Source organism: Lepisosteus platostomus, chromosome 15 (genome assembly GCF_059453375.1).
Source record: "Lepisosteus platostomus isolate fLepPlt1 chromosome 15, fLepPlt1.hap1, whole genome shotgun sequence".
Lineage (NCBI taxonomy): Eukaryota > Metazoa > Chordata > Actinopteri > Semionotiformes > Lepisosteidae > Lepisosteus > Lepisosteus platostomus.
This window is the reverse complement of record NC_142625.1, coordinates 20730408-20849162: the sequence shown is the minus strand read 5'-3', so window position 1 is coordinate 20849162 and position 118755 is coordinate 20730408. Positions and strand designations below refer to the sequence as shown.

Below are 118755 nucleotides of genomic sequence, written 5' to 3'. Positions count from 1 at the left end.
CAGTCGGGGCCTCCAGTGGGCCGTGCCCGGTACACCTCCAGTGGGAGACGCCCTTGTGGCAACCTCAGATGACCAGCCCACCTCAACTGGCTCCTCTCAATCCCGCAAATGTACACATACACACGTGTGTACAAACACATACACAAATGTACACATACACACGTGTGTATAAACACATACACAAATGTACACATACACATGTGTGCACAAACACATACACAAATGTACACATACACACGTGTGTATAAAAACACACACACATGTGTGTACAAACACATACACAAATGTTCACATACACATTCCTCCCAGACTGCTGAGAGGGTAAGCCCAGCAACCCCACGGAGAAACCTCGTTTCTGCTGCCTGTCCCCACAATCCCATTCTTTCAGTCACTACGCTAAGCTCGTGACCACAGGTGAGAGTAGGGAATTGGATTGAGAGAGAACACCGAGAGCCTTGTCCAAAAACTCAGCTCTTGCTTCAACACCATGGTTTGGTACAGAGAACACACTCCTGCTGCTGCTACACCCATCCGCTGGTCAATCCCGTGATCCCCTCTGCCCTGTCTTGTGAACAAGAGTACTTCATCTCCTCCACTTGGGGCGGCTGTACCCCCCTCACCTGTAGCTGATTCTTTCCATCACTCAATTACGTAATGTACAAAAAACTCTTTAGGAAACCCACGGAGGAATGCTTCCATGGAATGTATTTTCCAAACTTCCAATGTCCGCGCGCGAGTGCTTTGTCTGTGCATTTTAATAATGGTATTTGGAAAAAAATCAGCCCGCTACTTACGAACTGGAAAAGGGCAGTAAAATTCTCCAGTGTAAGCTGCCTTGTGGCAAACCACATGATTGACCAGCAGCCATATCAAGTATTTATTGTTCGCCACACTGCAGGCAGAACAATTTACATTTACTAGAAAATGAAAATGCTGGCAGTGTGTATATAGATTTCCCCCATCCCATGTTTTGCAGCATAAGCAGAATTTCCGAATTTGTCAGCTGGCATGAGTCGTTTTTCCCCAAACGTGTTGTGAGTACAAGCCAGACAGTAGTAATGCCATGTGTGACTTGGGTAGGAGATAATGCAAAAGAAAAGTTTTAAAAGAGACTGAAGCAAACTTTCCGTTCAAACCAGCATCTCAGTTTCTTGTCATAAGGAAGATAATGGGCTATGTGTTTGTGGCGTCCATGTCGATTTCTTTGGAATTATCACAGCTGACAAGCGTGTGCATCTTTTGCCACCCAAAATGATAATGCAATATACTTCTTCTCAGACCCTCAAACATTACCACATATTAGACACGGTGAGAAGATACAACCAGAATTAGATGGAATTATAATCTAGTAAAACTAAAAAAATGAAGAGCTCTTCCTTTCTGTCATGTACACACTTAGCTTCATCACTTAAAAAGCGTATGGTTTTGACTTATGCAATTCAAGAATGAAACGCAAACTGAAACCAGAAATGGCTTCAGATCACTGACACGCACGGCCACAGTTCTCTGCCAGCTGTTTGTTTGCAGATGAGAAAAGGCAAAACCTTCACGAGCTCACTTTTCAAAACAAGCAGGAACTGCTGTAACTAAGCGTGGTAGAAGCCCTGCAATACTCTTTTAACAGCCCCATTCCCAAACTTCAGTGTTAACACCCATCTGAAAAAAAAACTGGATTCACAAAGCATTATCACAGGCACCTCTCTCAGATGTGATTTTCAATCCGCCACATATCTCAAGCAGCCTTTGAGTTTAAATACTCTTCCCCCGTTTGCCTTAAGGCATGTGTTTTCAGAATGGCCCCAGAAAGCAAGGGTCTGTTCTCAATGTGGTGCATTGTTTGTGTTCAGCCTGCCGCGTAACAGAACCAATTTAGAAGTTAACTGTTTTTTACTCTTCACTGGGGCATGTGTTTGACGGCTGGATGATTGCTGACACATCTGGTTTCTGAGAACCGACAATACTACCACAATACATAAATTACGCTGCAGAAAAAAACAACAACAAACCTGCACCACAGATTGTGTAAATTTACAAACTTTATTTTTTATTTATGAAATTAGGTAAAATAAAGCATCCGACATTGTCACGGTCTCTCACTTGTATCTCTTCACACAAACTGAATGTACTGAGGACGGCAGAGGCATTTACACCGACAAAGCCAACAGCATCTGAATACAGAAAACAGCAGCAAATAAAAATGATGAAAAGCTAAGTGCAGGAGAGGAGGGGATGACAACCTGTTGCTTGGCAACTGTAGGCATTACAGTTAAAAGTATTACAGTTCACTTCTTAGCACACGTTATGAACAAAACATCGAAGAGTGGTTATCAGTTTGTTTTCCACAACAGGCAGCCAACAGCAAAAAAGAAAAGCTTCCTCTGCATTTTTAACACCTGAAACTATAATAATCTTTATCCTCATTACTTCAAATTACAGTAATTAAGACATTGCTATTCACAGACGGTATTTACATGAATGAATCTTGATTTACCTGCCGTGAACATGTTGAGGTAAAAATGAATTCCAGGAATTATGTGTATTGAATGCGTTGTGCTTATGTTGTGTCTGAGCAACTTCCAGCTGTTGAGGCTATTTCCCTTCATTCTACAACATTAAAATGTTAAACATTAACATAATGTGAGACACCAATCAGAGGGTAAAAGAAAAGGGGGAAAATTCTACAGTCCTATGAGAGCAAACTAGTCCTTTAGACAAAGCCACATCAACTGGGAAAGGGGGAAAAAGCTTATTTATGTAGGCTAGCTCAATTGCAGAATGCAATGAAATGAGTAGGTTCTCTTCAGCCTGTTTCGGGCTCTGGAAACCTCTTTAAAACCTTCTTGAATTCACAGTCGAAATCAAAATGTCCTAATTGCAGGTATGTTAAGACTCACAAGACTGTTCAGCTGTTTTAAAGATTGATCACCACAATTAAAAAAAACCCAACACATTGCATAACACGTGCAATGATTGTTAACTGGTATTAATCAATGCTCTGTGAGTAGACAATTAACACACTGCTGTGTCTCATATGTGTCTGTATTTCATAAATTCATCTCTGATGAAATAAATGAGGCTTAAGCTTGCTCACACACCACCACAGAAAAGCAGGTAAGGCCCTCAAACACATACAGTACATTGAATAAGCAGTAATACAGTACATGGAGGGTAAATTATGAACAGAGATGTCTCAATCACTTTTATTTTCTGGAAAATAACTTAATGTAGGATAATGATCCAGTTATCTTCCTTCAAAAAGGTTCTCATCTTGTACACTAATTCTAAACCAAATAACCAGACTTCATGATCAAATTTTATGGTCAAATTTTCTTATTTGAAGAGGAGTCAGATTTCAACTACAGCTTTTCCATGACCTGGATTGTAGGAGAGCATCGAGTTAAAGCATTCAAAGAGAACAAAACTTAATAATAATGTCTATTTTTAGGAGGTGTGTAGGAACTGAGAAGAGGCTGTAAGGCTTTAGTGGCTATCAAAGGGGCCATTTTTTATACTGTAAATAAAGGTAAGACGACCATTGGGAGAGCTGTGATTCTAAAGGGTGACCAAAAGAACAACCTCCACAGAGATCTTCTGGTTTAACAAACCCTTTAACTTCATCTAGGGCAAAACTGTGTTTAGTTTCCAGGAACTGAACAAATACGGTCTATGGTGGGACTCAATCCTGTTGCCTGTAAAAAAATAAACAGGTTTTAACTGTAAGAAGACAGCGAAGAGCTCTAGCATAGATGAAGCTGCAGTCCAGGCGGGTCATTAAAAAAAACGTCTGCTGTAGTGGGGGACGCCTTTCTTTCACCATTTACCACACTGCTGGCACAGCAGGAGGAGGAGCTACCAACTAAATGCCAACCGCATCTATAAATAAGGCAGCTTACTTGAAAAAGGATGCCAGCTTGGCAGTCAACAAGTTAACTCAAATATGACATTTAAGTAATATTTGGAAACACAAAAAAGCCTTCCATCTCTCCAAAACTAATTTTGAAAGCTTACTTTAACAAATGATGATTTCCACTCACATTACTTTCTTTCAGCTTGCAACGTAACGACAATATTGCAACTCTTTTTGTGACAACAGCCTGTGACCTATTACACGACTGTAAAAAAAAAAACTGACAGGAATTATAAAACTGATGTCCTTGCAAAGATGTCTTAAATGGAACTGCTGTCGTGACTGTTAACACTGTAGCAAAAACCAGTGAAGCAAGCAGTGTCTGTCAAAAGGGCACTAGCGATGACAGACTCAGGAACTTGAGACTAAACCCACAAAGCCCTTCCCACTGTCTTCAGCCTTGCTTTCCTGGATATATTTCTTCTATATCCTGGGTCACATGGTGTCACAAACTAACATTTAATTACAGAGCTCACATTTTCGCTTTCATTCTTCATTCCTATTGCTAAAACCTAAAAATGTTTTGATCTTCCTGAAAAAATAAATTAAGCAAATCATGCCTCTGGACAAGGTTAATGCCTGTGATGCATTAAAAATAAAATTCCAGTCTAAAGCTTCCTATGATGTGGAGCTGAGAGTGCAATACAATACAACACTGCTCAGCTGTGTTGAAACCACAATAATGCAGATTGCTTAGATGTGTTCAGGTGAAGCAGAGGAATACAAGTTTCTTCTGATTGCAGTTTGTATGCTTTGATGTGTGCAGAGAGACTTAAACTTAAATAAGGCAGAAGAAGTGGTCGGTCAATCTGGAACAGTGAGGCTGGAAATCAGGGACCCTAATGATGATCAGTGTGATCAGGGAGCTGTTGACTGTTTTGCAGGGACAATCCTGGTACAACTTTTTCAGGGCCAGTGCTAGCCTGCTGGAACAATCAAGCCCAACTTGCCCAGAATTAAATAAAACAAAACCTTTCAAATTTTAAATTAAAAAGAAGAAGAGAACCACTCTTTTTTTTTTCTATGCACAGATGAAAAAAAAGCAGAACCCAAAAGAAACATAAAAACGAGAGAAAAAAAAACGAAAACCTTATATTACATTAACATTCTGCGGTATCTGTCTCTTCCGCGGGCTGTGTGTCAATGAGATGCAGCATGGGACACCTTTGTTTCGTACAGACAGAACGGTACGAATCAAGCGAGTATAGCGAACAGCAGGTGGTTCTGTTAAGGATTACACATCTTATTACTGCATCTGGATTTCAAAACAAAATATCTTTGAAGTGTCCCGAAAGCACTTCCAAGAAATTCCTGAATACCGCTCAAAGGAACAGCAGAGACCGAGCAGGTCTAGGGAGGGGACAGATACCGGAGAGGGGCAGACAGGACAGGAGGGCAGCGGAGAGCAGAGGGGGACGTTCACACGAGGCCTTTGACGAAGCTGGTGTCCAGGTGCACGATCAGCATGCGCAGGAAGGACATCTCCTTGCGGGTGTTCTCGAAGATGACCCGCGGGTCGTCCGACTGGCAGCGCAGGCAGTTGGGGGCCATCACCATGGCCAGGTTGTTCACGTCCATCTTGGTCTTGCTCACATTGACTGGCTGTGCAAACACCTAGCCGGGGGTGGGAGGACATCGGGACGTTAAAAAAAAGCTTCAAGAAACACGAAAGGCCGGCCAAAATGAAGAAAGAAAAGTCCGTCCGTCTGACACAAGGAGGGATACGTCCTGGATGGGACACTAGTCTACCGAAGGACACACACGCACATGCCTGGGCCAATTTTCCCAGAAGCCAATTAACCAACCAGCATATATATGCAGAGTGGGAGGAAATCAAGAGTACCCAGAGGAAACCCATGTGAACAAGGGGGAAACACTTACAAACTCCACACAGACAGCACCCCAGGAATTCGGGCCCAGGGCCCCTGCACCGCAAGGCAGCAGCAATGCTAACAACTGCGCCATAGTGTCTCCCACAAACAAAAAATGTGACTGCCCAAAAAAGATGTTGAGATGAAGAGTTTTTGCATGCCAAAGAAAGCACCGAAAGCTTATTTCACACATTGAGGAAGAGGTCTGGTCTACAGTTCACTCCAGCCCTGTGAGAAGCCCAGGTCGGGGGCCAGGGTTTTTTCTGGGTGGGGGGGGGGGGTCATGTTGAGAACAGACAAAGACAGCTGTTCGGGATCACACCCTTTCCCTATGGCTTCAACAATTTTATCTGTGCACTTTCAGAAACTCTGGAACTAGGCGTTAGCAACCACTTTTTCTTTCTTAAAACACTCTTGTTTAGGCGTATTTAAGAATGTTTATTTATAGATTGTTTTATTTGCTGTAGAACATGAAAAGTGTAGTCCAGCTTTAATCAGTCTACTGCCTTTAATCAGGCCACTTCAAATCCAGTTAGTGTTATTGTGAAAACCATGCTTAGAAATATAACCCACTAGTCCCTCCCTAGACAAAAATCATTGACTGTACTGTTACCCCATTTCAGTTGGTTCACAAAGGCTTTCAATATCTTCTGTTAGAAAAGCCTATTAAAGGAACACTACTGATCTTGAAATATGCAAACAGATTAAAGGAAAAGCTTTCGTTGAACGGTAATTAAATAGGGTCAAATTTGCATTAAAAAGCTCTGCATTTAAATCATGGTTTGTATCTATAAAAGTGGTATAAAAATCAGGTTGAGGCAAAAGCTGCTGGTTCAGACCTAGGCTTTATCATTAGCTGATCTGTAACTGTGTCACTCCTCACATGGTAAAGGATGTAGACTTTTCAAATACTATGAACTTAAATGTCTCCTGTACAGGACTTAATGTACTACTTTCAGTCAGCTGTAGTCTTCATGATGCTGTAAAACTAAACATTTAATCAATCCATTGGACTACAAATGACTATTTATCATTTACCAAATCTATCAATACCAAATCTATCATTATTTGGATTTAATACAGTCATTGACGCTGTATACATAAACGAATTGATTATTCTTCTACAATGAGTCTAAATGCATCTGCATACATGTTTTTTTAATAAAGCTTCTCATCTTATACTAAGAAATAAACAAGTAGGCTTTTTAGAGAGAACCCGCCATGCCATTCTCATTTTGTGGCCAGGTTACACCCAAACTTTGTACAAAAAATGAACTTTCCCTTTTTTCTCTAAAATGTACAGTTCCATGGGGCAGTGAACCCACGGCCTAGCTGTCACCAGGGTGACCATGCTGTCCCGTCCCATCGCCGCGGTTACCTGCAGGAAGTGGATGAGGTAACAGAGGACAAGGCGGTTGAGCTCGGGCAGGGACTGCACCACAGCAATGGCGGCCTCGGGGTCCTCATAGTTGCTGATGCACTGTCGGTAGAAGCTTTGGGGAATGACTGGCTCCTCCAGTTCACGGTACCACAGCTTCAGCAGGGAGGCTGGAAAACCAAGGCAAAACAATGACAAGCTGGGCAAATCCAACACAACAGCACTACAACACACAGGACCCCTGCCTATGAGCATAAATACATTTTCTCTGCTTTTCTCTCCATCACATTAGACCGTAAAGCTGCACCAAACGTTCCTGTTGTATTTGTTCTTACTATAACATCATGTTGTGAAGGCTTTCAAGGTTCCTTGAAAGCAGCTCTATAGAATAAAGTTAAAAATAAGTTAAACAAATACCAAGAGAATCTGGTGACAGGTGACCAGACTTAAATCTCCATAAAAAATCCTCAAAGCAACAATATGGCTTTTATAATGGTTGGATGAATGAATATACACTTGGACACAGTTCTTAGGACGAACTTAATGGACATGTCTTCATAATACAGGAGGTTATCAGATAAAGAATTGAACTGCAACTATTGCTTCAATCTCTGAGTAATCTAATATAAAAAAACTAGAATTCAAATTCCAAGTATATTACTTGGCTCTGAGTCCGTACTTCAGCTGAAACCGAAAGAAGTACCTGGGACATTGGGATCGGAAAGATTCTCTGGGATTTTCCACTGATCCACTTGTAGCTTCAGTGCGTTGACCTCGTCAATATCTCCAGGGACTCTGAAAAACAAACCGCATTGCCAAAGGTTAGATCGGAAGAGGGAGCTCCAGAATTTCACTGATTTTTACTCCGTGTCATTTGATGAACCTTCTTTAACAGCCACAGTAATCCTAACCTGTTGCATGTTGATTGTTCAAGAAGTAGAGGCCAGCACTTCCTTACATGTGGTGTAATTACATAATCTCCCCACCAGATGGCAGACAGCATTTTATCTTTTCCCCCTGTCCAACGTGCACATCAGTGTCCACCTGGCTCTCTGAAGCCCTTCAAAGCACTTACTTGTTATGTATGAACTTCCTTGGTTTTCCCAGACTGAGCTGCTCAGTGTATTTTCTGCTCTCACAGTAACAACCATTGCAATTCTGACATTCTGCATGTGGCTTAAGAGGTATCAGTTACATGGAGTCTTGACTAAAATTCGCTGTCATGCACATTGTAATCAAAACAGCTGTTTAAATCCATTGAAAGCTTTTATTAAAAACAGCACCATTGGCTGTTTAAAGAGCAGCATTAAACTAACAGACTCTTCACTTGCAAATTATAAAACCTTTATACTCTATATCATTATATCATTTTCTTGCCAATCTTACAACACACACTTGGTGCCGGATACTTGCAATAAAAACAAACACGCCCTATCATTAGCTCCAAGTTTATCCCAGTTATCTCCACATTATCTCAGTCCATAATCCTAAGGAAAAAGAAAAGCAGCACATCACTTCAATGCGAACTGATGTTTAATGTAAATATGTGCAGGGTTTTGATTGTAGTCAGTAAAAAATGGAAACACTGAGCTGTAAGAGGTTACTTATTAAAAATACTTTTTATGTTAATGTGTTTATGTTGTATTCTTCTAGACAATGTGGGAAAGCAATGAAAAAGGCAAACAAAATGCTAGAACATAGAGTCAAAAGTGTAGAACTTAAATCAAGGGATGTTATGCTAGGTAAGGCCTCATTTGCAATATTTTGGTTGCCACATTACAGAAAAGATATTGCTGCTCTGGCATCAGTTCAGAGCATAAAAATACATTCTGAGGCTTATGGGAATGTCCTCCGCTGACAGTCTGGAGGGACTGAACCTTTTTAGTCTTGAACAGGGATGTCTACAAGGGGATCTGATACAAGTTTTCAACCTCAAAGGTATTAACAAAGTCAGGGTGGCGGCTCTCTTCAGAATGAACACCGAAACATTAACCAGAGGGCACAAGTGAGTGGAACTACACTACATGGAAGTGCACTTGAAACTGAGAACAGGAGGCACTTCTTTAACCAAAGGAATGCGGAAGTGTAGAACAAGCTGCCCAGGCACATTGTTGAAGCTGATACTCTGACGTGATTCAAGAATTTACGTTTCCCAAGAAATGAATGAATTAAGCTAATCAATTAACCGCTAACTGTCAAACGGGCCTGAAGACCTAAATGGCCTACTCGTGTGACCTTTCTTCTGTCCTTCTTATTAACATGTTTTGCAGAAGCAGGGGAAAAGGAAGGTCTGACTCAACAAAATGCCTGTTCTGTGTGATTCCCGACTGTGTGGGCTTTCACGTCCCGGAAAACATACATTATATCCGTATGGCCTTCAGCTCCGAATGTAAAGAAGCTATAAATAACCATGTCTCAGGAAACGCCTGGGAGTGATGTACTTTGAATATGGAACACCATTAGGAAATGGGTTATCCCATTTTCTTTCTGTGACTGCTCCACCTGGAATAATGTTGCCCTTCAAAATGTCTGCAATACCTAGCAACGACTTTTGTTTCCCTTATGAAACACAGTAAGCTTGCACTGTATTTCAGTTACTCCCCATAGTTTTAACAAAACTCACTTAAACTGAGTTTTTTTTAACAACCTTTACAAACCCTTTTCAGTAAATCCACTGTATTTTACTATAGTACCTTACTCTTATCATGGTCAAACAAAGCAAATATTTACAAGGATCATTTCAAGTAAAATAATGTCTTTATGTTTCCCTTTTGAGGCAAGATGTTGGTCTCAATACTGAAACTAGCATAATATCTTGGATTTCCTGTGGTAGCCATATGGTTTTGATTGTGATTCTCAATAATCAAGGATATTAAGCAAACAAAACTCCCAATGTGGAGATTAACTCAAAGGAATCAATCCCTTAAGAAGCTTGTGTGTGTCATTATTGTTACTCTTGTGTTGTGTTTCTTCTTCAAAACCCAAGGTGTAAGAACATAGAAAAAGTTACAAAGGAGAGGAGGCTATTCATTCCATCTGGCCAATTTGGTAATTAGAAGCTAATGGATCCAAGGATCTCATCCTGCCCTATACTCAAAGAAGCCAAGGCATCAGCTTCGAACACGTGGCTGGATAACTTGTTTCGTACACCCCACAACCCTGTGGGTGAAGTAGTACTTTCTTTTCTCAGTTTGAAATGCTGTACCATGTTGTTTCCACTTGAGTCCTATTGTCTGTGATTCACTGCTCATTTTGAAGACAGTATAAATAGGAAATAAATTGACAGAGACTATTTACACATGAAAGTTGAAACTATTTTGAGAAGGCGGCTCTAGATTTATGAGCGAGGCAGATGCAGTCATCGAGCAAGTGGAGATTAGTGCATTACTTCCATCTACACTAGTTCTGCAGACCACCCTCTGCGGTGCTTTAGGGCTGAGGACTACAGTTCTGGAAACTGTGGGCTTCCACCCAAAATCAATATAATAAAAGATCCAAAATTAATATCCTAGTGAGAAAATACAAACAGGGGGTATCTGAAATTCTTCCACTTTCCGGTTTAAACGAAACGATAGAAGATTAACTTCCAGTTTCAGGATGAGGGCATGTTTGGTTAAGCGATTACAATGGCTAAAGAGCAGCCAAAACTATGGAGTTCCCATCTCCCAGATGCCTAAATCCCGCACTGAACCCTTTTTTTTAACCAAAAGCGTACTTTTAAAAAATAAACAACCACTGAATGAAGATTGGTGTGGTGCTAGAGTGGTCAACAACAACAACATCAATAAAAATAAACCAAAAAAAGGATGTCCAATATTAAAAATAGGTCTATATAATAGAATATCAAAAGGCTGACATGAGATTTGGTTCTGAGCAGTTCTTTTGGTTACCACCTGTTGGCATTGAAGTGCAATGCAGCAATCTCACAGTTCCCCCACAGAGGAGCCTCACCTGAAGATGCCCTCTGTCTGGGCGCCCCCCAGTCCCAAGACGTGCTGGGACAGCTGCACCTGCACCCAGGGCAGCTTCCTCTCGGGGAAGAGCTCCTGCTGCCGCTCCATGATCTCCTCCAGGGCACTGCCAAACAGCGAGGGCGTGACCACAGCGTTCTTGGCGTGGTCAATCTCTTCCAGGGTGGGCTTCCGCAGACCCTGAAAGGTGCAGAAGAGGAGAATCCACCGCTCTCATCAGGAAGCACAACAAGCTGAGCTCTGCCCAGGTTCTCGAACACAGCATCCTTCATGAAATGGCCAGAGGAGACTCGTAGATCAATTGAATGCCCGAGGAGAAACTGCCTCCTCTTGTCCGTAACCCTTCCCTTATGCACGTTGTCTTCACTTCCCCCTCAAGGCACTGGCCACCCTCTTTAAGGGAGCCAAGACTTTGCTCAGAAACGCTCATCATAAAAATGATCACTAGTGTTTGGACAGGGTGAGCTGGCTGGGATACCCACAGAATTTGAAAAGTACAAAGTCACAATGCTGATATCAGGCCAACGCAGGTCATGTGAGTTTCTCTTTCACTGTAAGACCTGGAGTTCTGCCAAGATGGAAAAGATGCTTCAGACAGGTTAGTCTGAATTGCCTGTTGTCATTTTTTAGTTTAAAAAAGTTGTTTTGTTGTTTAACCAGAAGCAGAGTAGTGCAATGGGCTCCCTTTAAGTGAAATGCCTGACCTACTGTTTTGCCTGAGCGAGTTTCCACCCTCATGGCACTTTGTAAGGTATATTATCTCTCCTCTCAAACAGAGACAATCAGATACAGTCCGTTTGATAATGCATATCTCCCAAGATTTCCTACTAGGAAGCAAATGTGATTCACAGGTTTCTTGCCCACCTAGGACGGTATGATCTAAAATAATATGTAGGTAATAAATACCATCTCTTTATATAATCACTGGCACAAAATGGGTCACTGAAAAACTACTCTTTAATGCAACTGGCTTCAGGTCCATAATCCCGTAGTGTTTGCAAATGGCAGAAAGCAACTGAAGAAATCACATCAAAACCACCTCTTTAAACCCCAACCTAAAAACCAGGACCAGAACACATGGTCATGGAAAATTATGCCCAGCACTGCGAATGGTATTACTTCCCTAGTGTAGGTACAGCAGTACATTTTTTTGTGAAACTTGCTGCCAAGAATCACAGAAAGCCAGTGTGAGGTGAGTCACAAGAAGGGGCTTGGTTAGGTTCCAGAATGGGCAAGCCACCAGCATTCTCATGAAGAAGATTAAGCCAAATAACCATTTCTCATTTGAAAATTTAGCTATTTTGCCTTACCTTTTTGCCCCCCGTCACAGCCACTTTCTGGAGTTTACGGTAGCAGTATTTCGCATATGTGCTGATCGGCAAGCCTGTTAAAGAAAGAAAAGTTACCACAAGCTACTCCACCATGAAACCACAGAAACCAGCAACTATCATGTCACTGTTAATACGAAAAGTTATCTAATGTTAAGTATGACTACTGCATAGCCTGTCAGCTACAAAAAAAATATCTTATGAATAGATGAAACAATTGCTATGAAACAAACACAGCGCATTTGTACACAGGCATCTGAAGTAATTTATTACAGCTATAATCACTTTGGCAAAATTTCTTGTTTTCATTCACAACAAATACAAAAGAGAAATTGTCTTTTATCATGCTACTTGGCTTCTCCCATCACAAAAGGACATCCTTGAAAAAGAGGTCACGAGGAGAACCTACACATTTATTCTCAAATGTGTCGAAATGAAAATCAGAGACATTTCACTATGTTCTTGAGATACTAAGATAGTAAAATGTGTTTTGTAGCAAAGAGAGTGCTAAAATAATCCACATTCAAGGCCACATTTGTTCCCTCTATCTCAGTTCTGTGTGTAGCTGTGAACTCTTAGTATCAGGTCTAGTTTGAAAACTTCCTACAGCATGAAACTGTCTCTGCCCTAGAGTTCTCAAGCCTTAGAAAAATGCAGGATTTATGGCAAACAGGTGCAAGATAGGATATTTACACAGCCAAAATAATCCAACACTGAACACACATTTTTAAAACAAAAATTCAAGTTAGCGAACAGCAATTAACTGAAAAACCTAACCAAATAAAAGGAAGAATAATTTCTATATTTTCTGTGACAACTTATTTAGTCACATAATCCTCAGTGCTGATTTATGCCATAAACTATCATTTACCCCTCTACTCCTACTGTATTCAGTACCCCCAAATACCGTCTCCTCTCCTTTATTGTTGTTGTCGTTCTGTAAAGCACTTTGAGAAGCCACCTTTAAATGCACTACATAAAATAAAGTTGTTTATTGTCATAAACAGGTAAAAAGCAAGGATTTTATTGTGTCCTCTTGCACAATAGAAAACAGCATGTTAAATGAAAGGGCTATAAACACAATCATTGGGTCGCAATAAAGAAAACACGGAAGAGTAACCAACATTTGGCAGAGGAGAAAAAGAGCAAAACAAAAGCTCAGAATTAAAAAAATCCAGCCATGTGGAAGCGCTTTAAAAGCCAATAGCAGGACAGGGAAGGAACAACAGCCACAGCCCTCACTGTTTGTTTTCCAAGTGTAGTTCACTAGTTAGCACCTCTGTGAGATTTAGCAAGCGCTGCCCTCGAATGCTGTGGAGGTGTAAACATGTGCGTTCACACCAGAGCCTTATGTCTGCTCACAGCTGCCTAACAAATGGTCAACGCCTCTCGGAGCCCTCAGAACAAGGGAGAGGATGAAGGATGGGCGAGGGAAACAATCGGGCCTGGAACAGAGCTCCAGCCTTTCCTGGGCTGGCTTGATAACCCAGTGTTGATGCTTTTCAATGCACCTATGCATGTCTTGATTATAGACATTTTTACAGCCAGGGCATTCTTGCAAAACACCACTTTAGGACAACAGAAGTATGGAGAACAGATTCCTTGTGGGAAGTCTGCTACACAGGAAGGCCAACCAGGGATGTTTGCATATTAAATAAAATCCTAATGTCAGTATAAATCAAAGTGACGGGAAGATTTCAGGCTTTGTTAGGGTGTAAAATAAAAACAGCTTCAGAATATGACTTTAAAGAACTGATGGGCAGAGTGTTTGCCGCCAACTCACTCACATACAGCTTTTCCAAACTCAACAAAAACTCACTTAGACACACCCATATATACAGAAAGCTGTGAAAATCCCACATTCTACACAACAGTTACTTCATTCAATAACCAGGGGACGTTTCCAATCAGTCTTGGAAGCCCCATTGTCACTGTATTGTGGGACATGAGGGCTCTAAACACTGAACATCGGTGGGAGAAGACAGAATACAGGTAACGAGCAGAGAGTTTATGTGTCTTAAGAAGATCAGGAATTTCTGACCAACAATCTCAATCATTTTTTTAGGAAAGGGCAGGTCAAGTGCAACACACATTTACTGTTCTCTTCCTCATAATCAAAACTATAAACCTCACCTTGTGAAACATTTTGTAAAATGAAGTTCATTCAATCCCATTAGCCAAAAGCTAATGATATCATAAAAATCCTAGCATAAACTTCAGAATCTCCTAAAGTTATTCCATCATCCGTAGTAGGAGCTACTTCACATATTACTGTAATAATTTGCCTTTAACAGTGTTATTTAGTGTTGATGATTCCATTTAAAATGGAGGTACTAAAGAGCAACACATCACAGGAAGCATTATTTACAGGAAGCACTCTGGGGTCAGAAATCATGGAGGCTTTCTTGTGATTCAGCCTGCCTGCTCTTGATGAGGGAGAAACACCACTGAACATTAATTCAAACTGCAGTACTTTTCTGCTGCAGTCTTTGAAACTCCTGTCTCACGTTGCTCTCCAGGAATGAGAAACACGCAAGCTGGAGAGGTGCTCTGGCACTTGAACAAACTGAGTTGAGTCAGGGGGTGATTTAGATCCTGCGTCTGGACGGCAGCTTCTGTAATCAAAATTAATAAGTGTTCGCAGATGTTTCTTCATGTCGCACTCCTGCTAAACACTTAAAGATGGAGGATATCTCATAATTAATTCCTCCATGCAGAGATAAGCAGACTGGATTAGAGGGGGAAATAAAAATAGGAATGACTGCAATAGTGTCTAAAAGCTGGAGGACCCAGCTCATTCTGGGGAAGACTTTTAGGCATATGAGTTCAGGGGCCGGACTGAGTTTTGGAAACAACCTGCTCTGTATTAAGTCATGACTTCATAGTTTCTAAATGGGAACATTTTCTTTATACGCAGCTATGTGGTTAGGAGGTATTTGCCTGATGCCTGACATAAGAAAAACATCCAGCCCTGCGGTGACAAATTCTCATTTCAGATACAAAATCGAAAGTGTGACAATAGGATTTTGCTGCTGAATGGCAAGTTGTGCAGTGTGGGTGTAATTCCCCGCAGAATGTCACAACAACCCAAAACAAAAATAGAATTATAAATGGATGTGGGGGGAAGGGAGGTATTCAAGAAAGTGGGTACTAAAAGACCTGCAACAATTTACTTTCAACTGCTTTTTAGAAACGCTGAATGCAATTGCAACACTCCACCCCCAGCCCCCCTCAGTAACAGACCCATCTTACTGATGTGCCTAATGAGATAAAAAAACAGTTTGCAAGCAGTCTTCCCCCTAAATTTGCATACAAATGTGGGGTGTCGTAACGGCTGGGGTTAATCCCCGACAGCTCTCTGAGCACAAAGACGCCACTCCGCACAGCCCGGCCGGGAACTCACTGAGGGAATGTTTTTCCCAAGCCAATAAACCCTGCCACCACAATACCCCTCTACCCACACTGTATCGGCCTGCCCAAGAGCTGCAGCCAGGCTATTGTCAACAGCACACTTTAGATGTGGCATTGAGGGCTCTTTAAACAAAAAGATAGCTTTCTTTTAGCACAGGCTAGGCCGAAAGCCTCAAGCAGGCAAGTGCACAAAACCCCTCATCTCTTTGGCATCTTCTCTTTTTACTAGGGCACAAGGGCAGGGGTAATTACTGCCACCCCCTATACTAATGTCCACCCCAAAAACCCTCCTTTGAAATTCCGTAAATTGAATAAGAAAACTTCACATCGTGTTTTTTTAGCTTGTTTTTGTAACTTCACTTACAAACAGAAAAAAACAGAATGAATTATAGCCCACAGCAGATTAGGGCGATATTTTAATAACTAACTAGTTGCTGTGGTACCAGTACTTTAACTGGTAGTAAAAAGTAAGAAGCAGTCATCTTTTTTTAGCATTAGCTTCTGGCAGCTTTGCTTTTTGTTTCCCAAACAGCTTGGGTGTCACTGCACTGGGCCATTAACGAGAATGACACAAACCGCGATAATGTCACTGCCTCTCTGCTGCTCAGACAACAGTCCTGCCCTGTGGGAGAAATCTATTACTAGTTTACTGTATTTCTTAATATGTTTCATGCTGTGACCATTGAAGAGTCTCTATGAGTCAGAAGCCCTTCTCAGTAGCTCGGTGTATCGGTGGCATTCATTGAACAATGCTCAGATTTCACTAGCAGATTCGCTCCCTGATGCGGTCATTGACACATCATGTGTAAGCTACTGCGGGTCTCCAAGAGCTTTCAGTCGGTTGACCACAGTGATCCTCTTGAGTGTTTTGGATGGCAGCAAGGCAGGCTAAATAAAGCTGGGGGTGAGTGGAGCCTGGCCACAGCAAGGCTGGTGGTTGAGTTTAAGGCCCCGGAGCACAGGAAGTGGCAGTGAGTCATCCGCTGACATGAGAGAGCGTCACGAACGTGGACACATCAGGGCATTGGCAAGTCCCGGAGACAAAATAAATCTGTCCGATATTACAGGGAGAAAAGGGGGCCAAGAATACAGGAGACAACAGTGTGGCAACCACGTAAAGCACATAGTTGTTCTAAAATAAATATTTATTTGTTTGTACCTAAAGTAACTCACGTTTTGTTCGCATTTATATAGCTGGGTATTTCCCTCAACAAATACTTTACTCAGAAGTAGCAGGGCCGAGCCCCACCCATGATTTGAACCCACAACCTTCCAATTACAAGGCCAGAGCCCGAACCGGTCTTTTTCCATGACTGACAGCCTGAAGGTTAAACAAGCCAAAACTGAAATGATTATATTAATTTAAGAAACAGGTCATAATGGTCTGTTACCAAAATAGTTTTTCCACCATACGAATCTGGGTGTATTTATTAACTTATTTTTCAGCTTTGCAGCTTTAGTTCAGAACAGTTTATCCTTCCCTGTATAGAAATCCTTAAGAAAAGGGCCGAGATCCTGGTCTCACATGGTATTCACACAGCGATCAAACATTTTGAGACCTTTTATAATGTCAAGATGTCACCAACAAGCATGTGCTCCAAGAAACAATATATTTTTACAAACTATTCAAAACTGACATCAAAGGAAACCTACGCCTCTTAGTTTTTAGTAGCTAGATCCTCTACAAGCATATTGAAGTGTGAGAGGCCTGTGAATGGGAACACTGCACAGCTGATGGGCTAATTAGTATGCATGTCTACTGAAATCGGACAATTATCGTTTTACAGCTTTTACTATGAGCTTGAAAGCACTTATTATGCATCTCCACTGAATGAAAGCACTAATACAACACAAATGGTACTTTGAGACTTGCATGCTTCACCATACACTTCTGAGCCATATTTAACCAGGGCAACAATATGGCATTAAAAGTACATCCTGCTTAATGCCACATCATTCTCTCTTTCTCCACCTCAGGTACTGCAGGCTGTGGGGATCTACCCACAGGCACTAATCACAACTTTAATATGTGTACCTCAGGAGCCGCCAAAAACCTGTAAAGGCAAACCTGTTCATTTCTGAAGCTTTCAGCTCGACTGCTTTGGTTTCCCTTAAAAAAATCAACGGTTTGACCGTAGCTGGAGTTCAGTGAATACATCAATTGATTCATCCTGGTTTCAGGAAAGAGCCAGGGTGAGGCTATTAATACAAGCACATACTAATCGCTTTTCGCCTGCCTGAGCTAACCCATCTCGTATATTATACAGCTGTGATAATGATGGAATATAAACGTAGCAAAAGAAAACTTTAGAGGTAGTGTCCCAGGACTCCCATCTTCCAGCACTGAGACTGACTTTCAACTGAAACTATGCAACCTTAATAAGACTAAACACTGTAATTGGCAGTAACTAGTATGCAGACATGGCCAAAGCCAACACAGGTCAGAAATAAACTCAACTGAAGTAGGGGGACTTCCTGGGAGGCTGGATTTCCATCTTCTGCCACACCCTACGCATTTGAGATGTTTCCATGGTTGCAAGGAGAGTTGGGACAGTACTTGACTCCATTCTGTAGATAATTTTAACTCTGTACAGTTTTTAAAACAAGGGTTGGGCAGCACACTCTTTGACAACAGGTACGCATGAAACCATCCACTTCTCCTCCGGCAAAGGTGACCACAAGAATGTTTCCTTTGTGAAGCTGTGACACCGGCAAAGACATTATTTTGTTTTGACTGGCAGGACATGCCACTCTCCAAAACAGGAAGTTGCTGTCTCGCTACTGTTCTCAATGTGCCAGAAAGATCCAGGAGTCAAGCTGTCCCAGAAAAGCTCCCTTTATTTCTCCAACACAGCGAAAGAACCGAAACTCACTCACCTTCTTCTTCTGTGTTCTGTTTCCTCTTTTTTCTGGACTTGGAGTTCTTCTTGTTTTTCATTTCCAGCTGCTCCGTTATGTGTTGGGTAACTAGATACCATACGAAGCACAAAGAAATAATTATTGAAGAAAGATACCATATGCTTGTTTCTTTGAGTTTAATTAACTCAAAGAAACAACATTTTTAAAACATACTGGCATTTCTGAGATAAAAATGTTATATTGCTCCAGGGTCATCAGACATTCACATTCTAGTTTTATGGGGGGGGTTCCCAAAGCTGAAATGCTGCATCCTATTTGGTTTGGATATGATTAAACAAAAATAAAAAACAAACGCAGTATTATTTCTGTATTGCTGTTGGTGAAAAAAAAAAACACAAGTGTGTTCCTAAAGTCACCGTTGTGGCATGGTTGACCTTTCACTGCCCACTGTCTGCCGCCTGAAAGGAGCAGCTGAGACATTTCTGCCAGAGGGTGTTATTATAATTTTGTTATTTAGACACCAGTCTGTCACTAGTTTGTATTTCCGACATTTAGAACCTAAGAATAAAAAAAGGAGGCCCTTCTAGCCCCCTGCAATGTTAGTATGAGTTCATTCTGTTTAAATGTACAGATGTAGTGCCTAGACACAGGCAGAAACATTTTCATTTTGTATGCAACCTGTACACTTTTATATATATATATTATCTTACAATGTTAATATATGTCAATCAATCATTATAGGCTTTAATCCTTAGATTGAATCAGTCCTCTGTAAAGTCACTGTTATAATAATTTATTTGTTTGACACTTTTATCCAAAGCAACTTACATTGACACTTATTTATTCCACTGGGAACCTTGCTGAAGCAATTTGACCAATGCCACCCATGATCTGAAACTCACTGGGTTTCCACTTGCAAGTCCAAAGCCCTATCTAGCCTCTTATCCTGACCGGTTTACTTCCATGACAGATAGATTAAAGCTTAAAGAAGCCTGGACACAAGTGAACCTAGAGGACATGAAGAAATCAAACAGGGAAAAGCAGGCGCTTCCTGACACTTACCCTTCTTGTCGTATCCTGGCTCCAGGTGCCTCTGGATGTAGCCCTCCAGGTAGCGGCGGAATTTGGGGGAAGGGGAGAAGAAGGCCAAGCTGATGGCCATGAGCTCCCACCCAGCAGCCAGGCTGCGCAGGCACAGGTTGTCCGTGGTCTGCCTGACCAGCTGGATGTAGAGCTCGTCCCGCAGGCCCTGCATGCTCCAGCACTTGGTGACGATGAGGAGAGCCACGTGGCGGCGCTCCAGCCGGGCCTGCCGGTCCCCCATGTAGACCTGCACCAGCTTGAACATCTCGCAGGCCTCCTTCTTCACCGTGCGGTCGCTGGTGATCAGCATGGGCTTCTTGATGGACCCCCGGTTCCAGGAGAGCATGTTGGCGATGGACACCCTCCTCCGGAAGATGCCCTGTGTGTGCATGTTCAGGTTCTTGCTGGCCCAGTCCACCATGTTGACATCGGCTGGCGGCTTGCACAGCGTAGCGTAGGGGTACTGGTAGCTGCTCCCACTACTGCCACTGCCTCCCTGCTTCCCGTTTCCGAAATTTTCTTTGGATTCCAGCGTTCCGGCCTGGAAGCATTAATTGAAGCAGACAGCATCAGCATACAGAACAGCACATAGCAGCAATCTCTAATGTCCAACCTCAACTGCTGCTTCACTTAGCTGCAGTCTCTAGCCTAGACAATGAATTGCTGCTGGATTGGCTTAGTCAGTGGTTTTTTAGACAGAAACTGAAGAGAACGTCCAAATATGTCTATCCAAAGCCTTCAACCACCAGTCCATAGCTAAAACAACCACACACACCAACTGGAGCTTATTCTGCACAAAAAAACTATGTCATTGCTTGTATGACTGCTGTTGCTACTGTGGTGATCAAGGAAACTTAATAAAGTAGATTCCTTAAAGGACACATGTTGTCTTTGGCATCTGTTTTATCTTCATAATCCACTCATTGGACAAAATATTAGGAACCCTGACTGAATCATATTCAGCCTCTACGATCAGCAAAAACAGCTAGGACAAGACTTAGCATGCTGTAAATACTTATCGAACACTGTAAAAGTGGGAAAACAACACAAAACAAAAATACAGACACACTACACGGTTTTTAAAGGAGAAACGTTAAGGACTTTTTCTTAGGGTAATATTTCTAAAAGTGCTCTATAATAGCAATCTTCAGCAGGAGTCCTGACAATAGAAGGGAGGTCAAGAACTATCAGCTCCAGCTTGTCCTTCAAACAATAACAAGCCATTGTCTAATTCAAAATACTCATGTTACCCCAACCCAGTTTACACATGTTCAGAAAATATGCAGCAAGATAAGAATACTATGACACAGCAATTCTTTTCTGAAGCATTGGTAAATACTTTTCTTTACGACAGCATGAACTTTGAACTAATGAGCTGTGCTTTCATAGTGTTAGCAGTTAATCTGCAGAGAGAGAAGGCTATATCTTCCTTGTGTATACTGTGAGCAGTCCTGTAAACACTGATTTCTTGTTGATCAACATGATACAAAAAAAGTTTAAAAATTGAACCTTTCTGGAGTTTCACACTATTTTCTCCTTAACGCACAGGGTCACATGTAAATACTGTTTCTTTTTCAGTAAACAGCACCTCATCAGCTTCCTGCACCTCCAAAACCCACCTGCTAAAGATATAACTTTAGATCCTATGAATCATCCCTGTATTTGCTGCACTTGGTATTGTCTGAATTCCTAACTTGCTTATGTCACTCTACACTGCATATGCTGAGAGACATTAAAAATACAACATATGAGAACTGGATCCAATGACATTTTTAGTTTTTCATGCACCTTAGTATACATTACGTAGTTTGTCAAATGTAATTGTTCTGAGTGCATTGTGAGTCGCCTTGGATGAAAACATTAGATAAACTGATAACTGGAAGAACAAGAAGAACAGCAACATGCTGTGACTAATGCATATTTTTCTGTGAAAAAAAATCCCTGCATAGCTTTAACCATATGGATCTCAGCTTCTGCTTTCCTGAACAGTGGGCATGCAGTTCTGGAATACTGCTGTATGCTGGCACCGGCTGCTGCCCAGATTGCAGACAGGTAAGTGGGCCTTGACGGGCTTCCTCATACACATTTGGGCCAATCTTTAGGAGGGCAGCTTCACTTCCCATTGGGATTGGGAATGATTGTGGAATACTGTGTGAGATTTTTCAGACTTGCTCAAATACACTAGGACTTCGCCATGTGACCACATAGCGAACATGAATTTCCTAACATTGCTTAAAAAAGCACATGCATGGCCGACAGCACTTATCATTCAAGCATGAGTCAAAAGACAAAACACACAGTGCTGATTTTCATCACCTGTTATTCCTGCATCTCAATTGTTTCTTCAGTGCTGTCAGAAGATATGTGTAATTCCTTTTAGATTATGAATATACCTGCTTCAGAAAAATCACTTGTGGTTTTCTAATGTTCACAGAGAGATTTCACTGCCATTCAGTGGCACGAGTGCATCAAAACTGTCTTTCTAATTGCTGTAACTAATTATTAATTCTAATTGTTGCAGCACAAAAGCTGACCATTTCCCAGCTATCACTAATGTAAAATGAGATAGAGAGGAAAACAAGTCTGAAATCCAGAGTAGTTCCATTTCAGAAACAGTTCTACAAAGTTACTTAGAAACCTACGAAGGACAGACTGTGAAATACGTCTTGACATACTTCCAGTCTGTGTGTGGCGAAGCTTAAATTATGATCCTTACCGCCACATCTGTAAAAATTTCACTATAACCGTATGTTATCTATAAAGGGGAATATTTGTGCTACCACAAGGCAACATTAAAATTCATGCATTTTCCACAAGCTGCTGTTATGTTTCGGCTGTTTGTCTAAATCAGGTTATCATGATTCATTACTCATGGTGTGCACTGCTTTGACTTGTTTTCTGAGTTGCAGTGGAAAGATTTGCAAAATCACTGATTTTAGAACCATGTGTACTAGTCAGACCTGAGAAGCAGATACCGAGAGGAATGGAGAATGTACAGATACAGCCATGTTAGCTGATTACATACTGCAACTGAACAGAGGACACTTTCATCAAACCAGACTAAGCCAGATTCCTATTGTCAATTAATTTCTGGATCTTTAAAAAACCCTAATGCATTAAACAAATAAAAGATTATGCTTACTCCTTCATGACAAACAAAGGTTGGTAATTAAAAGCAGAATATGAAGAGATTTAATATGATTTCCATACAAACCCTTATTTAGAACAAGTGTCAGAAAAAAATAATTATGCTAAAGAAAGTTGTTATCTAGCTGCCAAGGGAGAAAATGTCATATAAAACCACCAACTGCCCTAATTAAAAAATATATTTAAAATATTTTATGCCCACTCTTCACTTTCCTGATAAAGTAGTTTTCTGGAGGAGGAAAGGAGAATCAAATATATCCATTAAACACACACTCCCAAATATCTGTCTGTGGGGCAACTTCAGGGCACACATGACAAGAGAGATATGCGGTCATTTTAACCTCCTGGACGAGGTAAAAGCAGAGTTTAAAGACGGTTACTCACCTCCGCTTAAATCGCAAGGGCTCTACTTGGTGTGCCAACAAATATAGAGCTTTCTCTCTGCTATTTTGTCCTTTAATGCGCTCTTGATAAAAGACTGCATCAAAAAAGGGATCTCCAAAACCACACAAGTCCAGCTGAAATCCCCACATTTTTTATTCCACCCAAATATGAGAAAAAGAGTTTGTAAAACAAAAATCCTGTTCTCATCATCTTGGGGTGCTGTGTTTAACCCACATTGTCTCGAAAATAATTAGGCAGCGGACTGCATCTGGAACACCAGACAACACCTCATGTGTGTGCCATTCAACCCCAACAAAGCTCCTTCTCGTTTAATGTTTATTTTCCTGTGTACCACAAACATATAATCAGGCACGATGACTTGCTTTTGCGATGTATTTTAAATCCCTTTTCAGGATTGGCCTCCCAATTATGGGGGTGGATGCGGTGTATGATACAAACCTCAGACAAAAACAACTCCCTGGGCTAAAATAACCACTTAAATAAAAAAAATACACTAAACGTACAAAAGGCAGCATCCAACTTTCAGACAGCTGTTAGCAATGGAAGGAGTTAAGGTAACACTGATCTATAGTAACATTGCATAATTCAGCTTGGTTTTTTTTATGACACAAAACTAATGACGCGCTGAACATTCAAACTTGAGCAAACCACTCGATTTCTCCTGGAATAGAACGGCATGGTTTTGGCCGCAGGACTGCAAACTGCTCTCTGTTTGCAAAAAAAAACAGACAGGAGACGACTTTTCTAGGGGGCGTTTTGGTGTTCCTTTGCAGCCTACGCATGCTGACGCAGCTACCTACTTGAACTACATATACAACCCGAAATACTTGTGATGGGCCAAGTCATGACATTTTAACAGTTTTCTATCTCTCTATCTTCTTCAAGAGAGTGTTGCCATGGCTGGGGCTCACACACTAAGAATCTGCCACTGTACCTGTGATGGCGACCTGGGGGGCTCTGGGGAGGACAGGCTGATCTGACTGGTGACACTCTTCTCCAGGGAGTCCACCTTCTCGTAAGTCCGTTTCTGGCGGCCCAGGCCCTCGAGGGCGAGCGGTGAGAGAGGGGTGTCGCCCTGGGCACTGCCCCGCGCATCCAGCCCGGTCCGGTACAGGGAGCGATTGCTGGCCGTCACGTCCTCCCGGGAGCCGTTGCGCCCTGAATATTTCTTGAGGGAGTCCAGTGGGGAGCGGGCCCGGGGAATGGAGTTTTCGGACATTTCTGTGTCCAGGCTGACCTTGCTACCCCGCAGGGTGCTGGACCTGCCCACCACCGCCCTCATCTCTGCCATCAGCTTCTCGTTGAGGGCGTTGAGCTCCCCGCTGCTGCCCACCGAGCCCGGCCTCCCCTGTCCGGCCATCTGCCTCCGGCGGTTCTTCCTCCTCAGGCTGGGCGAGGGGCCGGTGGAGTAGCCGGAGTCCTGGTAGTTCACCGTTGCTGCAGCGGGGTACTCCTGCGACGCCAGGCTGTTCTGCCGGCTGTGCCGCGCTTCGATGCTCTTCAGGACGTTGGCCTCCAAGATCCTCCAGGACTGCTTCTTCTCCCCCGAGCCCTCTTTCTGCTTGCCCGAGGGACGCTCAGAGGAGCCCGTGTGGGGCGTGGAAGAGAGCGGCGGCCCAGCCGGCTTGGAGGAGGAGCCCGAGTCTACGTTGACCATGTGCCTGATGCACTCTCTCCCGGCAGGGCTGTACTCCGTGGCCGAGGGGCTCCTCTTGTGCTTGGAGCCCAGGTGCGTGGCTGGGTACTGCAGAAGCTTGGTTTGCTGGTGAGGGTGCTGCAGCTGCCCCTGCTTCTGCAGGCTGTGTGTAGGGCTGAAGTGAGGAGGGGAAGGCCCGTTGTTGAGGGGCGCCCCCTCCACCTCCATCTCTACAGGGGGTTCGTCGTAAATGGGCGACTCCAGTGGGGGCTCATCGTAAATGGGGGGTGTGGCGGCATATTGGGGTGACACCGGCCTAGGAGTCCCAGCCTGCGACCTGTGGGGTGTCTGGTAGACCGAGCTAGATGAGCCATTGACGGGCGTGACCAAACAGAAGCTTCCATTGTCAGTTTTTTTCAGGTGAAGGGCCTGCTTGGAGTCTACAGGCGCTGCCATCTTTCCCGGGAGAGGGGTTTTGTCAGCTGGGTAAACGTAACCCCCGGCCGGTTTCCTGGCTGCAGAGTTCGCTGGATGGGTGTTGTTGTGGTGGTGGTTCTGTGGCGTGTCAACGGGACCCGTAGGCTGGTTCCTGCCCATGCTGTTGACCTTCACTAGCATGGCTGCTTTGGTCCCGGGAGCTGGCTGCCATCTCTGAGGAGTTTCCCTGGAAGACAGAAAGAAAATAAGTGAGCTAACACTAAGCACTGATCCATTCACATATCCTCATAATAATATACATAGGCATGCATGATGCTGTGACTACAACTTTACAGAAAGTTAAGCACTGAATAATACACAGCAATGAGGACAAGTATACCAAGGACCCACTATGCATTCATTTCATTGTCAGAGTGGAAAGTCCAACTCTTTCAACTAGATGGGTTTAAAAAAAAGTGAGACCTGCAATTATCTGTCTCAGTAACTGGGGCACCCCAGTCACTTTTGAAAGCCTAAGCAGCTGAAAAAATAACTGTAACTGCACTTCTGTATTGTAGTACACTGTGGAATGCAGGCTTATCTCTAACTGTTAAGGATACAGATATCCCAAATTTTCTTTAATACATGGTCACAGGTCACATAAACATATATTAGTACCTGAGCAATTGTTTACTGGCAATTATTTACTTCAGATAGCCGCTCCACTATAAACAGGCACCCTTGCAAGCACCTTACCTTTCTAGCTACATACATGTATTTTCCAGGAGCAGTCTGCAATGTGTCATGTTGGAAATGAAACAACAGAAAATGTGGTACAGAGCGGCGCACTAGTAAAAGCAGAAAAAACTGTGTAATCTCAGGCTCACCCTTGGGAGGAGGCCCACTTGCAAAATTGAACACTCCAAACTTGTCTCGCCTCTTTAGAATGAAATTAACTGCTTAAAGAAAGGAAATTAAAGTGTTTCAGCTGCCCTTCAGCAGTGTCCTGTAACCGTTTCCGATTACATTATTCACTCACCTAATTTCATACCATGAATCCCAGTTATTGCAATTAATCTTCCTTCACTTTTCGCAGGGATCACACTTCGCAATCTACAGCACGCGTCCTAGCACATTTCAAAACAGCACTGAACGATGTCAGCAGTTCATTTGAAATAGATTTGCACTGGCTTCAAAAACTTCCACGTTGGGAACACTCACACTTTCATCACATTCGGAAAGTCAGCTGCAGGCATTTGTGAAATCCCCTGCCCACAAAATCGGAAAAAGGATACTTATACTAGTGTACACAAAACTACCTATCCTGTTTTCACCACCATGGTGGTTTTTCTGAAGAAGGCACACAAGCTCTTAAGCAACTCTGCACACAGTATACTGGACATTATTTAACGAAAACAATTTTAAATACAAAGACAAAACTGTGACTGTAATATTAACAGTCCAAGCAAGATGTGCATGAATTTCCCTATTGTGTACAGAGCTGTTATCTTGGAAAATAATCTTTAGCCCAAATTACGTCCCTCACTTCATACATTCCTCCCCCTCAATGTCAAAAGATGTCAAAAATACACTTACCTCCTTCTGTCTTTGCTGCCTTAATATTATGATTTTTGAAATGGGGTCTAGGCTGAATGACTCATTTCCTGAGCTCAGAAAGAGCAGAAATAAAATAGATTGTTGTTTTTTTTTTAAAGTGAGCAACAGCTCTAGGAACTTCCCAACGAGCTATTTTAAATTGAGCCCAGAAATCAAACTGAATTATACAGTAGACCCTCAGCGGCACTTGAAACGAAATGAAGACTGGTGATCTTGTTTTAATTGTAGCCTTCCAGTGCCTAATTCTAATTCTGGCACTGGAAGTTAAGAAAAAAGGCAGAGGCGGGACGATTTTTTTTTCCCAGTTACAGTAGCAGGAATGTGCCCCTACACATCTACCCTCCCTCTACAGCCTTTTAGAGCTGACTTGAGCATGTGAAACAATACAGCGATAATGCCCTTGAGGCCTGCTTGCAACAGTGACCCATAGTGTGCTTCCTCTCTCCCTCTCTCTCTAGCTTTCTCTTCCCCAGCTCTCAAGCGAAGGCTGACCCACCCATTGTGGCTCCTAGTGCACTGTTCCAAATGTCAACAATCTTTTGAAACTGTTAAGCAAATACAAGCCATGGCGTGCAGACAATTGAAACGCTGGCACAATGTGTTGCCCGTTGGTGCTTTTCTCCTCTGCGTCAACATTAGAGCTGTAACCAAAAAGTCAATAACAATCACTAATAACTTTCACAGAGACTTTTCTCTGGTAAAAGCCTACCCAATGTGGAGCGTTTTAATAAAACCACTACATGATAATCATATTTTAATTCCTAACAGACAGTTCATTTAACGAGACAGGCATTTCAGTTGAAAAAACAAACCTTCTGAGAGATTTTTGGCTAAAGGCATCATCTTGACAGGTAAATCTTTTTTAAAAAAGGTTAAAACAAAGTAAAAGACAACAAGAACTCTCGGAAAACTGACTCGGAGGAAACACTGACATTTCAGTGTTTCTAGCCAATAAAAAGCAACATTGAAAAACACACAGTCTGATCTAACATAAAATCAGACAAAAAATAAAAAAGTGACTACCTGTACCAACAAATCTGTTATAAACAAGGCTGGAGAAATCCACAATATCAGTCATCAAGGGCTCGGGAAATGTGACATCTGGCTTTAGGAAATTCACGATACTTTAAAAACGTTTCTCCTGTAATTTGTACAAACCTGAACATGAAACCAGCCATGACGACAAACAGAATTTGCTCAACAGCACAGAACATTCCAAACCAATTTAGATTGAGTCATATATATTAGAAGCCCTTTTCTCCTCTCTAGAGTTATGCAAAACTGTGCTCACTATGCCAAATTTGCAAACCGCCAAGAATCTATATTTATCCAGTTGATTTTTTAAAATGATGCCTAGACTTTCAAACCACCATGTTTTCAAAAATGGCCAAAAGTAATTGCTTCTGCTAATTTGCCCCAGTCCATAAACTCTGTGTTCATTTCAGTATCAAATTAAAAGAGAATCAGGTCCTCGTGTTCGTGTTTCTGCCTGTCACTCTTAACTGTAGATTCAGAAGTTGTGTTTCTAGATGCAGAGAACAAAGACAGTCTTGAATCACCCTGGAAGTAGCGAAAATTCAAATTCTGATACTTCTGCTTCAGCTGCAGTCATCACAAAAGTTATTTTAAGACCTTTCATCTGGATAGGGGCACCGGACAAAATATTGCTTTACTGTCCTCCATTTTTACCAAACTCACGCCTACTGTAATACATGAGATTGCTAACATAATCGGTATCAAGGCAGAATTGGCAAATGATCCGAATATTTGTGCCACTGCGGTTCTCAAATGAACATGCTACCAAAACAGCTCAGGTAGGTAGCTGCGTCAACACCTGAAGAAGACTCCACATCCGACATTGAAGGTTGCTTTTCTTTTCAGCATGGAATAAACCTTTATTTGTTCCCACAGTACCAAAATGAAGCTACTCTTCTATGATCACTGTGCTTCCTGAACAAAAGCAGTAGTCGTCCCTTTGAAAGACTCATTGTCTTAACAAAGACAACTTAACAAACTTAGCTAATTAGAATGTATCCGCTTACACTCAAAGGGTGCCGATACTCTATTTCCTGTTCCTCTCTGAACAGTTTGAGGCTCTACAACAGCTGATCCCACAGAGACCGATTTTTCTGTTTGCCTGCCCAGTTATCACACGTATACCCCTCTCAAACCTGTGTATCAAACCTTAAACCCCCTCTTCTGTTTGCCAGCCTGAGAGGACATTTCCAGTCTCCTTCTCTTGAAATTAGACTTTACGTCACACCCAATTCTATGTGGAAGGACTGAGGCGGGGCAGGGGTGGAGGCACAGGGGGATGTTGGATCTGTTCTGCTTCCTCTTAATTTTAGAAATAAAAAAAAATATTTTTTAATGCCTTTATGAAAGGGGGACTTGTTTTTTTTTTTTTACACTGGCTTCAGCAGATAGAACTGGGTTTTCAGGGAGTGCCTTATTACAAGGTTCAAAGGCCATGTTCTAGAGCGCAAACAGGAAATACCAGACACAGCATTCACATCAGCTTAAGTCAAAAAGAGCCTTTCAACTGATAGTGAGTTTATCTCTGTCCCTCTTACGCTGCAGATACTTATTCTAACATCCACTTCACATATATTTACATACAGTATCTTAAGTACATTTTGCTGCCTAGAATGAATAACACAAATAAATCCAACACAAATTAATGTCCAGCATGTACATTGAAACAGAAAATAAAACTGTATTTTCCCAGTACTCCTTCAAATAGCTTTAATTTTAATTCAAATGATAGGGCTGACAGAAAAAAGTCTCACCTGCATTAGCATTTGAATAAGTGCATTTCTGTCTCAGGTCTATGGGCAAATAAGAAATCACAGGTTCTGACACTTGAGAATGAATATCAAGGGAAGGAAGATATTCCTCCTTAACTTCAGCAGACATGGGCTAATCATGCAGGTCTGTCCTTTCACTGTCCCTCCAAACAAGGTGCTGCCCCTTGGAAACATCTGATTCGATGTTTTCTTAACTTCTAACTCCACCCATATTTAGGGATTTGTAAAAATGAACCAGTAGTACCTTCCGTTGCCCCTGTGCTATCCATTACGTAGCTGGAATTATCTCCAGGCTAAAACATGCTCTCACAGGCTTCTTGTCACCCGTCCTGCCCTCTGTACAACGCAGCCTTTTGCAGCTATAACATCAGGCCTACAGCACTGTCATCATTTTCAGCCTTTCCTCACTGCACTGCGTACGTCTGGAATTGCTGTGTGACTATGATAATGTGTTACCATACCCAATCTGCAAAATTAAGCTCAACATTTAGCTGTAGCTTCTTTAGGGTTTTAAAAAAAACATTTTAGAACTTGTAGCACCTACTGCTTGAAGATTTGATTTTTGCTTTAATGAAATGATTATATGAAGTTGGAAGCAATCTACAGGGGAACATTCATCCATCCATTTTCTATCCACTTGATATGATTCAGGGTGGCGGGAGAGCCAAAGGTTATCCCTGCAAGCAAGGAGTGCAAGGCAGGATACACCCTGGAAAGGAACCAGTCCATAGCAGAGCACACACAGACACACACACCAGGGCCAATTTCCCCAGAAGCTAGTGAACCTACTAGTATGTCTTTGAACTGTGGGAGGAAACTGGCCTGGAGAGAATCCACACAACCATGGGGAGAACATACAAACTCCACGCAGATAGCAGCCCAGGAAAGGAGTTGCACCCAGGATCCCAGCATTGTGATGTAGCCATGCTAACCACTGTGTCACTGTGCTGCCCTGCTGAGGAACATATCCTTCCTAAATAATATAATTCTTGAAATTTAAAACAGGAAAGTCAGCCTTCGGTTATTTGTTCTCAGTTAATCAGCATCTTCTGTTGCTTTTAAGCTGAAATATGAGCTTTTGTGCACCAGCAAAGAGGGAGCAGCATAGCCTCCCATCATACAAGCCTGATCCGAGCACTTCCTTGACCACTTCCTCTGGGAAAGAACACACTGCATAACAAGCACTGCTGGAAACTACAGTAGCAGCCTAACAAATATCTTCATTAAATGTTTAAACAGCAGCCTTCTCTTTTGGCAATATAACAAAACAGGCCTGTAAATGAAGAATAAGTTCCTCACTGAGTATATGGATTTCAATGCAGAAGACAGAGGAAAATCTGAAGACATAGGATTTGAGATAAATCAATAAAGTACACTAAAATGCATCATTGTTACTGTACTTCAATCCCAAAAGAAATTTCAATCTTTACAGTGTTGCTCAAACAATTGCATTTCATATAAATTATCAAATACCACCTCTTACAATAGAAACATAGTGCCACTTAACATGAGAATATCCAGATACATCTTAAATGGAATAATGATTTTTAGCACGTGAGGCAGAATTATTAAAGCAGACCCTTGTTTGGGATCCTGCTAGCAAATGTGTTCTAGGGTCAGAAGTACATGTCAACTGACTCGTATAATCTCCACAGCACTGTTCAGCTAAGACCTGTAACACACAAGGTCACAGAGCAATACTAAAAGCTATAAACCATGGGCTTTAAATGTTAGTTTTATTGAACCAATGTACTAAATAGGGCTGCATTCAAAGTTTTGAATTCACAAATGTTCACTTACTAGCAATGCACTTGAAAGACAACTGATGGATTAAAATTAAACACCATATCCAACCTACATGAATACCTGATTTATCTTACCAAGACAACTGGATTTTCAGCAATGAAATACTGCTTGTAATGAACACTAATGAATAATTCAAATTGTTTTGTCCAGGAATGTTTGCCATAGCACTGAAGATCAAAATGTCACAGCCCTGGTAATTTGTACTTCTGGAATGGAACTGCATTCAAAACGCCGCTGTAAAGTTGCCACATTCTTGTTATTTTTTATTGGACATGTGTGGATACAATTTTCAAGTGGACAGAATGGGATTGATCTTGTTGTAAACTCCAACATGGGTACAACAATAAAACAGCAGTTTTAGTTCACAAAAACATCTTACTAAAGATGGAAAAGTTTTTCCAGAAATAATGGAAAAACATCCCAAAACACCAAACAAAACTGCAAAACTCTAAAGCTGTTCAAAATTACCCAGTGTTTTTCACCCTTTCAGCTGATTTGTGATCTCATCCAAGAAATATCACTTTGCAGAACTAAAGAATACAGAAACACTAGGAGAATAACAGGTAATGCAGGTAGTATAACTGAAGGTACTTGCCTGAATACACGACAATCGTTTCTATACAGCTAATGGCAGACTGCTGCCCTTTCTTTACTGGGCACAAACAAGAATACTCTGGACACAGAGAAACTGCACTTATTTTTGGGTTTAGGTTGTTACTGATGCTTTTAAGTTAAGCTCAGCTTGCCTAACTAGTGCACTGAATGCACTTCAATGAAAAAGCTCCAAGCCCATAAACAGCTCTAATTAAAAAAGACCTTGTTATTAAGAACACAACGTGTTTGTATTTAAAGCTAAGGCAGCAGATGTTTGCCCCGTAAAGCATAAAATTCAGGTATGCCAGTGTTTTGTAAGCATCTTTGCACTTTTCTTTTTTCCCCTTTGGCAGGACTGCAGGCAGGAATCGTTAACACCTTGAGTGAGACAGGAGAAAAGGTATCCCAGGGGCCTGTGCAAGCCCAATAAAAAGTCATTACCGGAGCGAAGTCTTCCAAACAAGCAGCATGTTGAGTGTCATCTCGCCTTTGGCCACGTGATACAGCAAAGCAAGGAAAGCACACACAGATACAAAAAAGGAAGCTAGAGGCCTCATCTCCTATTCTGTTGTCAGTTCAATGGCTGAATACTGCTCTGTGTACGTAAGATATTTGCTGTTTTTGCAGGTGCAGCAGTAATCTTTTAACTGCTGTGCTACAGTGGAGCCTTGAAAATCCCTACACACTAGACAGGCCTCTCTGGGCAATTACAAACCGCCAGGGACAATTCAACACACCACGAACACTCTCACGCACACAATCAAATACATGATGAGGACACCCTGTATGTGGCCAATGGCCCTTTGCTCTGATTCACTTTTTTTCCCCACTGCTGATACACCTACCTGCCGAATACCTTAAACTCACTACCAGCCTCCATTAAAGGGCTGAGGTGATGCAGTCTTTAATATCATTCGAAAGGTGTGGACGTTTTTGCAAGTAACGTTAATATAAAATGAGGTCATAAGCCTGAAACTTTGAAGGTTGTGTCAATTTCAAAAATAAAAAAATGGAATAACTACATGTAGCAAATAAGCTCTAAAAGCATACAGAAGTCTTGGAAGTGCATAGTTATTGAATTGTGACACTGATGCAGATTATTAATCCAATGCTTTAAAAAATGAAAAGTTTCTTGCTAGCAATTCAAAAATTGAATTTATATAACACATCTTTATGGATTTTATTAATAGTAACCTTTGTAAAAAATAGTCATAGTAAATTTTCTTTGAGTAAACAACGTAAGATAAGGAGGCTTAAACAAGTGCTGTAACTGCAGCCTTCACAATGAATCCTTGAGCTCAGCTCTGCCTGAAATTCATACAGAAATTTTGGGGGCAAGACCTCTATGAATGTCTCTCCTCTAAATCCAGCTAGTGTGGATTGACAGCATTGGCCTTCAAAAGTTTGAAAATGGTGGCATCATATAAGTGGACAAAACCAGTCCTTGTTCTAGCACTCAGAAGGACAAGTGTCAAGGCATTAATAATAAAAAGAACTTTCATAATAATAATTTCTTTCCAGACCTGGGCCCTAGACAACCTTCTTGGGTGCCTCCCTCTGATAGCAACCCTGTCAGGATATCCTTCTGGTCTGTTAGAGCAGTGATTTGCATTCCCAATACCTCACAGTGCTCTTTATGTTAAACAGAACACATGCATGGTTTGCATCCAGTCAATTTCCACAGGCAACAACCAAATACGAGCCAGTGAACAAATATGCAAATCTCCCAGGTAAGTATGTTCTGATAATGGCCACAGTAATCAACAAACTGCATTTGGTACCCTAGTTCTGTTCAAACAAGAACTAGAGAAGCATGCTTTCAATTTCCTGGCTTTCCAAGAGGGTAAGGCAGTGAAAGAGAGAAACACAGAGGGAATGAGAGAGAGAGGGATCTGCCAGGCCTAGATCACATGCTCAGTGAGGGCTGCTTTGTGCTCAGGGCTGTGAGCTAAACACTGGATTTAATCCTATTTGGCTACATTAATCCGAAGATGAGAATGTGACAATATTTCAGCACTCTGGAATGCCAAGTCAAGAATCAAGAGGAGATAGATTTGTACTCTGTCAATGACTCTCTTTTAACCAGAACCAGCTTCATTAAGGACCACTTCCATGTCCCACAAAACTCACAGTTTCTTCCAGTTAAATTACATGAATCAGGATATACTCCATATTATACATTTTTCAGGCTTAATGCAGTTAAAAATAAACCTAGGGCATATAACATTTTCACAAACATAGCTCACTAAACTCAAAAGTAAGATGTTTTAGGGGAGGAAATCTCAGCAATGCAATAACCAGAGAGGCTACCACATTGTTCAAACATCTCAGGGGAAAAAAACTAAGGTGAAATAATCCAAAAAGAAAAGCAAACATGTTGTAATAATGTCTAGCCTCGACTGTTCGATTACCCTCTCAGAAGATGGATCGGCTTCCATGCGTACAAATGGCAAGCCATTTTTTAAGATGTGGTTTTTATGAGAGGAAAAGGGCAACACTGGGTTTAGAGAACATTTCATCAGCGTTTATGAATCAGGCTTGCGGTGTTTTTGTTGGAATTAGGAACAGAATACCGTGCTGGAAAAGAAACACAGTTCTCTACCGCTAGAGCTCAACAGACCCGCATTCTTTGGAAGTGGTCACAAGCTCCGGATTACAAAGGGAAATAGCAGCACGGTCAGACACAGAGGACCAAACAGGTGTCTGGCACCCCAGAGCCCAGCTCTTTAAAGAGCTTCCAAGAAAGTCACAGAGGTGCAGAGGGAGAAGGGGACAGAAAGCGGTCCCAAGGGGACTACTGGGTAATTTCCAAATGATTTTAGAATCCTTGAAAACGGTCCTCAACTGCCCCAGAACATGATCTCTGAGAAAGAGTACAGCCACTTCTTTCAGCCAACAATAGCAGGAAATGGGATGGCGGAGTGCATAGGTTTGGGGAAAGTACTGCATGATGCCTTGTGGGACCCCAGAAACCTTTGGAGTCTCTAGAGTGAGAGTGTCCTGCTCACATTCACTGCTCCAAGGCTGAATCAGGGATAAGCCAACATGGTTTCAGAGCTTATTCGCAAACGGCTGACTGAAAGAAAATACAAAACGAAGGAGAGGTTTATAGTTATGGGCATTTCTAAGGTGGTACCAGATATTAAAAAGAATTTCAAAAGGAAACGACTTCTAAACACAGACCTTGTGTATTGCAAAAAAACCTCTAAAGAAAAGGGACATTCCTAAAATGCTTGATCTGTTGATACATATTTTTTTGTCGAAGGTTGTTAAATTAGGTGCATACTTTGATGATGAGAACTGGTCAATTAAGTCCAAATCTACTAGTATTCTATAATTCAATTTAAGTCCAGAGAGCAAAATTAGGTTAACCAGTCAGAGAGTTGCAATCTGCTTCATGAAAGCAGGATATGAAGTCAGCAACTACAGCCTGAACATCAGCATTAATGCTATATGTCTTGAAGAGAGGTGCCCTGGGGCATGCTAATTCTATCTACCATTTCTTTTACAAAACAAAGACATTCTTTCTAACGAATAACGAAGTAAACACAAAAACATGTGAGCTACAGGGAAGTGTCTTCCAGACTCAAAACTGGCGATTGGGGAAGTGGGAATTTTAGATCAAACCCATCTGCAATATGACAGAAACGAACCAATTGTACAATAAACTTTTCTTCTTTTCTTCTTGTGACGTGCTTTCTAAAATTGACATCATGGCAAGATCCTCCCTTCTGGAAATTTTGTTTAAGAAACAGATTCGCCGAGGGTTTTGAAATGTTTTTGGGCAGACTTCCCAACGTTTATAGCTTCAAAAGATAATTTCTTCCAATTTGCAGAAGAAAACGTAAGAGATACTAAGAGACATGAAGTTTTAACTCCTGTAACTCCTTCTACAACCCTGAAATAGAGATAGCTTGGTGATAGCATGCTAACTTCCATATAGAAGGGGGATCTTTAAGGAAGAGACCCTAAAATTGGACCTTTAGTTTACACTGATTTGCAACAGCAAAACCACAGTAAAGTATAATAAAGCTCAAGGCAGTTGTGGTAACTGCATAGTACAATATGAATACAGGGAAAAGAATGGTATATGCACAGCCTAAACCTGATGATACAATGGACCACACACACACATATATTTCTAACAGAAGCTCGAGTAGATAGCTGCACCAGGCAGGCTGCAAAGGAACATGTGAAGGTTCATTCCATGCTGAAAGGAAATGAAAAGAAACACAACGTTTTGGGTCACACCTGAAGAAAGCTCCACAGTTGAAATGTTGTGTTTCTTTTATCTTTTAGCGTGAAATGAACCTTTACTGGTTCCTATATATTTATAAGACAACTGACATCAACAACACAATGGATATTCATCACAGCCTATATGGAGCATGTTCTGAGAGCAGCAGATCAATGACACAGACGACTGCCTCTTCCCATGATAAAGGCTTGTGGTCACGTTTTGGGGGAAATAAAAGAACTGCTCATTCCCCAGGATGTGCTTTCACTGACTCACTGAGGTACTAGCGAGAGAGGCCACACAAACCACGAGGCAGACCCCACGTCCAACAGCTGCCCACCAATCCCTGAGCACAGAGCTGTGCCAGGAGCCCTGCCATTTCTCCCCCACAGCTCCCTGCTTCAAGTCCTATCACTGCCGTCTCCACGCCAAACAAGCAAGCTGCTTTCGAGAAGCAGACCCCAGGCACAGTTTTTTTTCCCTCTCGTTGTTTTTGTTAATGATTTCACCTCTTCTTGTTTCAGAAAAAGCGATAAAACAAGTCCACAATCTGCCGTACCAGAGGCACAACAAGACCCAGTGTCAGGAAAACAACCCTTTAAACAAAATGCTAATGTGAAATATGGGGTCTTAAGAGATTTTCTTTTTACTCACTCGGTCTGGTACATTACAATTGACGTGCAGCAAAGGTCTTTTATAATAATAAAATGCCTGTTGAAGTACAGGAGCTTTTATCCTGTCAGTGGCTTGGCACAAGATTTAAAGGTTTTGCAGCTTGGAAAACCAACCAGGAATGTTCCTCTATAAATAACCTCCACCCTCCTCATTATTGAAGGCTTGCTACTAAAATGCTATCTCTGATATTAGGTTTCTGCTCCTTGGTGTATATGCCGCAGACTATAGCTCCCCCTTCACCCACAGCCTCACTGCTCTTGCACGAGCCTGAACGGACCGAAAAAGAGGACGGGTATATTACACAGTTTACACTGCAATTAAACTGAGGCATGAATGCCACCCTTGCCAAAGAAGGCTTTCAGTGCTGGCCTGTGTTTATAGTCTACAATTTAAAACATAGTCCTCAGCTTAAAATTTTTTTTCCACTGATCTGGAGAAGCACCACCTTTTTAGAGACATAATGTGGAATACTAACAGAAAGAAAAATTAAACCACTTAGTTTTTTCAATAAGTAACCAGAATGCCATAATTCTTATCACTTTTATTCACAACGTACTCTATTCAGAATCAGGCAAGAATGTGATTTTTCCTTTCACTTTTGGTTTTATCTTACTAGATTTATCTTTCTATAGGATTCTTGACATCTTCAGAACCACAAAACATGAACCCCAATGGCCTCTTGATGTAGGCAAATAAAAGTCTGTCATCGTCCCTCGAATGCAGATAAAAAACATCTCTTTCGTATGTATGTGTTTTTAAACCACCTTTCTCTGTTCTTTAAGGCCAGGGCATTGGCACTGAAAATGTCTAAAAAGACAAAATGGGTCAGTGTGATGCGATACAAAAAACAGGCATCAACGTGCCATCTTGTTACACAAATTTGCTACACAAATTCTGCCAGGACTTTGGGGAAATCTGAGGGATACAAATGTGCAGGATTTTTTCTCCGGGTTCCTTTCAGATTAGGTTTGCTAATCTAATGCTAAAAATGGGAATTGATCATGTCATTATTTTACAGCAGAAACGTGTCAAACAGGTTCCGATTATTATACACCTGTGTATCCAAATACAGTATTCAAATAGAGTAACACCGCGCAACTGGAAAAAAGAATCTTAATGACCAAGGATCTCTGGAGAAGCAATGATGCACATACCACAGATGCAACAAAGAAATGTTTCTTTATGTGATGTGACATTATAACTGCAAAGGCTACCATTGTCTGTTATACCTACATAACAGACAACACACAACATAGATGTAGGACTACATCTATGTTGTCCAGATTTTTGATTGTTATATTAATAGGTATTAAGAAACAGTTCTGTCAAAATCAAATTAATGCATATAACTAGAAAACTAGATATATGTTACTTTAAAACACTGCTATCTTACAGATGTTCATGTTCCCCCTACCCCCTTCAAAAGGAAATGAACATTTCTGAATACCTTGGAGAAAAAATACAGACACTAAAGAAAGACAACAATATAATCTCTTTCTTCCCCCAGGACCATGCGCTGAGCCACATTTACACTGGAATCTGACGGGAGCAGTCTATTCATATGGAAACAGTAAAGGCAAGAATGCAGAATTACTTCAAACTGCCAATATAAAATCAAATCCACAATGTAAAAAAACTCTTCTGTACCATACATTCAAGATTGTTGCCCTTCTCTCCTCTTGTGTGTCGCATTTGTTTAATATTTACAAATGTCAAACAACCTGCCAAACATGACCTAACATAATGAAGGATGAACTGTCTTATTGCTAACTTCATCATTTAAGACACTGGTAATTTGTAAATTTGTAATTACATCCCAGGCCAGTAAAACACAACATCTAAATTCCCCATCATCCACATTTTTACTAAATGGATGTTTAGTTAAGTTTATTTACATTAATTTGACATTAATGCATTACTAATTTCTAGTTCATGTACTATAATATGAAACAATCAGATGGCAAAGCAAGTTTCTCGTTTTTTCTTATGTTTTTACATAAATAGATCATGTGTACATGCTGGAGTGTTCTGTCTTGCTCTGCAGTCTTGCCAATTCCAAAACCTCAAAGAAAAAAACATATCCCTGTGATATTAGATAGGCATACAGCCTACAGAAAGAACCTAATTTGCTTTTAATTTATTACTACAAATACCTTAAGACCACAGATAACTGAAATGCAACACAATCTTTTCAGTTTGTCAGTTCATAAATATAACAGTTTTAAAATTAAGGCTGTAAGTATGCTTTAAGAAAACAAATGATCTGCCTCAGTTTCACTCATTAAATACAAGAACAAGAATTCCACGCAGAAATCCACCAGCTTAACTTTGGTAAGACCAAAGACCAATATTACTTACCAATCAATATTATGAGTCCTAGTGATATTCTTGTCAGAAATAAATGTTTTTTAAAAAGTTTAAAGCTCAATTCTCACCTCACACTGGAAATGTCTACTATATTTTGAACAAAATTTGAACAATTTGTATGAACAAAAGACAAAGCCCTAGCTAGTAAGCTACGGAGATAACCCATATGTCACTATAAAAGGACAGCCACATGTAAAGCTGGCTTAGAGAGTGGATAACAGCCACAAACAGACTCTGTTTGCAAACAATTACAGGCTTGTTTCTGTTCGCCCATTTCACTTCCCTGACTTGGGCTGTGCTGTCCAGTGAGTAAAACATAGGCCTGCTGCCCTGGAGGTAGAACATGGGAAATAATTAGAGGTGCTGACAGACTTATTAATAATTGTTCTTAGTAACTGGGCTCTGGGAAGGAAAAAGTGTTAATTACGCTAAGGTGGGAAAATGTACTTCTCTTCTGCTCTGGTAATTAAGAGCAAACTGTGATGTAGAGAGAACTGCAAACGCCAGCAGAATTCATTCTTCCAGAGGTGGAAATGGGCAACACAGATTTCTACACTAGAGGGACTAGAATTACAACACTGACTGCTTCAGACCAAACAAACAGAGCTACACTTCATAACACATTTTCTGGCAGCAGGATTACTTACACAGCTTAAATAACAGGATTCCCTTAATTAGTTCTAGAAAAGGTAATCACAGCACGGTGACATCAGGAGGAATCTAACAGTCTGAACAATGCTGTCAATCACAGCTCTCAATCAGACACTGCATATAGAATATAATATATCATGTAAAATGCATATAGTTCATATTTAAGCATAATGCCTTTCATTGCACATCTTAAAAAGTGTCCAAAGGAGTTTTAGAAACTCAGTCTCTTCACTGCAAAACATAAGCATTCACTTTGCTGTAACAAGACAACTGTGGGCTGTTGTTTTATTCTCCAGTTAAACAATATGTGCAAAATAGAAAGGATTAATCAGCTAAATTCCATTATTTTAATTGAACTGGAAAAGTCATTTGCAGAATTGTGAGCGGTCGTAAGCCAATGTATGAGATAAAATAAAAAAACAAAAGTCTTCAATATACTATTCTGTACAAATATGCGTCACCACAGGTCACCCCTTCTTATCTCTTCCTTACAAGGCTTCTTCTTTTCTACAGAAGCCAGCAAAACCTCTCCTGAGGCAGAAGCTTAATTGGTTTAATCAAGAAATGAAATCCTCTCTGAGCTGACCAGCAACCTCCTGACATCATTCCCAGGCCTTCCTGACAGCCTGTTCATCTTGGCGTCTATAATTTGCAGACAAACAGTAGTGCAGCATGACCCACAAACGCGCTTAGAATCACACGTTACTTGATAGAAGAACTGTAGCCGTTTCTTTCAATCCAGTTTTTACTGGATTGCTGCACCAAAAGCTGGCCAAAGTGACAATAAAAACAACAAATGGAGCATGGAAAGTAATCTGCACTGGACTACAGTACAGCTGTTTAAGAGATAGACAGGGGGGTGAAGATATGGCTTTGTTATTACTGATGTCATTGTGTGTCACTGAATGCCGGGACACATCCAAAGCACAGTCCACAAACGTGTGCCAATGACGAGTCACAAGTTACAATTTCCCTGACTAAACTGTGTGATCAGGAAAGAAAGAATTAGCACAGGAACTCAATTTTGGGCCACTCATATTTGGGGATGCAATTCTTATGATAAAAACATTCCTGGGAAATGGAAGAGCAAATCTGTTTTCTCACATCATTTAGAAAAAATGAGGAATTTAGGCAGAGTGGTGGCTGTGAGCTGTTAAGAACTCCAAAAGCATACAAAGTAAAGCCACTGTTCTGAACAGCTGCATTCAAGTTGAAGTTTCCATTATTTTAATGGTGCAAAGCATGAAAAGGCAGAGCTGCCCTGACGTTTTTTGGAAGCAGTTATTATGCATTTTGCTGGCAATCCAAGAAGGCGCACATTCTTTCCGAGCTGTTTCTAGCGCTAATGAGGAAAGCAGGGGTTTGTCTCCCACAAACAAGACCCCGCGCCTCCTCGATAGTCCATCAGTCTGTAATTCAATCCAACACTTTTCCTAGGGAACATTTTCTGTGCAGGGGGCAGGGGATCACAGGTTGTGGCAGGAGAAGCCAAGCCCGTATAGGAGCTCAATTAGAGTCTCAACTCCTTAGCTAGAAAGCAGCAGCTCTTTCTGAGCAGTGCACACAGCTGTTCATTGTTGTGGACAGAGTCTAAGAGCACACTGCCCCACACAATACCAGCTGTCACAGCAGCGGGGAACATTTCAGATGATCTGTCTGAAGGCTAAAGTGTTAAATTAACTCCAAGAGCACAGTTTAAGTGTGAGGGAAAATGGATTGAGGTTTTCCATTACTGCACTTGAATGAAAGAGTTATCTCCCCAAAGGAGCAATTAGACTATCCCACATTTGAGAACACGAGTCAAAACGTCTCCATTAATAGTGAAAGAACATAAGTGGCAATAGTTCATTGTAGACTAACTAAAACCTACAGGCTGACATCCACAAGAGGATCCTATTGGCCTTTATTTTCTTTCAATGGAAGGTGAGATAGGTTACTGCCCATCAGGGCTAAACCAGTCAAGAGTACAGCATGGGAATGAATCCTAATTTGGCTCTGTTGTAAAATTATTTTGTGTGGGAAAAGGAAAAAAAGCCTATGTTTCCTCATTCAAGCCTTGTTTTATTTAGTACTACAGAAACACAGTGGTTTTGAGCTCAATGTGTTTAGATTAACACACATATTACAAAAAAGTGCAGAGCATCAGGTGTAGATATGTGAGACAATATAGTATTTCAAGGAAAATGCACAATATGGCACTAAAATGTAGTAGACAGCCAATAAGTTATAATTCCACTTGATTTTACAGTAGAAGATTTAGAAATTATTTGATCCTACAAGAGCAGAAAATCTAAATAACAATACACACGAAGCACATCTGAATACAGGTTTAAAATATAATTAAACTCAATAGATTTGTCCACAATGATTCCATTCAACTATGAGTCCAATCAAACACTGCCAACGGCTTTTATTTCAATTGCAAATTTTGTAAATTCCAATTTTTTGTGTTTTGCAACTACAAAGGATCACAAAGCCCTTGGCTGCACAGCATAAATGACTCAACTTGCTGAGTTGTTATGTGTACCCGTTTTAACATAAGTATGAAGATGTTTTTATTACACAGACATTCATTTTATTTTTGTTCCTGTGTACATGGTCCAGTAATATAAAAGTGCTCATTGTAGACAGTAGTAAAGGCAGAAGATCTAGAAAGAGAGACGCAAAATGCCAGCTTTGAACAAGAATACAAAGCTGGCATCCACATACTCTTTTATATTGAACAAATCAAAGGAAAGGTTGTTCTCATTCTGCAAAAACTCACAGCACTTCAATACAGAATCCTAAATTTTGTTTCCTTCAAGAAACACTACACATCATGGTACCTTACAGCATTTTAATATTGGAGCTGTGTTTTTTTTGTGTTATATTCCTTTCTAGGGAAAAAAAAACCCTTCAGGCTGTTGTTTCTGACACAGATTCAACTTATTTGTTTGATTTTGATTCCTGCTTTACTCCATTTCAAGATCAATGCTTTGTTAAAGAACAGACTGTGAAAAGGGTTCCATCAGGTACGCAGTTCCAGAGCCTCACAAGAGTGAGTCCTAGTTAGAGTGGTAATGTAATGCTCTGCTTTCCTCTGCAGTAGATGGCCAAGTATGTAAAGAGCATTTATTCATAGTGGAACCACACATGACACTGGCCAAATAAGAATGGAGTTGATACTCTGTGCTGAAACTCTGGTATTGCAGCTCATTCATTCTTCCAAATCTTTTTATTAGGAGTCATCGTACAGTTCTCCTTACAGTACTTTGCTGTCTTATAAAAAACACGTTTGGCGTTACAATGCATTAACCCCAACTACATCAATCTAATTTATTCTAGTTACTTATGTCTTGCCAGAATTTGTGATATGTAAAATAACAAGTTGCCAAAAGACTAGTTAAGGTACAGTCTGTAACCCTATTAATTAGGATCTTATAGGGCTGATGAGGCACCTCAGGGGCAGAAGAGGTTAATGCCCACGTCACCATTTCCTGATAGCAAAACTGCATTTCAAGCCACCCTTCTGAGAGAAAAAAGACAGGATTATGAAAGCAATCAGTAATCACTATTCCAAACCACTTAAAATGTTAATCTCTTCAGAGATTCATACTGATGAATAAATGCTCAGTAGCTGTAACACCCACATAGAGAGCTAAAAAAGTATATTTCCTCCAAAAGAAAAAAATGTTCATTTGAAAAATGAATAGGCATGCCATGCACTTTTGGAAAACAAACCATCTCTGTCGGATTTTCTTTTTAAACCATGCACCATATTCAAAACTCTGTGCCATGCATGGTGCACTGCACATACGCTGAATGTAAGTCCACATGCCTTTGTTTCTCATTTGAACATGCTGTGAAGGTTAGATAACCAGCTGCTATCTTAGCTTGTCTGAGAGAATTTTGCATGCAACAGCTGTGCTATGCTCCCCTTACAAAATCTATCTTAACCAGGATTTAAGTGCTGATTTGCACAGTTTAACAAAACTGCTGGCGCTCTCCTCACACTGTAACACTACAGAAGGCCAGAGGTTTAAACCATTCCAGACCTGGAGATTGTATCACTGCACTCTGCCTAAATAATCTCATTAAAGCCCAGGATTGATTCAAACTGCTATTGTAAGAGAGTCTTCTTTCTGTGCCCGTTGAGTTAAAGAGGGGATTCTCTCGCATTCTGGAGCGCTCTCAGTGTTTATCTAGTCCTGCCAAACAGAAGACGAAAGGTTTACCATATTCGCCTGAGTGAGAAAAGAAAAGGCTTTCCACTAACATGTAACCACTGTTCTGTATCACGTTACCGCTCTGCAGAAAGAAGCAAGCAGTTACCAAACGCAGAATGATGTGAAGGATAAAAGCAGAGAATTAAGGGTCATAATCCATATCATTAAGAGCCTACAGGACAGAGAACTGAAGGGTGCCTTGATCCAGATTAAAAAATGCTGAATCACAATGAAAAATGACCTTTTCTCTATTCAGTGGGATGGTTTGATTGGCAAGGAATGAGGAATTGACCAAATTACAAGGTTGTAAACTCAGGCAGCGACAGAAACAGAAGGTCAGACCCTTGACAAGATTCTTCCAACGTACCAAAGGAACGTTCACATAGAGCTGGTCAGGACAAAACAGGATGTTTTTTTACAACTTTAAATACAAGTTCACTCCTTCCAGTTAAAGTCACAGAAAACCAAAAATATGAGTAGAAAGTACTACTACCTGCTACTGAGACTATCATATTTCCTGAGCAGGAGCACAGACCTAAATTACATAATGAGATGTTCTTTGTACAGTTATCACCACGCACCTCCGTAATTAAAAAACGCCTCAGCCGTTATATCATTTTCGGGACTTTCCGCACATCCGAACCAGACATGACTATGATTGCACTTGCTTATTACTCTTATACAAACCTACAGTTTTGTTTTGATCACTTTAATAGAATAGATTACAGCCCATTCTGTCCTGGAATCACTCCATGTCACTGAAAGGTTGCAGGTACCGCCAATACTGCCGATACTGGACTTCGGCAATGCAGCCGATGTCACAAAACAGCGGTCTGCGTCGCTCAGGCACTGCGATGGCCTTCAGAACGGCTCTTACCTCCCAGGTTCCTTCCTGTTGTCCAGACTGTCTGCCCGGCCTTTGGCTGGGGTCTCTCTTTCTGTGCTGTCCCCGTCCTGTGGCGGCGGCACCAGATAGGCCCCCTGCAGGGGTGTCTGGCGGCCCTCGCTCCCGCCGCCGCCCCCCCGCGGCCTGCCGGGCCCCCTGCGCTCCGACTCCGAGCTGCGCTTCATGGCCTGCAGCTGGGCCAGGGGCACGATGTCGCAGCTCTGGGGCCTGTGCCACACCGTCTGCTGGGTGGCGGAGTTGTAGTAGTAGAAGCGGTTGTTGTTGCCGTCGAAGAGCTCCCACCACTGGCGGCCGTCGCACTGGCGCACCTCGACGCTCGGGGGGGGCTCCCAGCCGCATTCCCCCGTCACCAGGTTGACATACATGCGCTCCCGGGAGCGGGGCTCAAGGATCTCCACCCAGTCAGAGCTGCGGGCAAACACAGAGGTGCCGGGGTCAAGAGGAGAACACAAGTGGCAGGGAGTGCACGATACCGATGACATTATATCCCACTACACCACCGACCCCATGAATTCACACTGAATACCAACGCAGTTGCCTGTCTTGCAGTGAAAAGGAAGAAATACAAAATTAAGACTCCATTTTGGTTAGGCTGGTAACCAAATGATAACACTGAAGCACATAATGACCCTCATTTCATATCAGCTTCTGAAAAAGATGTTGTGGCTATACACCTGAACAGCTTTCAAAGAGTGTGGCGCAGCGGAACAGATGTATAATGTAAGAAATGAGCGCAGCTGTAAATATTTACTTGGTAATAGTGCTTAATCTGTAGTGTAACTATGAAAGGTGTGTCACCTTCAGCTGCGGTAATCTCTGGCAGAAACCGAGATGAGAGGGAGTGTGACAGAGGCGTGTGAGGATTAATATGGGGATTACCCGAGAGAAAATGGTAAAGACCCATTCAGAAAACACATTCCACTGAGTGACAGAAACTCAAGCTATTACACTTTACATCTCCTTTACAGGAATACATTTCAGTAATGAAGCTCTCTACCCAACAAGCAGATTCAGCACACAGTACAGTTAGCAGCTCTCCAGATTTAAAGCAATAGACAAAGATGCCAGTGCTTTAAGCCCTTCTTGTTAAGAGGAAAAAACAAACAATGACACAGATTAAGTGCCTTCGAATGGTCCAGATGGCTAAGTGTTCCAATGGGGTTCCAAATAATGAGGGTGAATAAAGCTTAGAACACAACATCAGCTTACAAATCCCAACAGCAACACTGGTCATCGTGGCTTTTGCAAAGCAAATCAGTTTTTAAAATTGAAATTAATTTGAACATTTCTGTTATTTTTTGCATCAATGTATCAAGGATTCAGCAGATCCTTGATATTATTTCTTGTGCTCCCTAACGAACACAGCTAGTCAAGTGTTCAACGTAACCAATTAATATTTTTAATTTCAATCTTTCGTTTGAATAAAACTATGTTTTTCAACTTTCAAAGTCTTTAAAACAAATTTAATTTGATCTTGCAGGGACCACAATAATGGCCAAGAAATGTCTCAAGGAACAGAGGAAAACAGCAGGTTCACAACCATTATTTTAACAGTAATTTTGCATTTTCTGTATGAAATAGAACAAACAATTCTACATAATAAAGACTTTTGCAAAAAGCAAAACAGTGTAAAGAGAAAAGCTGTGAAATAACCAGGTCGACTATGTTTTCTTTATTTTCATGCAGGAAACCTTTCTGATTATAAAAATAATTTAAGATTCATGAAAGAATGCAGGCTTGAATAAAAATAATTCTCCTCTGTGCACTAAAGTGGATTAAGAAAACAAAAATGTCCTATTTGCCAAGACATGTTTGGAAATTTGTAAGCCTTCAACGGGCTACCGCAATCCCATATTAACCTACGTTTGAACCTGGATGGAGTTCTGATCCTTGATATCCTACAAATACAATAAAATCAGAACCATCCAAGATGCATTAGGTTACTACTCCATGTGAGAGTACAGTGGTTTCATAGATGACTATACAAATACAAATACAAATGAATACAAAACCAAATGAAACTCCCCAAAATCAAACAGAAACACATAAAACACTGTAGGTGTATTTATCTTACTTCAGCTGTAAATGCGAATCCTAATGTGTATGAACTTTCTGTGAATCACATGCAGACACTGGCAGGCCAAAACTACTTGCAGCAAAGAGATCTGTTCATTGCTCTATGTTGTGCTAGGATCAGGTCGTACTCCTTCCACTGCCCTCCTTCTTCTGATCTCAATTAGAAATGAGAGGATCTTCCCATCTAATTAACCACTCCCTTGCCTCTGTAAAAGGACGCAATCATATGAACGTAATAGCCGATGAGATAACAGACAGGGTGTGTTTTCAAGGTCTTGGACAGTGTACAATGATGCTGGCCAAGCAGTTTTCCGATTATTTTCAAGAGACTTGATTTCCAGCTGATTGGACTGGAAACCACCTTCCCGATCAAAATCCCTGCATCTGATTCCATGAAAAACATCTTAAAAGGTGGGAGAGCCTAGAAGTTAGTGCGGTTTCTTCCTGAATTCCTTGATGTAACCGTCAGCATTCTCTGAGCAGATCATGAGACAGTCCCAGGGTGCAGGTTCCAATCAGGCTGACTTGAAGCCTAAGCTTGGGGTTAGTAAACTTATTTTGTTTGCTGTATATATACTTGATTATGTATATCAGTGTATAACTGACTGAAAGCTGTAGCACTGTACCACTTTTCTTGAATTGATAAATTTACATTTGTTTTCTGATTCCATACACAAATGAATTTGGAACTGCTACACAGGAAGAGTGAGGACAAGCGCACATGCTCCAGAGACACTTGACACACTGTGAGCTCCACAGGGCCTTACCGCAGAGTTAGCACTGATTGGAGGAGAAGCAGGTCTCATCACAAGCTTGCAGGCACCTGGCAAGCCTTTTGCACGGCAAGCAGGGGATTTCATGGTTGACTCAGATCTGTCGGCATTCAGCCAATGACGAGATGTTTCAAGTGTTCAGTAGAGCTCATGCCTACTTCCTTCTAAGAAAATGCTATATGACCTCATCTCCCAGTACTAGGCTCTACTAAACAGGGTAATGGCTAACAATTTTCCACTAACAAGCTTAAAAAACCACACAGTAAAATTGCCTTTAATAATTTGACATAAATGCCCTTATAAATAGGGATATTTGCCAAACTGAATACATTGGAATACAAACTAAACGACTGCTTTAGCCTTAACTGAAGAAAGATGGTTTTGGAAAAGCATATCACAAATTATCAATCAGTTTTGAACTGACTGAACAAATGCAAGTTTCTTTCAACACTATGAAAAAGTTTTCATTCACACTGTAGAATTCAAATGCAAAACGCAAAACACAAAACACAACAACATCTCTCTGCAGTTTGTGTGTTCTGAGAGCTGAGACAGTCTGTACTGTAGGGTGAAATGGCTCTGATTTAAACCCTGAGGAGTATATCATAACAACCTGCCACTCGGGAGGGAACCACCCAGGACTTTATTGCAGCAGGATGGCACTACAACACAAGTATGTGCTGCCTAGAAATATTAACAGCACTCAGCAGGCGGCTTCATGTTCAGAGAGATGTTTCATCACAGGTACTGAGCGCTAGCCCTCGTGTCTTCTGCAGTAACCCCAAAACTCCTATCTGCCAAGCTGCTCTTCCCCCTCAACAAATCCCATAAGCAGCAGAGAAGGGAAGAAGAAAGTAAGCCATTTCTCTGCTCAGCCAGTGAATCCCATCACTCCCAGCCACAAAGCAATTAGAGGAATCCTTTACAAATTCTTTTTTAATCTGCCGTTTTTATATTTCCTTGTAACACAATACGGTTTTCATGTGCAATTTCCCACACATCCACAGACGTTTTTAAAACGGTTACCACTGTCATGTGGTGGTAAGGACATCCCGAACTGCACTGATGTACATGATAAAGTAGTGCACTTTAAAAATGTTCAAAGTGACAATTAGGAAAATATGCAACAAGAAATAGTGAACAGCCAATGTGAAAAACAGTAGAGCAAACCAGTTCAGTGGGTATGTTCACGTACTCTGTATCACATTACTGTGTTTTCAGTTTAAACAACGTGAATACTTCTGTAAATGCTTTCCTGTTTCACTACACAATCAAGTCATGCTGCACCCTATAATGTATTCAATAATAAATTAATAATAATAAAAGAATAATAATTAACTTAAAATAATGTATTGAAGTCCCAATATGTGTGTCTCTCTGTGTTACCACTGGTCATGTGAGAGTACTTCACTGTCCGTTTGTCTGACATCATAGTTATAATATGTGGTTTCACTTTGTTCACTCCTACTGATACAGTCACCAACAATAACTACATAAAATTCCAAGAATAAAGGACTTCAGACTGCAATATAATTTCATGACAAATACAGGCAGTACTTAGCTACTGTACTTCCAAGAAGTTGTCACTGGGCGATACACTGAGGCACACCTGGACAGAGAGATCACTATAGCAACAGGCAAGTCAGACAGTATGTACTAGAAACATTTTCCTTTTCAAACCGCAAAAGCCACACCAGGTGGTCAAAGCATCAAATAAAAAGGAGAGGTGTGTAATCTATACCATCCCCTTAAAATCCGGCATCAATTTTAATCAGCTCCAAACTGATTTTAATGTGCTCTTAAGGCACAGATTAATAAATAAATATATTTAACTGAAGCTTTTTGTTTTCTTAAATGGATGAACTACCCAAACACACACACATTCCAGTTTTGGTGTATTGTTCTCGACCTCTTTCTAGCTGTTCAAGCCAAGAATTTGCGAGTGCCACAATTCAACAAGACAACCGAAGAGCCCGTCAAAGTCATTTAAACATGTCAAGACATGCTTCAGCAGTAACTGAGACTACACAGCACATAAAGAGCAAATTCTCTGATTTGTTCAGAATGTTAGAAATAAATGTACAAGCGTAAAAATGGCATAAGAGAATAATAAATGCTGCTTGTAAAGAGGTTGAAGACGTCAGCGTGCTGTAAACATACTAATTAGAGAGAATGCTGTGATACTGAGAATATGCTGAGCAGCCAAAATTTTAATGCAAGCTATATTTTATGAATCCCCAGGGAGAAAATGTCTACACTGCTCCTGACTTGTATACGAGGTTGGAATCATGCAAACAGTCACTCATGAGAGTTCACGCAAAGTTTTAAATTGTTCGTCTAAGACAGGGAACAATTCCAGATGTGTAGCAACTGTGAACATTTTCTTTGTTCCTGTGCGTTTAAAAATGAGTGCATTAGTATGACTTCAGAGACACAGAGGATCACACTAATGCCGGTATATCCAGAACCTGGCTATCAATTTGATCTCCCTCTCTATAAAATGTCTAGGCCCCTAAGGTGGATGGAATTTAACTTGAAAAAATTACATATTTAAAAAAATGCGTGGCTTGCTACTTCAGAAATGTGCTGAACCAGAACGTTTTATCATCGTGAGATTTAATACTGCACTAAGCCTGGCATGAGAAAATATGAATATCTGTTGTTGGATTACAATATTAAAAAGCTAACAGAATCTGACATCAGCTATGCAATGAAACTTATCCAGGAACATTAAGAAATGCAACCATGAAACGTAAACAGCATTATTAGATGGGAACTGGCTGTTTTCCTTTCAAAGGCAAAACAGTGACAAAAGAAGTGAGATAGCAACGATAGGCACACTGCAGTATGTGAAAAACAATTAAACAAAGATTCGTAATGCAATTTGCCTTTAAAGTTGCATAACACCATCATTCTCATGACTTTTTTTCCCTTTGCCTTCCTACTGAGTTCCATAAAGAAGAGAACAACCCTTTCACTTGGTTCTCTGTTTCTCAAGCCTTCACACCTGAGTGGGGCCAGCAGCCTCTCAGTAGTACGCAGCCTGTCCTCCACCCACACTGCGGTCCTCGAGGGACAGGACAGGAGGTCACGCAGCTGTGAGTCCCCCTGGGGCTGGCGTGAGCGAGGATCGCTGGTGGTCTGGATCATAACAGCCGTCCCCGGCGATAAGGGACAAAGTAGCTTTTATGTTGGTTTTTTTTTAACTCCAAACACTGCTGTTTGCCAGGACGTGTAAGCTGGCACTTTATTTTATCTTGGGTCATCCTGCTTTTTTATCCACGGATGTGGTGAGCGCTCTTTCTCCTGGACGGACATCATGCGGCTGTCGTTTTCTCGTGGTTCTGCGAGATACCCGCTAAGCGGGCAGACATGCGCGAGACAGAGTGAGTGTCCACTGTACTGTGCAAGCGTGTGCGTCACTGCCCGGAGCCCCGGAGAGACTCCGGCTCTGCCACGGGCCCCCCCAAGAGGGTGCATTCCCTGTGCCCTCCAGTGCTTGTTGGTGCCATATGGCTGCCCGCAACAGGCACAAACTAATGAAGCGTACCTTCTCCGTAGTGCCCACCTGCCCATTTGGAACAGGGCTGGCACCCAATTCCCACAGGAGCTTTAGAGAAATGCACTGAATAGTGTGAGCCAGCAATCTGGCCAAAAAGGCTTCCACATTCCATCCAAGCATGCCTACATCCACTGCCTCGCAACAGGTACAGTGGCACCAACGCATGAAGACACAATCTGTCTATAACTCTAACCGTATAAGTAACAGACACGTACATTCCGCTTATTTTTGTGTGTTAAAACCTTGAGATTGGCAGGATCCGTCATTAAGTCCTCTTCACACAAAAACTCCTATATGGTAAGAAACCTATAATCCAGGCAAACTGGAACAATGGGCGCAGATCGGGCTTCAACTAAAAAAACTTTTAAAATAGCATAAGCCACATTTCATGCCAGTAAAAACAAAGAGTTTGTTGTTTTTTATTTTATTGTTTTTTAGACACTAAATTTTTTATTCTGTGATGAACCCCATTTGAGCAAACAAACAAGCAAAACTCCCCCAATGTGCTGGAGGCTTCGATCTTGAACTCAACACAAGGAGAAAGACTAGACCAGACACACTGGCCTCAGCTGAATCATAAACTAAATATGAATGGAGCAGTTAAGAATCACTATACAATATATGCAAAGGCCAGAACACCAGAAATTCACCCCAGAGTCAGTATTCTTCCTCCTTAACAAAGAATATTATGACTCATGATAATATTATGAGCAAGTAAAATGCCTACAAATGTTTTTTTGTAAAAAGCAAGGAATTGGAGAAACTATAGGAGAGTTACATAAAGTTATTTTTATAAGCACAAGTAGTCCACTCAGGCTCCCAAAGAAAATGGTTAAGACACAACAACACCTCTTCTACACAAACCGCACCATCATGAACAACAACCCTGCTTCAGCTGCTGTGCAGAGTCCTCAGGGTTTGAGTTTACTACAGTAAACTAGAGGCTGAATAGGCCTCTAGTGACTCTTCAACAGTTAGCAAGGCTGATCCTCATAAGGACACATCCAATAACACAAACGCATAACAAGCACAATGCCAATCCAGGGTGATATAACTAGCAGTAACCCTGGTGTCCTGGCCAAATTTCCCCAGGAATGATCCCCCATTTATTAATTAATTTAATTAATTAATCTTCCCCACTGACAGCTGATGTGTGGTGAGCATATTGGTGCACTTTGGCTGCTGTAGCATCATCTAAGTGGGGCTACTCACTGGTGGTGGAGGGGAGTCCCCATTACCTGTAAAGCGCTTTGAGGGAGTGTCCAGAAAAGCACTAATTAAGTGTAAGCAATTATTATTATTATTAAAATAAAAGGACCCCACTGTAACTTCACACATTGCCTGCCATTTTCTGCAGTTCAGGCAGGCCTAACTGAAGCCCACTAAAAGGCAAAAACTGTAAGAGCAAACACTTCTTACAAAGCATATTTGAAATGAACATACAAAAAGGACGAGCAACACATAAATAATTGAGTAGCCTCTAAATACAGGACCACAAAAAACACTATTGTTTACAACATCACTTCCCAGTGTTTCTACTGAAAAAAAAACTGCATAGACATGACTATATGACGAATACCTATTTTCCAAATTTAATTCGATTTACATAATGCGCTGAAAATAATAGAGAAGCAATGAGCCAAAAACGCTGAAAAACAAAATGGACCCACACGCCGACACTGACACCCACAGTAAACAGGATAACGTTCAGTTCGGAAGGTCACAATGATCATCACAGGCAGAGGAAGAAGAATGAGACTGTGCCAAAGGGAAAGTAAATGCTGGCTTTGAGAGCTTTTTTACAATACCCTTGTCTGGTTTTATATATAACTGGTTCTTCAAATGGGCAATGATAAAGGATGCACATTTGTCCAAGTTTTAAACCCACCCTCTAATGTTCGACACATGTGTTCATTTAACCTATATAAATCAAATGTAAACCAGATATTTAAAAAAAAACTCAGTGGCTGTGTCACAATCATGAAATATGTTTCATTTTCCAAGGGTTGAAGGTTTCCTGGCACACTAAAAAGTTTAACACTTGGACATAGATACTATAAACTAAAAACCCAACAGTAAATTACATTTATCATTTTTTAATTGCAATGCCTTATGTGAACTTGTGAAAATAAAAGACTACTGTTCTTGGAGACAAGTCTACTTCATTTGATGTTGCCCTTCGTAGGAGAATTGTGTTTCTCTACCAAGTGTAAATGCAATTTTATGGAGAACAGAACATTGCATTTTAAATGTTTTTATTTTCATGTGTCCTTAAAGAAATGAGTAGACTTAAGCAGAAGGTATCTGCCTCCTATCAGTGCTCTTGCACTCAGGAAAAGATAACATTGCTCAATGCACAAGGTAAAAGGGCTTTGGCAAGTAAGCTCTTGAGACAGCTTGATAGTGCTTAATGTCATAAACTAAAAGATCAGTGCTATTCTATGGCAGCTAAGGACACCTTAGTGGGCCTGGCACACAATTTCAATCAGACCACACAGAATTTAACTGGACATTGTCTGACCTGTCTGTCTTGGGTGCAAAAAAACATTGATTCCAAAACATTGATCAATTATTTTTTTTCCGGCTTTCTTCCGCCCTCTTTTCTTTCTGTACAAAAACAGTGGTGTGCCTTGCCAGCACAGTCTTTTGCAAATTTGAAAAAGAAAAGCTTTCAGAAAAATGACTCAACGGGGTCACGATAAAGACAAAGCCACTTCAGACAAAGAGCATTGTACATGATTCACCAACTGCTGATGTCTTTCCTGTAACTGTACCCAGCTTTCCTATTGTTTACCAAGACTGCATGGCAGCTTTTGCATTCTTGAGAGTAACGTGCTGTTTCTCTTTTTTTCTTACTCTGGCTGAGCCTGCTGAGGCTTACTCAGGTAGCCAACAATTTTGACATGTCTCATGCTTCTGCTTTCCCAGACATTCGCAAAAGGGCCAAGACACACTCAAACGTGACAATTCATTGCGTTTCAAGTGAGGTTGCGGCGGGGACAGGGCATCAAATCTCTCAGCAAGAGACTATACTTGTAGTGGGAGCCATCCAAAAGAAACAAGAAGTGATCCATTTTATAGCAGGCTTCAAAACTTTATGGTCTGTGAGGGTAGATGGATGGGGTCCCTTTTCAAAGGAGAGCTAGTCTTTGTAGGCCTTTGCAGAGAGGTGTAGCTGCTGTAGCTATTAAACATTGAAATTTGCACCACTCATACTGCACCTACCACAGCAATCCATACCTGTCTAGGCACCTGAGTGGTAGGGGTTTACAATACCTTTAAGCTATTAAGGTTTGCATGCTGAAACATATTAAGGTGGGTTAAATTATGAGATCAACCCTGCGGCTAAATTCTGATGTGTTGTTGCAATAGTAATCCAGTATGACCAGGAACCGTGTGATCAGCTATATAGTGTCAATGCTTGGCTGAGGAGCCAATGGTGTAAAACTACCATCTGTGGGATTGAGACTGAGCTCCTCTAAATCAGAACTCCCTCAGAATGGGTTCCTATTCTGTTGATCACCAGACCGATTTTAAAGGTCATGTGATCAGTTGCATAAAAGGCTTCAATTAAAAATGTCTTTTTTCTTCTTTAACTCTAATTATGTGGCTGCTGGCACATCACCCAGCAGCTGGTGTATTCAGCAGCTGGTATTGAATATTTGAGATATTTGCTTTTCAGATGTGACATTAATCATGCGAATACAAGAATTGTTACTGAGGAGGCAATCAGGCCTACCTAGCTTGTTTGATGGTGTTTAATCTATCCAAAGATCTCATCCTGTAGAAAACCAAGGTACTGGCTTCATCAATATGACTGGGTAGCTGTGTATCATTTCAATTTGAAAGTTATTCTATTCCAGTTCAGCCAGAAGATACATTCTATCTTCAATCTATCAGTGTAATCAGCTCTTCTGGGGACTGAGTCAGTTCTTAGATTGTATAACATGACCAAACCACCAACAGCAGCAGTTTTCAAACACTAGTCAATTGAAGAGGATGTGCTATTTCAAAGAAAACCCTGCACTCTTGCTAAATGTTCAGAGCCATACAGTCAGGTAACATGGACCTTTGGTTGGGCTTGAGCAACTTTTTAACTAAGTGTTCCATGTACATTTGAAACTGTCTGCTAATGGCTGCTAATCCCATAACAAAAAACACACATTAAAGCAAAATCTGTACATGTCTTCTCCCTTATCAGGAGACTTGAAATATTCCAGATACTCACCTGTATTATACAAGATCTGCCAGGTAAGAACACGGGTTACAATTTCCCCCCAAAAAAATATTGCTGGAGCTACAACAGGAAAGTAGTGAGGTTTTGTAATATTTTACAAAGCAGAATTCATTATTTGTAGAAAGAGGATCATCCAGTGAATGGAAAACTTTGCCAATGAGTAATGGAAACACTTTGGACAGTCTGAAATTTTCACTTAGCCAATGATCCTACGGGGACACCCATTTCCTGTACTTGAAACACTTTCATCTGTGTTTTTCTGGAGTCCACTCTCTGCTGGACAATCTGTGCTGTCTCTCTTCCTGTACACCTATTAATAAACTGCTTGGCAAGGAATTAAATATCCTGAGCTGGGTCATACCTTTACAAGCCAGGAATGTGAACTCATGTTAAATAGAAAGGTTAGAATATCTTTCCCCTTGGCATGTATTAAAGCAAACACAGAGATGGGAAGGCTGACAGGCACAGACAAACACACTGAGGATAACACTGCCATGTGGCTCAGAATTTGTCCCTGAGATAGACAGCAACCAGCTTGCCCTGCAACTAAGCTAATTACATTTCAGGGCCTGATGTATTCTCCTCTCTGGGTCAAGGAGCTGCTTATTTACTCTCTGAAAACGCTATTTCAGCATGAAAAAAAGTCCAAAGCGAAATGACAAAAACATAGTGTGTCCTTGATGAGACCACAAAAGTTTCAGCCAAGTTTCCAGAAAGTCTCCTGTCTCTGCCAACGGTGGGTGTTTTGATAAACAGTGACTTTCTTCAGGAACTTACACCTTTTGCTAAAAATAACCTCTCTTTGTTCACCATTACCTACATGTTTCCCATAAGTGAAAACATAATGTATTGTCTTAATAGAGCTGAAACGGGCTCAAGTGCTTTGTTTTGTTTTTGTATAAATACGCTCAGTAACAAAGCATAACATCCTCAAAGTAAATTTTGCCAAAGCCATGTCAGTTCTGGTATAGTGTTTGAGTGACAGAAAGGGATAATGGCTTTATTTTTACACACCTCTCCTCAGTTAATAAAAGACAAAAAAAAAACAAACAAAAGCTTAGGGTTTCAAAAGGCTTGCAGCAGTATCTTCACCATTCTCTGACAAAGACAGCAAATGTAATGTTAGGTCTTTCATTGGTTATATCTTGCTACCTAATAATAAAAGGCACTCAAACAAAAACAGACTGTCTCTGTTAAAAGGTTTCACAAAGTACAATGTTTTTTTGTTTTACAATAATCAATTTTATACTCATACTTGCACCTCTGGATACCTGTGTCTAAACTATGAGGTGGTCAATATTCTCTTTTGAGCTTGGGTTGCGTGTTATTGTATTTCCCAAAAACCTGGAACTAAGCAAATTTGAGCTTGTAGGGCACATGAAGAAAATAATGAAAGTAAACTACTACATTGAGTTAAAAGGGAAATAATGTCCAATAAGCTGCCAACAACAAAATATGTTCAGTCTGTCAACAAAAAAAAATATTTTCAGTCTGTTTCTTCAGTACTTCACTTTTTGGGTGAAAAAAACAAAAACATAATGAAAAATGTAATGAATGGTAAAATATAGGCTTTTTACCATGCTGCCAGTGCACGGCAATACAATCTAAAACTAGATTGAGGATTTCTAAAAATTCCCCATCCCCCACAAAATTGCAACAGCCCCCTCAAACCTGAATATTTCTGTCATGCTCTCAGCGATTTTTTTAAGCGTATGTAGGCTGCCGATGAGATGTGGATTTCATTGGCCTCAACAGCAAAAGAGATTTTTTTTGTGCACTAAGTAGGTTATAAACTATTTTTAAACTGTTAAGAGGGACTACATTTTGGAGCATCTGCAAAAGTGCTTGCACTGCACTGGGCAATTGTTTCAGCAGAACGTCTCCGTTAGAGAAGCCAGCTTTGGGTGATGCAAACAAAATTCCATAACCAACTCTCAAGTAGCTACAGGAATATTCCAGCTTGTGAGTGGTTAGACGTGATTATGGGGACTAATTACATGCTAAATCTTTGGCCAGAGAATCACTGGAGTGAATCCCAAATTTGAAACCTCTGCAAAAACTACCACACTCACTGGAGCACTTCAGCACTATGGTTTTGCCAAGTATGTCGGTAACAACGGTTGTAAGGAGGGAACAATTTAGCAACTGGTGTTCTGTCCAGGTAAAGTCCTGCGTTGCACTCTGGGCTCCCAGGAATGTCTGAACTGTTTCGACCCCCATCAAGTATAAGCTGCTTTCTGGTAATGGGTGGATTGATAGATGGTATATCCAAGGCATTTCAGCAATCATTCACAATTCCAAAGACTTATAATGAAAACTAGCTCTACTGGACCAACAATGAGCAACATGGATCTCAAAGTTTTAAAGCAGCCCTCACTAACAACATAGCTACAGGGTAAAAACCTCTGAATTCCAGTCACTGCCCACAAGCATTGAATATAAATACGGACTATGTGTCCAATGCCAAACCAGTTTAATAGAAGCATATTAAATTAATTTTTAGAAGGCAAGAGGAAAGAAATTCACAGAAGAAAATTATAGACGGGGACAAGGAGAAATTCAACTGCAAATGTTAACTGACAAAATCAGAGGGGATACAGAGACCAGCTAAGATCAAATCTATTCAGCAGAATTCTCCAACTCTGGTCCTGCAGAGCCCTAATCAAGTTATTCTTATAGGTGACCCTGAACTATGTTGTTTTTTGTAGAATCAGGACCAGTTGTTTAAGCAGTTGATTAATTAAACAATTACAGTCAAGTTACAATTCTGGGTATGCTGGTCCTTGGGGCCTGAAGGATATTTTGATTTTTGTTCCAAATGATCTCTGAGTTTAAAAAAAAACACAGCACCTGTTTAGCTGATTCTAGTTAAATTGTCCCAGTCCTTTAGAAATCGATGGTTTAAAGACTACTTATAAAACCTCCAGGACCAGGGATGGAACCCCAGGTATTTGCTGTATAAATCAAACCCGCTTTAAAACTTTAAACCCATCAACATACAGAAAATCTTCCATCACGATAACAGCTCCGAACTACACACAGTATTGATAAGCACGGAAACAGCAGTACTTTCTTGTATCATGCTAGTATCTGACAAGATTCCCCTTGGAAACAACAGCTTTTCCAATCATCTGTACCACACCAGATGGGTGTGGTACTGAGGCACATAAGCTTCTTGTCTCCCCAGAGACCACACATCTTTTATCTACTGTTACTGGTGTTTTTTTATATTACATTCTATAAACGTGGGCACAACCACGTTATTTGGAGTTCGGGGTTTGCTCCTAAACCTAACTCTGGGTTACCACTAAAGTCATTTATTTCTTTTTTCTCATTTATTTTCGGATGAGTGTCTGCCAGCTTGCAACACCCCATGCCAGCTCAGAGCAGTATTTACTGCCAATTATGTCCTGCCTGAAGACACAAAGTCCCTTTCTCTGCAGAGGTTACAATTTGGGAGCAAAAATAAAAAGTGCCAAACATCCTTTCCACTCACTGCCAATGAAAATTACAGAGAGACCAAAGTAAACTGAACCTCTGTTTCAAGTTGCTTTTCCAGTGACGGATACCGAGAAAGCCCCCTGTCTGTACAGTGCAGAAATTGGAAACTGTATCACTTTCGAGTCTTAAACAAACATTACAGTATTTCTGCAAACTTTCAGAGACCTTTTTTTGTTTTTTACTCTCCAGCTTAACATTAAGACAAGCCAAGTGTACAGTACACTATTTCCAAAAGATTTATAGTGTGACACTCTACACAAGCTGTACAATGCTTGCTAAATCATACACATATTCAGCATGAATACCTTTCCCAGTGAAAATGTATTTGGGTTATGCTTGATTTTAACCCTGTATGGCCTGTTGGAACTTGAAAGTCTAGGAACATTAAATCTGAGCTAGTCTGTCAGAACCCCTATGTACCACTGCCTATAAATATTTTTGTACAACAATGAAAACTTGGGGAGTTATGGAGCTACTTTTCCTCCAAAGGAAGCATTCCTACAACAAATAACCAATTCTAATTTGTTTTTACTCAGAAACAACAATTCAGACAACAAAAAAAAGAGTTAAAATGCCTTAATCAGTGCTGTTATTGAGTCAATCAATTTTCCTCTGACATCCCTCTCCCTCCAGTTCCTCACTGCCTTAGAATTTCAGTGAATGGCTGCAATTTCCTCTTTGTTGTCCAACCTGCTTGGTTTTACATTCTTCATTCCGAGCCATTTAGATATGTGTTTGTGTAATCTAATTATCTTTGACATACTCTTTTGTCTGCAAATTCAAAAGAGGTTTAAATGAGGGTAGGTCAGGTACCACAGGTGTTCTTTTTTTAAGGGCGGTGAAAAATGAACACCAAAAAACAATACCTTTGTACGAATATGTAGCAGCAGTTTGTGTAAGCCACATACAAGTATTTGTTGCTTATTTTGACCTTTAGAAAAAACTAAACTACATGAGTCCTGATGTCGGACAAAACCTGAGAAGCCGAAAAAGACAAGCAGACCGGCCTGTTTGCTAGCAGTGGTCTGTGAGCCAGACTTGGCCGCTCTCACTTAGCTGCTGTGTTTGCTGTACTGTGGGTGTCAGCTTGTACACTGAACAGGGACTGAAAGGACACTGAACCGCACCATCACAGCCACCAATTCAGATGTGACAAGATCTGAAAAGGAGTCCACACCCAGCCCAGTGCAGTTTTCAATCCATTTTTTGCAGCGGGTGAGGCTAATCTATTTTCTGGTGTACCAGCAGGCTGGTGGGATATACAAAATAAACATAATATGAATAACAGAACTGAAAGCAAGAATGGATTTCTAAACAGCCTGCCAATCTTCCAAGGGTTTCTTTTGATTTTTAGAAATAAGGGCTGAAGTCTAAATGCACATTATTCCAGGTAGATTCACATTTGTCTTTGTTTTTCCATTAAAAATGTCTCTTAAATGCAAGAATCGGAAGGGTCACTGACCAGCGACCAGTCCATACATTTAATGAAAAGTAAGATGTTTCTAGAATATTCTTTCTTCTTATATCTGACTTTTCAATGTCTCAGTACTTCTAGTCTCCTACAGTCCAGTAAGTAGCCAGTACTGCGTGTACTCGGGGAAAAGCCACACAGGACAGTTCAGAGCGGGCAATCAAACTAGCTTGCATTTCTTTGGGAAGTGGGAGGAAACCCGACCAACCCAAGTGAACACAGGGGAAAACATGCAAACTCCGCCGAGACAGGTGTCCCAAGATGGTATCAAACCCAGGACCCTAAAGCTGTGAGCCACTGGTCCTAACCAACCACACCACCGTACCACTATACTGCCCTAGATCTGAAGATCTCAAACTTCTTTCACTGCCATTCTGCACGGCATTTCTTTGGACTCCTTTGGACGCTACTGGCCTTTCTTTTAGGCTGCTATCCAAAGCAGAGCTATTTTAGCACGCCCTTCTTCAGTTTCTCCTTCAAATAACGTGAAAATCAAGATAATCTCCATTTAAACAACATCCCCATAGTGACTAATGTCTTCTCTGTCTTAATCTAGCTGACATGAGACACCAAAATTACTCAAAAAGAATAGACTAGTTTGGAACAGTAGTGAAAAATGCGCGACCTGAAGATTTTTAACCTTCAAGAACATAATACGCTTAAAAGTGCAATGTGTAATTTGTAAATTAATTTTTGTGTAAAATAAATGAAAAAAAAAACAACTTAAAAATATTAGTCTAAAAAACAAAAAGTGTTTTGCATGTGTAGATTAGGCACCCACAGTGTTACAAATGTAGCCAAAGAACATTCTCAGCACAATACTATGGAAAAATCTTGTTGGCACAACCAGACTTGCCATCAGTTGTTACCCAAGAGGATCACAGAAAACACAGGACTAAAACGCTGGACACAGTTGAACAAACAGTTGTTTTTCAAGGGAAAACCCTCCCTTCTCTAAAGCATGTTGCAAGCATACAGAGAAAGGAAACCTCTGATCTTTACTACAAATAATTCTCCAGAAGGTTTGCTTTGTCAATGGGAACCACCTCAAAGAGGGCAGTCAAGCAGGCTCACGATTTGTCTGCAATTACTCTTTAGCCTGCATTTTTTTTTGCCACAGTAATCCACTTACCATGTAGATTACCACAAAGCTCAAGTTTTTTTCAAGAAGATACTTGTCTGATAAGAGGACAGCTGAGGAGTTGAATAAGGTTTTGGATGGGCACTGCAGTTGTCTGATAAAGTCTAGATATCACACAAGATTCTTCTTCCTTCTGTATGCCAGTGGTCAACAGCAGGCAATTCAATCATCTTTCCCAGCAGTGCTCTTACAATGACTCAGTTGCGTAGTCTCCATCTGATCTCAAAATCACACAGCCTAAAATTAGAAAGCGCTAGCGTCTAGACCAGAATTTTTCCCACCCCTCACATGTTGCCCCTCTCATAAAAAGGGGAAAATATTCAAAAAACATCTGACTTTTTTGTCGTGTGGTGTAAATGCCTCATTAACCAAACTGCATATACTGTTCCCAGGGTATTGAACTATTAGCTCTGGAGATATTATTCAAAGGAAATCTGACCACTGTCCACTATAACTTGTTGCAGAGAATGCAAGAAAGATTTGCTGGAAAACGTGTTTCCACAAGGGTTCAAAGCTGAATTACTAATAAAAAAGACAGTTACAAAATTCCACAAGCCTCTTGCTGAAGAAAGAACGCTGCTTTCACGGCTAAAGAGGTATTTATTCTTTAAAATATCTAGGTAATAAAGTGCTTTGTAAATGTTTAGAATCTGTATTTTTTTTTGTCGGTTTTCCCTGACGATTTTTTCGCTCCCTCTGGTCACACTGGGAGGGACACACAAACCTACCATTTGCATGTTGTGTTTTAAAACAGGGTGTGTGTTTATTTAGTCAAAGATCTGAAACAAGCACTTTGCAGACTGGACTGCAGCACAGCACATCAGCAGTAAAAAAATAACTCAAGGCAAAAAAAAAATAGGCTTTTTGTTTTGTGGTATTGGGTACAATAGCAAATACATTTTCATCAGCTGGCCTTTGGAGTACAGCTAAAACACTGTGTGCAGGAGGTGGGGAAATAAAGAGGTTTTTCTTTTCTTTGCTAAGGCTCCTACTAGTTTGTCCTCAAACAAAGCTGGCAGTGTTTCGGCTCGTTATTCATGCAGGTTGCTGCAACTATTCTTCCCTGATCTTGGAGGCTGCTGCAGCTGTCGGTGTCCATTTGGACAAATAAAAAGAAATTTTAACAGCATGAACAAACGCAGGCTTATTCTGCAAAGGATAAACTGTCACAAATTATTAAGTGTGACTTGTGTTAACAGATCTGCCATGGAGCTTGTACAGGAATCTGGCTGGCAGCCAGTAGGTATAAGAGGTTGGTGCCAGTGATCCTCTCACTACAAAGCCCAAAAGGGCTGCCCACACTCATCTGCTCTTCACAGCTAAGGTTACCTTAATACCGGCAGGATTCTTTAAAGCTGAAGGGATCCCCTTTTGAGGCTCTGACCTTCCAAAGATCCATTGCAAATTGAATTATAGGACATCACCTCAGAGCTCCCTCTAATACAAAACTGCCAAACTGGGAATGTGTCAGCAGGACCTTTAGTTAAATTAAAAAATGAAAATGTATGTAACTACTTCCAATCCAAAGGATCCAAATGCTGATGCAAGTTTTCTTCATCAGGGAAAAGACAAATTGAAGTCTGTGGTCTGAAATGCATTCCATATTAGTGCAAAACACTGTTGACTTTCTGTTGTCCGAGATCACGTACTGCGCTTGCATGATCAAATGAGTGTTAAAACACTGTTAAAAGGGAGTAAATAAAGGTTAAACTTAGGATGCTTCTCTCAGCAGTGAAATGCTTCATAAATTCAGCAGAGAGTCAAAGGGGGCTCTGAGAGAGAAACATTCATTCTTTGCACAATGTACCAGTTTACTCCAGCGGTTTTTTATCTGTCCTTAGCCGATTTTTGCTGCGCAGAGTGGGATACCTTGTCGAAGGCAGGCTGCTACTGATAAGACGTGCTGACTTTGAAAGCCGCTGAAGTAGAGGGGCCAGGTAATGAGCTCATACAGTTAAGTCATGCAGGTTGACTTTGATCACAGCGGTTTGATCTGCAAAGCACCTCCGCTCGCGTTGCCCGAGGGACAGCTCTCGCTCCCCAGTCATCCTGCATAAAACATGTTAGACTCATTAGCTCTGATTTCACTGCATTACCCCTATGCTCCAGCAAATGGATTTTGGCTCTGCCTCCAGTGCTCCCCAATGCTGTTTGAGAAATTACTGGCTGGAGCACAGCAAAGCGGGAGAAAGTGGCAAAGCATCTGCTGCATGACTCCACATGAACAGAATTCACTGAAATGTGCTTTGAGATGGTGCCCTGAAGAAAACAAAAGGCACAACTGCCAAAATCATCTTGAAACCCTTGACATTCAACTGAGTAAGAACTCGCATTACGACATAAGTGTCGAAAACACAATTTACCATTAGGAGCATGAAGCATTCTCATATCTGTGCCTTCTTTGTAGGTGGTTTTTGTGTTGCTTTTAATCGCCTGCAATGTTGTAAAGTACAATGCTGTACATTTAAAGCACAGAAGGCTGGGAAGGGGTGAGGCAGACTGTTCAAAAAGGAGAGAAGATATCAGCTCGGCACAGTCCAACCCTGCAGTTCTGAACACACAGGGGCTAGCCCGAAGCCCTGGGTCAATGATGGATGAAGAAGTGAATAGAAAGAGGCTCTGTTAGAGACTAAGCTTCACCTGCACAAAGAGGAAGGACCATAATTATCCAAACATTTCCATACAGCGATTAAACACCAGCAGGAAAATGAAATCAGGGGACATACTACATTGAAAGAACACTACATAGTAATTAATGGATCATGAGATGAACAGTACAAATAAATGCTGGATGAAACCATGGATTATTACTGTAAAATGCTTCAAAGAAAATCTAAAGTTGTATATAGAGTTTTGGAAATTTGAGCAAGCCACTTGTGTTAGTGCAACAAGTGTACTTTCTTTTGAGAAATCCTCTTTATTGCACCAGTTTCACTGATACCCAGCAATATCACGTGCAGTCACCACATCAAGGATCACACACTGTATATTGCTTATGAAAAGCTGCATCTCTCTGTGTGACATTTTTTGCGGCAAGTGAAGATTTAATTCTGGGACGCCTCCACGGGCTGACCAATTCCATATAACCCACGAGAACTCAACCTGGGGCTGACAGGCCAGTACCCCGTATAACCCGGACAGCTAAGATTTCCAAACAATCAGCCTTTTACTCCAGACACTGGTGACACATTCTATATAAGGAAAGCTGCTTTAACGTCTTCACAGCCCCATGATGTATGGAACTCATTGTTTGCCTACTTCTCCTCACTAGTGGATCCTCACACTGGAAACATCAGGCTTTTTTAAACCTCTGCCAGTTACTGTATTTGTCTGAAACCCCAGCCAATGAGAAATGGCAATAAAATCTGCCTTTGTTCAAACCAGCCTGACAAACAGGACACTGCTCCAGCCCCCTGTCGCAGGGACAAAAAGGCTCTTATCTTGCGCACATCGGAGGAGGAATCTGAAAGGCCACAGAGCTGTAAGAGACAGGAAGGAAGAGGCTTGTTCCAGCTTAACGTTACAGCACACAAACAGAATCCTTTTCCTATCCAAACTGCTGCGCCCATGAGTCCCTCGACACTCAGGGAGCCAAGCAGAAAACAAAAAAGCGCACAAAACATTTAACCTACAAAGGCATACCTACATTCCTCTTGTCTCATGCTTGAAGAGGCAGTACTGCGTATCATTTAAAAGGGCTTTCTGAAGAACCACTTAAGAGGAATGATGGTCTTATAATGTCTGTCTCACCAATACAAAATATTTCTAAATAAGCAAATAACTAATTCTGGTCTTTCACTAAAGGGCAACTGTTTCTGTCGAAAACAAATGGCACAAGTTGTTTTGCGGTGCCCCCGAGTATTTTAAAGAGCAAAAAGAAAATGAAGAAGAGCATGAAATTAAACAAGAACATGGCACAAAGAAGCACGGGGAAGCTTACCACTGCTAAAGGGAGCTGACAGAAACAAGCAGGTGTCTCTCCCTCTCGAATCAACCAGGGCTGAGAAGCCAAGCATCAAGGTCAATTAAAGGATTCTCCTCCATCTCTGAAATGATCAGCCTGCAACACATTCAGCATTCCTCTCTGGGCACCACTTCCAGTTCTGCCTATCACTTCCCATCTCAAATGACACCACATACTGCTCTTTAAACACAAATGCAGGCAGCAACACAGGGCAAGAGGCAGGTGCTGACATCAAGCCTCGCAAAGGTTCAAACACAGGCTGTGTCAGATACAGCTAAGAATGAAGGGCTGAGTGATTATGAGTCCTGGATCAGACAACCTCGTGACTTCCTGGGTCTAGGATTAAACCAGCATTGTTGAATTTATCTGGACTAGAAAGTCCTGAGACGACAGGTAAAATCTTCCCACTGATCTTGACAGAAGAACACCCGCACATCTTTCTTTAACCAGAAATTCTGAAGGGATCGGAAAAATTAAAGCCTTTTGGAAAAAACTTAACTCTTTGAATACAGGAAACAAAAGGACATAACTGAAGTCAATGAAGAGGCAAAAAACACGTACAGTATATCAACTGCTCACTTGATAAATAAGACTTTCTCAAGGCATGTGATGTGGTCGCCAAAACATTAAGATGTTCTTTCAAGAACTGTCTCGACCGGAAAAGGTACCAGTATTACATAATAGAACAGTGGCAGTGCCAAAGGGGAACTTCAATACTATTTTTATATTTCGAGGTTAGAAAAAATCAGCATTGACGAGTGCAGTTCAAACCACAATAAAAGTCAAATGTACACAGTAACGTGTAAATCTCCAATTTACATCACAAAATAGATTAAATTTCCAGGTCTGCACAGCGCCATGTTCTGCAATTCAGAACAAGACAACAAAACTTCCAGTGACGTGAAGCAGCTTCATTAGATTATAGACAAGCAGGCTGGTGAATACTCTTTTAATCCAATAGAAATACTGCTCTCAATTTCGAGGAGGTTTTGCCAACAAATACTATTTACTTGTTAACTCGCCATGCAGATCACATTGGAACATTTCTGCAGTGAAAAGTCTGCTGCACAGCCTGAACTGATTCGCTTGACATCACATTACAGTAGTCGTTACAGTGACTAGGGAGCAGGAAAGGCCACATCACATGGCTATTTGTGGGAACTCTCGCTCTCGCCCGTGGAGACGCCAGGGGTTTGCAACAACATGGAGACTTACAGTGCCTTCACAAAGTTCACGATTTTGTTCTCAATTCGAAATTTGTTAAACGTTTTCTATACTGTCAATTAATTAATTATATTACTGAGATCAAATAACCAGTCTGAGACATTGTGACTGCAGTTCCCCTTTCAAATCATGCAGAACCATTTGGTTAAAGGCTGCAGCTCAGTGTTGACATCGTTTTACACAAAGCTTGAGAGAAAGGCGAAGGCTGTTTTTTTGTATTTTAAAAATTTCCTGGAGGTGCATTTGGCCTTACCTGCCACTGTAACCCTCAAGCTAAACACAAAGCAGCATCAGTATGTAAATCAGCCCTGCCTCTGTAATGCTACCTAAATCGATCCAGCCGGAATAACAACTCAGCCTGCATGCTACATAATCTTCAGGTCAAGGAATATAATGACTAATTCATCCAAATATAGTCGTGGCAACATAACCTTCAGGTACTGGGGAAATCTAAACAACAGCAGACGTTCTTAACGCAGAGGCAGACGTGTCCTGAGATGGAATAGTTCTCAGTTGCCAGGAAGGACTACCCTGTTTGCAACACAAAAAGGACATTTAAACTGCAAATGACTGTGAAATGCGCATACCAATCTCTGACCCCCCCAAGCCTGTGCCGATCAATCAGCTTGTTGCTGGTTGCTATGGAAATGCAAGTTTCACCAGGAGTTGTCTTAACTGTTCAGTGCTGTGTCTGTGTGCGCTGCAGATGGACTTTGTGGAATAGGAGGCCGTGTCTTTGTCAAAACATGGGAACAACCTGAACAGAACTGGCCCAGATGTTAAAAAGGCATTATTTGGCAAAATATTTTGACGCTCCTTTGAAAAACTGCTGCCATGTGACAGCCAAACTACTCAGGACTAACTTCGAAACCGCACATTCTTCAGTCTAACCCCCTTCTACTTTATCATACCTTATGCCACAGACACTGAAGGCTCTGAATCCCATTACAAGATAGGCACCCAGAGATGCTAATGAATCTGGTGCTTAAAGTGTAACTAATTACACTGCTCATGAATACCGACACATACAAGCTGATGTAATTATTGCACACCGAGAGCTACTTTAAACATAAACAAACAGCTTTGGTAAATACAAATAAAATGTGATTTGAGAGAGCAGGCTGAACCATAAGAATCCTGGTGTGGGAATTGTGAGAATGGAAGGGACAGGCCACACAGCACCTCTGTTTGCCCAGAGTAAACTCTTGTTTTTAAACCCGGGGGAAGGGCACAGTGAAGAGGGGCTAGGAGCTGGGAGGACGGACTGAGCCACATTCTTCTGGTTAAAGTCCAGTCAGGGGAATCATCAACAAGGGACCGCAATACTTTGGAAAGGGACCACATTATTATGCACAAAAAGATTTGAATCAAAAATGCTTTGAAAAACGAGAGTGGAAGAAAGGGTAGGAGGGTGGTAAGGCCCCACTGCAGCAACAGGCAGGTCTGTCCAGGTAGCCTGCAGTATTATGAGCTCTTATATACACTGTAAATTGCACCCTTCAGCTTTCAGCATTCTAAGCCCATAGAACAGAAAATGAAGACAATGTTCACCAGCTCCTGGTTTAGAAACAAGACTTTGTTCTCAGCCCGGACGGCAATCTGACATGTGTTCACAAAGCTTCTTGAACAGAATGAGTACTTGAGTCATCCTCAAAGGGCTAAAACAAATACACAGCTCAGAAGTTAAAAACTCTGACTGATATTAATGCAGATGACAGCACAAATGTGTAGTATGTAACTAAAACCTTTCTTAAAATGCACAGAACACCTTCAGCATAATGAATGTCATTATTACCTAAATTTACCTACATTTATACAAGCTCCTATTATGGATGAGGCCTGGACCAGGTACAGTCAACAAAGCATTTTAAAATGTCAAAACAGTAGTCTGATCAATTTAAACATGAAATTGGGTCAATTTTGAAATGAACAAAGAAGAGACATTTTAACTAAACATGCTAGTTTGTTTCACATAATAGTCCTAGGAAGCTGAAAGATGTTTGTTTCTTAGCATAGAAAACAAGTCACATTCTCTGAGCTGTACAATTGTAAATGAAGAGATTTGTGTCACCTATCTAGCTGCCATTAATTATTCAAGACACCATAAAGATCACACTTTCCCAGTGTAACAGGATTTGGCAACAGGAGCAAAGTAGGTGAGAGATACTTATTTCCTTAGGAATTCACAAGTGGTTTTGTCAGATGTGGATCTATTAGGGTCTACAAGACAAAAGCTGGAGACTAGGTTCTGAAGCCACACACAATAGAACAATTGTGAAGATCATAGGTTAACCAAAATGACCTGAAAGTTATGAGAATTCTGATTTAATCAACTACAACAATACTCGTTCTTCAGCACCATTATAAATCTAAAGCCAGTGCAAGTCCATGCAGATGTAAATTGACCTTAACCATGTTTTAGTTGCCTTTTGTTTAGAGCCAGCATATTCGTCCTGCAGATCCGTGTGTCCTAATACCTCGATCACATCCTTCAGGCAACTGGCCCGAATAAGGATCATTAAGAGGAAAGTACGTCTCCACCGTATGTGCAGCTAGGATTTCGGGATCTGCTGTGCAACAGCAAAAAGAAAACCATGAAACAGGAGTCGCCTGAGCACGTAGGCAAAAGCCAACAGTCCAAAAGAACAGGAGCGCAGAAAAGCAGATGTTACGGCCGAGGAAAATAGGGGGCCACCTGTCTGTTTCATGTCACAGCCTCAATCGAAGACTTATCGCGTAGTGATTCCACATTTATGAAGCGCAGCAACCCAGCGCACACATAATTACCAATAACAATAAAGGGAAGCAAAAGAAATCCACATCTGTCCGACTATACAACAGATGCCGGTAAATGTGTAATGTGTAAAAAAGCAAATAAAGTAATTTATGGGCAACAAAATGAAGCAAGGAACAACAATGCTCCTACTTAAATTCTTTAGCTTACTTTCGCATCTAAACCCAGTCAACTTGCCGCTGTATATGAAGAGATTCAAAAGAGATTTCGTAAAGATTAACCACAGCCGAGTTAATCACATCGACTTATTTCAGGACACAAGAAATACTGATTATGCAATTGCTGTCACATCACAAAATTCACCATGCAATTTTTTCTTTTGCAAAACTGCGTTTTAACTTTTCATACTTAAAAAAAGGCTATTTCCTACGGCTAAAAATGAATCATAGTGGTTCTGAATACCAGTGAAAACTCGATTTGTTTAAAAACATTGCCAACAACTGCAGTGTACCTCAGAAACATAAAACCAAACAAAATCTTACCTCAATAAACAAAATTAACAAGCCACACGTGTGCACATTGTAACCTGTTCTTTCTCAACCAGTGTGTTATTTTCGCAACCACTCTCAAAACGGTCTACAAAAGTAACAAAGTAATGTATTTTCTTCTGCTATCGTAATTTGCCCCGCATGTTATTAAATATTGAAATACAGTATTGCAAAACTACTCTCAATAGCATTAGCTTAGTCCCTAAATCTGGAGAGACTACTGGATTCTCAAACAACTCCGAGACAAACTGCCATGAAAACAAGAGAAATTGAAAGACGACTGTAACGCAACTAAACGTTTTGTTCATCTCTTGACACCTGGAAAACAGGATAAATTCAGGAATGTGCCTTGCAAGACGATCAACCAGGCAAAATATTATAAACCTGCCTGCACTGTTCCACACATCTGCTCCAAGCATACCAGTCAAGATAGAACACGTTGCGTTACTGATCACATTAATCCACTGCAGACCAAAACTCACAGAATTTATTTTTTAAGTGTCCCCCGAAGGCATTACACCGTTGATTACACAGAAAAACGATATTCCCAGCACTTTAGAAAAGTACCGTATTCACGACTTTTTTTCTCTCGAGGAAAAAACTTTTTTTTTACATGCATCTTAGTTTGACGTTAAATTCGCTATAAAGGAGCATAGTGATTTCTATAAATTATAATCATAAAAATAATAAAATTATGTGTTCCCTGACGATGCAGTTAACAATGAAAACATTGTCAGGCTTTCTTGATATCTCAACAGGATAATTCTCCAATCCAACTAAGGCTGTACTCAACTGTGTTCGGTGATACAATGACAATGTAAAAACAGAACGTACTTTGCGCACTCTCATGTCTTGTAAGCAAGATCAAATACAAATAATAAGAGTCAACGCTAAAGTAGATGGAGCGATGTAAACTATTACTGACAAGCCACAATTATCGATTACACTACTAAATGGACTTCTCCATGATTTTCCCCATGAGTTAAGCACAGTGTGGTGTTACAGTGAAATCTCTTTCACCTTTTTGCCTGTGTTCTAAAATTAAACAGGGTGCTTTCAGAAATAAACAATTCGAAGAAACTTACCTTGTTTCAGCCATTTCCCTCACATTGTACGTTCAAAACTTAAAATGAAATTAATAATAGTTTTCCCTCAGTTGAACTCGGACTATACAGGCATACGCGGATGTCGGAGCGGTACAGTTTCTCCCGAAACTCCACCCCTGTGAGCGAGTCACTCAATTGGGACTCTCGCCCTCCCCTCCTCCACTCCCCGCACGGTGCTGGGCAGGATGTGTAACCTGATCTCAGGCACTGTCTCGCTTTAGATTGGGGAACGAGAACTGACCCCCCCCCACCCCTGCAATGAATTCCAAATCAGTGGGTCCATCTGTTGGAAAGGAGGATCTGGAAAAATGTACGCCAATATTTCCGAGCTTGCCCTCCGCTACTATTTAATTAATATTTTAATCGAGAGACAAGCAAAAATAAGACGTAGATATCCGTGACTCGATGAATAAAAATAAACAGCTTTCTTGATCTCTATGCTATCCTGGGAGAGTGAGGAATCGGTAAACGTGTTTTATTTTAAAGAACTGAAAAATAGTCTGAGCAAGCAAGCTCTGTGAAGTTGCCCCCCTACAGACAGCACAAACGATGAAACCCACCCCATTCGCTAGTGCTACGTTTGTGCCGTTGAAAGTAGCGTTTGTGCTGCTTCTGTTTCCAAGATATAGCGCCTTGATTTTTCGGGGTCGTGACGTCACTCAGCCCTAACCCAGGGCTTAGGTGTTTTCTTTTAATTTTTAACCATGTTCTCGAAAACGTATTTTTTGTGTACTCCTTTCATTGGTGAAGAGACACCAGTTTCCAAATTACGGCTGGTACAACACGAGAGCCCATATTCACATTTTTAGGTATTAGTTTCAAGATCGATATAATTTAACAATAAAAAACAAAATTGAAAGCATGAGCATAATAATATAATTGTCATAGACTTTACATTTCTATTCATTTTTGAAATACAAAGCAGAAAGTGTTTCCCCTATCTTAAATATACGATTAAAATTGTTCAAATACCATGTATTAATTACAGAAAGCAGTTATATTGAAAATAAAAAATGTATTTATTTCGAAGAGAACGGGACATTGTGAATCAATAAAGACGTTAACAAAGAAGCCGATGTAGTTATTTGCAAATAAGTAAAGCATTTAAAAAATAGATTCTCATTGACAGTAAACAAGCCACCTGGCGCTGCTAGCTTGAACAGCTCTCAGACCCGTGATTGGCTAAAACCCCCGAACAGTCCGGGCCGCGATTGGGTGAAGAGTGAGAATCGACACTCTGATTGGGTAAAGCGCCATAGCGGAAGTTCCGAGAACATGTAGATAAACAGGTGATGGATGTTCTTCTTGTTCCGGTTAACCGTGTGTGCTGTATGAGCACGCCTGATATACAGTAACACATCCATTGGTTTCCAGTTACTAATCAATCTAAGAGAAGTCGTACTGAGGTCAAAACTGAATAGCAGACAAAGAATGTCATGGCACCCACAGCGCGTTCACTCCGACAGCATGTCACGATAGGAGTTCGCGCATCACGATCACATCGCGATACCCATTGCGACTGGCGCATCACTGTCATATATCGCGATATGGCGTGCCCCCGACAAAACGCCCACCCCCATGCCGCGACACGGAGTCCACATATCGCGATATGACAAACGTCACCCGCGCCCATGTCGCGACATGAAGCCCGCATATCGCGATATGACATACCCCGGCAAAAATGCCCCTCCCCATGTCGCGACATGAAAGGCCCTATATCGCGATATGACATGTCCAGCCAAAACGCCCACCCCCATATCGCGACATGGAGTCCACATATCGCGATATGACGCAAACTGCCACGCCTATGTCGCGACATGAAGCCCGCATATCGCGATATGACATACCCCGGCAAAAATGCCCCGCCCCATGCCGCGACATGAAAGGACCTATATCGCGATATGACAAGCTCCAATAAAATGCCCACCCCCCATATCGCGACATGGAGTTCATATATCGCGATAGGACATACCCTGACAGGATATGCTGACCCCATGTCGTGACTCAAAGTTCATATATCGCGACACGTCCTATCTTGGTATATCAAGTCCAGATATGACAGTGGTGCCGGGGTGGCATGGAAGCAAGGCGCCAGTCGTTATATAAACTGCCGCGATATACATGCGATATACATGGGGTCCCTTTTTATGACATGCTGCTGAGGGCTTGTCGCGATGGTTACGCAGTTAGGTCACGGTAGGGAAATAAAAGGAAAACGTGCCTTTAAAAAATAAAAACCATAGATCTTACATTCACGACGATTTTACGTACATTACAACCACAGGTTTATGTCACAGATTATTAACTTGTTGGCGTGCGTCTTGTCTTAGCTTTATTCACATCTAATGAATTCTCATATGTTTATTGATATTGATTGTTTTTCAAATATAATATATAATAGATCAAAATGGTTCTCGGTATTGCTAACTGAAATTGGTCTTATCTGAGTTGAACCTCTTTGTTTTACTTTATTTTTGTTGCAATGGAAAATTTCTTTTAATCCACGGAGATCTGAGAAACATTGCCTGGAATGAAGCGTTTCCTAAGTTTGATGTCAATTCTCCTGTCACATATATATTCCTGTTTAAACAGGACTCACCCTAACATGCCAAAAACAACTTTAACTTCAAAACTCGAACAAAAAAGGTGTATAAAATCCCCATCGGATTTTCTGTGCATCTAAATCTGTATCTTAAAATACAAGAGGAAACATTTTACTGAACACATTCACAATCTCAATTTACTGTTTTAAGGTTTTTGTTTTAACACGAGTAGTCAACAAAAAAAATAGTTTTGTTTTATTGTATTTAGACTGTTACTAGATTAAAAAAAATAGTCGACTGCTCAAATCATTCATTTCCTCAAACTTGTATGTACCTATAAAAAGTCGTAAAGCCCGACTGGATGCAGTCAATTAAATAATTAAACTAAATAAGTAACTAAGCTCAAGTGAAGCTGAAATTTGACGACACTAGGCTCTCCTGGAACGGAGTTTGAGTTATCTTTCCCTCAAGGAAGAGTTGAAAAAGACGCGGAACATCATCTTATGTTCAGATCGTTGAGACTCAGAGATTAAATTACCATCAAAACTATTAAAAAGAAACATATCTGACTTTCCCAAGAGCAGTATTGGATTAATAACTATGTTGTACACGTATTGTTGTCAACACAGGGGTTTAGCACATTGTAGATATAATTGATCGCCTTAGGTTGCTTGCTACAATTGTTACAATTTATACCAAGGAATTGTTTGGAACCTGAAAATAACGAAACCCCAGATACGGAATTTACGATAAATATGTAGGCAAATCATAATTCATTTGTGCCAAATTTCTTGCAGAATTTATAATTGCGTTAATAAAACTGTGCATGTGATATAGCTAACAATTTGGTTTCCTGATAACCTAAGAATCTATGCTGTTTTACGTCAGACGACTATTGTTTGTTACGTGCCACCAAGTTATGTAACAGTGACACCTGCTGTTTGATTGAAATACGCCGTAAGAAATGCTGAAACGAGAAGAGGCTGCCCTATTAATTTTGCTCTTGTGGTAGTTTGAGTTTGGTATTTCAGTTAAATTAACTATTTGCCCAGCCATTTCTTGAATGTGCCCATTCAAGACATTTGGACCTACACATACACCCTGAGCTCTTTGTGGAAAGTGTTTTCTGTTCTCACCACTGTAAACCCATATCCCTCGCTCAGTACTAAATATGAAACAGTTTCCTGGATTAACCCTATCGATGTCCGTTATACATTGTCCGTTATAAAGATGTTGGCAGTTGTTTGTGCTGTTCCTGTTTTGAGTACCTGAAAAAGAAATGATATTTAATCTGCACTGTATGTACAACTGCAGAGTTAACACTTTGTACCATAAAGACCTTCTCACCGATGACTGAGACCAGTGACCAGTTGGACATGGTGATCTGGCCTAATACAAACAGGACACAGCTTGCTCAGGCTGTACTCTGCTAAGAGTACATTACATTAGAGTAAATTACAGGGATGCCATTCATCTTTGCAATCAACGAATTCATTCTAAAACTGAAAAGAAAGCTAACGAAAATGTATTTCAATTTAATTGTGACTTCATAGACAGTCAGAAAACCCTTCTGGAGTTATCATCAAGTTGCGTTGAAAAATATTAGGGAATCAACTGTAGTATTTTAAAGATTTGAATAAATCGCTGGTTTTGCGCCGGGCTCGGCGTTACGCGGTTGTCATGGAGATCTCTGACGTAACTTCCCTTTCCTACTCCCCGCCTCCAGCTGAATGATACCCGGTAGTGATGTCAGTTCCCGGAGTTAAGAAACGTGGCCTTAGTAAATGGGCAGTGATAGAGGTGTAGCGGTTAGTAATACTATAACAGTAATTAAGACCTGCTCGTGTGTAGTCTGACAGATATATTTTGATCATTTTGACATCTGAGCATTGCACGTAAACATGGCCGATGTCGACCAGGGATCGACATTTTCCAGTGAATCCGCTTCTCCGGCGCTTGACAGTCTAAATGCCAATGTCTCCAATGGAACCGACTCCACCAATGCCACGGTAGCCAAGTTTGTTTCGACACCTGAAGGCACGGCTTTGGCATATGGAAGCCTCGTATTTATGGCCCTGCTCCCCATCTTCTTCGGAGCGCTGCGGTCAGTCAGCTGTGCCAAGAGCAAGGTATGGTGTTTTGAGAACAAATGAGCTTTTTATCAAGATGGGTTTACGATTAGCATGACGACTCTATTGAAGGCTTTATTGTTCCATCTGGTGGGTTTTCGGCTTTATTTATAACATTAAAACACGCTGCAGTATTGCAAAAACACCCAGACAGCGAAAGAAATGTGTATTACGTGCAAAAATATTTTCAACAGCAAGGCGCTTAACTTGGGAGATATACAGCCGTTATTGCAAAAGAACAGGCCTCATCCGTAAGCACTGGTTTGCTGCATTTTTATTTTAGTGTTTCAGTCGAAGATGATCACAGCAGGAACTGAGGCTTTATTGGACCGACACTAAGAAGGGGGAAAATTCTCCAGAATGGAAAACTTCCGTGGTACATAAAGTCCTCTTGTAACCAGATTGTTAGGATACTAGGAAACGGCATCAGGCGTAAAGACAACCGGGGCGTCTCAAAAGCACAATATTTCCTGCGGGAAGCGCTCTTATTCGCGGACCTCATCACTTGTGAAAGGGCGAATGTTCAACACATTGAATGAATTATGCTTTTCTGCACAAACAAGCACCGAGTTTTAGCGATGAACACAACAGCACTAATCAAACATTCTTATTGATGCACTGTGCATAGTTCTTTTCTAACTTACGATACCAGTACGTAGACACCCTCATTGCCTGGCTAATTAATCCTCATGAAGCATTTATTAAAACCGTAGATAGCTGCTCTAGCTAGGATTTCCTTTCCCCTTAAAGCATAATTTGAAGAAAGAGGCCCCCACAACATACCATCAATGGGTTGCTTATATAATCCAAGCAACGGTGTCTTCAATAGTTGTTTTTCCCCATTTGTGTGCATGATGCTTGTGGACTAACAGGGTTTCAGAAGGTATTTTTTTAGTCATGTAAAGCTGGCCTGTGAGGTGCAATAACATTGCCTTTTTTCTGGGATGACTAAAGCTAGCAAACTTTTAACATTCTCTAAAGGGAGATGTGTGGATTCTCTTAATTTACTCTGAAGCTTAGAGGTTACTGTGTTGGGTGCATTGAGTTTATTGGCTTCTGGTTCTGCTTCAGGAAGTATGTCAATTGCGTCTAAGAAAGTCCAGTGCTTTAATTTCTATACACTTGTTCCATAGGTGCCTCCTGAAAATGATTGGGCTAATGAGTCCAGAGTGAGTATTAGCACTGCTAGCACATAACTAAATTAATAGGGGATTTTCAATGTTGACTGTCTGTATTGATCCCTAAGTCTGTGTAAAGTTGATATATTTGAGTTAAATGGGTGTGTTTAAGTATCTTAACCATTGTTGATGCATTTTTCTTTCTGTAAAGGGATCACTTTCAAGAAGGGAAAGTAAGAATGTGCCTGTAAATGTTTTGATTGTAAGACAAGTCAGTTAATTTCACAATTAACACATAAAAAGTAGTGTACATGTAAGAAAAGGGGAAAGCAAACTGGGTCTTTCATTTGTGCGATACTGTGTTTTGGTCTGCAAGATTATGTGGCTGATGTATGGTGACGTAGTTCTGTTTTCATGTCATGTGCACAGAGCACGTTGTGGAATTAATCGACACAATGTGGGGGTGAGTCTAACCAACATTGGAAATGTTTATATGGGCTTTCCCTTAGGTTTGTGAAACAACAATCGGGCTCGGATTACTCTCACCATTCCACATGAATGTCTCCACAGACTGGAGATCCTCAGCCGAGTTTAGTCTTCCAGGTTTAGAAAGACCCACACAGCCAGATGAGGAGAAACACCTTTCATTTTTCAAAAATGAACTTGTCAGTATTGTAGGAAATTGTATACTGTAAGTTAATTCTTTGGAAAGGCCTGCTGATAATGGAATTTACACCTGAAGTACTTACCTGGAGTGTAACTTACCAAATAAGTCTTAGACCCCAGATGATCTTTTATGTGTGCTTTTAGGCAGGTTCATGGGTGTGCTTGTTTCTAGCCCCTACATTTGTTGAGTATTTTTGCTTCAGGGCAGCGACAAGTATGGTCAAGTTTCTGTTGGCGCCTCACTCACCACTTTTGTGGTCGAGAGCTCTACAGGTGTGCAAGCTCACAAAAAAACAGCTCTTGTGGTCTTTACGAGTCATGGGTCTTTACAGAGAAGCAGCGCCACTGGAGTGAAATTCAAATGACACGTTCCCCTTGAAAAAGGACCTCTTTCTTGCTCCCCAGTGGTTTTTGTTACCCGTAATAATGTGACCTAGTTTGTGAAGGCTGTTCTAATTTTACAAACGAAACCCTGTGGAATTTGCAATGACATATCATGTGCAGCAGTTGAGTTTCATATCAGTGTAGGTGCATATTGTACGAGAAGGATCTGTGTGCACAAACTAAAAATGATATCCGGTAACTCGAAACCAAAGCAATCAACGTGCAGTTTGCATTTCTTTTTCTCTTTTGGAATGTTGTCTCCAGAAGGCTCCTGTCCAATAGGGATCTGCATAAAGAATCACCAGATGTAGAAAGAACAGATTTTCTATTTTAATAGAAATGATGCCTTAGGTATCCATGGATTCTTTAGTATGGTCACCCCTGCCGTTCCTGTGAGTTGCAGCCTCCAGGGACTGTGATGTCAGTAAGACTGGTAAATAGTGGAAAAGAGACTGGCAAAGACAAGTAAATAGATCACTTGAGAAGATGGGGGGAGGAGGAGCCTTGTGGAGGTACAGAAAGTGTAAGGACAAAGATCATGGGCAAAAAATGATGGTGGGGAAGCCTGTTACATATTTAATGAAAACAATGTAGATCATTTAAACCACTTTCTTCAGTGGAGGTTTATGCACATTTAGACCATTTCCCTTGTCTCTCTGTCCTCTCCTCAGAACTCCTCGGACATGCCAGAAACCATCACCAGCCGAGACGCGGCCAGATTCCCCATCATTGCCAGCTGCACTCTGTTTGGGCTGTACATCTTTTTCAAAGTAAGCCTGTGTCTCTTTATTGCTTGCCTTTTGGACAGGCCGGACGAGACGCGTCATAAGAAACGTAAAGGCAATATCTGAAGATGGATGACTAACGGGGCCCTGTTAGTCTTTTTAGAGTATTTCACAACTTGTATGTGTGTCAGTGTAGCCGACAGTAACCGCCCGTGTGGGTTGTGTCTTCACACACGCACTGCTGCTGGAACTGTGCATGCTGGAGGCTCCTGCCTGGAGCAGACTTGGAGTTGAAAGTCACCCTTCCGTTAAGACCGAAATGGATAATCGGCAACAAAAACACTTTAATTCCTTAATCAGTACAGCATAAAAACTAAATAAGGATGCACAGAAGAGAGAAATTTTTCATCATTTATATGAGTACTATATCCTCATTAGCACATCTTGTGGCCAGAATAAACAAGAAGTGACCAACAGACTTAACTACACCTCCACATTAAAGGGGGCACTGTTTTATTAAAAGGGACATTCAAAGTAACCCTGTCAGAAAACCTCATAGTCACAGGAGTTTACTAAATGGGAATTTATAAGATAAGGTAATTTGGAACAGCACTATCTGGTCTCTGACCTTAGGGAGTTCTGTGAACATTTAAACAGATTTAACTTCAATTTAAAAGAAAATATAGTTCTCGCTTGCCTGTCATTACCTCTCATTTCTCTCTGAGGCAACTCAGAACACTGGGAGCATCACTGTCTTGAGTTGGAAATATTCCGTAGACTTCTGGCAGGAGCAACACCTTAGGTTTAATATCTATCTTGACTGTTGATTAGGCAATAGACAGTGGGTATTAAAGTAGTCACTCTTCATGACCCACCTTTGGATTGAAGCAGTTGTTCCTCTGCAATTTTGGTTTACAGTAACCCTCGTCATATGAATTTAATTTGAACCTCGAAAACTGCTTGAAAGTGTATAACAAATCAAATTCTGATTATGTCCCGGGTTATAATCTCTGATTGGTTCCTGAATTTAAACGCTTCCTTAGACACTCAGGCTCCACCTTGATGCAGTACAGAATGGTCTGAAAACAGTAACAACCCTGGATAGCTATTCGAGTAACATGCTTCAAGTCATTAGCCGATGCATAAACAATAGATAGGAGAAAAATAACATGCCTGCTTGTTTATTGTGCAGTAGTTACATCATTAAAGTCATTAGCAAATGCATAAACATTATTCTTTTATATGGAAACCTTTTTAACACGAACCTTAATTATAGAAATGTTAAAATATAATAAAAAGTAAATTCCTCATCTGAGAACATATGCAAACAAGAATCTCAGCAATGCTTTATGAGCTAGAGTGAAACGCTGCAAGTTAAATGGAAAAAAAAACAGGTAGGAAATTGAAAATTCGAATACTGAGGGATTACTGTACTTGCGTAGTATTTAAAATATAAATTGGAAAAGTAGAAAGTCTGCTTTTTATGGTTTAGTGGTTGTCTTTGGTGCTTTGAGAAAGCCTGGTATGACCTATTAACAACTTGTTCATGTAAGGCAGGTCTTCACTCTAGAACTGGTTGTGGAAGGGATGAACCATCATTGAAGAGTATGGCTGGGTTTGTCCATTTAACATCAGTAATACAACAGCTGGTGGGCAAAATGGGGGAACAAGTACGAAGATGCATATTTGCTTTTTTGTCATATTAATGTACTGACGTAATTTTTCTGTTTCCTTCAGATATTTTCTCAAGAGTACATCAATTTGCTACTATCGATGTACTTCTTTGTGTTGGGGATTTTAGCGCTGTCACACACTATCAGGTAAGTTCTTATTTAAAAAAACCTGGAAGTCTATTACTTGTAAAAGACTATAACGACAAGCACTAATAGTCCTTAAAGTCTGTGTAGACCTTGAATCCTTCCAGAGCAGGAGTTGAATACTGACATATTTACTTGTATGACTTTTAAAAAAAAATCCTGAAATTTGTTTTTGACCGAGCAGTTTGATGTAGGTGTTAAATGAAATCTTGACTTGATTGTAACAGAAGTGCAGTGTTTAAAGTGTGATATACAGGATTGAGCAAAGTATGAAATTGATCACTGGGAAGATTGTATGAACCTTTAACTTCAGAGAAAGGGAGAAAATATTCATTTGAGTACTATAGTTTATGAAAATAAATGTTTTTTTTTTAATATCTTAATGAACTTATTTGTTTTCCAGTCCCTTCATGAACAAGATATTTCCTGCAAACTTCCCAAATAAGCAGTATCAGCTGCTATTCACCCAGGGATCTGGGGAAAACAAAGAGGGTAAGAATCTACAAAATATTAGAATGATGTGGTGCCATATATATTACGGACCTTTTGTACATTTGATCATTTAATCCTTTGATGAAATGGTTGTTTGCTTACTTTAGCCTGTTTAACTGTCCAAAACCTGAAAGCACTTAACAATTTAAGGTATGTTCTCAAATTGTTAACACTAATTACACAGTCACAATGTATTAAAAAGTAAATTGCCTGGATAAAACAAGTAAAAACACTGTGCATTTAAATGACAAAAATAAAGAACTTGGTTCACTCCTGAAATGGATATCTGGGTTCCATATCCAGTCCCATTATGTCTACATTTTATCATCCAGGTGGAGACTAGTGTTGTGTACAGTCTAATCCAGTGTTGAGAGATTGCATGCATGCACTTCACTGGCACTGGCGGAAGCTCTTGGGTTTTATAGATCGTACACAGCATCAATTTTAAAAAACATTTCAACAGTATTCTTATACAATGGAACAAGTAATAGGTTTATTCCATGCTGAAAAAAAAGAAGAGAGAAAACACAACTTTTCGGCCGTGGAGCCTTCTTCCACCTGAACGTCTTATACAATGTAATAGTTGTCTTTTAATGTTTTACCAAGCATATGCAAAACTTAATTTGATTGCAAGTCTTTAACCTTTTTGTTTTGCTAAAAGGATGTTTTGGTGAGTGTATAAATACCATGTAGTTATTATAATACAAAATTCACACCGTAGCACTGTTCTGCATGATGGAATAAAATAACAAATATTGAAATTAAAAGGTTTGTGATAATCATGCATAGCAGGTCTAGATTCCCATTAAAACACAGTTCCAGAAAAGAGAAGGTCATTTTGGAACACGTATCAAAATAATTGCTATGTGGGTTACATTGTAAAATTTTTGTATGTTAAGTGGTGTGTCTTTGTACTTTGTTTCAGAAATTGTCAATTATGAGTTTGATACCAAAGATCTTGTGTGCCTTTGCTTCAGCAGTGTGGTTGGAGTTTGGTACGTCCTCAAAAAGGTAAAAAGCACCAACATTTTTTTCACTCACACAGCTGCAACCATATTTTATTTTAAAAATTTAGTCCTGAAAGAGGAACACAGCTACTCCAGCTACTCACCACCAGATGGCATTGTCTCCTTAATAATAATGATTGCTTACACCTATATAGCGCTTTTTCTGGACACTCCACTCAAAGCACTTTATAGGTAATGGAGATTCCCCCCACCACCACCAATGTGCAGCATCCACCTGGATGATGCGACGGCAGCCATAGTGCGCCAGAACGCTCACCACACATCAGCTATCAGTGGGGAGGAGAGCAGAGTAATGAAGCCAATTCATAGTGGGGGATTATTAGGAGGCCATGATAGATAAGGGCCAATGGAAAATTTGGCCAGGACGCCGGGGTTACACGCCTACTTTTTTTCCCGAGAGATGCCCTGGGATTTTTAATGACCACAGAGAGTCAGGACCTCGGTTTTATGTCTCACCAGAGGGACGGCGCCTGTTTACAGTATAGTGTCCCCGTCACTATACTGGGGCATTAGGACCCAAATGTACCGCAGGGTGAGAGCCCCCTGCTGGCCCCACTAACACCTCTTCCAGCAGCAACCTTCGTTTTTCCCGGGAGGTCTCCCATCCAGGTGCTGACCAGGCTCACACCTGCTTAGCTTCAGTGGGTTGCCAGTTGAGAGTTGCAGGGTGATATGGCACTTAACAGCCTTGTCAAATTGAACATAGAGGAAATGTACAGGCAAAGTTATTTGGTTGATCGTTTAGATACTTTATTGATCCCGTGAGGGAAATTGTAGTGCAACAGCAGCTTTACACAGACACAGTGTAACAAATGATACAATAATAATAATAATACAATACATACAACACGATCAGTACAGTGAGTAGTGCACAAGTTGTACACAAGAAATTAAGACTTTGTTCCCTAACCTCTAGAAAATGTGGGCTACTGTAATCAGTTAGCAATCAGTTATGGAAGTGGGAATCGCAAAAGCGGAGAGCCCTTAAAATGAAATATTTCAATTCAACATAACATTCTGTATACTAGAATATTTGGTTACATTAGCACAGCAAGTCCAGATGCTTTTAAAGTCCAGACTTTGTGTGCTCAGCTGGAATACACTAATGACAGGCAAATGCTAAGTAAACATTGCAGAGTGTGAAATAAAAGCAGTTGTATTTAGAGCTGGGGTAGGGGCAGTAGCCTGGGAATTAATGCTTATCACTTGTGTTTAAGTCCTTCTTTGGAGATGACGATTGGAGAGTGTGCATAATCAGACTATATATCTAATTTCCTCATGGATCACACGATTAGAACCAGCTTATAATTATTGCACCTGTATTGCAGCACTGGATTGCCAACAATCTCTTTGGGTTGGCTTTTGCTCTCAATGGAGTGGAGCTGCTGCATCTCAACAATGTCAGCACTGGCTGCATCCTCCTGGGAGGCCTCTTTGTATATGATGTCTTCTGGGTAAGTGCAGAACGTTCTTGCCTAAGACCTTAGAGTCACATCTAAGAAAGAAGTGACTACGTGAACAATCTTTTAGGTGAGCATTGAAGTATTGGGAAAGTATTGCAAAACACCAAAAAATATGTTATCTAAAGAAAAAAGATTACCAATAAATTTGAACAAGGTATGTTTTTGATGTTTTTTTGCAGAATTCTTTTCGTATTTATTTTTCTAGTATTTCTATGAAATAGAAATAGTATGGTATTTTTCGAATTTAAGTGGTTTAATGCAAAAAAAAGTTGTTCAAGGCCAGATGTGTTTAGTGGAATTAACAGAAGTGTCTTCCATGTAATGTGCCTTTTCCAGGTTTTTGGGACCAATGTTATGGTGACAGTGGCCAAGTCATTTGAAGCACCAATTAAATGTAGGTATTAAAAGTCAAGCCTTTTCTTCTGCTCGTAAAGGTGGAAATGTTTTGACTAGTTTTCCGTGTTGGTTTTTGGGCTGAATGATGTAAAATGCTGTTTTAACTTTGCTCAGTAGAACCAGGAGTTGGACAAAGCAACATTTCCATATGCTGACAACCACCCTGTTGTCGCAGTTAGTGCTGAAGGGCAGATCAAGGTCACAGTGAGAGTCTAAACTGTACTCCAAACTGAGTCTGAAAGTTCAGGAGGGAGTCTGATAGCTCCTGCCAGCCCTGGAGTTGATGTGCTTTCCGAAAGGAGAGAGGTTTCATTCCCTAATTATATGCGGGTTACAGACCTACGCTTTTGACATGCAGTATCACCGGAGTGTTAAACCTTGCCCTGCTTAGTTCTGGACCTTTCTATTATGTTTTTGTAACTTGTAGTTTTTCCATGTTTTGTGTGCATGGCAAATTTTCATGTTTTAACCCGGAACATCACTTTAAAGTCTTGCATTGGTTGGATTGGGTTTGGTAGTTTTGTTCAGGAGGATAGAGGGAATAGTTGTGAATTAAGACTGAAGGTTCTCTGAAGGTTGTCTGTTACTCTCTTCACAGTGGTTTTCCCCCAGGATCTCCTGGAGAAAGGCCTAGAAGCCAGCAACTTTGCCATGCTAGGTCTGGGTGACATTGTGATCCCAGGTAATATATATCCAACTGTACTCTAGCAGTTCTGTTTTTCCTTCTTTTAGATGTGTAAACCTGTGAGCAAAGTTTTTAACTGATGAATTCAGTTTCATTTTTCACTTCTCTGCCTTTTAAAAGCAGAAGCAAATGCTGGTTTATACTGCATAATTTGCATTCTATAAATTCTTCCTCATTCATGGTGATTTTTCTGTTCATCCACCAGATGGCTGTGTAAAAAGGGGGTTGTTGAAAGATTGGGGTATATTCACTATTTCCACTAGAGGGCAGTCTTCAATTGTTATTATGTAGCATTGTAATGTTTAACTGTTAATTCTTCGATTTTAGGTATCTTTATTGCGTTACTTCTGCGTTTTGATGTCAGGTGAGTTTTATTTTTTTCAGTAGTAGAACCTTTCATTAATGTTATGTCATTAATGTTCTTTGACGTTATCCACGGTTAAAGTGTTTTACTTGAATATTACACAAAGCAATGCAATTGATGAGCAAAATTAACCTTTTCACAAATTTGTTAAATGCACCATTGTATCTAATTTGTCATTTGTTTTCTTTTCCTTGTTCCAGTCTGAAAAAGAACACCCGTACCTATTTCTATACCAGTTTCTTCGCCTACATATTCGGCCTGGGCCTGACTATATTCGTCATGCACACCTTTAAACATGCTCAGGTGAGAAAACATGCTTCCCTTTTGCTGTGAAACTAAAGGAAGGCCTTGCTTTCTTTCCTGCAAGCTGACATTGCAGTTTACACAGCAACAAAGCTGTCTTGGGGGAATTTTCCAAAAATACATGTTCACCTTTAGGGCACACTGTGTCACATGCTTGAGTCTAAAATACACATTTACCAGAGGCACCCACTGAACATTATCAGTATGGTGGTGTACTGTGCTCCTGGTGGATTCAAAGAGAGTTTTGGAAGCCCTGTGTAGTGCTGTAAAATGAAATCTGTAAAGAAGAGTCCTGATTATTGCTGTCTGTCTCTGTGGTTTTCTAGCCAGCTCTCCTGTATCTGGTCCCAGCCTGCATTGGATTCCCGGTTGTGGTAGCTCTTTTAAAGGGAGAGCTGACTGAAATGTTCAGGTAAGTTGTTGTTTGTTTTTTTTGCATTTCTTCACTAGCCTTTAGAACTCGTCTTTGAGAATTGTGTGTTGGAAGAGAGACTCCTGTTTAATAAGTCTATATAACTGGGAGCAAAGCTCCTATGTCCGTATGAAATTGGTTTTGGCAGTGGTTTCAGTCTCGGCTATCCCCTAGCCTCTGAGAGGTGCGTAAACCTATTGGCAGGTGGCACAGGTCCCAGCTCAACTCTTTTGCATGTGGCACTGTGTGGTACTGACAACTGCAAGAATATGTGATAATAGATGCCATCTAAATTAAGCACAGGTCACCCCCTGTGCCTCCAAGGAGGGTAGAAAACATCTGTACATCTGGATAATTTCAGAAAGAGTAAATCTGTGCTAGCTGTTGGCCACCCTCTTCTCTTGTCCCTGTTCGTGCATCCAAACTGCCTTCCCCTGGAACTCCTCCCCTCCTCTGCGCCCCAGGGGGAGAAAAGATGAGTGCTAATAATATCAATGCACACTGTTGTGAGCAACACCAGATTTGTTGGAGCTTTGTCCTTCGTGGTTTAGTTTTGTTTTTTTTCTTCCAAAAGCGATCCAGCTTCCCTGCTCCTGGATTGCACTGACAGGGTCAGACTTGTGCACCCTTGAAGTATTTGCCAGAAGGAAGGAGTGATTATAGTCAAAACAGCTTAGTGAAAACAGGCAGCTGTCTGACCACCAGTGCACAGGGACCCCGTGTGTGGAGGCGATACTCTACAGCTCCGCGTCCAGCTGCTGCAGTTTTGGGGAGGGGGGAGGGGGGCTTTCCCACATCGCTCATCTGCCTGAACCTCTGCTGCCACCGATCCTCGGATAATCGCCATGGCAGCAGCGAGCTGGTGACCGTGTTTCAACTGGGGCCTTGGCTGTCACCCGGCCCGGCTGAAGCGCAGGTCTCTTCTAGATTTATAGGTTCAGCCCCAGCTCTGTCTGCGTCGGAGAAAGATGTGATGTGTATATTCTTTTCCCCTTTCTCGGTGTGAAGCCGCGTCCTAAATGTTTTCTTCTGCCCTGTGTTCTCCTCCTCCTCCTCCTGGCTCCTCTTGTCCTTTCCCTGCTCTTCTTGTCGTTCTGTTCCCTCTCCTCCTCCAGCTATGAGTCTTCTGCCGAGGTCATGCCACACACCCCACGGCTCACCCACTTCCCCACTGTCTCCGGCTCGCCCGCCAGCCTCGCTAACTCTATGCAGCAAAAATCCTCCTCTCCCCGCCGTAGGCGGCACAATGCCACCGCTATGTAGCGGCCAGAGATGTGCCAGCTGTATCTGACTGGTCAGGTACTATTTCCTCTCTTCCCTCTCTGCTTGCTAATACAGCACCAGCAGCACTCCTGCCCTCCTGTGCTGACACAGGGCCATATGTACAGTAAATCACATTTGTAAGGATTTGAAAAGGATAAATGGGAGAAATCTGGATTTTTGTAGAAGAAGCAAAACTTCAGCCATTGCCTTGATTTTCGGCTTGGGATCCCTGGGAGTTTTGTGTTGCTGGAGAGGGCTGGTAAGGCTGTTCTGGGGCTCGGCGTAGTTTGTTCACTCCAGACCTTTTATCTCAACCCTGGCTCTTTGCTTTCTCCGTTTCTTGTTTTTCATGAATCCTCTCTGTCTCAGCAGCTCCTGAAAGATTGCTCTTGTTATTCCAAGAGCCTTCGTAATCAAGAAAAACGCTATTATTCATGAAACCTTTTTTTTGATGGCATGCATTTCTGTACCCCTTATGCAAGATGTTGAACTGTAACTCACTGAATCGGTTTATTTTATTTGTGTTCCATTTACATTCACCTCATCTGTTAAGCCAACAACAGTGTGATGATTAAAGGAGAGCATGTCTTTTATTCGCTGGAAACGTTTTTGACTTGCAGCTGACTGGCATTTCACTCAGCTGTTGGAATCCACCTGTCAGTACTATGTTTTGTTTCTTTGTTTTCTTAGCTTGTTGAACTCTGGATTTTATTGTAACAGTCTCATTCTGTGATGCATTGCACTCATCGGCGCTTATTTAGATCTGAGCTTGATAAGGGGTTGTGCAACAGTTCATTGGGAGAATGAATAAATATTGTTTTACATGCACACTGGCTTTTAAGGACAGTGTTTCTTTTTTCATAGATAGTTCAGATTTGAAGCGATGTGCAGTGAATGGAACTTTATTCCCCTCCGAACTGCATTTGAACTGATGTGACTCGGGAGAGTGTTAGCACAGTTTGAATTTTCACAAACCGTCAGTTTTTCTTACGATTGTGGATTTGTGAATGTTCTCCTGTTTAATGTTTTAATGCTCAGGAAATGTTTGTTTTAAAGTTTTGTATTCTTTCAATGAGGAGGAGATGAGTTCTGAATTCTTAAAGGACAGTTTTCTACCATTGCTCTGCAAGTGCCCTTCATTTCGCCTATGAATGCACGTCGACCCGCTTTTCCTTTTTAAAAAGGAAAGTGCATATATCATGACAGCACTCCTTAATTTTTGAGCCTTATGTCTAAATCTGGGCTTTGGGACCTTCTGTATGTAATTTGCATGTTGTCTCCCTGTTGCAAATCTGCAAGGAAAGCATGAGGACTAGCAGGCATCTTCCTCTGTCATGCCCACCTGTCAGAGACATTTGTTTGACATCGTGCTGATTGAAGGAACAGGTTATGTCTTGCAGACATCACTGCAAGTTGAAGGAGCTGTCTTTGTTGGGAGCAGAGCTCCTAAGTAACTCAGTTCTTTTAATGTGTGCTTCTGCATGGGGACTCACAGTCACATTAGCCTAGTGAGATCAGTAGCACTCATTTGAAGTTTTTTAGTCGATGTAATGGTGAAGCAACCTTCAGGGCTAGCTCTAAGATTGCTATAGTGTCCAGCAGAGACCACCTTAGGGCTGATTTCATCTAAAAGTTTTAAATATTTGCTCCTGGTCCTCTCAAGTGGCTCGACCAGTAAAGGATAAAGATACTATTTGGGTTCGGTTGAGCTGTATAGTAAAGATGCTGCCAGTTCAGGCTTGGGTTTGGTAACTGGCCAGCTGTCACTGGGATTCTCCAGTCGGTGATGCACAGTTAGCTGAGCATTGGCGTGATCATGTGGGCTTGAGTCGACAAGGTTATCCATGCCCGCTCTTCGGCACCATCCTGTGAAACATGACTGTTACCTGCTTGCTAACCCAAGCCAGTGAGACCGTATCTCTTCCCCAGTGGGTGCCAGCTCTCCTGAGGCCCATATGGAGCTCACAAAGTGTCAAACAATGAGTCTCTCTGACTGGTTGGGGTAATGCAGCAGGTCATGTGTGGATCCTCATTCTCCCTGTGAGGTATTCCTTGTAAGCCATTCCAGTTAATGATAAATGAGCATTTCGTAATAGGGAGAGCATAAGATTAAAGGTTTTTGCAGGTTCCTGATTTAAAATAGTTTCATTCGTTTTTACACTTATCACAGTTGGTGGGGCAGTGTGTATTGGGTTTAGTATGTGTGTTAGGTTTTATAATTATAATGGAGCACGTCGTGGTGAGTCTGTTCATCACACTCACTCAACAGTTTATACCCTTCTTATTCTTTCAGCAGAAGTCTATGATTTGACGTGGATTATGTTGTTTTTGTTGGTATACAGCATGGTATGAATGTCCACAGGTTTCGAATTCCAAAGTTGGGCCTTGCAGCTATAGCTAATGTGTTGGATTGCACCTGTTAATTTGGCCTGCTGAGTAGCTTCCTGTGATGGACATGAGATGCACGTGCTGATGTGTTCCTGTTTTGTTTGTCTTCTTGTCAAGGTATGAAGAATCTTCCCCTCTACCAGAGGTAGCCTCTAACGAAGAGAAAGAGACTGAGAAAAAGGAAAAATAGTGAAAGTGAAGCTCAGCACATCGTACTGCCTCTACATTTCACAGCTCTGTATACTGATGAGGGAAGTTGGCAATTCTGTCGCGGATGTGTTTGTTGTACGAGAAAACTATATTAAAGTAATTGTATTTCATTGGATATTTTGTAGCATATAAGTGGTTTGTTTAAAGAAAACAAGTACAACAGCGTATTGGTGCCTATGTATTCCATTTTTTATTTATTACAAATTGCCTTGCATTCTCAAAGGCAGACTTTATTTTGATGTTAATTAAGGCCAGAATTTTAAATCTGTCACTGAAAATATTGCATTTTCCTTGTGAACCCGATATGACAAGGAGGAAGCACATATTTCTTTTATAATGACACCTATTTTAGGGGGTTCCTAAAGAATTAAATTGAAATATATTCATAGTTTTGTTCCAATTGGAATAACATTTAACTGACTTTCATAGTTTTTCTAGCACACTTTCTATTTTTTAACTTTATAACTCAAACGAAACCATTTTGTTATGTGCATGCACCAGTAGGATTGTCAGAGGTCATGCACCAAATTTTAATGTGTGTTTCCTGTGCGCACATTCATGTTTAAATATATCCTTCTGCAGGATATTCAGTGTTCCTTCCTATTCTTTCAGATTTGTAAAACTCTTATCACCCATGTATGTTCTGCATTTACTGTCTTTTGTTGTTATAGCATTTAAAAGACTATTGGCTTGAATGTGTTATCTTCAGTACAGAGACAGTAAAGCAGCAATTCTTTAGAATATAACCTCGCTTTTAGTGTAAGATGAAGGATTAACTATATTTGCAATCCTAAAGATTTCTACAGCCTGTCATAAAGCACATTTATGATTCTTGAATTGCTCTTTCGATCAGTTTTAACCCATTTCATGTCATTATGAAGCAAGTATTCTTGAAAAAAAGAGTAAATTGTGAGATATCTAAAGTTTGTCTTCTTAATTCTTTCTGCTGAATATTACTAGACCACAGCGGGGTAATACTGCATCTCCATGAAGAATGATTTGCCTTACTGGATTTGGGATTTGACTGCAAACCTTAAATCACTGTATCTGGAAACAAATATCAGACTTCTTACATCTAAATTTCTTTTGAACTCTGATTTACATTCTGCACTTGAATCTACCAGACTCTTAGTCACTGATATCTGCTGAATACCTAATTTCATTGTATGTAACCATGCAAGCTGGAATGTCAATGTGGCATTACCCTGCTGGTTCCAAACATCTTCATTTTGTCCTTCCTGTTTGCAGTTATGTGTGTTAGATTTTTTTTCTTCTTCTAGGTTCTTGTAAGCAGGAAATTTATTAAGACCATTATGTTACTGCTGCACTTGGTCGGTGATAGACGAGCTACAGTACGTGTTTCTACTTATCAAATGCAGCAGCAGTTTTACAGTATTGTCTTCTTAAATCCCAACAGAAACTGGCAAGATCCTTGTACTGTTAGAAGTAAAAGAGTTTAAGGTTCTGGCTTTCCTGTGTTAGGGTTAGGTCAGATTAGGAGGGTTATTTTTTTATTTCATGTCCATGCTTTGCTTGATCTATGTTTTAAATATGCTATCATCTGCTTTTTATCCCCTATTGTACCAATGCAAGTTCAGGCTAGCTTCTTTGCGGAGGAGCTGTACCGTTCTGCAATAAACTGTGGTGTACACCACTGTAGAGATGCATAAATCTTCAGTGTACAGGTGTCTCTTTTTCTCACCATCTGTTAGTAGTTGGATGCACTGTAGTTGCTGTATAATGACTTGACAGTTCCAGAAAGCTGCTTGGGTACAGACTTAGGGCAGTGTGAAAAATCTCAATCTAAGGTTGCTGGTAACTACTACTTTGATGCTGTAATTCCGAAGAAGTTTTTTAAAGATTTGAATGCAAGGCATCATTGCAGTACAAGTTATGTACTATACCATCCACAAATACGCATTGCATAGCTGTACAGAACCAGAAGTTTTAAATGGCATTTCTTACACCTTTACTTAGTGTTGCTAACAAGATGATGTGACTTTGTGGACAGCATAATTGTCTGAAGTCACTGAGCATCCAGGAGAAAGGTTTTAAAACCTGCCAAGCTGGAAATGTACACATCCTGACATGAAGAAAAGGAATGTTTGACTCTTATTCATGCCTGCAGAAACGTACCGGCCATTGAGAGGAAGCAGATTTGAAAGTTATGTTGAGCTTTTGTGCTTTGTGTTATTGGAGGCTGGTAGGGACAGGGTATTGACAGACCTAATTGAATGTGTCAATATGTACAGAGAAAACAGGCCTTGACAAAAAACAGAAACTGTTAACAAGCCCTGTGTGTTCTTCGGAAATGCTGATCTTCAGTAAACTGGGCAGGAGAACCCATTACAACTGGGTAGTGTGAGAAAGCGAGCGAGACTTTATTGTAATTAAACATTCTTTTAGATTAGCTGCCTATAAAATAAAAATTGGTATTTACTCAACCTTTGTCATATTTATTTTTTCTTACCCCCAATGCAGAAAGTGAAACATTTTTCTAGAAATCTGCCTTTAGACTTCCATATAATAGTGTAGGTGGGGGGGGGTAATTTTCTGTACCTATTTACAGACACTTATTTCCGGTAAATTTGTTTTCTATTTTTCCAGCTGTGTTTAACTATTCCCAAAGACATTTGAGCTTAATTTTGTTCTGTTCTGTTGACCAGGTGTACAAGTGCTGAAGTTTTCCATAGACCACATTAGATTCCTCAAATAGCTCTAGCTGACAGCCTGAATATGTCAATTTAATCAAAGTTACGTTTGAGTATTCTATTGTGAGGCAAAATGTCACTGTGCTTGAAGTTTGTGGAAGACATGTAGCCATTCCTTTTGATCATATGATAAGTTGTAACAGTAAACGGAAGTAGTATCCGATAGTTGCTCATCAGATGTTGCTCTACAGTTTTGAACTTGGACAATCTGATCTTTGCTGGAAAACCCTTGTGTATATTTTGTAGCCTGGCCTACCTTCATTTTTTTTCCTCACTTTCCAGTAATATAAGGCTGAGAAGTAAGTTGCTTTGCCCCTGCAGTGTCCCATGCTCTGGTCTTGGCAAAGTGTGTGTTGATTTAAACTTTGAAAAAAGGAATATGTCTTCAAGTAGCACATTTTTGTGCAGGCCAGCCTGGGCAACTTGCAAAGTCAACACCTCCCCACTGACAGCCTGACAGTCTTCTGCTCGTAAACTTCAGGAAATGAAGTGACTTGACTTTCAAGCTACCATGATGATTTAGGGCTTGCTGAGTGGAGTACCTGGAACCCAAATGTTTATTTCTGTCGGTGAAAGAGTCTCTGGGAGAAAGTTCTGGAATTCATCTCAAAGATGAGTTCGCTATTCTAAAAACTGAGGAACAAGTTGGGAAAAGTCTGTATGGAGGAAAATGCGGATCACAAAATAAAAAGGAATACTGTATATTTTTTTCTCTGTTGTGAAAAAAAATTGTGGGCCTGTGATCTAAGCTCACACACCTGTGAGTTTCACAGCTTGCTCCATATTGGTTGATGAATATGAACAAGGACTGGTTCTGATACCTCCTTCACAAATTCCTGACAGCAAGGAGACGGTGGGATGTGTGTGATGTTTTTGCTACCCTTGGATTATTACTGGACTCATCAAAACAAAACTCCCATATTAAAAAAAAAAATTGCAAGTAAAAAAATCTCCCTTCATTTTCTGATGATTCACTAACAATATAGTTTCACTCAAAAGAGTCTGCACAGTATTAACGCTTCATCTTTACCAAATGTGGTATACTCTATTTCACCAAATCAGAACTACTTTGAGGCATAAGGAAGTAGATGAATTTGTAATTGCCTGCTTGTAATATTGATGTTTTTTTTTAAATGAAAATGATTGATGTACTTTGGTAGTAGAGTCTACTTTAAATGCATTGTTTTCAGGCTTGGGTTGTTTCTCAAGGAGCTGATCCCGGGGGATGTGTTGTCTACTTTCCCATGGTCTCAGGCAGTGCTGGGCTGTGTCAGTGGTTGTGAGGCTCCCTGAGGTCAGTAGCAGTTCAGCCTGCCCCTGGGCTGCTTTCAGTAGCTATCTGATGTCTGGGGGAGTTGGCAGCTGGAGCCTGGCAGCACAAAGCCCTGGTTTCCACAGCACTGATAACTCCTCACCCTCATGTCACCTTTGCAGAGAGAAGAGAGGCAGACCTCTTCCGCTCAGCTCTGATCTCTGGCCCAAATCCCTACCTTTTCCTTTCTTTTCACCGGCACAGATTTTTATAACTAGTTTTTTTTTCCCTCGCACTGCTCTCCCCAGATCCAGGCTTTTCAAGGTCAATTTTCTCTATAAAGCTTATTCCTCATTGTGACCAGCTATCTATCAGGAGTAGTTAGCCACATCCTAAAAACAGTTACATCAAATACGGAGCCAGATAAATGTTGGTTTAAAAAATGTAAGCAAGCCAAAGTGCAAACGAAAAAGACAGGACAAGATTCATAGGCACCTGCTACACCACACAACCCAGGCTATATACCCCTGGTCCCCTCGATGAACAGGTGAACCTCCATTTAGAGGGGTGGGTAGACAAGCTCTGTAATCCAACACAAAATGGTGGAACAGACCGGCACAAGACAACAGGTCACGCACCACAAAAATACAATAACATTTAATACAGAAATGACATAGTTATAGATCGTTTTAAACACCAACTATATAGAAATGTCCTACATTGGCAGCTGCTCCTATGACAGGCTACAAAGGCCATGTGACACGGGTCTAGTACAGCCCTTCATTATACTCATACCAAAAAGTGTGTGTTAACAGGTCATTCAGTTTGTCATTATTTAAATATCACACCTTACCTGTCTTTCCACCAAAATTCACCTTCGGAGGAAGTGTCTTGTATATCGTTTCCTCCTTCTTCACCAGTTTCCTACCAGTAAGACCACTCCTTGCCACACACTGGATGGCTTGAAGACAGAGAAGCTGTGTCTGTCTCACAGCCCCGTTAGAGGAACCTCGAAAATCCTGGAGAAGTGCTGGGACCCAGGCTAGCAACTTTTCTGCCTGGGCTTGCGGAGAGTTTGCTCAGAGAGGATCGCTGTGGATGAGTAGAGATGGTGAAGAGTAACATGTCTTCTCTTCCAGAGCCCTGGGCTTATGTTTGGAAAGCTGCGAGCACCATCTGTCATCTTCTTCCGTGCTGTAGAACACGCTAATGTCAGATCTGAAAACAAAAATGACACGCATGCCTTCCAAATGTATTATGTATATCGAGTGAGATCCCAAGAGACCATTTTCCATTAGAATGTTTTGCTAGTTTATCCAGCGCTGGCCAATTTTAGAGAACCTCTCCGAATGAATGCAGAGATCATGTTGTTTTTCATTTCATGTTTTGCACATGTGTATATACAAGAGCTGGTGTGGTAAGGAAAAGCAAAAAAAAAAGGTTTTGAAGTTTTAGTGGATGTCTCTTCTAAAGTAAATCATTTGGCTGCTCTGTTACTCTGCTTCTTCCACATCAGGGCGAAACCATTGACCCCTTGGTGCCATAAGGGGGCGCCACTTACCTTCATATGGATGGTGAAGGGCTGGCCGAGACAATGTACAGATGGATAGAAGAGAAGTCACTGATTTATAGCGAGTTGGAGTTCTAAAATTGTAGAAGACGTCCTCTGGGAGCATGCAAGCTCAACTTGCAATAAATACCTAAAATGTTAGTATATTTTTTTTATAGTTTGTTCAATTTGCGTAATATATATTAGACATCCTAACCATTTTTTAAATTGTTTTGTGTTGCACGTTTGCATCTTTAATGTAGAGAATTGTAGGCCAACAAATCAGGCCATGCAGGAGAGTAGGCGGCACAGAAGATGATGCTCTCAAATGCTGTATGTGTTGATTATTGCATTTTAAAGATGATTTCTCAGACTGCAGCTGGTAAATCATGGAGTTTCAGCTGAGCTAGCAGTGTGTGAAGGTGCAACAATACCACTAGGGGGCGTGATCAATGTGGTGTATGGCATTGTGGTGGTGATGGTAGCAGCCATCCATCTCTTTCATTTTTTTTTAGCAAAGGGTAAACTAAAATCTAGGATGGTTTTATGGCCTGACGTTGCACGTGTGATGGGGAAATGTCAGTTTGAATCCAGTGCTCTGTGCCCACATGCCATTGAACACCCGAGTTATCATGAACAGGATGAGCTGAATGGCCTTCACTCTGCCTACTTCACCTTCTCCAAATCAGAAACTCATTTTTGTCACATTCCAAGCATTCTCATTTTTCTGTACACTTCTTGAGGACTCAGAAGAGTGATGTGCAAATTTCCATCTATTTGGTTCTCCGTACGCATGTAGATTTTGCCCTGCCATTGCTAATATGTTAGAGTTTGCTTCACAAATGTAGTTTTGTTTTGGTTTCTGGTTAAACTTGCTTGTTGTTTGGTATATCATTAGTCACAAGTTATTTTTAGTTTATGTCAAATGCAAGAAAGGATAAGGAGATTGCCCCTGGAAAAACAAAACTGGCTTATACGTAAAACTTCTGGTTCACAGTAGACTGCTTTGCTCTGCTTCAGGAACCACTCACTGTGCTCTTGTCCTCACAGGCTCACCAGCAGATGCTTCTAGCTTTAAAGCACTGTGAGCGTTCTTTCCTTGGTCTCGCTCTGTCCAGCTGGAAAAATCTCCCTGTTTGAAAAACAGATGGCACAGATAGAGACTTTTTTTCCTCTTCACTTTCAGATGTAAAAATGTGATTTTAAGGTTGACTTAAGTTCCTCGTTACTGGAGGAATTTCGTATATGTTTAGCCACACGGCTCAGCTCTAATTAAGGGGATGCCACTTCAGAACGTTGTGCAGTTTTAGGCTGCCAACAACCTGGTAATACTGAACAAGCAATGGGCGGCTCGAGCTCGCTGGAGCTTTAAAATGCCGCTCTTGTCGAGAAGAATGGCAGAGTTTGAGGTTGAATGTAAGAGAATAACAACAACTCCGCAGGAATGCGAGTTAAAAATGCTGTTAGTTTTGCCAAAGTGCTGACAATAGCAAAGAGTGATGACAAGGAAAGCAAACAAAAGAGAGAGAAAAAAACAACATAATCTAAAATTATTTATCCTAGAAATTTTTATTGCCTTCCTTGCACCCACACAAATTAAAAATGTTTGAGGAATGTGCTTATTGATTCTTTCCATGATGCTGCAGCAATGACTTGGAAGAAGTGTTTTTTTTTTAGCTGTAGTTTGAAATATACTGTAGTTAACCAGGAGGGTTAAAACAACAAGTTTCTTTATGTATTGGTGACAATAGGATTAGCAGGGAGAGCTTGCTGGGCTTCAACTGGTTGCAGTATTGTACTATTGGGACCCATTAGAAAGACTGAATGAGATGAACAGCCATTGTTCTCTGCCAGTTTACTAATGAAGCACGACAAGTACAGCTGACATTCATCACCTGGGTGTTAGTGAGACTGAGAAATGTGGTAATTCTGAAGGGTGGGAGGAAGATTGCCAACAATAAACGCTGCATCATATAATTTCCACCTTGAATCAAGTAAAAAACAAGGGACAGCTTGCATTTCTGTCCCGCCTTCCATCCTAAAGAATCCCAAAGCTCCTTAAATATAGGAGAGGACCAACTTCATTCAGTACTAAATTACAGCACCCACCAGGGCCAGATGAGTAAGACTAGACTGGAATTTAGCCAGGACTCCAGACACTGTGAGAGCTTCCTTGCCATCCCCTCAATAGGACAGATCACTGTTTCTCCACCCCAACACAATCTATAATAGCATATCATTACGTGACTGTGCCAATCTCCAATCAATTTTAAGACAAAATAGGAAAATTGGAATAAGAGGGTTTGCTGAATAAAATATTTTTGTCAGATGAGACCGATCAGATATTGTTTTCTCCAAAATAAAGTGAATTAAAAAAAAAAAGTTGGACAAAGTTTGTCATTGTAGATCAGATGAAAATTGTGCACCATAAAGTACAACACGACAAACTTGAATGAGTAAATCTAAAGATAAAGAGTATTGTCGTGGACTATGACTGCAAAAGAGAGCAAGCAGGAGTGTGATAGTACTGGTTTCCTTGCCTGGCCCTGGCTGAACGTATTAAATATTGGGTTGGGTTCAGCTCTGATCCGGTACATAACAAACAATCCAGAGGAAGTACTGGGCTTTGAAGTAAGGCCTGGAGTCCACATTCACTAGCAGCAGCACTGGAAACCATGACGACACCAGTGGGAACGGTGAGCTCTCGCTGGAAAAACGCGCACCACATGTACGAAGCCACCTGTGAACGCGCCGCTTAACTGCAAACACGTTTCCTATCGCTTGCTTGAAGAGGGGGTGCAGGGGTCGGGGAACATTGTCCTGGTAATGCTACAGTGCACACAATCTCAGTATAAACACTTGGTGGGTTTTATTTTCTTTGACTCTTTCTTTCCCTCTGTTGATAACAGCTGTGTCGCTGTTTGCGGACGCAAGCGTCAATGTGTGATGGCTACTCCTCACACCTGCTAATAGGCCTGGGACTGCAAACGTGAGTCACAGTTACGATAAAACATAGCCGGGGAAACAAAATGGGGTCCCCTTGCCACTTAAAGCGAAGGTAAAGAGAAAGCTGGGCAGTCATGTGCAACTGCAGACATTAGTGAAAAAAACGTGCAGGATTGTGGGCTATTAGTGTAGCCTTATCTTAATTCAGATGTAGCAGTAAGAAACAAAAATAAATCTGGTATCATCTTCTTTGGGTGGTGGGTCTCTTCAACGACATGCCAATCATTTTGTTGAAGATGACCCTCTGGGATCTTTCCAGAAAGACGTTCAAGTAGCTCAGATAGTGAACATATTGGTTCTAAGTACAGTATGAGCTTAATGACCCGTCTGCTGTATGTCTGGATCATTCCACAAGGAGGCTGAGGCCAGGTATGCCCATTGACAGAGCACCCCTGAAAGAAGGGCTGACGTCAGTCAGTTGAGGCTCTCGGCAAAGCCGGTGATTTTTCAGTTGTTTGTAGGTTTTTTTACAGTAATATCCCTGAGAGATGCTGGCCCAACTGGTGCCGACTCCTCTGCCTCACTTCCTCCTCTTCCTCGCGCACCGGAGTCGTAACTCAGAGCCAAGAAGTAAAGAAACAATTGGAGATTCCAAAGTCAATGGGGTTAAAATGAAAGATACACAATCCGATGGGAAAATAAAGAAAATGACTGGATTTCACCTTGCTAATGCCTGAACGAGCTGCAGGAGCAAAGTTGTCCTCCCCCCCCCACCCCATCTACCCATTTGTCCATTTATCCATCTGTCTGGTCTTGTCCTGCCCCAGAAGAATAGGAATACGAGACAGGTGTGGTTCCCTTTGCTTATTAAATGTTCTTAAGGACTCATAGTAATCTAAGCCAGCGCAAAATGCAGAGCACAAGCATTTATATCCGCTCCTCCTGTATTAATATACAGTAATCAAGTTAAATTATTTCCCCTTATGTCAAGTCAAATGATAGAAGGAAATTGCATTTTGAAATTCATTTACCTTTCTCTACACGTAATATTTTCCACACTTTGATTTCATTGGTACTTCCCCTGAGTTTTTTTTTAATTAAGAGTTATACAGTCTTATTTTGGTGAAGAATTTATAATAGCATTGCCTTTTCCTTCTGATCTTGTGACTGTTGAAAGGGATTAAGCAAAACATCATCCCCCATCTAGAATAACTGACTGATGTGCCCCTTAAAATGTAAAAAGCACTGTTGCTGTTCTCTTTTTCACTGAAGCCATGGAAAAACTAATGTACACTTTATGATTTGTCGTATAACACTTGTTTAATAGTTTCTTTGGTGCAGAATAATTAGGAAATAAGTCTTCTTTTATTTTTGTGTATTGCAGTAATGGCTATTGTTCAGCACTGCAGCAGTGGAACTGCACCCAAATTGTTGAAATGTTCTAATTGCACAACAATTTGTGCCAAGCGTTTCCTAACACCAAAGCATACAATGTAAGAAAAATACATCCCACGTGGAAACATTACGTAGTCCGTTTAAAAAAAGAAAAAGTCAGATTCTGGATTACGCTTCATCCTTGAGAAGAGAAAGGGGACAATGGAAGTTTAATACATGAAGGAAAGAGGATTCAGAGTTAATGGGAGGTCAGATTTCAAAGCAGGAACATCTGTGGTTCTCTGTGCTTGTGTCCTGGTGGTGATGTGGCTTTTTTGCTGTTTCCTTGAATTCTCTACACTGTCCCCACTGTGCTTCTACCTGCAGGTGTGCTTGGGAGCCCTGCTGAGAAAGCTCTTCCCTTCTGGCCATGTCATGCCCCCAACAAGGCTGATGCTGGGCCTTCTGCTAGATCCGTTGCCGTGCTGTTGCTAAGTGACCCCTGAGTCCCTAGCAACGTCACTCAGGCCTTCCAGCTTCAGTGACCTCCTCCACTGACCACTGCTCTGTTCTGCTCAGAGAAGGGACTTTGTGCATGGCCAGTGGAGGGAAAATCTATTTAAGAAGTGATTACCAGATCTTTTTGTGCTTTAAAGAAACAAGCAGAGATTTTAAAAAGAAACAGAGCAGGGATATTGCTTTCAAAAAAGAGAAAACTTTTTTTTTAAACATTACGTTTTTCAAAATGATTCCAATATTTTGAACCATATCACTTTTGTTTCCCTTTGAAGTCAAGAAGTAAAATGAGAGGCATTAAAAATGTGCCATGTGCTATTGGTTTTGATGCCCATTACATTACAGTTTGCATGTCTCTCAGTACATAAATAGGCATGCAATATATTAATGCATAATAAAGTTGTATGCATATATATTGTGCATGTCCCCTGGTGCAGGGTCAAAAGAATCTACATCAATTTCCAGGCCTGTTGGCAATGCACCACTGAACCAGGTTCAATTCTAAACACTTACTGTTTACAGCGCCAGCTTTACAATATATACACTGAATATAGAATTTATAAGGAAGAAAGGAGAGCTAATTGTTTCATTTCTTTGATGATTTGCTTGATAAAAAAGCAGAAGAAAGTTATATTCTCTGTGTCCTCCTTTATTGTCCAATAAAGTGGAAACACGAGAAAGTATAAATCTGAAATTGAGCGACGGGCTTAACTGCCCTCCAGCTGTATGTGAAAGGCCATGCTGGAAAAGGAAACACAGCGCTAAGCAACACCAGGGACACGCTGTACTCAGTTTAAGTGCCGAACTCATGTTTACCATCTTAACAAAGAGCTGGTTTATTTCCTGCCAATCCAGCAGGTATTTTCAGAGGATATAGAAAAACCAGCAAATAATCTTGGAGCTGTGTTAGCAAATAATATGGTTGTGTGGATGATTTATTCTTTTTTCCACCTACATTCATCAAGGAATTTAAAGAAAGATGGCTTGTTTTGCGTACCTTCAAGTTGCTACAAATTGCTTATTCGTAGGGTGTATTAAAAATGAGTGTTACCTTGTTGTGTTGATTTATTACTAGTGAATTAAGGGAAATGGCACAGGCAAAATAAAGGCCAAACCAATGTTATTAAATTGCATCTTGAGTTCTGAACACTCTGTAATGTGAACACCATATTTGTTTTGTCACATTGCCGTATTAGTCGTACACTTCAGGAAAGAGGTCTCTCAGTAATCTTTCCCCCTGTTCTGCCAACCAAGTGTGGCTCAAAAAGATCTGAGCTCTGCAGTGTGCAGTGGACCTGTAAGCTGCTTCCTTTGTCAGTGTTATAGCACGAACAACAACAACAAAAAGTTTTGTTAATCACGTTTAGCTGCAGCCCATGAGTCTTTCAAAGGTGAGCATCCAGTGCGTGTGAGAGGAGAGTATTGGGAAGAAGGGGATAACTGGGGCTGTTGAGCGTAGAGCACTGTGAGATGTTTAATTAAAAACTTCCCTCGTTTTCTCACGCCTTCAAAAACAATCACCACAGAAACCAGTCCGGTGGTGAAACAACTCGTGTCCCCTTCTTTCGCTGGAGAGCCATGATGCAAGGGCTCAGCGTGTGCTGTGTTTCTCTTCTCTCGCCCCAGGTGCAGTTGATATAAATGCTCCCTTACTCAGGGAGATTGCTTCTAGGGAGGATCTGGAAATGCTGATTATCACCGTTCGTGTTGGCAGCAGGAACACAGAAACACTGCTCTTAAAAGACAGAAAGTGAAATATGGTACAACTCATCCCTTTATGGATACCTGTCCCAGATCTCTGTGGTTCTACTTTAGTTCCTCTAGGTCACCAGGCCAACTGGTGTCTTAACCTTTTTGATGTCAGGGACCAGCTGGCTGCCTTCCGAACCGGTTGTGGACTCCTTGGCCATTTTAGTGCCTATTTTTCAATTGTTAACTTGTTTTACATAAACTTTTAACTTTGAAGTAGAAACCTCACTGTTAAGCACAAACAACAGCGAGAAGACTTATCGCCTGCCTGGCTCAGGCTCAGGATTGGGAAAGCATGTGCTCGCCCACTAGACACCTCCTGTTGCATTTGCATTGAGCTTAACAACCAGGTAGCCAGCTGTTTTATTTACTGACTTCTTTAAAATTGTTTGTCCATCCCTATTATAGACTTGCTAAACACTGCCTTGCACGTAAACAGTGAGCCAAAATAATTACTATAATGACTATAAAAAAAATGAGACAATGGAAAGTTGTAAATATGTATTCTATCCATTCTGTATGCAGTACATTGTGCTTTGCATATGAGCCAAAATAAATCACAACTGAAACAAATTGATATATAAGACATCACTGACAATGCTTAGATTGTTACACGTCATTATAGTATCTACTACAGTGTAATTAATATAAAAACAACACAAATCACAAGTTTATCAACAGCAATGTCCCAGATTTAATCTTTGTATTTTACCTTAACCAAAGCAGATTAACAAGATGCAATATAGACCATGCATCAATGTGTGTGATACATTATATAATAATATTTAAACATCAACTACCAAGCAAACACCAACAGTGTAGAACAGTATCCTTAATTTAAATTGTAACTTCACTGGCAGATGAGACAGATGAAGACACAAATTAGCTTTATATTGTCCCATATATTAAATTAATCCCTTATTTAGTGAGGTAAGTAAATTGAGAACAAATTGTCATTTAAAATTGCTATCAGTAGACTAATTTATATGCCAGGGCACTTACTGGGATTTAAAACCATTACAGTCCTGAGCCCAACCCACAACTCCAGTGTGTCCACATTCTGTGGAGCCCCCCCAAAAAAAACACAAATAAGGACATCTTAAAGAGTTACAAATGCAGTAACCCTCTATTTAGTCTTCAGGGTAGGATTTTTTTTTACTGGGTAGCATGAACATTAGTGTGAGCAGGCTGTCCTCACATTCCCCTTTGCCTTGAAAATTCAGCATAATCTTGGGCACAGGATATTCAAAATACACAATATGAGTGGACAAACTACTGTTGTTTATCTTAACATTTTACAAATACAATAAACCCAATCTAAAAAGCACTGCTAGCTAATATTGGAGCAATTGAAATAAATGGCATTTATTTTCTTTTTTTAAACACCATGTAAAAAAAGTATATTTACTTCTCCTGGGTGAGAGTTGAAAAGGCTATAAAACAACGAAGCATTTATGTTAACAGAATAGGATGACAGTGTCTGGCCACAGTTCGAGGCAGTTGTCTCGGTAAGATTATTATTTGTGACCAGTCAGTGGAGTGACCTCTCTTGGCTAAGATTGCAAATCGTTCATTAACTCGGCAGTGATTTCCCTGACAGAACCTTTTCTCTCTCCCTGACAAAACAAGAGAAAATATAAGTAAATAATGGTTGAAAATGGATGTAAGAGTTTTACCTTGCAAATGAACAGGCTAATTTGCAAAGACTCACCATTTTGCACGTGCAAGGCAATTTTCGACACATTTCAATACTTAATAATAGTTTCCAGAGTATAAAAACAGACCTGTGGCATCCAGATGTACATTTCCAAATCTACATTGTGCAATGTGTGCTGAGATTCAGCTTGCTCATGTCTGACAGCTGTCTACGTTCAAAATAAAAGAGGCTTGAAGAGGTACAAAGAGTTTTAATCCTCAGAATCCATATGAAATAATATTACACTGGGGATTTGTTTGTTCCATATCCAGAAGTTATTCTATATTTCATATGATTTTTTTATATGTGCTTATCCTCTTTATGTTCAGGAAAGACCTATAGAAAATGAAAGAAAGTGCTTAAATTTGTTCCTCTCCACACCTAAAACATTAATTCACCGTAATTTCCTGAACTAAGATTAGCTAGGAGAAGGATCAAGCAAGTTCAGCAGCCCTTAATTTAACTACTCAGTGCATCTTGGGCTACATTTGTTTCTTTATCCTTTATTAAAATATGTTCAGAATATTTCATTTCGCATTTCCTCATGGATAAGCAATGAGTTATTGTCAATAGCAGAACCATGCACGCCTGAAGTGTATCAGAATGTTATGATCAAGTCTCGGAGTAGATGAAAAAAAACGTAAGCGCTCCTTTGCACAGTTAGACACCTACACAGACGCACCCCTCAACACAGATAACACACAGCTGCCAGGCAGGCCTTGGAATTCCTATTAGATGACAGTGGCCTGTGCTGAACATTTGCTAACTTTCTGGGTTTTTTTTTCAAGAATAAGAAGAATTGTTTGCATTTGCGTAGGCTTTTTTATTCCAAAGGATCCATAACTACTTCACATATAGGAGGTGACTCACTTCGTTCAACACTGAACATGCAGCAGCCTGCCATGACAGTATACACAGGAACTCCTCTGCACAGCAGGTCAGATAGAGAGGTGAGAAATTGCTTCACAGATGAATTAAGGAGGAACTTCAGTAAGATCGAATTGTGCAGTCCCAACTGAACTAGGAGACAGGAGTTAATGCACTCACGCTTATCCAAACCCACTGGTGCTCTGCGAGAATCCTGGTCAGGGGCAGCTGAGGACATAGTAATTCCTCGGCTACAGGACTTAACCTGCAATTTGAGCCAGTGACATTATTGACTATGCCGTCACATGTAAGTGGCTCGACAAAACCTTTCAGAACACGGTTAGAGTCAATACAAATCTCAAGTCACCCAACAAAAATCTGTAAACCATCTGACGACTGACTTCAGAAGAATATACAAAAGCACATTTATCTGTTCATCCTACAGAGGTACAGAGCTTGATAGTATTAGTTAACTGAAGCTTTTCACCAGAACGTCTCCTGTTCTTCCTATATGGGCCTTGATTAGCCGTGCTAAACATAGCTCTCCATTACTGTGCTAAATGAAATACTGACAGTATGGAGCTGAATTAAAGGTAGTTCAAAATGTTGCAAGACCAAGGAAGAAAATAAAGGAATTTATTACCTTTTTTTCTCAGGATCATCTAAACAGGCCAAATAAAGTAGCTGTAACTCCTGTTAAGAGACTGAAAATGCTACACAAATGTGGTGGTGATAAACTGCTGACATGGAAAATGAGGGCTGTCTGCACCACTTGAAAAATTATTTTTATAAGGCTGACAAATGAGGTGCGATAAAGAAATAAAATAAGATTCAGTACTTAAGCTTTGTCCCCACTTGTTATAAAAAGAACTGCATTTGAAGGTATATTCTTTCTGGATTTTCCATCACTCTGAACACGCATAGCTTTTATGACTTAGAGAACCTTGTGTGCTCGCACAAGCTGAGTGAGAAAAATATTAAAATGGAAAACCAATAAAATTTATCGCGCTTTGCAGCAAAGTTAACTTTTTCCACATCATGTGGTTGAGTAACACAGCCAGTCATTGTGTTCTTGGGATATATTTAACAGTGACAATATTGACTGTGTCACGAATAGAAGGGACAACAGAGAGTTTCTAATGGCAGGAACAACAAAAATAAATGCTAAAACTGGCCCAGAGATGTGGACCCACTTGGCTTAACCCTTTCCTACCTTTGAACTGCAGCTCAATCAAGACATCTGAAATAGTACATTACTCATGTTAATGATTATTTCAAACTCAAACAAAATCAATTTGTTATTATGTAACAAAGTATGTTTAGTGCAATCTGTAAAGTAGAAATTATTCATTACTTCTTCAGTTGTGGAGCAGTCCAGTATGTTCAATCAAACTGTAAGCTGTAAGCTTGGAATTCAACAGGGACAGCATAAAGCCTTTTTATAATGACATCCTGTTCAGTTTCAGTTTCATTTAGAAGGCAAAGAATAGTTTCCTTTGACTGAAAGGTATTTGAGTGATGTCATTGCAATACAAATAACAATAATGTTAATGGTCATAATAACAAAAGAGCTTGAGATAAAAGGAACACATTTGCATGAAACACATCCCAGGTAAATCCATACAGTAAAATACTGAGATAAAATAATCTGAGTATATCTGACTCCTATCGTTGCCCATTCCTCCAGTTCTCTACAGACGTTAGCTCTGTACAGATGGGAAACATTATCAAAGTATTTATTTTCATTTGACTATTTTGCTTCTCACTCTAGTGGGCAATCAATCATAACAGCTGGTTATTACTCTGTTAATCAGCCAGGGAGTGAGTCTCCTTTTCCCAGCAGGTTAGCTGTGGGAAAACAGAAGTGCAAATTGCCGGTATTTAGCTGTTCCTAAACATTTATTCTGTCGTCTTTGCAAGGGCCTGGCTGTGAATCCAGCAAAGAGGCAGCAGCAACTATCCCTGAATCCAGCAGCAGTGGTGTGCATAGAGACCATCTACCTGTAGCATTTAATAATACTGCTACTGCTACTTCTACTACTAATAATAATAATCCACCCATGAATAACTGATTCATCCAATTCAGGGTTGTTGGGGACCAAGGCAGGGTACACCCTGGACGGGAACAAGTCCTGCAGAGTATACCTGGACACAGACATGTACTGTACACACTCACACCAGGACCAATATTCCCAGAAACCAAATAACCTAGCAGCATTCTTTTGACATGCAAACACAGAGCAAGCCTACAGACTCCACACAGATAGCACCCCAAGTCAGGAATTAAACCTAGGGCCCCAGTGTTGTGAGGCTGCAATGCCAAGCCCTGTGCCACAACAACAACAACAACAACAACAACAACAATAATAATAATAAAGGTACCACACTGAGTTCATGGTAGAACCAGGGGTTTAAGTCCTGAAACCTCTTAGAAACAAGCCTTTTGCCTTAACCACTAGAGCAACTGTGAACCACTTCATTGGGTCCAATCCTCCCAAACTCTAATTAATACTCGCATTTGTAGAGTACTTTTTATCCCAAACTGTTTAACACATTACGGGTCTACTCACTTCACTGTTGAAGTGAAAATAAAGTTGAATTGAAGTTAAAGTGTAATTTAGCTGGAACACCATGATTAATGCATTTTTCTGACCACTGCCATGGGGTCAATGACAAAGCAGTGAGGACGTCAGTTAATGTCTCATCTGAAGGATGGCCACTCCTCTAGCACCGCAGTGCCCCAGTCTCCATATTGTATTGCTTTGAAATTGGTAGTCTACAGGGAAGACTACCATTTACTTATCCACCAGCACCTGCAGTAGCAATCTGGTGTTCCTTAGAGGTTTTTCCCTGTGGTACTGACCAGGCCCAGCCCTGCTTTCCTTCTGAGATATGATATCCTGAATTAAACTGCATCCAATAACCAACGACTATGTTGTTGCATGGCAAGAAGATCAGTGCAGCACATAAAGGAAGTGTGAACAGATAGTGTTAGCTACAGTAGTGTGGTATCTGTGGTATCAGTCAAACACAGTCTGCAAAAGGACTAGTAAAACAGCACTACAGTTCATTGCAAGGGAAATCTTGCATAGTAAGGGTTCTCAGATAAAGTGCTTTTGTATAGTCTACCTACTGTATACCAGCTGTTCTACCCTGAAGTCGGCCCCATTACCCATATAGACATGCATACAAACCTCACAGTACCTTTGCCTTAGTTCTCCTATTGCTCCTTGACTGGAGAATCAGCTGTACCGAGAGATTGTGATACAGTATCTCAGCTGACAAGTCAGTTGCCCTTCTGCCGCAAACAGGACGTTTTCTTAACCAGCTCTTGCTGTTCGCTGTCCTTTCTGGACACGTGAAAATCTCATGTGAAGCGCAGGAGCTCCTAACAACGGAAAATGAGGCAATTAACAAATATGTGAATGGCCTCCTTCCAGAAGAGAAAAAAAAAAGAAAGAAGGACATTCTACTGGTTAACCTTTTCCAGTAGGTTCTTTATTGCATTTTCTAATTGGGACTGGCAAGAGTTCTCGTGCCTCTAATGGAAATCCTTGACTGCTTGAAATAAAACAGGTCAAGTAGAACAATTTCTCACCCCCCTCTTTTTTTCGGAAATGAAATTATTGTGTTGCACTACCAAAAGGTTTTATTTGCAGGGGTCATGTGCCTTTGCAAAAGGTTACAGCAGTTCATGACAGCAGGAGGCTGATCTGTACCTTACCCCTTACATGCTGCTCGGGATCAGATGCTATAAATTCATCCAGATTTTGTTTTTCGAGAGGGTGCGTAATTGGAATTAACCTTTTGTTTCTGGATCAGGGCAGGGTTAGTCAACATGTTCTATTGGAAGGGACATTTTAAAAATGTATGTAATTAAGAGGATAGGAAAGCCTGATTCATTCATGGGGCAATGTGTTAACCCATGTGGTAAAAGAAGAAATTTCTGAAATTCCAGACAAGCTCGTCCATTTTTTTCTGTTTCGAATTCTGTGCGGATTATATATAGTAAATTGTATTACAGGTCAAGCACACTGCATGTTTCAAAGATACAATCATTTCATTACTCGTAATAGAATAAAAACATGAAGTGGTTTGGAACCCATCAAAACTAATGCCTCGGCTAACACTGGAAAACACATCAAATTTTAGCAAAGAAGTTGCCCCACAGTTTAGTCTCGTGTGGAAAATAGCTTTTAGTTACTTACAGCAACATTTAATGACTGTTTCATTTTTTACTCCACTGACAAAGTTGGATCTGAAAAACTGATCTTTTTTGCTTTATCTCTCTTCTCTGTCCACTGGAATGACATAGAATATAGTGCATACCTACATGATCTGGATTCTATCTAGTGGTTTCAAAGGAGATTATGTGAAAACTAATGGATATGTGAGGAAAAAAATGTAGCACTAAATTGTGCTTGCATTAAATTAAAGCCATAAAAACTTCTAAACTTCTATTGTAGTTGGAGCCAACATGACACTCATCATTAAGTGGTACAAGGCCATTATAATAATCACTGCTAGCTTAGCAATTAAATATCTTTCTGGTTTATGACATTAATGGACAATGGAGACATATGATGTAAAAAGACAGCTTGTGAAAAAACGTTTACCTTCCCTCATAAAGAACAGTGATATTCTGAACTGTCATACAGTTTTCAATGTGAAAAGCCACACCTATATCACAAGCTGCCAAAGGAAATCCAAACTGAGGAACTTTTTTGGGGGGCATGGGGGGAGTTTGGACTTTGCAGGACAAAAAGACTTTATATAGAAGCAATTCTTCAGAGATTATTTTACCGTCTACTGTGGACACTAAAACTGGCGCCAAGCTTTTTTGGAATAATAATGACCCTAAAATGTCCGACATATGTTTTCTATGACTTATAGTTAGTCATTTTTTTCAGTTTAGTTTGTCCTTCGTACAAGACAGGGAGAGAGAGAAATAGGAGGCACTTTAATTTCAATTAAACACAACCAGCTATGCAAACACTGGACAACAGGGAATGGGCACAGCAGAGCAGTAGAGGCCTACCCATAGAGCCAGTAAGTCTAGACTCCAGATGTGAGCTGCTAGCCCCTATGGTCCTCTGTAAATATCGCAAGCAGATGTCATCGGTTCAGTAGTAAATTACAAGGGGAGGATCGCAGGAGCAGAGCGGCCACAAAAATTCACCGCCCGGGCCCTGTGCGCGTTGGCTGTCGACAGTCGGACGCCACTTCGTCCACAGTGTAGCGGAGAACCAATAACTTCAATTACAGACAGAGGGAGGCGGTGAGGGGTAGGCCCCTCTCTAGCCTGTTCCCTTCACTGCAGCCCCTGCCCTGCTCGTTCCTTTAACAGCTCTGGTGTGAGCTGTTAAAATTCCTCCCCGGTTTTTAAACAGATTCGGGAAAAGACACCCGCGCTTGCTCATGCAGCGCAGGCTTCTCCCGAGTCTCTGCGCCTGCAGCTCTCCCTCTTTGGGGGTGTGCACTGGGTCCATCCCCACCGTGTTCAAGCATCACATGCCTGGGACACATATTTTCTGTTTCGTTAGCGCTGCAGTTTGAAAGCTTGAGGGTTCGGCAGGGGCTGGGAGTCGAGCCTTGCAGCGCTCTCCCGGGAGCTGCAGTGGACTCGGGCACAAAAGGGCTTTTTTTTTTTTGACGCGGAGCGCGATGATCCAGATGCCGTTAAAAGTACTCAGAACTGATCACAAAAACAACACACAAAGCTGGAATTCTCAGTCATGTCGTCCTTTTCCTTGTTCTAATCAGGCTGTCGTGAAGCTTCCTGGCGCAAAACCTAGAGGCGGATGAACTTACGTTTACAATTGTTTGCCAGGTGGTGGCTTTGAAGTTGTGAATTGCTTTAATGTCTTTTGACCAGTCAAAATTTCTTTTGTATATGCAACGTTATGTGATATTGTAACATACTGAAGCAGGTTTAACATTCCTCTGGCTGCGTCTCTGTTTCCTGAAGGAACTGTGTGTGTGATACCACTAATGAGAGTCTCAAATAGTGCTGCTTTACAGAATTAGTAGCCTCCCTCAGCTTTCATTCTTGTTCCATAAGGTGTATCAACAATCCACAAAGGACGAGCATGCCTTAATCATGTGCTATTTTAATTCATCAGACTTTTTATACGATATATTTCATTCTCATTTGTGCATTTTTATTATTATTCCTTTTTCCATATTCATTTAAAAGTCTGTAAAGCTAAGGCTTTCAGCTGAAGAATGATATATTCACAATGACTGTCCATCTTTTAATGAGGTACCTTGTTTGTTGTGTGTGTATGAGTATGTGTTCATGCTTCAGTTATCAGGAAATGTTAGTCATCTGCCAATCAAAATAGCAGGTACTCAGAGCTTGGGAGCTGCATTCTAATCCCGAGCAACTGAGAGCTAAAGAGAGGGCAGTTAATAGCAGTCCTGTTTATGTAAAGACAGAGAGGCTGTCAACATGGAAGTGTATATCACTGCTGACAAGCCTGCCCTTGCACCCTGTATATTATTGTAACGCACGTGCTGTTTGGGATTCTGGAAGGCCCGTGTTTGGTTGATCTGGACATTATTCTGGGGGAGTCCAGCTGTCATCTGCGGCCTTCGTGTGTCACTGAGACAGTGGCAAAGAGACACCTACTGGAGGACAGCAGTCGTGTACCCCAGCCCAACTGCACTGGTAGAGCTTAGAAAATCTCTTGCTCGGTGCTACTTTCCACATACTTCTTCGTCTTTAAACTTGTTTAAATGATAGGGCAAATAGGGTAAACTGAGGTCAATTTCTGTTTTGTTCAGCACGGTTTCACTTAAAACCAACAAGCAAACAAAGCATAAGGAAGAGAAGAAACAGCTGGAATACCAGATTTCCAGGTTTGGGTTGAATTCTGATCATTATTGTGTTTTTTACTCTCTCATTTAACTATTCTTTTCCTATCTTGTTCCTCAGCAGAGCATGGCGAGATAACATTCCAACAGCAAAGGGCACTGAGTGAACTGTCTCTGTGTGGGCATTAAAACAGCTGCTTACACATTACTATTTGATACCTTTATACTCCCTAACAGCAGCCTGATCTGGTTGTCATATTTGCTAGACACCTATTTTACACTTATTTTTTTATTGATTTTGGAACAAAGCTTATAGTGTAACCCAGTACCTACAGCCATAGGAGGATTATTATCCTACTCCCAGTGAGGAATGGAAAGGGTTAAACCATTCCCTTCCATTTTTTGTCTCATTTGTATTCTTTTGATCTTAGTGCTTATAGGTGAGCGCTGGAATATGCAACCTTGTGTACAGTTATTAACAGTAGAAGAAGATATAAATATGAAATGTTCATTTCTATTCTGTCTTTATTACTGTATTCTGTATATGCTATATATGCTTTTAGAAGTACTAGTATAGATTGAACATAGGAACAAGTCATAGGTTTATTCCATGCTGAAAAGAAAAGAAAGAAAACACAACGTTTCAGCTGTGGAATGGTGTAGATTGAACATATATTTCCAAAGATTTGGAAACCTTGTAAACCAACACAGATCCAGCTGAGATATCAGAAATGGCGGTTACCTTTATTTAATTGACAGCCAATATTGATAGAGGATTAGAACTGTAATCCTCTGTAAAATCCATTATGAGTTTTCAGATAAACAGAAGTATCCTGACATTAGCAATGAATATGTCAAATGTTTCTCCTTCTGTTGTCCCTTTGGTTTGGGATTTTTGGTGTTTCATGTTCCAGTCCCTTTACCCTGCAATGAAATTCACCCAATCGCATACAATTAGAGAATTTAACTTGTTTACAGATTTGGTCCTTGGCTCCATCTGATGTGGCAGTTTTTAAAATGCAGGCTTCCTCACAGTTTTAAGTAAGGTCTTCCGCTCTTGTCTCTGATAATCGCATGTAGCCTGTATCAGGTGTCACAACATGTATTGATTACATCTTTCCAGGCCTTTTGAGAATCTTCTTTAATGTTTAAAGAACTGCAAAAACTGGGAGACAGCTGTGGGAGTCCGTGTTTAGAGTGTGTGAAATTCCATCCTCGGAGCGCCGTTGATGGAATCCAGGATCACCAGACACTGACTGGGAGGAATGGTGAGCCTGATTCTTACCCCGCAGCCCTGCTCCACTGCTCTTTCACTCCTTAAAAGGAACTGCAGCTCACTATAATAAATCTGCTTCTTGCTCGAAAAATATTTCACAACAGCAGTGGATAGCATCATTTAAGGAGCATGCTTACGGGAGGCATTAATGTATATGTTTTAAATTTTTAGATATGTACACACTTGCATCCATCACCAAGAACCACATCACCATGTTGATAGGAGGGGCAGGAGAAAACGACTAGCATTGAAGGTGCAGGTGACTAGCCCAGAGATAGAGAGCTGTGTAATTAGACACAGCAGAGTGTAGATTAAGCAGGTATTTCATCCTTACCCTTCCCTCCCCCAGTCTTTTGACAAACTGCAGAAATCTCTGGTGCCCACCCCCTCAGACACACACAACTCAAAGCCCCTCAGATCCCCAAAACACCAACTGTGTTCAGCTGTAAGCCAGCATGAGGCTGTCAGAACCTGTCACTGTGGTCTGCTACTTAGTGCCTCCAGAGAAGCAGTGATAGAAGGGTGTAAAGTGACTGCATTTATTTGACTTACAAAAAGCAATTGTTCCAAACATGCGCCATTATTTCTTTATTACATTGACAATTCATCACAAGGCCCCGAAGGGGTCACTGTAATATTTCAATTCGTGATCTGTGACACGTTGTGCTTTAAGTTATTTCTCATCTTCACATGGAGCATTGGAGCTATAAAGCATTAAGCATTTTCCACAAATTTTGTGTTGGCAATATAAGTGTCTGCATCAGCCTTAAATGACATATAATAAATACTTTTTTTATTAACTCACAGGCACAACTGTACTTTACAAAGTGCTGGTAGAAAAATGTGTTCAATCCTGTCCAAGATGGACAGTAACAATAATTCTGAGCGCAGTTAACCATTTATTAGGTGATCTGGACTGTTGTGCTGGAATATCCACTTTCAGACAAGGTTCCTTTCATACCCCAAAGGAACAGAAGATTTACCTCCTTTCATACCCCAAAGGAACAGAAGATATACCTCCTTTTATACCCCAGGGAAACAGGAAAACTTCTAAGTTTGGAGTATACTGTATGTCCAAAGAACAGAGTGTTACTGTATTTGGTATTTTATTTCTCTGTTATTTAAAGGTACTCTTAGAGGTGTACGTAAAGGTGACCCTCATGTCTCAAGGAATTCAATTAATTATTCATGCCTGATTTGACTTTGCTTTGTGCAATCTCATTACGATGGCTGAATAACATTTTTCGAATTGTTTCAAGCAAGGGGCCTTATTCTATCCCCAGCTCCCTCTTTTCTGTAATGTATTTTGTCCAGATTTCATCAGGGCGTATGAACATACTGTATCTGGAGGAGTACCCTCCTTGTCAGCTCCTAACAAACAGTCTGTACGCTGTCTTCTATTACCGAAGCACTGAACCTGCAAATCCGATGAACAGAACTGACTAACAGTGATGAACACATTCCCAGTTCCCAGAGTGTGGAGATATTTTCATTGTTGCTTTTTTTATTTTGAGGTCGGTGGAGGGGATTTAATGTGTCCATTTTTTTAAAAAGACTGAGGGTTTTGCACTGTATAGAACGATCTGGCTTGCTGTGGGCTAGTTAGTTACTATCTAGCTGTTTCAATAAAGCCGTAATTGTTGTTGCTAACTGTCTCCCCTGGGGTGTCCCCCCTGTAAGCAGTGTTGACACAGCTTCACCCCCCCTCTTGCTCCCCCCTGCCCCCCCTGATGGCTGCACATCAGAAGCCAAGCGGGCCCCCCACACCTGGGCATGTTTGCATAGGAAAACAGGGCGGGTGTTGCTTCATGTGTCTTGATGACTGGCTCCAGAAAGTCTGGCCAGCTGTGCAGTGGGGATGTAGGATTGGCCTGCCTCTCGCTGTGGGGCCGTGCAGCTGGGAAAGGCATGTTCCCAAAGACAGAATAAAACCAAAAAAAAAAAAAACCTACTGAGGCTGAACTATTTCAAGACTATAAGCATTTCCCCCCCCTCTCTGTCTCTAAAAGCGTTGTTGAATTCAAGGACTTTATCCTGAGTGGATGAGTTTTCAGTTTTCAAGCGCCAGTAATCTCCCACTCATCGTCCCCCATCCCCAAAACTAAAAAACAGTTTTTCTGACTTTACTTAGCTGTGGCGAGAAAAGCGTTCTTGTTTTGGGGGTATTTGCTTACATTTTGTGAAAACTGAATTCTCATTAAACGACTGTAATCAGTTTGGTTTTTCTTCTACTGCACCACTTCTTGGAAGTTTTCACATCATTAAAAAAAATCATTCATAGTCCTATCTTGTCTTTTAAAATAATTTTAAAAATAATTTTAAATAATTTTTATCTTTATCTGCATGTTTTTACGGGTGCAGTGTATATATACAGTATAATCCTATAAAAAGGTTTTCCGTAAGAGAAGTTAGTTAATTTTAATTTCAGATTTGTTTGGAAGACAATCCACTCCACGTTCATTCTGCTTCAGTTTTAACGTTTTCCCGGTGTAACTTTCTGCTCTGATGCCCTAAGGCAAAGGTAAAACCTGCTTAGAAAAGAGGGCTTTAGACTCTTAAACTAATAATTCTTGGCAGGTTAAAAATGTGTTCCTTGTGACGGACATCCTCGACCTGGGAGGCACATGATCGTAGTCAGAAACAATCAGTGGCAATTTTGTTTCTGTTAGTGTGTGCTCTCAAGCTTTTTTCATCCTTTGTTTTAGGCAAATCTTTACACAAAGGGTTGTGGGTGTCTGGAACAAAACGCCACATTGCTAAGGATCATACCCTGGCTTCATCAGGTGATCTTCTGATCAATGAGCTACTAGAAACCAAACTGGCAAGATGGGCCAAATAAATGGCATCCTCTCATTTCTAACCTTTCTGGTGTCCTTAAGTACTTTGCTCAGAGAACCCCGCACCAGCCACTACTCCACACTGCTACCCCTACTTTGACAGTTCCAGATCCTTTGATTGAATCAATTCCTTTGTGGTCAATTGGCAACGCAAGACCCTAATTGTTCTTTAAAGCTCCACAGCGAATAGAAGCAAAGCCAAACATAATAAAATAAAAATGTAAAAATGAGTGCAACAACCACCATGAGTGAAAAATGCACTCTCCTCTTAAAAAGAGGTTTTTCAAAAACATATTCTTAAAATACTATTTCCTAACACAAAATATCTTGCCAAACTGTAAGAACTGTTAGATTAATTAGATTATTATTAAAAGCCTTTATTAGAATCTCCCATCCAAATTGTATATCTTAAAAAATAAAAGTTTCTTTGGAAATGGTAGGAAACCGTAATAACACTAAAATGCATTCTCTGCCTAAAATAATAACTGTATCATTTCATCTTGCAAAAACCCTGAAACAACCCTAAACTATGGCCACAACTGATGGCATTCTCTAGCTTACATATTCACTTGATTAAGCCAATGTGTTCCAAACTATTCTGATGGAGTGCAGATCTGAAAAAGGGCTGTTAGGCTATGCAGTTCCTTTCTTTCTTTCTCAAGCAGACTCAGCTTTGGTTTGGAGGTCAAGCTAAGTGTACGAGCTGAAACATTTCACCATCGCTTCTTGTCAGCTTCCTGAAAACGTGTGCCCAGGAATGCGGGCACATCCTGCTCTGTACCAAGCATCTGCCAGTGGGGGTACTTGTGTGTGCCGCCTCCCACTCCTGACAGGCTGCACTGTTATCAGCCACTGCAGCTGACCTGACAACTTGCCATGAGGAGACCCTGCCTGACCCGTTGCTAAAGTGTTTCAACGCCCAGAAATCTGAAGCTGTCGCAATATTAGAAGACCATTAGCTGTTGATTTTCTAGGTGTTTGCTATCTTTATCTACACACTACAAGACCATGTGCAAAGGGACACAGAGATAAGGGGCTGGGAGGCTATGGTGAGGGATAAAGATTTATTCTGATTTAAGAGGACAAACAGTGTGATTGTTAAAATCCCTGGAATTTGAGACTGAAGTAGCTTGGCTTTGGCCTGGGTTGCATCTTTGCCTGACCAATCCCAAAGCGTGATTCAGAACACATTTTTAATCCGAAATGCTCGACAAGCACCTCTTTCTTATGAGCACTGGAAATGCTGGAAGGGTTGTATGCTTTCTTGCCCAGAACCACAGCCATTTTAGTTCCATTTAACCTTTCCTATGTCTGACGCCAGACTGGCTTCAACTGTGGGCTACTTGAGACATTCTCAGAAAAGTCTTGAATTTGAAACACATTGGAAAAGATGTTTGCTGCTCAATGCCTTGAAAAGGAGATGCATACAGTAAACCAGCGTGAGGGAGGCTCTTATTATGGTTCTTAGACATACATCTTACAAAGCAGCTGTGTTTTTTACATTTGGATAAACCTCTCCTGCAGAGATATCGTCAAATCTAACAGAATAAGGTAAAGTTGAAACCATTCTGAAATGGTAATATTCAATTGCAAATGAAATATACAAATGCATTTTTTTGATGAAGATGGGTAAAGTTATTCAAATTAGTGACATTATTACCATCACCATGTAAAAACATCAAGGCCAGCTGGCACAGTATCAATCCAGAAGGTAAAACAGAATAAAGGTAAGGCCTTGGGCATATATCTTCAAAACACAACGGGACAACAAACCCATTTCAAGAGCAGTCTGTATGTTAAACTGCAAACAGTGTTAGTGCACGCGGTGATTTCACACTCAGACCAGGGCGACATCGTTAACATACACAGCTGAGCTTTGACCACTACAGCCTTTAGAGAACCAAATAGTAGTAATCAAGGGTTTCAGAGCACTTGTTTACATTGCAAAGTGAAGTGACTCCAAACAAGACTTGTTAGATAACAGCTTTTTAATGGAGTTTGAACTGATGGACTTATTAGAATGCCTGCCTATCTGTCTGTCTGCTGCTTTGTATGATTTTTACAGACTTCACAGTATTGTTAGTATAATATGCACTTAAAAGAAGCCTTCTTTTCTGTCTGGCTTTCATTATATAGAATCATGCAACACTGCATTCTCTCTGCTGACTCCTCCATTATCTCATTCACGCTTGGTGTCAAGGGGCACAGCACATTTACTTAGGAAATTTTGGCCTTTAACTCTGTTAAATAAAATGAACGTGTTTGTCATGGGATATCTCAGTTTCTAACTGATTTTTGCAAGGAATTGAAGGGCTGGTGGCCAATCACCACATAAATAAAAAATCCTTTTGAAGCTATTTATTTGATATTTTCATGGAAAAGCTGTAAATTCCATGATATTGAAGCAGCTCTTTCTGATGTGTGTAAAATACCATTATAACTGCATAACTTAGTTATCAGCTGAAATGCATTCATATGTTCAGGTGTATAGACACACAATATATCTACATATTTACTTTTGTTATTTCTGAAATGAGTCACACACACTAACATCTCGTATTGTAAAGCACAATGAACATGGACACAGCCTATGTGGGATAGGTTTGGCAAACACCATCAAATTCCCCTTCATATAGAAAGCCGAAGCCGATCTCAGCTCAAATAACGCCTTAAACACAAGTTGTATTTTTATCAGTTCGGAAGTCATGGGACTGGTGTAATTTGCAGTTACAAAAATCAAAAGAAACCCAAAAATGGAAATCGCGATGAAACTGCGAATCCTAAAAAAAAAAAATCCCTGACAAAAGCATAAAGTGGATATTATCTCCCCACAGCTGTCCCTACCACAGGCTGGAGTGGCCACTCACAGGAAGTAGGCCCAAGCGGAGGTTCTTAAAGACCTAATCAGCGAGGCGCGGCAGGATGTAGCATAAAATCAGAGGAAGTGAGCCGTGGCTCCACTAGGTCTGGGCCTGAACGGGATAGAGCCAGCTAGGAGGAAGAAATAGCCCATTAGGACGCAGATTATCACGGAATTAGTGGAGCTTTCCCAGGGTGCGGCTGTCGGCCCCTGGTCACTGCCAGCTGTGTGCTGTTACTCCACTTCTTATTAAACATCTCCGCAAAGATCCGCATCTGGCACTCCTCAGCACATCATGTAACAC

The 118755-nt window shown here is 40.8% G+C and overlaps 2 protein-coding genes across 6 annotated transcripts; one reads left to right on the top strand and one right to left on the bottom strand.

The window, feature by feature from the left end:
• Nucleotides 1-2018: 2018 nt before the first annotated feature.
• LOC148648199 (rho GTPase-activating protein 39-like) lies at nucleotides 2019-71753 on the bottom strand. Of its 3 annotated transcripts, XM_088607580.1 has the most exons (10): nucleotides 71596-71753; nucleotides 45250-45687; nucleotides 24295-25660; nucleotides 19788-20349; nucleotides 18744-18833; nucleotides 12438-12511; nucleotides 11108-11307; nucleotides 7860-7951; nucleotides 7157-7326; nucleotides 2019-5521 (listed from the first exon to the last, which is right to left on the bottom strand). In XM_088607580.1, exons 1-10 carry the CDS (start codon nucleotides 71607-71609, stop codon nucleotides 5327-5329), a joined length of 3201 nt encoding a protein of 1066 aa, XP_088463706.1. In that variant the 5' UTR covers nucleotides 71610-71753; the 3' UTR covers nucleotides 2019-5326. The 3 variants fall into 3 exon arrangements, with proteins under 3 accessions (XP_088463706.1, XP_088463708.1, XP_088463707.1); XM_088607582.1 differs by lacking the exons at nucleotides 45250-45687; nucleotides 71596-71753 and adding an exon at nucleotides 28054-28073; XM_088607581.1 differs by lacking the exons at nucleotides 45250-45687; nucleotides 71596-71753 and adding an exon at nucleotides 27010-27440.
• Nucleotides 71754-75883: 4130 nt separating this feature from the next.
• hm13 (histocompatibility (minor) 13) lies at nucleotides 75884-91673 on the top strand. 3 transcript variants are annotated; one of them, XM_088607781.1, is made up of 14 exons: nucleotides 75884-76288; nucleotides 77422-77457; nucleotides 79128-79226; nucleotides 80919-81001; nucleotides 81402-81490; nucleotides 82416-82501; nucleotides 83847-83972; nucleotides 84318-84375; nucleotides 84976-85059; nucleotides 85390-85426; nucleotides 85627-85729; nucleotides 86056-86141; nucleotides 87257-87440; nucleotides 89910-91673. In XM_088607781.1, the coding sequence occupies exons 1-13, from the start codon at nucleotides 76061-76063 to the stop codon at nucleotides 87402-87404; spliced, it is 1263 nt and encodes a 420-aa protein (XP_088463907.1). In that variant the 5' UTR covers nucleotides 75884-76060; the 3' UTR covers nucleotides 87405-87440; nucleotides 89910-91673. The 3 variants fall into 3 exon arrangements, with proteins under 3 accessions (XP_088463907.1, XP_088463908.1, XP_088463909.1); XM_088607782.1 differs by lacking the exon at nucleotides 77422-77457 and having other exon boundaries at nucleotides 75887-76288; XM_088607783.1 differs by lacking the exon at nucleotides 87257-87440 and having other exon boundaries at nucleotides 75887-76288.
• Nucleotides 91674-118755: the final 27082 nt, after the last annotated feature.

Bases quoted from the DNA above. Each gene is read 5' to 3' on its own strand.
- LOC148648199 (XM_088607580.1), bottom strand. The intron at 20,350-24,294 runs GTACAGTGGCAG...TAATGCTTCCAG, and splicing joins CCCCCAGGTCGCCATCACAG to GCCGGAACGCTGGAATCCAA. The intron at 7,952-11,107 runs GTGAGGCTCCTC...TTTGTTTTTCAG, and splicing joins CAGACAGAGGGCATCTTCAG to AGTCCCTGGAGATATTGACG.
- hm13 (XM_088607781.1), top strand. From the start codon at position 76,061: ATGGCCGATGTCGACCAGGGATCGACATTTTCCAGTGAATCCGCTTCT. The intron at 83,973-84,317 runs GTAAGTGCAGAA...TGCCTTTTCCAG, and splicing joins TTGTATATGATGTCTTCTGG to GTTTTTGGGACCAATGTTAT. The intron at 85,427-85,626 runs GTGAGTTTTATT...TCCTTGTTCCAG, and splicing joins CTTCTGCGTTTTGATGTCAG to TCTGAAAAAGAACACCCGTA.